Below are 144,179 nucleotides of genomic sequence, written 5' to 3' on the forward strand. Positions count from 1 at the left end.
ATAGCTCCATGCTCTTAAGGAATTGACACCCTGAGCCTGGATATTTTTGTCTGTGGAGACTGATCACACCACCTACACTCCTTGTGAAGATTGCACCCAAAGCATTCGTGTAATGCACACAGTGCTTGATAAGGAACAGACATGGTTGTTACTGTGGGTGCCCACTCTTATGTACTACCTTTGAGTTACTCCGGTATCAGCCAAGACCCCTGAGTGCTGCAGTCCAGTCTGTCGCAGAGGGTGGCCTCAGATCCTACCCTGGTGGGGACGGGTGACAGCTGAATTTTCTGAGCACCGTGGCAGAGGTCTGCTCTGAGGCTGCTGAGGGCACAAAACGGTCACCGAGACCAGCAGTTCCAGGACCACAGTCATCAAAGGCCCAGGGCCCCACAAGGCCCAGCCCATGCTGTTCAAACAAAGGATGAGTTTCCTTGAAAATCCTACTCTTTCCTCCCTAGATTTCCCTTTCGGCTGCTTCTGTGGCCACACATGTTTCCGATGAATCCACACTCAAATGAATTTCGACCGACAAATAACTCGATACAGCTCTTTGGTGGGAGAGAATTCCACCAGGATGAGGTCATGGTTTGGCTACAGTAAAATTAAAAATAGCCCAGCACCCGCCGCTGCCCAGCCTGGCATCCACCCAGGGCGGTGCATTTGGGAACCATTATCGGGTTTATCGGGGTAACGTATCGCAGAAAACCTGCTTCTGTTTATAGACCATTTTATTATTCCGTTTTGACATTTCCCTTTTTTCTTCTTCCCCTTAAGCAAATACCTATTAGACTGAGTTGAAATGCGATCCGACCAAATATACTGTTTTTCAACTTCAGGCTAAAGCAGGTCTGACTCGAAGCAGAAATACTTAAGTGAAAAGTTATGATTTACTTTCTTCCTAAAAGGAAACAGTGTCAGAAGGAGAATTTTATGAGACAAGAGCCCTCGCGGTGCACAGAGCAGAGGCCGGCAGGCAGCTGACGCACATTTTTCCTGGGAAAGTTCTGGGCTTCCAAGGCTGGGCCTGATGCCCCGCCCCTAGCGCCCCCTGTGGTTACGTGGGTGTAGCGCACCAGGGGAACCACATGGCCTTGCAGGTAGGTGGCTGGTGCAACCCGGCAGAGGATGATTATCTTTGCCCATTTATCTTATTGGGTAAATTGAGACTCACAGGCTGAAGCAGCTTGCCCAGGATACCCTAAGTGTGTCCTAGGTGTGCCAGCATACGGTGTAAGAGGGATTGAACCTTACAGTGTGGAAGATGTGAGAACCAGCTCCCCTGTGTGATGTTTGGCCAGGACTTTCTCCCTCCCACTTTTTAAAATCAGAATATGTTTGCAATATGTAATAAACATACACATTCGGAGGAAACAGAGACCCGACCTGAACCTGGAGTGTCCGACCCAGAGCCCGTGTCTCAGTGGTGACACCATACAGTTTCTGCGACCAATTAAATCAGAAGCCAGATGCAGAGGTCAAAGGTGAAATCCAAGCCTCAGCGAGAACCAGACCCGGAGTTGCTGCCTGAAGCTTCCAGGTCCTTTCCTCACCCCAGTTTCTGTCTCATTCTGTCAGGCCTGGGGCCACAAGTTAAATGATGGAATGGGAAGATGGTTTGAATTCTCTGAATGCATCAAAATATAGGCCTGAAAGGAAAACAGGGTGGCGAGGGTGAGGCGCAAGGGCCCCGCCTGGCCTGCAGGCTGATTGACACACATAACCGCATTTCACGGGCAGGGTGAGCCCCTCTGCCCCGCAGGCTGCAGCCCTCGAATTGATTTCCCGCCCTTTCCCTCCTGCCCCTTGGACTTCTGATTGTTCCCAGGCATGGCGACCTCCAGGCTGGCCTCTCTACAAAGCCCACAAGGCCTGGGCCCGACTTCTTTTTAGCTTCAGCTAAACGGTGGAATCTGTAAGGGCAAATAGGCATATCCAGAAAAGAGAGACACCCCAGAGTCCTTCCTGGTGTCTACACGGTCCTGTGAGGCGAGAGCTCACCCTGCCTCTAGAAGGCAGACCTTCCTTGGAAAGGGGAATTAATGCTTCTCTGTGGCCTAATCTCCAGACTATTTCAGGCTGCTGTAAACCTCTACTTCTGGCCACCTTGAGGCTCTACTTTTGGCTTCTTCCAGGCTCTCCTTCTGAATGCTGCCACAGAGCAAATTTGGACATGTGTCTGAGGGCAACAAAGCCATATTCAAACCACAGCGAGCACACCCATCCTCTGTTCTTAATTTACAAATGAAGTGAGCATGACTTACATGCAAAATGCAACCCCACCAGCACCCTTCAACCACCTGAAAACCTGGAATTGCACATACACTTAAATGATAGCACACATCAATAAATTCCACAACCCCCCACCCCCGTCCAAGAGGTTATGGATAAATCCGGCCAACAGCATCATGCTCAGATCCAAGTGAGACAGACGAGAAGCGACTGCTTGTCATTTATTCCTGTGCTGCTATGGGGAGCGTGACTTGGCCCAGGCTGTCGGCCCTTTCTCTTCCTCTGCTTTGCTCCACCTTGAACTGCAGTGGGCTGTGGCAGCTCGCTTCAGTGTCCACCCTGGCTATCGAGCCACCATTCGCCACCCCACATCAGTGCAGCCAGGCCATGTATGACCCCTCCCACTCCCCCACTTCGCCAATACTGTTACATTTTTGAGAACAGAGAGGACACTGGAAGTAGCTCAGATCTGGAAAAGAGGGACCTGGACCCCTTATTTGCATACCCAGCACTCATTGCAAGCCTTTTCAAAGATTCCCTGGCTTTGGCCTTGTCCTCAGTGAATCAGGTGGGCAGTGCTACCTAAGGAGCACTTCCCAGGTGCTCCTCTGGGTTCAGGGTAGAGGAGCCCCCTTGCATGTACCATCCCCTGTGCTGGAACTCAGCCCTGTGACAATCCTCACTTTTGTGTCCTGTAATCCTGCTTCTGATTAGTGTGGGTTCCAAAAGTCAGGATTGCAGCAGAGCTGCTCTGTGACTGATTCATGATTTCCATCTGAATTGAGTAAAAGAACCCACATCTTGTTGGCAAGACAAAGACCTGGCATAGCTGTCTTGTGTGATAACTCAAAACAAAGCAGTTTGTGTAGCGCTTGGCACTTGTTAGGCTGGTCAACAACAGTTAATAATTTTCACAATGCTTCATGAGGTAAGGGTTATCACTGTTTTATGTATATAAGTGGAGCTCTGAAAGGTCAATAGATTCTACCTTTTATCTCTTAGTACTCTAGTGGGTAAGGTGGTATTGAAGACATTTAATTGAATCTGCAAAATAATTTTCTTAAACAGGATACAATTTAACAGGTTAATTATACCTTCTCTAAGATATAATTAACACATTATAAGCTGCACAAATGTTCATGTTGGTGTGTCTTTGTCTTTTGTCAGTACATTTGTGAAACATAATGAGGAAACCCATCGTGATGAGTTGGTACACACTCATATACAGTCTTGATTCTTTCTACTTCCCCTCCTATTCCTCCTCATCCTCAGACCCTCTCCTTCTCTCCATACTCTACCTCCTTGTGTCCTATCATCTCTTTTATTTTTCTCTTTAAATTATTTGCACTTTGGATTTCTCACATAATAAAAGTCAAACAATAGTTCACTTATTGTGTCCAATTTATTTCATTTAGCATTATGGTCTCAGGATGTATCCATTTCCCTACAAATGACTCCAATTTATGCTTCTTTATGACTATGTAGTACTCCATTGTGTATAAATATACGTAATGTCTTCCATTTTGCTTCTGAGCCCTGGAAAATGAAAACATCAATATTAAAACCCATCAAGATGGTTTGTTCACCTTGCTCTGGACAAAGCTCCTTGAGAACAGAAGCTTGGCCTCCACTATTTACTTTGTAGACCCAATGCCTTTGGTGCCCAAAGTACAGTGAACTATTGGAAGCTGGGTGTGGTGGCACACACCTGTCATCCCAGTGTGCTGGGAGGCTGAGGCAGGAGGCTTCCCCCCACGTTCAACCCCATCCTGGACAATTTATAAGAACTGTTGTACTTCCCCAAAAGGACCCCTGAGATGAAAAATGGGGCAAAACCCTGAGATGGAAAAGATGGGGCAGAACGACCTGTCGTTTTTAGGAAGAAGCGCTTTTATTTTAGCTGGCTCAGCGACACAGTGCAGATGGAATTTGCAAAGCTGTGCAACTGAGTTAGAGTTTTGACTGATTTTTATAGTTCATTTATGATTAGCTCATTGATCATTAAGTACATAGTGATGAGACACAGAAACAAGGTGGGCCTTTGTTCCCCTTTGCTTGAGGTCAGAGGCATCTCACAGTGGGTGGTTAGCCAATTCATAGCCCTTGGTCTGCCAATTCCAGCAACATTTGTCTCTCATAAAGGGAACAATGCAACCATTTGTCTCTTACAAGCGGAACAAAAGTTGACAGCACACAGGTTACTATGGTGGGGGGGGTGACACATTACAGAACAGCATAATGACGCAGTCAGTTAAATTTATAACTATGTGGTTGATGCTTGGTTACTAGGGTAACGAGCTCAGTACAGAATGACAATATTGCTAATAACTATCCTTTTAAGTAACTATTTTTGCTAATTATCTTTTAATCAATTATTTTAATTTTTCAGCATCTTAGTATAACAAGAACTATCTCAAAAATTTTTTAAAAAATTATTTAATTGCTAGATAAATTTTATAAAACACAGCACTTATTAGTTACTTTGTATTTATTAAACAACTGCACTTAAAATTAGCTTTAAAGTTTAGACTCTGCATATCTTGTTTTTTACATCTTTAGTTTCAGATACGTGCGTTTGAGCCATAAACTACAATGACAGTTGTATTGGCTTTTTTCTCTGAGCGGATATGGGAGTGTGGGGTGTGTGTGACCTTTGACTGGATGCGGTGCTTTGGGCAGGTGTTGATGACGAGCGAGGAGCTGAGAAATTTTCTTCATGGGCACTGGGAAAGGAAGCAGGAAGTCGTAATTGGGGAAGAAGGAGGAAGTGGCCATCAGGGTCAGCATCCCTGATTTGCCTTCCACCATGTTGAAATACCGCCATAATGTCCTGTCATTTATTTTAGGGCAAAACTCTTTTGATCTGCACCACCTTAAGAATTAGGGACTGAAGTCTCAGGGAGGGAAAATGAGGTTGAGTAGAAGAAATAGCAACTAGCCAGAAAGGAGACAAGGAAATCGAGATTTTAAAAATCACACTTTGAAGAGAAACTGAAGCCTCAGAACACACGACCAGAGCCTTTCTCTCCCCTTCCTTCTTTCCTCCCAAACCAGGCAGACCTGGGCAACTCCCTTTTCTCTGCAACCGGGTTTGTGCCTTGCCTTTTTATTTGTAAATCATCCTCCCTCCCTCATGAATGGAGCACCTTTTGGGGATTTCACCGACGCAAGGAACTTAATGCCCCCACAGTGAGCTATCCTGTCTCACCCATGAGACAAGACTAAGACTACAGATCACCGAGATGCACAGACTCGCACCATCCCGACACATACAGATCCCAGTCCCCAGCGGTTCAGGCTCATTCCTCTTAGCATCTGCACCCTGCTCTTGAGGGCGTCCACTGTCTACCTCTCATAAATCCTACTCACGTCCCTTTAAAAGAATTAAAAAGGGCTGCGAATGCAGCTCAGTACAAATGCCACCGGGCTCAATCTGCAGTATTTTGAAAACGTCGCATCTGAACTGAATCGTACAGGCTCTTAAAATCCTTTAAAACCAGGTATCATAACAATTATTCACATGGCATTTAAATTGTATTAGGTATTGCACATAATCTAGAGGTCACTGAGCCTACACAGGAAGATGTGAGTAAGTTCTGTGCAAATACCAGCTCACTTTTTATGAGGAATTTGAGGATCCATGGGGTTTTGATATCTGTGAGGTATCTGTCAATCTTGGGGTATCTTTCAGTACCCCAAGGACAAGGGAGTTTCTCCTGAGCACTTGGGAAGGTTTTCAGCAGGATGCCAGCCCGTGCTGTGGGATCACAGTGCTGCCTCTCAGCCCCTGGACCAGTGTCTTTGAGATTTGGACAGCATAAAAGGACACAGACCTCGAGCAGAGCTTGGGATCGGGGCTGTCCTCAGGGAGCCCACTGCTTCCCCCACTGTGTTCTTTTCTGTTGCTTTTTCCTCTTTTCCTCTGCCCATCTATACCACAGAGCCAGTTTCTCCCTCACTCTTCACTTTTACTTTTTCAAATAAAACTTTATCACTGCTTTTTGCTCATTTGGTGCAGCTCTTTGTTCCGGAGGCAAAGAACTGGAAACCAGCTCTCTTAGAAGGAGACACTGACACGGCAGCATTTAATCGAACCGTTTTTAGAAACAGCTACCTGACAACAGGCCCAAAGATACATCGAGCTCCTGAAGTAATCAGCGAACGCTCTGCTTCTTCCAGCCTTCCTGGGGAAAGGCCGGAAGTTCAGCAGGAAACGCCCGCGTTGCACTCAAACATCTCACTGAACTCAGCTCTGCTTGAGAGCTGTGGGACTGATATCAAATGATATGAGTAACTGGAGGGAATAACTAAGGCAGTAAATACACAGGTGATGTGGGAAACAGTAAAAACTACACAAAACGTTGTTACGATGCATGCTACTGATAAGAGGGTTTCTCTCTCCTTAGCTAAGAAGCCATCGCATACTCCAGGGTGGTAATCGGCCAGATCTGTAAACTGGGTCCGTTGCCAGCTTGCGAATGCCCTAGCCTCTCAGTAGGGGGCGCTGTGGGGACACCTTGGGAAGAAGGGCTTCTCATCCCGATACCTGATGCTTTCTTTGCTTCTTGCTTCTGCCAGGAAGCAGCTCCCATCGCGTCTTGGCGGAAGGCTGCACAGGCTCACTCCTGCTGAGTTTTGGTGGCCACCTGAAGACAGTGTCTTCTGGATTTTCGGTAGCACCTTCCCCTCTGGCTGCACATCGGTGGGCTTCCGGTTTGCCAGTCACGGCTGTGGCTTTCTGCCTGCTCGCTTTGCCCACCAGCTGCTTGCCAGCTCCAACTCTGGTCTGGGCAAGACGGCTCAGGAGGACTCTTTCCCTTATCCCACTTCAGCCATAGTCTTCTGAGGAGCAGGCCGGCTCTGCCCTGGGGAGAACCAGGGAGTCTTTTGGCATCCAGCAGAGTCCAAAGCCTACCTCTCCATTGCAGCAAAGAGCTATGTATGTGGGATACCCCGTTTACTTAGGGTTTGCTTCCTTTTTGAATGCTGCCTGTCAAACTTAGAGGAGTCTTTAGGGTACTTTTGACTCCTTGATCGGTTAACCATAACTGCTGTATCTCTAAATACCTTCCATGACATTTTTTCTGTTCAAATCACTGTGTGGTTTTTGCCTCCTGATTGGGGCCTGACCTATGCAGCTCTCAGGAGACCAGTCACATTGGTGCGGTCTGAGATCGGTTTGGCTGTGTTTTTGATGCTGATTTCAATGCCATGTTGTCGTTTGCCACAAGAAGCAAGAGTCTCTCATCTGTGACAGCAAGCAGCCACTTGACTGTCCCCTGTGGCTGCATGTGATGAAATATCAACTGCAGATACACACTGGAAGCTCACGTGGCCACCCCACTTGACCACTATGGCAGTGATGGTGACTGTGGGGACTTGGGATGAATCCTTCTTTAGACACCTGAACAATTGCAAAAAGAAAATGACAAATTTTGGTCCTTTTCCTATCAGCGTGTCACAGGTTGGGGGTGAGGGAGCTTCCAAAACTGCTCCCAGGCATGTGCTTGCTTCCTATAGCCACAGGGCTGGTATTGCTAAAATCAGCGTAGAATTTATTGTGCAAGTGGCTGACTTACAGTGGCGACTGAGCATCAGATCTTTCCAAGTGTCTCACAGAACATCCACATCAGGCTCCAGGGAGAAGTGGCTGACACCCAAAAAGACAGGAACTGTGCAGATGTAGACAGGCAAAGGCCTGGCCAATGTGAGCGTCAGTAGATTCTGTGGGTGCTTACCCAGGAAAGGCATAAGGTTAGCCTGGGCCACATTCACTGGTATTACTGAGTGTTCTGGGTAATGTGTCAGCCCGTGCATCCAAAGGTGGCTTTAACAGGCAGGTTGGGCTGTCAGCTGTCACTGTGACCCAATAGTGGCTTATATTAGAGGTTGGTGACCTTCTGTCCATGGGTCAGTTTCCTGCACTTGAAATGTTTTATTGCAAACAGCATGTTTCATTATTTAAATACTGTCTGTGGCTGTTTGTTATGCAGGACACCCAGTTATCCAACATCCCACAAACATCACACGGTCTGCTGTACTGACCACTTCCATTGGTTAGATTATAAGATAAGAAGGCAACATGTACTTGGATGCCTTAGAAGGACATGTGTGAGCTAGTGGTAGAGATAAACTCCCTTAGACTCAGAAGTTTTTTTAAACTATTATGAACTATGTGACAATATCCCCTCTAAGGTAAAAGAAAACTCAGTGAAGTTGGTACTACCTAAGAGGAAAAAGCAGTGAAACACTCGGTGGATCATTTTGGGGGTACTTTATAACACATTTGAAAGTCAGCTCTAAGTCAGATTTGGGCATGAAGAAGCAAAGTAGAAGACTCATCAGCAAGTCCAGAGAAGAGTTGCTCTAATATGTGTTCCTGTGTCCAACAGACCCAAGGATGTTTGAAACATTCACAGAAAACAGAAATTATATAAACCTCTGGGAATGCCTGCATCAGAGTCACAACATAAACTTCTAGAATTTAGGAGCAAATCTTTGCTGTCATTTTGAATTATTGTCCTTTTCAAAAGTAGCCTTTGGCTTGCTACTGGCTGTGGTCGAGGCTGACCACTTGGAACAGTTAGCATGAGACACCAGCTTGCCAGTGAGCTAAACATTCTCTGATATTTCTCCCTATAATGTTGATGACACAGTGGAAACTTAACAATTGAAATCACATATGGTAGAAAAGACTTGGACAGGTGCAAATGGTACGGGTGTGTGATTAGACTGTTCCAAAGCTGACTCCTGGTATCTTGTTTTCTCCTTGCCCCCAGTCTACGGGCTTCCTGGGGTGTTTTGTGTGATCAGTTGATCAAAGAAGAGACCATCCAAGACTGGTTTGCAGATGTGTCCACCTGTTCTTCTGGAACCACACAAATGCATGTGGCTGAGGCATGGCAGCCTCATGAAGGAGGGAGAAGGTGAAGGAAACCTTCCCGGTGGGTAGACCTGAGAGCCCCCCTTGTGGCTGTCTGCAGTGGCAGCAGTGAGGATGCGTTGGTTCATGAATAGCTGGGAAGGTTTGGCTGGAAAGGCACGGGATTGAAAAATGTGTGCTGAGAAAGTTGGAGAAAGAGCTGTGGGAAGGACCCGCTTGGAGTGGTTTACTGCCCACCTGATCAGTGAGTGCCTGCACAAGGATGTCTGCGAACAGCAAAGACAGCCTTTAATCACTAGGCGCAGGAGAAGCATTTTGGTTTCCATATTTCAAAGAGCTCCTCACCTACCCCAGAGAATCAAGAGCCCCATGAACAGGACTAGGAGGGGACAGAAATGTGTCACTTTCTTCCCATGTCTGCAGGTAAAGGCTTCTGTCTTCGCTGTCCCGGTGAAGACTCTACATCCCAAGCATCTCCTCACACAGCATCTTAGTCCAGGAAGCCAGGAGAGGGGTTGCATGGCCAGGAAGCCAGGAGAGGTGGGCAGGAGAGGGGTGGCACGGCCAGGAGCTCCTGGGTCTTTCATCCCCATCTCCCGCCCACCACTGAGGACCATAGCTCTTCAGCGCAGAGAGATATGCAGGTCTCAATAAAAACACATCCTCAAGAAGGCCACTGCCTTCAATGGACATAAGCAACTGGACCTGTGGAGTCCAGGGAAGGAGCTAGTTGGGCTGGAGGAGGAAGGAGCAGGCATCTTGGGAGGGGAGGAAAGAGCTGCACTGGGCTGAAGGTGGCCCAGGCTTGAGGAGCACATGACAATGGTGAGGAGAAGGTGACCACAGAGGCAGACTTTGACACAGGTAAGAGGAAGGGCACACGCAGTTCAGGGATCCTGAAGCTTGACTCATGGTCCCCAGAGGCCCAGACAGCTCCAGGGCTGGTGTGTGAGGCGTGGCCTCAGCCTGATTAGACCATGGCACATCCTTCCGCCCCCGAGGTGTGCAGATCCTCCTCCTGGGGCTTGACTCCTTGGGCCCACACATGGATGTGCCCACAACAGTAGGATCAAAGAGAATCAAACCTCAGCTACCACAACTGCTAGTTAGGCTTCTCCACATCCATTGTATCCAGCTCTTGGCTGAGGGCCAGATGCTTTGTTTGAGGGGACTGGAAGGGGACATCTGTCCCTTCAAGGGAGATGTGCTCCTGCCTATGAGGTGTGGCCCACATGAACACAATGTCTTCATTCACTGTATTTTGACAAGATGCAACTGAGTCTCGACCACAGCTCGACCTTTGGGCTGCCCTCTCCCTGCGGCAAAGGCCCTTCCTGCCTGCTGGATTGGATGAGTGGTTGAGGGCAGGAAGTAGGTGAACATTGACTGGATGAGTGAATGAGTACAGAGGGTAGGTGAATGGATCCGCAAGGCAAAAACAAGACATATTTTGGCTGATATAAAACTGCTTAAAGATCAGTATCAGTTAATTAATCAGTGTCGCTTTAAAGAAATAGTCTTCCCACCCCTGGGGTGAACAGAATGATCTCCTTTTAGGAACACCACCACTTCTGCCCCAACACACGAGCCGAGCTGACACATGGACTGAAGCAGATGAAGCTGTGATACAAGTGGGTGGCAGCCACTTGGGGCAGTGTCACCCCACATATCAGAGCAGGGAAATACACACTCCTTTATGGAATTCATTTCTGAATTGCATGAGTTTTACAGTCCTGTTCTATCAGGTACCTTAAGTATAAATGGGTGGAAAGAAATAAACGAAGACATAGAAAGCTTGGATGATTGCCCCAAGGCTGGACTGGTTCTGCCATGGATGATAAAATAAAGATGAAATATCCCTTATTATTTGCAAGTTTTCTAAATCTATCAGAAGTATTTAACTATAGCTATAAAAGCTGTCATCAAAATGGCCTACCCTATTTTCTCTCATTTTTTTAATTAAGGGAAAACTAAATTAAAGAATAACGGACATATTATAGTAACTTTTTTGTTGTCCTATTAATCTGACTTGAACCCCAGTATTGCTCTCCCCATCTTGTTCTGTCTGATTATTATATATTCTATTTTGTTTGATAGTATCAAGTTTGAGGGTATAGGCAACCATTTTGAAGGCAATAAGATATACTATGACGCCCAATATGGATTGACTATCATCCCTTTTTTTTTTTTTTTTGAAGTCCTGTAAGGTCCTCAGCGTAGATTTTGTTGGTTTTGTTCTGTATTGTTTTGATCAATTCTATTATACCTGATGATATAGACAACTCAATTTAAAAATAGCAAGAGGCACAATGGTAACCACTTTTGATCACCTGGTATTCTATTTTTGCATCACGTGCTATGCCCACCCTTCTGTTCTAACTGATTCTGTTTTGCTTAATCACATTTGTTTTTATTCTCTTCAAAAAAGTAATAAGAACCATGAGAGTAATAAAACCCTAAAAGTCTAATTGTTACTGTAAAGAAGAGAGGAAAGTAAGGTGGACTAAGGGATATAACTGCAGGTATGTTCGAGAGTGTAGGATGGAAAACCATATAACTGAGCTTTTGTTGGATCATTGAACGGAACTGTCTCCAATTTCACTGTATGAATGTTCACTTTGTATGCTTTAATTTAGTGATATGGACAACTGTTTCTGGGAAGACAATGTGTAGCCTGTTAACTGGTGATTTCGTACTGTATATATTTTTTTTCTAGAAATACTGTATTATTTGTACCCTTTTACTGCATTGTTTTTATGTCCTTTCTTTTTCTTTCTTCTCTCTTTAAATAAAAAAAACCAAAAACAAACAAAAAAAACATGGCCTACCCTAATGTGACCGTAAAAAGCTGAAGAAATCGCATGACGTCTTCATTAGTTAAGATTTCTTGACTTAATGAAGAGATGCATTGCTGTGATAGATTGTCAATACACAATGCCCAGTAGTTTATGGATTAAGCTCCCTGAATAAAAATAACATTTGTCTCACTCATTCGCTCAGTGCTCTCACTATGGTTTAACAGATCACCTCTGTGGTCATATATCAGAGGGGAAGCATGCAGTGTCATGAGGGGACCAGTGAATGCTGAAGCATGCATCGATGGCCAGATACTCCTGTGCACAAGCATGGTACACCCAGAGGAGGACGGTTCTGGCTCAAAAGCACTTGTATTCTATGTCTGCACAGGCATCACTGTGGCAGCAGCACAGTGTGGTGCTGCCGTGGTGGTGCACTATCTGGGCGCACGATCTGGGAACTGCTGACAGCTGTGTGTTGCCAGAGCCCAAAGGGAAAGAGTGAGGAGGATTTGTTGCCTTTCTCCCTTGCTGCTGTGAGGTTGTCATTTTTCACAGATGGCAAAGGAAGTTCAGCAAGGATCTGTAGGAAGTGGCCACGCTCTGGAAGGAAGTGAGAAACACTCCCGTGACCCTGGGCAGGGCATCGTGCTCATTGGACAGTGCATCTAGACACCCTTGATAGAGGAGGCTCACTGTCCATGGTGCTACTGCCCTGCAGACTCCCAAACTATGGGACAATAAACGGCTACCAGTGGTCAGCACGTGGAACAATGAGTGATGTAACCAAGTGTGTGGTGGCTATCACAATCTTACTCAGGCTTGTGTGCGTACATTTATTTATTTATTTATGGTACTGGGGGTTGAACCTGGATTCTTCGTACTGAGCTGCTTTCCCAGGCCTTTTTAATTTTTTTTTTTTTTTTTTTTTTTTTTTTTTGTTGTTGTTGTTGTTGTTACAGGATCTCGGTAAGTTGCTAAGTTGTAGAGGCTGGGCTAGAACTTGTGATCCTCCTGCCTCAGCCTCCCAGAGTGCAAAGATGACAGATGTGCACCACCACGGCCAGCTCATGAGTGCATTCTGTGATGCTCTCACGATGATGAGATCGCCTGAAGGTGCATTTTTCAGAATGCACGTTAAGCAGCATGTGACTGCACTTGGGTGGAGTCGCGGTTGTGCACGCTGCCTGAGCAGAAGTCTCTCTTGGACCCAATCTCCGGATCCCTCCATCTCTTTCCCCTCACCACTTCACAAAGCTGTCTCTTTCCTTTCCTTTCAGTCTCTTCAACCCCAAGATCTAGTGTGACTCTCTCACCACCAGGGAAGCCAGCCAAGTCCAGTGTGGAGTGACTGGGGGATATGCTGGGGGACATGCTCAGAGCTGGAGACCTGGGGGGAGAGCATGCACTGGGAGCTGCCACCTCCTCCAGAGGCCCAGGACCTCTACTTCCAGCTCTGAGCTCTTGGAAAACTCAGGCAGTATTTTGCACTGTTAAAGAAGAATTTAGTGATGCTTTTTGAAGATAGTGAGCAGACTTTACTGAGGGACGAGGGCACAGCTGCGGTCCTGTGAGGACCACTGCCAGAGGGGTTTTGAGGAGGAAGAGAATGTGGAAGCCCAGCTCTAAAGGTGGATGGTGTCTCATTCATCTCTCACCAGTCGCAGCCCTGGCTATGGACCTGGCACTCAGCACATTGTCTCTTCTGCTGCCCAGACTTTCAATAGAGGGTTCATTTTTTTTTTTTTTAAGACAGGATCTTGCTATGTAGTTCAGGCTGGCCTTGAACTCATTATGTGCCCCAGGCTGGTTCTGAACTCACAGAGATCCTCCTGCCTCAGCCTGGCAAGTGCTGGGATTGATTACAGGCATACGCCACCACACCCGATCAGTGGTTTTCAGTCTCCTGGATTTCTACTTGGAACATTTTACGGACCATTGTTCTTTTCTATGCTGAGCATTCATGGTTTGCTTTAGCTCTTCTAGTTTTTTCTATCAGTGTCTTCTTTAAACTCACTGACCATTCATTTTATTAGGATCATTATCTCTTATAATTATATCTGCTTCTAATTCACTAAACGTCTTATTGATCTGTTTTGTTGCCTCACTGTTAGACTTTCTTTAGCTGTGTGGAGGCAGCAGGGAGGGATGGGGGAAGGAGACAAAAAAGGAATAAAAATGTGTTTTGTACACATACAAAGTCCTCCCTAATGGTTAATCTTCGTGTACTGTAAATGTACTAATAAAAATATGAGGGAAGACAAGAACATGGCACTCCAAAGAAAATTAAAGGACTAACAGAGGGAGAAGGAGTTCATTTTTCAAAGAAAAACACACTAATTCTATCTGAGGTTTAAGCAAAAGGAAGAACAGACAAGGGAGAGTTTATAGTCAGGGAAAGAACGGGGAGTGGCAGGTGGACACCGAGGGGACACATGGCAGAGGGCGGAGATGGCTGAGTGGGTCCAGCGAGATCCTGGCTGGAAGCCGGCCAGGGTTTAGGCCTCCCCAGGGCAGCAGGGAGGCAGTGCCACTGCACTGGAGATAGATGGAGATCAGACATGGGGCGAGGGGCTGTGGTTAAACAGATTCTGCAGGTTCTTGCTAAAATTGAACATCGAAGAGATAGATATGACAGTCCAAATCCCAGGCTGATCCCTGTGAATTTCAGAGCCTGGGTTTGATCAAGGTGACAATCTGAGAACTTTCTCAGATTCTTAGATTCTTAGATTTCTTAGACGGTGGGAATCACACACCCAAGCCCATGCGCCTGATTCCCGGGAAGCTTAACTCCCTACAAGTGCTAAAAAAGCCTTTGTTCCTGCATACCCTTCCTTGGCAATAATTGCTGGAGTCTTCTCATTGATCCAGGGTTCCCAAGTTACCCAGTGCAGCAGCCTTAACAGTCGTGGGAAGGGACACGTCTGAATACATCACTTTTTGTGTGGAAACATTTCTATATCCTGCCACCCTCATATCCTTCATCCTTATCTCCTTACCATCCAGCAGCTTCTCAGTGGGTTCCTTCATCTTCTCTCTGATCCCTGAATACAATAAATAAATAAAGAGATAAAACCAGGTGAGGGCCATGCCTTCCTGTACTACGCCCTGCTGCCTCTGCCTGGAACAGCCACCCCTCATCTGCCATCCCTTGGGGCAATAATCAGGGCAAATTCCTTGATTTTGTGTCAACCTTGCCCTCTCTAGGTCAGCTTTCCAACCGTCTCAGTTACTTTCTTCATTGCCAGGACCCAACCTGCATGTGACACCCACAATTTAAAATGTAGAGAGGTTTATTTTGGCTCATGTTTTATAGAGTTTCAGTCCATACTGGCTCCAAGGCAGAACAGTACTGTGGAAGGGACTGGGCAGAAGGGCACTGCTCACCTCATGGCTACCAGAAAGCAGAGAGCAGCATGGGAAGACACCAGAAGGGACAAGAACCCTTCCAGGTCACACCCATAGGGACCACCACTTCCGGCCAGACCCTGCCTCCTCATAGTGGTCAGTTCTAAGCCTCCACCATGCATTCCTCTTCCAAAAGCCCAGCCCACGTATGGATGAGGCCCTTGGGGTCATCTAGGTCTATACCATAACACTATCCTTCCAGCTGTGTGACTTGTGTGTATCTCCATCATAATATTTATAATAGAATGGTATTTTTATGTCCTCCCAAGCTACATGTGGATGCCTTGATTTTCCTAACCACATTCCTGGCCACCAGGAGTCAGTAGCTGTTCAGCTAGTCCATAAGTTAACACTGCTCTGGAGGAAACAGGAAAGACATTTACACTGGAGACTTCCTGCCTTTACCCAGAGTCAACCTTCACCCCTTCAGACCATGGGGATTCAGAGCTGTGCTTCTGACAGCCCCCTGGCCAGGGTGGGCAGAGAACTGCAGTCAAGGGCAGCTCCCAGGCTCAGAAATGCCCCCGTCATGGGTAGTTTGGGTCCACATGCCACACACGGCTGCTTCTCAACTCTGTCTGAGGCTAGAATGGGAAATTTATTAAAAACACTGGCAAAGCCTGTCAAAGTGAGACCTTTCATTTCCATAATTCCTACCATCTGTAACATCTTATGTTACATAAGATCCCCAATTACCAGTAGCTGTGTTAATCCATCATCTGTCTTAAATATTTTTAGATATTCTTTATATACTCAGCTTAGCTCCTCTTGCTGTTTCCCTAACGGTATGTTCCCTGCTTGCCATGGTTAACTGCGTGTTGGCTTTATCTAAGTGTGGGACTATCCAAAATCTCTGGGGAATGGTTTTGGAGGTGTGGAAGAGTCTAAAACCCAGAGGAAAAAACTACAAGGCTGTTAATTGAGGAGAAGCAGTCAAATTTTTCCCTCTCATGACATACTACAAATATAATTTTTACAGGGTGATCATTTCTAGGTAAGAAGTTGCTGTGTCAGGTCAGTGTTATTATTTGTAATAATGGGAAAATTATAGGTTTTGAGGAAATTACTAATGAAACTATTTCAGAATGCATCTATTGCATCTAAATTAATTCTTAGTTATCTAGTTTTGATGCTAAAGGATTATTTACTTGTCTTCAAGTACCAGATACACAGAAGGAAACTCTTAGTTGATGGGAAGAGGATCTGGGGATGGGGGGAGGCGAAGGGAGGAGAGCCAGGGGAGATGGCACACACCAGCAAACCCAGCACTCTAGAGGCTGAGTCAGGAGGATTGCCGAGTCCGGGGCCAGCCTGGATTATGTAGCAAGACTCTTATCTCTAAAAACAAAAACAAACAAAAGCCTCAGCACATTACAAAAGACATTTCTCAACCTGACATCTGCGTAACGGCATCTACACGAAACCTGCAGTGAAGCCACTTTTAGCAGCGAGAAGCTGCCACTTATGACTGGGGACAGAGGAGAACGCTGCTCTCTCAATGCCATGCTGACAGTTTCAGTGTCACAGTTTAAGGCAAATAAAAACGGATTCAGACTGAAAAAAACAGACCATTTCTGTGGAATGCTTTACACATTTAAGAGGAGCTAAACAAGTGGAGAGATTTACTATATTCATGGATCAGGAGTTAACACTGTTAACATGTGGGTTCTTTGCGAACTGATATATCTATATCTATATAGATAGATATAGGTGTATACACATCCATCCTAAGCAACTTCAATAAAAGTCTAGCACTATACGATGGTTTTGGTGGAATCGCTTAGCTAATTGTAAAATTCATATGGGAACAGAAAGGATCTAAAGTTGTCAAATCTAATTTGAGAAATAAAGAAATCAAAGAATTTGTGTTACCTGAGTTTAAGATTATTATACAGAAAACAAACACAAATTAGAAAATTCAAAATGTGTAGAGGACCATCTGGAAGACTCCCCTTGAACAAAGAGCGGTTATCTCCACTTTGGCTCCACCTGGCCCTGTCTCCGTGTAGATAGGCACAGAGCTGGCTAAGCCATTTCCTTTTCCCTCCAATTGGCTCTCAGGCATGTAAACAGGCTGGCTGAGGTGCTGACGCATAATCTTTGCAGCTAGGTGACAGTCTCTGTTTCCCTGCCTTGTGATTCCCCAAAACACATGGTTGAATCCAGCAGGATAAAGAGCCACAGCTCCAGGCTAGTCAACTGAATTTAAGCCTAAAGATAAGAGGCACCACCCCAAATCATGAGATGCTACCCCGCCTGTGTTATGCATATCCTTCTCCCTGCATGTTGCAGAGGTGGTCTCAGGCCTCCTACCTAGTCCAGCTCACGGCACTCACATACTTCCCACCACTCTCACAGTCGCTCATGTTCAAGCCACTCCCTTCTTCACAAAGTAGCAAAATCTGGGTTAGGCCCTGGGTCCAGGCCTTTGTTCTGGTGACCCACCAGCTTGGCTGGACTCAGGACCCGCTTGGTCCCCATAACTATAAAGATGGCTTATTGTCTTTATTCTCACCATGGCTTGCACTGGGAGTGGTAGATTGGGATTAATTTACTGGAATTCCAATAACTTTTCTATGGGACTATAAACATGAGCTCCCTGGACTGCAATGGGAAAGGCTCTACATAAAAATGTACCTAATACCATGTGCAGTTATTAGTTCAACTTGATTATAAATCCAAATGTAAACTCTAACATGCTAAAACTTTTAGAAAAGCTCAGAGGATACGGGTGTGACCTTGAGTTAGATAACATTTCTTACATGGAATACCAGGTGTATCCTCCAGAGCAGAAAGGGAACTGATAAGTCAGACTTGATCAAATTCTCTTTTTCTAAAGCTGCTGTAAAGAAATGACCAAGATAAACCGGGAACAGACATGTGAAAGTCACATGACTGATGTCCTGGTCTTTTCCATGTTGCTGGGTCAAATTGGCTGACACTCACAACTTAAGGAAGGAGAGGTTTATTTTAGCTCACTATGTAAATTGATTTATTCAGGTTTTTTCTTAAAGGGGAAAAAAGCACAAAAATTAGGCAAATTAGGCAGTCAAGCAAACGAACAAACAAAAACAACAAAAGCCAAATGATAACAACAACAACATAATGATACAGGATTTCAAAGTAAGATGATAGGAATTTTAAAATGTTGTTATATTACATATTGTTATCTTCAAAGTAGTTGCTCAGGTAAATACTGTACTGTAAGAAACTGAAGGTAAATAAAACCCAAAAGTTACAATAGATAGAATGAAAGGCAAAGGAACTGCTCAAGGGAAATCACACTGTTTGATCAATTTTGCATGCCTGTATCTGCTACCCTGAGCAATTATTTAGGTTCCTTGAGATGAGGTCTTGCTCTGTAATTCAGGCTGGCCTTGAAATCACTATGTAGCCCAGGCTGGGCTTGAACTCCTGGCAACCCTCCTGCCTCAGCATCTTCAGTACAGATTATAGGAGGGCAATCTCTCCCAGCTTGGCTCACATTTTCTTTTTTCTCTTTTTCTTACCAGGGGTCGAACTCACAACCTTGCACTTGCCAGGCAGGCGCTTATGCCACTGAGCTAAATCCCCAGTCCATTGGCTCACATTTTAAAAGATTCAGTCTTTGTGTGGTTGGTGGAAGAGCCTGGGCAGAGGAAATCTGCTCACCTCATGGCAGAAAGGAAGCAGAGACGCCAAGGGAAAGGAGTCGGGAGAGGATGAGCCCTTCTCGCTTGCAGCCTCAGGGGCCCACTCTTTAGACCAGGCTGCCTCCTAACAGGGAGTCAGCTACAAACCCCTGTACACCAACCGCCTTCCGGAGGGCTCGTCTGTGAATGCATGAGACCTTAAAGAAATACCCAAATGTTAACAGTGATGACTACTAGAGGACTCATAGCTACAGCACACAAATCTCCAAATTCAGTAATATCTCTGTGGCTACTTTAAAGCATTCATTCTAGTCTATTTCTTCCTGACCAGTTTCGACAATTTTCATTTTTCTAAAAATGTGCCTTTCGAACTCTCCTGCACTGCTGGTGGGAGTGTAGACTGGTACAGCCTTTGTGGAGATCTGTCTGGAGATTTCTCAAAAAGTTGGGACTGGAAATCCCATTTATTCCAGCTATTCCACTTCTAGGCATATTCCCAGAAGAACTGAAAGCATCATACCACAATGATATATGTGCACCTATGTTTATAGCAGCACAATTTGTAATCGCCAGATCTTGGAAACAACCCAAGTGCCCATCAACTGAGGAATGGATAAAAAAGTTGTGGTATTTCTATACAATGGAGTATTATTCAGCTATAAAGAAGGATCACATTGAGATATTTATCAATAAATGGGCGCAGCTTGAGACCATACTCATAAGTGAAATAAATCAATCTCGCATGTGTGAATACCGAATAGTTTCCCTAATGTAAGTAATGATTCAAATATATAAAAATATGTGGTAATCATGATTCCCCATTAGGTGGCCTTGAAGCCTTATAAAGTTTTCACTCATTAATTAGAAAGGCTTTATTCTGGGCTTCTTGATATGAAAATATTTGAAGCTAGAGTATATGAAGTTTTACCCAAATATTTCAAGGAAAAAGACACTATGGTAACTACTATTAAGTCAGGTTATAAGGTGGTGAAGTACTAGGTTATTGAAACAGTCATGCTGTGACCTCTATTGTTATATTGGTATGTCCTGTTTTATCTCAATCTCCCCCTTATTGTTTCAAAAAAAAATTATTTAGTCATTTCTTATGTTTGTCTTAATTAAAGAAAAAATTCAAAAAAATTAGGATATATAAATAGTAACTCTTTTCGATTTCCTATTAACTTGTTTTGAAGTCCTGTAGTACTCCCACGATCTTGTTTTGACTGATTAGACTCTGTTCCATTCTATATGATAGTATCAAGTTTGAAGACATAGGCAACTACTTTGAAGACAATAAGATTCACTAAGATACCCATTCTGGTTTGACTATTGTCTTCTTTGGAAGTCCTGTAATGTTTACAATGCCTAAGTTTTATTGGTCTTGTTCTCTACTGTTTTGTCCAACTTTATAATATCTAATAAGATAGACAATTCTTTTTAAGGAAACAAGGGACAACGTTGATAACCATTGTTGATAAACTTGTACTCTGTTCTACACCATGTGCTATGTCTATCCTTGGTATTGACTGACAGCTTTGTTTTGCCATATTTGACTGTATTCTCCCCCCCCCCCCAAGAAAGTAATAAGCACTAAGGAGTAATAAAATCCAAGATGTGTAAATTTTGTTGTAAAAAAGAGAGGGAAAAAAAGAAAAAGAAAAAGAGCTCTAACGGATATAACAGCAAGTGTGTTTGGGGGTGTTAAATAGCTGACTTTATCAATGTTTTTGGAACATTGAACACAGCTGTTTGCAGTCTCCCTGTTTGAATGTCCACCTTGTGTTCTTTGATACTGTGATTTGAGGAACTATTTTCAAGAAAATAGTGTGTAATCTACTAGCAGGTAATTTCTTACTGTTATGGTTTTTTGTTTTGTTTTGTTTTGTTTTGTTTTGTTTTGTAGTTCTGTATTGCGTGTACCCTTACGCCGCTTTGGTTTGTTTTGTGTTTTTCTCTTTTTCCTCTTAAATAAAAAAAAAATGTGCCTTTCATCTAATATTTTAAATTGTATTAAAATCCTTTTTCATAACACTTTCCAAGATCATTTTATCTCTGCTTCCCCTATAGTTTTGTCCTCATTTAAAAATTTAATATTGCTTAAATTGGTGTCTGTAATTTTGTTTGAAAATTTGGCCACTATTTTGCCACATTTATTTGCCTGTAATACATGGTTTGGGAACATGGAAAAAAAAAAAGAAAATATAACAAGAAGAAAAAAGCCAAAGATCTAAACAGATCTTTCCTCAAACAAGAAATATGGATGAGAAATGAAACACATGCAAATATTTTTACATAATTAGGTCCTATAGAAATGCTAAATAAAACCACAATGAGACACCTACCACTCCAATCTATTGTAATTCTTAAGTTTTAAAAATCTATTTGCACCATTTGTTGGTAAGGATTTGCAGGCATCTGGAGCAATCACACATTGTTGATATAAATTTAAAATGGTACAACCACTTTGGAAAAGTTTGATGACTTCTTAAAATGTTACCATATATAATTCACTCGCGACACTCATGGATGAAGTATAACAGAAATCCCCCCTCCCAGCCAGTATACTCTATTAGTTGTAGGTAACAGTTCCTGTTCCAGTTCCTGTTGCTCCTGTCTCTTAAAAATGGCTGCTCACTGTTATGCATAGCTGATCACTATGATGCATACTGTAAGAACCAATCCGCAGTGGACAAGCCATTCTGCCTCTGTACTTCCTGCTTGCTTATCCCATATAAGCCCTAGACCACCAGAGATCAGGGCTTGGTATTCCCAGGATGATCCCAAGCAGTGCCTGTCAATGTAAAATGAATCTGACTTCAAATCCTGGGTTAAGTTTTGGTGTTTCTGTTTGCAATAGCAAAAGAAAGTTTTATGTCTATACAAAAACTTGTGAATGGATTCTCAAGATGGTTTCATTTGTGAAAGCCAGGAAAATTGTAAATTTAAAGATCAGATTAACAGACATAAAAATTTGTCTACACATAGATTTCAAGGTATTTATGGTAAATGAACTAAGTCAGTAATAAAAAGAATATGTATGTATGATTCTATTTACAAAAATTCTAGACAACATAATTATGAATCTACAGTCACCTTTGACTGATGGCTGATGGGCAGAGGGGGGTGGGGATTATAAAGGGTCAGTGATGGATTTGGCCTGCACGCTGGCTGTGGTGATGATCACGCAGTATGTGTGTGTGGGTGTAAATGTCAAACCCAACATACTGTAAATAGGTATGGTCTACTGTAAATCAACAAACCTCAGTAGAGATGTTTAAAAACCCAACTAAGTTGGCTAGTTACATGGAAACATTAATTTTTTGCATTGTGCATGTGGGTGTGCAAATACACACTCACTCCCATACACCTTACAACCATGTGCAAACACACTCACTAGAAAGACACTCATCATATATTTTGTATTAAAAGAGGCTAAAATGTATTTATAATATGGCCCTACAGTATTTTCACAAAATAAAATAGTATTCCATGTAGACAACAAAAATAATGAAACGATGCCAAAATATGAAAGATAAAATTTAAAAAGTGCTGTAGAATGGTAAACAGCTATTTTTTTAGAGTGACATATTCCATGGGTCACTTACATCAGGACCAAGGCTAGGTTTTCCACGCAGTGGAATGGGACCTGCCCTTGAATGCCCTTGAAGATGTCTTTAGTAGTGTCTCCCACTGGCCCACTGACTAACCTCCGTTACCTTATTTTGTGCAATAGTTGTTTATCATTGTTGACCAAGGAACTCTGAAGATGTTTGGGTTTCACAAACCAACAAAGAAAACTGTTCTCCAAAGAAGGGCTCTATCCGCAGTGAAACCATAGATCCTGAGCAATAGCACGTTTGTATTTCTCCCCCTCATTAGGATATTCTCTCCTTCCTTGGGCCACCAATCTAGATGCCATGGCACTTGCCAATGTGCCCATTTCACACAACAATGATTGCACTGAACTGGCACAGTGTGACACACAATTTACACAGTGTTCCAGTTCTGAGTGTCTTAGTATGACCCAGGTAAGTTCCAGCATTTAAGGATGCTCACACTGCCTACACTTTCCCACCCCTGCACTTTCGTGGGACCAGGAAGTTTGGTGATAAACATGTGACCTGGTCTCCTTATTCTTCCTTACCCACATGCATCATTGAGTAAACACCCACGTCTGAAGCCTGCTTTCGTCCTGGGAAATTTCAAGTAGAAGTAGCACTATTAGCCACATAGAAATGTGCAAAAAACAACTTTATGTTAGAGAACTGAAAACAAGTTTTGTAACTGTTAAAATAATAAGTGATGCATAATTATGCAGACTTTATCTCATGGAAGGCCTTATATCTCAAGTTAATAAGTCTAATTTCATAGTATTACTACAAAGTGCTAATGAGAAATGCTAGTGAAAAATGATAGGTGTTCTGTGAAATATGTAAGAGTTTCATAATCTGAGAGTTGCAAACTACTGTACACCATTAGTTAACTAGTGGTGGCTAACCTTTGCTACACATGTTGCAGTGGATACACACTGTGTTCTCTGTTGGTGCTCAAGCTAAGTTACCTCACCAGGTGAGCCACGGATAACAGTTGTATTTTTTTCTAAACTAAAACCTCAGTATGGAGGTTTAACTGCAGTGTTGGCACTTTGAGACAAATAAGTGCTTTGGGGTTGCAGTTTGGGGACTCAGTCTGTAAAACATTTACCATCATTGCAGTTAGCTCACCCAAGGAGATTCACAAAGTATTAAATACGTTGGTATAAAAAGAATAAATAAATAAGCTCTTACAGTTTGTCTCATAAATATTTGAAATTGACCACTCTCATAGAAGAGCATTAACATCTTTGATAACGTTTTGTGACTCTTGCCAAAGACACAAATGGAGCCCAAAGCATGTCACAGGAAGGTATATGTGGCTGCGAGGAGATGGGCTGAAAGAGGGGCAGGAAAGGCTGGGGGTCTGGGAAAGACGAAGAAGCAAATAGGCTGGGGACAAGTGGGTATATTGAGAGCTCTTTTAGAAAGCATGCGCATTAAAATTTAATAATCAGCTGGAAACGTGGTGCTTAGGAATAAAGAGGCTTTTCCATGAATTTGGCTTGAGTCTACAAACACGATTACTTACATATGAACACTCAACATGGTTCCCGGATCTTTCTAAAGCTACTTTCTGCCTTGCTATGTGATATTCACAAAGCTCATAAAGAAGAAAAATGCTCTTCCTAGTGACTTTATTTTTAGAAGGACCATATCTGATAACTACGACAAAGTTGAACCAACTAATACAGCGTGTGGATTCCAGAATAAATGACTCCGCTCAGTTAGAGCACGCGCTGCAGGTGCTATCCAGGGTGCTGAAGCAATTTGTCTCCTTAACTGCAATGTTGCTTCTGTTGCTCTTCGGCCTTTGACTGTCAGACTCGGCATTCTGGCAGCATAGCAGCCTTGTGCTATACCTAGCAAGTCCTCCTGTGATTAAAATGCTGTCAGCTGCCCTTGTCAGGACTAGCTGACTCTGACTTTTGATGGAGAACAGTCTGATTTCTCGTCTTAACTTCTGGTGGACCAGCCACAAGCTGCAAGCTCTCTATTTCCACAGAAGTTAAAAATTCCTTGACAGGTAAGTAAACATTTTTTTCCCAGGAATACAGTCAACATCCAGGGGAGCAGGTAATTTGTTCCTGTGGGTAGATGCTGAGCTGAATAAATTACTTCCACACAACCAGGTTTCAGGAATTGAAAGTCTCACCTTTTCAAAAGGCTTCTACTGGCCCCTGGCCTAGACTGAGACCAGATCTCTGCCCCTAGGAATTCAAAATCTGGTGGCGAATGAAAACAGTATTTCCAAGTACAGTGCACTGGCCTATATTTGGTAGAAAATACACTAACTACATTACAGACCCAGAAGAGACAGTTTAACGTGGGTTGGAGGTAGTTAGGGAAATATCCATGGAGAGGGTGGGAGAATATTGATCTGAGTGAACAGGTAGATTTTCAGTACAAAGAAGATGGTGTCCATCAAGGACAGCATCGTGGGAGCAGAATGCCTGGGGCACATTTGGGAGATGGCGAATGTCTGGTTCAGCCTACAGCTCTGACCTTCTCACACATGGTGCATCTCACCTTCCCCACCCACATTCCCATACACCACCACCATCCTGGGCACTTTCTATGTGATTGCATAATTTCTCTCACCCAATTAGTGATAATTGTGCCTCCAATAAACCTCATTGGCTACTATACTGCCATTGAGTAAAACTATTTCTTTTATCCAAAAGAAAGAAGTATCTTGTCAAATACTTGGACACTCAAAGAAAATACTTTGCTAGCCTCCATCAAGCCCTCATGGCATTGTCTAGAGGCATTCTTCAAGGTGAGGGATGCTCTAAGGCTTCTGGTTCTCACACCACAGTGCTGACATCCTTGACTTTGGTCGGTTTAGAAGTGGTGAATAAAATACAGCCCCAACTCGAAGCAAAGCCTGTCATGATGTAAACAAGGAACCTTTAAAAATAAGCATAAAGCACACACAGAGCAGAGGAAGCATCCGGAAGTCTGAGGTTAGATGGGGAAACTGGATCACCTCGAGAACAGGCTTTAAGTACAGGAATGGTCCACATGTGAGACTTACTCACATTTCAGAGGGTGTTCAATGCAGGCATTTTGTAGACCATATTTTCAGAACAAGCATTTCCAGCAGCTATAGGATTTTTCAGGCTTCGTGTAAGAAAAACAGGCAAGCATATGGCTAAAGCAGAAGAAATCAAGAGTTTGTCAGACAGGGCCAACAAAGGCCTCTCTCCTGGGGGATGACACCTGTACCAAGACAAGGGCAGTAAGGTCCCCTCTGTTCACCTAGTAAGGACCACGAGGTGGGCACACTGGTGGGGTTCTAGACCAGGTCCCACCAGGACTTGGATCCGTCAATGTATCTCATTAATATGAGCCATTTAAAGAAACTCATCAAAAATACTTGTATTGTGGTGGCTAAATATAATATGAAGCATTCAAAGCAAACTCTGAGACATTTTTTCTACCCATCGTTAAGGCAAGGGCAAAATTAGGTGTGACTGGAGATTGAAAATACCTACCAGGTGGTCCCCTTAGCTCCATCTTTTCAAGAGAATCCTTAATTACAACCATCTCTCCAGCCATAAAAGGTATTTGGAATCCCATACTCCTTAGTTCCACACTTGCTGGGTCTGTCCCCACATGCTATTCATTTTGTGTGGCTCTTTAGCTTGACACCCTTTAATGAGGTACAAACATGCGCGCGCGCGCGCACACGCGCGCACACACACACACTCTCTCTCTCTCTCTCTCTTCCTCCTCACTCCCGTCAGCTTCTGTCCACTTGTCAATTTACAGGACCTTTCCCATCCCTTTGTGCCCCCAGATCATGCTGTGGACTGCGCCTGTGTCTTCCACTCAGGAGACCAGGGGAGGCTACTCTTGGGACAATTCAGCCTCAAGGGATGAGCCTCAAAAGGACACAGGTTAAAAATAATGCCCCAGGAAAGCTTCAGGGTAGAAGAGTTAAAGGAATTGTTTTTGTGCTTACATTATCTGAAAAATGGACTTTGGCAAAACGGGATTTTTAGAGATCTTGCCAAATCTACAAGGAGGCACTGCCCTCAAAAGAAAGCCAAAAAGAGCAGCTAGTAGGATTTCACAGTATTCTTGGATAATTAGGTCTTATACAGCTCTAGACATCAGCCATGTCTCTGTTCATTTTCTGGTTTTTTAGTTTAGTTTGTTTTTTTATAATGAAGGATCATTGCTGAAATTGTACGAGGCAGGTAGTAGCAGAAGAACACATTTTGGGAATTTCATGCTGCATTTGAAGAGAATAAAGTGCAGAAAAGTGAAGGGCAGCCGATGTGATTTCTTCCAGGCAGGTCTATTAAATATCTATGAGGGTGAAACACTAATGTACCAATGGTCACTTACCCTTGGACAACCTATAAAAATGGAGAGGGTTATCTTAAATATGTGCATAGACCAAATGTTAATTTTTCACTTCAAAATCAAAAAGTCTGTGTGAAAAACAAGGCAAATGAGGCAAAAAAAAATTGACAATAACTTCTGAAAAAAACATGAGAGTTTTAAAACAACTTTGGGTATGCAACAGCTTTTACCTTTACAGGGAGAAGATTGTGTTCTAAAGTTTGGGGCTTTTGGAATAAGATCCCAATGTCAACTATTAACATCTAGAAAAATCTTTAGCTGTGTAAGATGAGAGATTGATGGAGAAGTCTCTGAATCATGCTGTGCGGGTAGAGCCCAACATTTTAAGTGAGCTTCACTGTTTTTTGAGGAAGTGTGGAATTATTTGTATTCACATGTGACAGTGTACCAAGCACCTATGTTTCCCATTGCCTTGATATAAGGGACTAGGAGCAAAGGTGAAGCATGGTATTAACTAACTCCTGGGTAATACCCCAAACCTTGCTGTTAGCACTAATGGGTCAGTACAATTCAAAGCACCCATTTCCACCTGATTTTTTACTATTACTTCCCAGAAGCACATGAAAGACTTCTGAGAAGTGTCAGAATACCAAAGTAGCAATGCATCTGAGAAACACTATTTCCCCTTGCTGCTTATCCAAAAATAAATACCTGAGTCGTGGAAAACACTGTTTATTTGAAAACTATGGGACATCCAATATGAAATACAGAGAACATCGACACTGATACTGTCGCAAGCACATTCCCCTAAGCCACCACGACGCCTGGATTTTGGATCCTGCAGGCAGCACCGAAAGCTGATTGTCCAGGGACCCTGGATGCCTGGTGGACAGTGTTAAGAGATGGTGTCTCCCACAGCCAGGAAGCTGTTCCCTGCTGGTGATCACAGACACACAACCTGTCCTTCCAGGATTCATAGGCAACAGTGGAGACTTTGGGCTCATCAGAATGCATGTCTGGCTGCATCTCAGCTTGGGGACAAGGCAGATGGCGGAACAGAAGCAGACCAGCAGCCCCACACATAGGTTTAGTCCCATTTGATAGAAAGTCTAATTAAAAATTATAAATGTGCTCAACTATTTATACATTTATATATATATATATATTTATCATTTGACAGGTAATCTCTAAAGTTTTCTCATTGAACCAGCTGAGAGGCAGCTCTGGTATAGACACATGGCTTGAGTTAAAGTCCCTCGGGCTGTGTCCGAGAGCCCAGTGGTGACTGGCAAGTCCTTTCTTCCTTTTATGCTTGCATCTCCTCTTCCAAGAGAGGAGGAAATGGACCCAAAAGTGATAGACGTGGTACATTTCGTTCTCCGAGCTTGGCAGTTGTTGGCCAAGTACCTCAAGTGGCTACCAAGCAGAGCCACTCTTAAATCGGACACCCAATGAGTCCGCTCGCACCGCATTGCCGTCTTGTCCAGCTTCCCCTACAGCTGTAGAATTCTCAGGTTTGAAAAGGTCTTCTTGTCTTAGCAGCTGTACTCGTGCAGCTTTCAACCTCCAAGGAAAAATCCTTTTCCTCTCCCTGTTGACTGATACTTTACGTCTAGACCAGGCACTCTTTCCTATCATTTAACTGCATTTCTTAGCTAAAAAAATTATTCCCTTTTTCCTGAAGGACTCAAGGGAATGCTGGCTAGCAATCTTACCGCTCACTTATTGGAACACTGGAAATGTGGTCAGACCCAACTTCCAGAATTCTCTTCACAATGACCAGGGAACTGGCAGGAATTAGCAAGCAGTCATACAAGCAAGTCTTAGGATTCCCCTGTAAGGGTCCAGTCGCATCCTGTACTAGTATTCCCAGGCCACATGGTGAAGGAGAAAGCGTGTGGATTCAGGAGGGAGGCATCTTAGGTTCCGGTTCCACCTCGTAGCCATTCCATGAGACCACATCCAGGGGCCTTCTCCTTCGCCTCACAGAACAAGTTTCCAAGATTGCATTCTAGATGAACTCAGTCTGCACCCAGAAATAGTGCAGGCCCTGTATGAGCAACCATCATCTAGGCAGGTGGGCAATGCTTAGAGGAGTCTGCTTACAAAGGCAGGTGGGTAGAGTCAGCCACTTTCTTGGCTCCCAGCCTTACAGGGCTTTCACTGATTGTTTTAATGGCCCATTTTACAGATGGAGAAGATGCAGTGCAGACAGTCAAGGGGATTTCTCAGGAGCACACTGTGAATCATTAGTAGGGCAGAAACTAAACCCATATACTCAGATCACAGCTTTCATACCGTGCCCAGCAGTAGCTGGGCAGGGGCAGGGTAGATATGTGGATGTTGTCCCTCTAAGCCCACTTTTCTGGTAACTGATGCATTGCCCTTGACTTTTGTTCCCACAGGAGTAGCCCACAGAGGACAGGGTAGGCCAGCAGGAGGGGCTGGGTGCAAAGCACTTGCAGGTAGCTAGTTGTGAAGTCAGAGCTGCAATCCCCATTTCCTCCCCTCTGCAGGCAAACAGCGACACTGGAAGATGACTGTACTGACCTCCTCTCCCTCCCCTCTCTCATGCTCTCAAAGCAATCACTGCCCTCAGTCAGTCCAACAGCAAGAACCCATCCATCTATCTCTGCTGCTGTTTCACTGATTAAAACACAAGCTCTTTTCCTCTTACAAAAGTAAAAGTGGGGCTCAGAGGGATGGAACGGACCCATCCAGAAGGAAGATACTGATTAGTACAACACGCACAGACAGAAAGCCAGCATGTGTGGTTTGCAGGCAGAGGACAGAGGGGCGTGCAGAACCCAGAATACTCGCGTGCATCTCCTGTTTCTTGCCTTCCATTTCTGTTGGGGTAATAGTTGTATCTCCTGTAGCTGAGTTGACGGATGTAGGAAATCAGTGATACTTTGTGTGTCTATGAACTATGCTCCTGGAGAGATAATACATCTAGAATTAAAACACTACTACAAACTACTAGGCATTTTTGATTGTTACAGATATCATTGAAAGACTCCAGGACAAGAACAAAGTCTCCAAATCTGGCCTTGGGAGAAGGGATTCTGTTTTGGACATCGAAGATAAGGCTCTCAAGTCGATTTATACTCTGCTGGGCAGTGTCAGTCAGGGTACAAATTAAGGTCCATAGATTTCAGGGAGGAGAAGGAAATGGTTGTGTAAATACACAAGTATTAACATCAATTTGTATTAAATTATGTAAACATATACATCTTCTGAGGTCAGCACACAGGTCCTCTTCTCAGCACAGGGTTCTACTGCAGCATGGCTCGAATCTGTTTGGAAGTGGTCTCATCATTCAAGTGCTTTGTAGTGAACCTGAATGGGGAAGGAGGGAGGGAGAGAGAGAGCGAGTGGGAGACAGAGGGAGAGAAAGACGGACAGAGATTAGAGGTCCAACAGAGCTGTACGGAAGTGTCAATGTGACCAATGCCCACCTGCAAACCAAACTTTAGACAAAGAGCCTTACTCGGGGGGTTGAACACAGGGCCTTCACACTGTGCTACATTCCCAGCTCTTCTTTATTTTTAATTTTTATTTTGAGATAAGGTCTCATTAAGTCACTAAATTGCCCAGGTTGGGCTCAAATTTGCAATCCCCCTACCCCAGCCTTCCACAGCTGTTCACCACCACACTCAGCTTGGGTGCAGAATCTTAGCATTCAGGTAAGACATTGAGTCACAGATTGCAACACGTGGATTTCCCGAAGGGCAGATGCTTATGGTCCTCTGCAGGGAGGCGATACTTATCCTCATTGCCACCACTAGGGGGCACAAATGCAGGTGAAAAATCAACCATGAAGTAATCCGCAGCCTCCCATTAACCTGATGTAGACAATGTGACCACCCTGCACCTCCGTGAATAGGGCAGTTGACAAGAGGGGTCGGGATGGGGAGGTGAAAAGGATCAAGAGGTGGTACGAATGTGCACCCATTCCCTCCATGAATGCATTCATTATGTATTGCAATCAGATACTTGTAAAATAAAATAAGTCCTGGGTGAAGGGAAGTAAAGATACAATGTGTAATAAAGCGTGGGCACCCCTGGAAGCTTCCATTTCAATCATGATAACTGTGCAGTAACCGCCTCGCATTACAGGCAAGGAAACATTCAGAGAGTTCGGAGGACCACTCCGGGTCCCAAAGCTGACTGACTCAGGTGCAATCTGTGACTTATGACTTAAACCTAAGACAACTGCCTAGAAAGCTCTTTTCTTTCACTGCATGTCCCCCACTCCAGGGGACTCCTGGCCCAGCAGGGTCTGGCCCTCAAACAAGCAAGGTCTTCTTCCTGCACATGGAAATCCAATCTGACGTGAAAGCATTTCTTTTTTTTTTTTCTCAGCAGCAAAAACCTTAGATAATTTATAGAATTTATAGGGGTGTTCTCAGCTGGGTGTGGCAGTGCACTCCTGTAGTCCTAGCACTCTGGGAGGCTAAGGCAGGAAGATTCCAACTTCCAACCCAGCCTGGGCAGCTTAATAATTGAAGTTTAGTGACTTAAGCATGATCCTGTCTCAAAATTAAAAAAAAAAAAATGAAAGAAGACTGGGGATCCAGCTCCCTGCAAAGGCCTTAAGTTTAAAAAATGATGCTCTCATGGTGCCACATTTCTGCAGGATGAATTCTTGGCACCTTGGACCCCAGAACCAATGTCTAGGGGGTTTGGTTTGTAGCCCTTGAAGGCTTCCACCCAGCTTGGCATGATTTACTCAGGGGCACAAGTTGACAGCTTCCTAGAGATGCCTCACAGCTGAAAACTAAGTACCCCAGCTCAGGGAGGGTGGAGCACACATATCAGCACAGGAGAGGAAGTGTTGGGCACCGTCCCTATGTCCCCCTGAAAATAAGACCTAGCTGGACAATAGCCTTGAAAACTAGAGACCAACATGGCAGCCCCACCAGCCCATGCTCGGCTCAGCTGCCGTCACTATTCCCTGGCTCAGTGCTGTGAGGCAGGCGAGGCCAGGGCTGGTGTTTTCAGTTCTAGTTTTCCAGGATCATTATTTTCCAGCTTGGTCTGATTGCCAGGGAAAGGGGGCTGTGCTCACTGAGGGGCTGGAGGAAGCCACAGCCGGCCGCACACTGAGGTGACTGCACACGGGAACTGTCTGGGGAACTGGAGGTCAGGCCACAGACAAACACGAGCTGCACAACAACAAATGCAGACCAGACATCCAGCCCTGGCCACAGACTCAGTGCATGTGATCTGGGGCAGCGTTGAGCCCGGTGCTTCCATCCCTGTGTGTGCAGCTGGATTTGGGGACCACTGTGGGTCCCAACTGGGCCACTGCCCCCGAGATGTTTAGCAAGTTATCTGACTCTTTCAACCTCAATTCTCCCATCTGTAAACAGGGAATGAGAAGGTGGTGCCGGCCTTGGGCGGTTACTGGGCAATGGATAGATGTGTTCAAATGTACACAGGGGCAGGCTCAGTGCACTGGCTCCTGGTCCCTGTCGCATGGACCTCACCTGAGGGCGTTGAGTAGTCCCTCCACGCTGTCCGGGGCCTGTTCCTTCAGAACCTTTATGCAGCCCTTCATCTGGAGGAGGAAGCACAGTCTGAGTATCAGGGTGGCTCTGTCCCTGTAACCTCTCTCTGTCCTAGCTCTGCCCATTAGTGGTGCAGCATTTCCGCCCACAGCAACAAACCAGGTTCTCCGCCCCCACAGTGACCACCGCTGACTTCCACACCACATGACCATTGTGCATTTTCAATTTGGGGACAAACACTGGAAACTGATTTGTCACTTACTTCAAGCCAAGTGCAGGGATACATAGCCTTCTCCCCGGTGCTGTTACAAATCACCAAATGTCTTAAAACCTGGTGATTTTATGCCTCTTTCTGTCCACAATGCTTTCCTTCCTTCAGATGTTTGGGAAACTCTGGCCCTACTCTCAGGGACCTCTTCTGACCTTCCCAGGGAGACAGTAACCATCACCTCTCTGCGGTCCTAGTGCCACACTGGCATTGATCAGACTCCTTGCAGAGTCACTGCTCACACGAGGCTGTCTCCCTCGCTAGCCCAGGAGCTACTAGAGGCACAGATCCAGGCCTTCATTATCCTTCACAAGGCCAGGGAAGGGCAGCTGCCAGGAACTGGACCTCACAGAGGCTGAATGTCTGCACCTCATCTATTAGCTTTGCTAGCGTTTGTATGAACTTGGACAAGTTTCTTAGCTTTCTGCGCCCTTGGAATAAAGTTACTTATCATTTGAGCAGTACATGAAAATTAAATGCATAGAGATCACATTACCTTATGTATGTTCTGTACTGTTTTTCAGCAAAGCAAGAATATTTCTTCAAAGAAGATAACTACCCATTTTAAACTCAGATATTCATTCATGACATGTGTTGGACTTGCTTAAACTTACAGCCTCTTTCATAATGGTGATGTGTAAACTTCTACTGTGGCTGTATTTCTGGGATGTCGCAAGTTTGATCATAAAGACCGAACACAATCTATAAATGGCAGAGCCTGCCAGGACATTTGGAAGGCACAAATAGAAAGAAGGCCACCATCAGTCAACACTGTGTGCTGTGGTCTGGGACAAGGAGGCACTCTAAGCAAGCAGCTCCATGGGATGACATCAGAGAGTCTGGGAAGTGACCCCCTTCTATTAGAGCTTCCAGACCAGCGAGAGAAGAGGCAGGGACTGCGCTCCACCTCGGTGTGCTGAGTGGCTGTAAAGCATCCCAAGGGACACTTGACAGTGATGTGGGAAGAGATTGAATTTCTAGTTCTATTTCAAAGTGCTTAAAGCTGGGGGTATGAAGATAAGACACTGTCAGAGACGTAGTTGGTGCTAGACCCAGAGTGAGTTTAAAAGCACATTAGAAAATTAGGGGCTTTTTCTTGTAGAAAAAACCCTTGACATTTTATGCTGAAAACTCGAACCTCAAGTTGTGTGACCCCCAGTTACATTTTTCACTGGTAAACTTCCTTGCACCCCATGCACCCCTGGCTTCTCTGGGCCTGTAGTCAGTGCAAGCAGTGCAAGCTACCCAGGCTTAGCCCTGTCAGAGTAAGTGAGGGTCGAAAGGTTCTACTCTCTCCTTGCACAGCTGTAAATTAATGCATGATACACATTGTGAGATGGGTTCACAGGCAAATGCTGGGCTAGCAGATGAGCTTTGTCCCTTAGATCAACAGGATAGCACCTGCACCCAAATGATGGGTTTGCCAATGGTTTTCATTCACCCGTCTACCCAACCACCTTTCCATCCATCCAACATCTATCCATCCATTTGTCCATTGTCCACCCCATTCATCTATCTACCCATACTTACCCATTCATCTATTCATCCATCCATTCATCTATCTATTCATCCATTTTCCATCCATCCATTCATCTATCCATTTGTCCATCCATCCATGCATTCATCAAACTATTCATCCATCCATTCATCTATCTACGCATACTTACCCATCCATTCATCTATCCATCCATCCATCTATTCGTCTATCTACCGATACTTACGCATCCATCTGTCCATACATGCATTCATCTATCTGTCCACCTATCCATTCATCCATTCATCTATCTACTAATCCTTACCTACCCATTTATCCATGTACTCATCCATCCATCTATCCATCCATCCATTCATATATCCACCCATCAATTCTTATGCCCATCCATCCATCCCATCCACCCAACCATTCATCTATCTATCCATCCATCCATCATCCATCCATCTGCCCATACACCTATCCATTCACCCATCCATCCATCCACCCAGTAAAACTTCACAGAACATCTATTGAGTGTCAGGTGCTAATTGCCAAATGCTGTGATAGACAGGGGAGAAGACAGAAAGTATATAAATCATGTCTTTGTCACTGTCTAAAAAGTTTGACTTTGTGGGAAGGTTAGAAAATACAAATCTGTAAAGTTCTCTGAGGACCAGAAGAAATGGAAGTCTGTACCCATGCAGGGTACAGAAAATATATTCCTGGGTAAGATAACACTTGCAAAGTGGCTGAAAGAAATCTGCCCATCAGACAGGAGGAGAAAGGGCCCTTAGAGAAGGGGAAAAGGATATGAATATTTAAATATAAAGTCATGCCATTGGGCAACGCAAGGGTAGAGAGTTAACAGAAAGGAAACTGAAGATGTGACATTTGAGCATGGTGCTTGTAATCTAGTACCTCCCAACTTCTTTCTCATTAGGACACGTGAGATTGGAATCAGCAGGTGACACTGGGCCAGTGGAGGGACAGAAAGTTGCTAATGGACTGGTCATGTGCTCAGCTAAAATACACTGAGGGACACACATTCCAGCTATCAACTGCTTGCCATGTGTTTGAGGTTGTGCCTCTGTCCTGAGCTCAGGACCAAGAGGGGGCTGCATCAATGGGATACAGAGGCCAGAGGAAGAGGACAAGGTCCGCTGGACTCTTATTTGCAAGGGACATTGCACAGCTATTCTTACATCGATCTTGGACGTCTTGCAGAAGGCTCCCACCGGGTGCACATGGTCGTAGAGGATGATGACCCCTACCATCACCCGCATGCAGAACATGAGCGTCTCTTCACTCGTGAACCTGCTCCTGTACTCCCTGAAAGAGAGAAGACAGTGGCCACGGCTCCTCTTCAGCACAGCCCTGGGCTGGGGCTCTGCTCCTTAAAGGGCCGCACTTTGCATCCTCTCTAGAGAGCAATCCCAGGCTGCCACAGCCAGGTTAATGTGCTTCTGAAGAGATGACGATGGAAACTCCCCTTGAATCCAGCCAGCCAGCAACTCAGTGTGAAAATAAGGGAAATGAGAGGGCAGTAAATCCTCGCTTCTGCCCTTCAGTGGCCAGCTCATTGTGCTCATCGCCCCCGCCCATCAACCTTGAATATTTTATAGGAGTTTCTCTGGCTGTCCAAGATTATAGAGAATAAAGGCTTCATTACACAGACAGAGCAGCTATCGGGTCTGCAGCCAGAGTAACTCCCTTTGTTCAGACCCGGAGTGCAGACTTGATTGGATTGATGAAGAAATGAGGAACCAGGCACCGAGGTGAGGGCATCAGTGGCACTTGCATTTGGTTCCTCATCTCCATGGGGGTCTCTGATGATTTAGATAATTTTGGCCAATGCTAGAGATGCCCTTAGCATCTATGTCATGATGAATTGGTCCCATAATGAAGGTGGCTGCTATTTCTGAATTAAAATAAATCTTAACTTTGGTACAGATGAAGTATTTGAAATTAACGCCCTCATATATAAGCAGAACATGTTTTATAATGTGCTGTGGTTTCTTAAACGTTCTGAAAATAGGAGATGCTTGGGAAATTTTATTAGATAAGAAAATCAAGGAAGGACCAGAAAGGTCAGGAGATCTATTCATTGGAACAGGAGAGGGTACAGATGTATGCAGACGCCTGATTTTTGAGAGGAGAGTTCCTCCACAACTATGCTGCTTCGCTATCAGTAACTGAACCTGTGCTTAACCCTAACAACTAGTAAGCAGCTTAGGAACAACGAGGGAGAGGGCAAGAGAAAGAGAGAGGGAGAAAGCCATTATTCTGCAACAGTCTTACCACTTATGCTCTCCTACTCTGATTCTAAACCTTTTAGGTCTTCTCTCTCTATGATGTGTTTATAATAATAGTCATCTAACCATCTCCATTTGGTCTTTCCATATCCTTTGTATGTATATACGTAGGTGTGTGTACATATGTAGGTATGTGCATATATGTGGGTATATGTGTGTATATATGTGGGTACGTGTGTACATGTAGGCGTGTGTATGTGTGTGTATATGAGTGGGTATGTGTGTATATATATGGGTGTACACATATGTAGCTGTGTGTATATATGTAGGTATGTGTGTGCATATGTGGGTCTGTGTGTGATTATGTAGGTATGTGTATATATGTGGGTATGTGCGTGTCTATATGTGGGTATGTGTGTGTACATATGTGGGTATGTGTGTGTATACATGGGTATGTGTGTGTATATATGTGGGTTATGTGTGTATATGTGGGTATGTGTGTGTATATATACAAAGGTGTGTGTGTATATGTGTGCATTTGCAGGACTGGGATTGAACCAAGGGCCTTCATACTGAGGGACATTTCCAGCCATTTTAGTTTGTTCATTTTAGAGACAAGATCTCATTAAGTTGCCCAGGCTGAGCTTGAACTTGAGATTCTCCTGCCTCAGCCCTCTAGAGTGCTGAGACTATGGGCACGCGCCACCACGTGCATCTGTATCATCCAGTAGCATCTTTGCACAAGGGTTATGCTGTCTGACAAGCTCTGTGATCTTTGGAAGGTCAATCAGCCAATTTGAGTCTCAGCTTCTTGGACTACAGAAAGAAAGAAAATGATGCCCACTATCCAGAGCTGCTTCTGAATTTGAAGCAGACAATATACTGTAAACTTCCTGGGCTGACCCACTGGTACATGACTCCTAACAGGCCCCAGCTGGGAGCACCAGCCGTGAATGAGCCTCGGGTTCACTTACGGAGTCTCCAGCATGACTTTGCAGACGCTGGTCATCGTACTGAGGCAGTCCGTGGTGTGCTCTATCGGCAGGGTTTTGTTCTACATTGGACACACATGCATGTTAGTCCCACTGGAAGCTCTTATGCACCAATCAGAAAACAGCAGCCTGCTGGGCAGCCCTGCCTACCTCAGAGACGAAGTGCATGGTGGCATCGCTCAGGGTTTTCAGCATGGGCGTGGCTTCTGCGTAGAAGAGGGACATGCGATTGGCCATCTCGTTATTGACTTCATTCTCAATGTCTAGCTGAGGAGAAAGGAAGAGAAGACACGATTAGAAACATCAAGGGCTCCCCGTGCCCTGCTTGACCCGGGAAGCATAAAAGCCATGGAGGACCAGACCCCGGAACTCACATGCATGTTGTTGATACGATTACGACTTATGGTTCTTCGGTAGTAGCTGAAGTCATTCTGAATGGCAGGGTTCCTCATCTGAAGTTCGGGAGAGAGGAGAGAAGTGGTTTCCTGGCATCAGGTGGGGGAAGGAGCACAAGGAGCCAGGCGCTCCATTCTGTAAAGATGCCGGGGGGGGGGGGCACTCCTGTTTCCCTCAAAATAAGACCTAAGCTTAACAGGGCCCACCCCCTTCAGCCTGCCCTTGCCTTACCTGTCATCCCAGTAGCCACTGACCTAGAGAATAGCGAGGCGGGACCTGCTGCAGGACTCTGGCCATCACCATGGTAACAACCAGCTATTAATTGTAGCTGCAGTTTATTCTCTGGCTAGGTCTTATTTTTGGGGAAACACAGTCTTTAATACACAAGAATCAAAGCAACTTCTAGTTAAAACTAAAGACCTATATCCTCACTATTATAAATTCCACCTTGTACTTGCTGTGGGCTAGATTTCAGGGAAAGTCTATTTGTTCCCCATGAGGACAGGACCCTTACAAAAGTTTTTCTCTCATTTCATCTGGCAGATTTTGAATTTCCATATATATGTTTCCATAACTGCTTTAATTCCTCACTGAGCAAGGCTCTGGGGAGCAACTGCCCCACTTCCATTCCCACTCACACTCCCAGCCCCAGTGGAAGGCTCAGCTGGGGCCAAGGGGCTGAACACCTTCCCAGCATGCTGGGTCTGACCTTCAGTTCATCAAATCGAAGTGTGAAATGCAGGATTTCCGCAAACTCCTTGGCCAGGGCCTGCTCCCGCTCCAGGTGCTGGGTTGGGGTATAGGGGGGGCAGGTCAGAGACTCCAGCAGGCTCTGCAGGGCTGTCTCTGGAAGCCAAGAGTGAAAGTGTGTTTTTGGGTACCCGAGAGCATCCTGAGCCCACTGAGAGTCTCAGAGGTCACTGCAGGGGTCCCCCTGGTCCCCATGTGTGTTCTAAGCTGTGGCAGCTGTCACTGGAGAGGCTGAGGGCCTGAGTAGGCTGCTCCTAGGTGGAGATCCCAGCCTGCAGGGTTTGCTCAGTGTCTCCACACTCAGCTCGCAGGTCTGCCCGTAACCAGTCCTGGCCCTGGGAGGAGACCACGAATGCATCCAGCTGTCCTGAGAGCCACTCACGGAGCAGTTCGAAGAGGCCTGGCTTTGAACACAGATTAGGCCGCCGGCTCCAGGCATGGTGAGATCTACTCTCACTGCAGCTTCTCTCTTCCTCTGCCCTCATCCTGGGAATGCTTTTCTTCAAACCTGCCACCACATTTACCCCTGCCTGATGCTCATCCAAAGCAGGGCTTATTTGGGGGAAGTGGGGTATGAGGACTTAGACATCACTGAGCACAAATCAAAGGGACACTCACTCCCACTGTGCCCCCGGAGTCAGGGTGCCAGCATAAACACTCGCAGTGTGCCTGTGCCAGGACTTCGCATCACAAATGTGTGGGACTCAAAGAAAGGAGAAAGGAAAGGGTGTTGCCTGTGGCCAGCCTCCCCCATGGCTCCTGCTCCTTTTCAAGTGACAAAACAAAACCTCCTGTGTGAGAGACCCACCTAGCCGGATGGAGAACTCGTAGAACCGCTTCAGCCTCACTACCAGGGGACACACAGCGTTCCAGGCCTTTTCCTGAAGCTGGATGTCATTGGGGTTTTGAATCGCCTGCAAGGATACGACAGAACTGTGTGTGAGCCCCACGCTGATCTTGTGATGACCTCAGTCTAACCCTTGCCTGTCTCTAAACAATCTGCAAGTTTTATTTCCCTAGACTTATAACAGCACAGAGTACCTGGGATCCCTGCGCCCCAAGGAAGGCCTCGTACTAAGAGGTAGGCAGACAGCGAGCGAGCGCGGCGTTCTCAGGTTTTTTTTTTTTTTTTTTGCCCCCACGCTCCACACCAGCGCAAGCTGCACCTCTCAGGATCCGGGCCTCAGGTGCCTAGAGGAGCGCAGATTCTACCGCGAAATGCACATACGGGCATCTAGCCCGTGAACGTGGGAGCCATCCCGGAACCACCCTCTCAAGCAGTGTGCTCAGGGCTGGTCCCTGGGGCTGTGGTATCTGTGTGTGGGTGTGTGTCTCTGCAAGTCTGCCTCTGTGCATGGGTACATGTGTGTACATGTGTGTGTCTGTGTGTCTGTGTGCGTGTCTGTGCATATCCACTTCTGTGCATGTATGGTTCTCCCCTCTCTCCCTACTGCAGGAGCTTGGCGCTGTCTCCGTACATCTCGGATCTCCGGCCCGGCGCCCTTGTAGGCCTGTAGGTCGGTGAGGATGCTCTCTGAGTCCTGCAGCACGGCACTGATCTGGTTCCAGATCTCCCGCTCCCCTTCTGTGGGCTGCGCATCTGAGATGAGGGAATAGCACACAAAGGCAGGTGTCACAAACTGTGGAAGATGCTGGCAACCTGTCCATCTGCCTGACTGCCAGCTCGTGCCTGCAGGCTGGGTGGCTGCTCTTCACCACATGAGCTCCTGGGAAGGGGAAAGAAACGCAGCCCCCTGCCTCGGCTGAGAGCACCCCATGACCTCACCGCACACCAGAACCTAGTGTGTGGGGAGCTCTGTGCTCCTGCATTTATTAATGTCACATATATTTTCCCCATACTTGCTCTGCATACCGGACAACTACAGGAAGAAACACCCTCTTTTCCTTCTTATCTATTACTTTTTAAATTCAAAGCCTATTTTAGTTATGGTAAAACACATGTAAAATGCACGACCTTCTTAAGTGTAGAGTTCAGTGGCTTTTTACTGCCTCACAGCCATGACTGCCACTGCTCCATGGTCCTCTGGGAAACGGAAACACTGCACGGGATCCGCTCTCCACAGAAGGCTCTGACTCCCTCCGTTATGACTGTAAAAAGTTGGGGAGACCAGTCCCGTGCACATTTCCTCGTAAAAATAAGCTTCTATGCTGGACACCAACGCTTCCCAGCCTCAGGAGCCGCTTGTCATCCCGGAACAGCCTGGTGCACAGAAAGTGCTGGGGCACCAGAGGCTGACCCCACAAAGGAGGCTGTGTTATGGCTGCTGGGGTTGCTCTGGGGGTAAAGATGGCCTTGCAGGTGGGCTGTGTCCAGGGTGGCTCTCAGCTGGAGCATCCGTTCCTGTCCCTCATCTTTTGAGGGCTGACGCCACAGAGCTGTCTTTAATTTTTTATTCCTGCATATTTGCATTCCCTGTGTGGAGCTGGTACACCTACACAAAGCATCGTAATTCCTTTATCCATCCCAGCCCTTCCTTCCCTCTCTCTCCTTCCCTCCATCACTTGGTCCCTTTCTCTTTGAGAAATAACTATTTCCCTACTTCCTATGTTTTACCTTTTATTTTCCTCTTTAATTCACTTATACTTTGGGTTTTCACATAAGAGAAACTGTGTGATCTGTGTGTCTGATTTATTTCACTTAACATTATGATCTGAAGGTGCATCCATTTTCCTATAAATGACTCATTTGTCCTTCTTTGTGGCACATTAGTACTTCACTGTGTGTAAAATCCACACTTTCTTTATGCATTCATCTACTGATGGGCATATTGGCCACTTCCAAGGTTTAGCTGTTATGAGTTTTGTTGCTATAAACATGGGCAAGTATGGATATCACTGTTATGTGATATCCTCAACTCTTTTGGGATGATACCTAGAAAGGGAAGAGCTGAGTGAAATGGAATTTCTAGTTTCAGTTTTTTGAGGAATCTCTGCACTGACTTCCACACTAGTTACCATTTTCCATTCCTACCAGCACCAGAGGGGACTCCTGTCCCCGGCAGCCTCGCTAACATTTGGTATCATTTGATCTCTTAATAGCAGCTACGCTGCCCACCACCTAAGACAGTGGTTTCCCTTCCTGGGAAAGGAAGGTTGCCATGTACCCACACATGCTAATTCTCTTTTAATACAAAATTCATAGGCTTGCGTAAGGTATCCAGACAGAGCAAACTTCTAGCCAAGGGATGAGTTTAGTCAGGAGGAGTCCTTCAAGTTCACACAGGCAGGGTTCAGAGAAAGAGAATGTGTGCAGCTCAGTGTGAATCACGTTACAGAAACTTTCCTCAAAGTGCCCTGGATGTCTCAAAACCCGGAAGCCAGGAAGCTCATAACAAGAAAGCAAATTCCAGAGAAGTGATGGCAGCTTCCAAGAGGGAACAATCTTCTAAAGAGAAATTTATTTGGATAAGAGGAAAAGCAGGCTAGGCATGGTAGGGTGCACTTGTGAGTCCAGCACTAGGGAGGCTGAGGCAGGAGGATTCCCATGAGTTACAGCCCAGCCCAGGCTGCACAGTGAGTGCAAGGCCAATCTGGACTACATAGTGAGACCCTGCCTAAAAAAGAGGAAAAGCAAAATAATTCGGGACCAAGATCGTAAGAACTCAGACCATTGAATACAATCATAAAACAGTCTGTGACACAGAGTGGCACTTGGAGGCAAGGAAGGAAAGCTTTTGAGCTTGGCTATCACACAGCTCCTTCCCAGGAAGTCACCACTCAAAAGGTTTTAGGTGGAACAGAAATAAAACCAAATGGGCTGGAAGAGAAGTTTGCAAAGAACCCAAACGCATCCTATGGATGTAGGCTGAGGCAAGAAGGCTCCAAGTTCAAACTTAGCCTGGGCAACTAAGCAACTTAGTGAGACCCTGTCTCAAAAGGTAAATGACTTGAGAGGCTGAGACAAGAGGATCGCTATGAGTTCGAGACCAGCCTACGCACAAAGTGAGCGGAAGGCCAACCTGAACTGCAGAGTGAGACACTGTCTCAAAAAGGAAAAAAAGAAAAGACAAGAAAAGAAAAACGCAGCTCAGTGTGAAGGGGCCCTGGGTCCAATCCCCAGTGCTGGAAAAACAAAAACATAAAGAAATTTTCAGTAGAGTGGTATAACTTGTCTCCCCGGTGTGGTGAGCAGCCTTTCTCCATGCAGACTGACAGGGTGTGGAGTCACGCCCTCAGTGGAGGGACTTAGGGAGGGATCTCTTCTGTTCTGGGGGACATGGACTTGGAGGCAGTGGGACCTCTCCTACAGCCAGTGTCTGGGCAGCATCAGCACAGCCAGAATGCAGAAAAGCTGGAGGGAACTCAGGTCACCGAGGCCAGCAGCCTGCCAGGTGCACAGCAACCGTGGGAGAAGCTTGAGTGTCTGTCTCACTCGGACAAGCGCTGTGAAGCCCTAGATGACATCCACCCTTGGCACAGCTCCCTGCGGGGCTAAGATTCCTCCTGCTTTCATCCCAGCTAACAGATCTGGTAGTCAGAACCGACTCTAGTGAGCTGTGCAATCAGATGCAGGACACTGGCCATCTTAGCTTCATTTCACATTGCCATTCCAGAGTAGGGCACGGTGGGTACCTGATTCCAGAAAAACTTGCTAGTCTTGCTAATCATACATTGACTGTATGATTCCAATATTCTTTGTGCATTGTGCTTAGTGACTGTTTCCCTGTTTGTCTCTGAATAGTAAGGTCCATCTGTATTCAGGCCCACCTGCGGTCCCACTGGCCAGCAGGAGGATTTCTGTGATCTACAGGCCAGCCTGTGCTGCAGAGCGAGTGCCAGGCCACATTGGTGACAGGTGGCCACCCGATAGATGGATGACTTGAGGAGGGGACTCAGCCAGGGGGCAGAGTGGCAGACTCTGGGAAGCAGCAGATAAATTCAGGTCCCATCACTCCCGGCCCTCTCCCCTCTCTCCTCTTCCCAGAAGACTTTCAAGCCAATGCAGCTCTCCTGCTGCATGAGAATCCAACCACAGCCGAATTCGCGTCTCACCATCCCAGAGACTCTGTGTTTAACCGTGTGCTAGGCATCTGTGGCTGCAGGTCTCCTCCGTGAGGCTGACACTTCTCACCACTTGTGAAAAGCTGCTCTTGTTTTCACTCCTCCAGCCCTGGAACCATGATAATTTGCCTGCTGTAAAATCCCTAAAGAGGCACTGGAGCCCACAGTCTGCCGTTCTCCACCCTCGGAGTCACCTTTTTAACATGTGCTGTTCCCAATGTCAACAGTGGCTGGGTTGGAGGACCCTGAAGGGTCAGTAGTGGGAAAGCGTACTAGCAGGCTCTGAAAGCATTTGCTGAGTGAATTATGGGCTTTGCTTTTCTACTTTCAACACCAAGATAGACCCTCTACTAATATGCTAGAAACTGGTCCTTGATTCCAGCTGTGGCTGGCAGAGTCTCTAAGAACCACCACACCCCAGCCTTCCAGTGACTGTCAGTGATTTCATCAACATGGAGGAGAATGGTTTCACGCAGCTGCTGTTTCTCCCATCTCACAATGGAGCTGTTAAAACCCTTTTGATTTACACAGGCAATTTCAGAAAGCAATCCCGCCAGAAGCTCCAGAGCAAGCGTGCCGTGGCCACTCCCCAGCTGAGGATTTAAGGCCTGATAGGGACTTGCTGCTGGGAGAAGTGTGAATAAGGCCCACTGTGACCTTGCATACATACACGTGTAGCCAAGATCTCACCAAATTCCAAGTGCCCAGGGTTTTTAACCAGAAAAAAATACCTTCTTATCAATTGAGACAAACAGCATTCATGCTGTTTGTAGTGGAAACATTGGTCCTCCTTTGGGCTTCATTTACTGTCAACACTTCAGTGTCACTGCAGAAGACTCTGGCGTCTACTCCACTGTGACAGAGGAGGGAAGATGGCTGTGGGCTGCCTGTGTCCAGGTCTCTGACAAACCTACTGCTGTGAACTCAGCCGGCCTCAAGCCAAGCAGGGCTCCTCTGGGGAGCCGGTCAAGGGCTGGACAGGAAAGACACCTATGTTCTTCCACTAGCCAATTTAGGATCTTACAGAGAAGCAAATTAACCTAAGATGATCTCTGCCCTGCAGATGACAAGAGATACGGGAGAAGAGTAAAATGTGGGAAACAGTGCAAAGTTTGGTAGAAAAGTGCCACCCAAATAAGGTTGTAGCAGAGCGAGAGGTGAATCTGTTTAATGACAATGTGATGTCACATTTTTGTAATCATTTTATATGAGTATGTTGGGCTTGCAGAATGAATCATCTGAGTTTCCATGATTTCCTAGGAGGAAATCAGGTTCGATACACCCATGCTTTGGATTTCAAGTGTGTTTCCGGAATGAATTATGCTCATGAACCAAAGTTCTACTGTATAAACTTTGCAGAAATATCTACTCAGATATCAAGGGGGTTTTTGATAGATCAAATCTTTTGCTGATGGAAAAAACATTTCTTTGAAGTGAGGTGCCCTTGTGTAGATATTAAGCTACTTGAACTTCTGTCTTAAAGACTTCTACTTCAAGTCTTGGGGGTTGGAACTCGAAGGTTGCTCAGTTTATTGTCCCTGTGGACACACCACGGTGGGCCAGGGGCTCATTGAAAACTTTCCAGGTGGTCCCCAAAGTGGCTGATTGTTCTAAGAACCTCAAGAGGTGAGGAAAAGTAGATTGTTGGGCTCAGAACACAGCTAACTGTTCAAAAAGAAAGTTCACCAGATGTTTCTAATCATCCTTCCTATTCGGGAATGGCCAGGGCTGTGTCCCTGGCCAGGCTACTGCTTGCTGCTTGTGCTGGACACCTTGCGGAGGCTTTGCTCAAAAGTGCTGCCCTTCCAACCATCACAACAGAAGAAGGCAGCCATATTCATCTCTGGCTCCCCTTGTCTCCCAGCCTGCAAACAGGCAGTGGAAACACAGCCAGGAGGCAGACAGGGAAACAGAAAGAAGTAGAGGAATGAAAATTTAAAAAAAAAAAAAAAGGGAAAACGATATTAATGGCTGTGAAGAAATGCAAGCTAAAGTGTAGAGCTCACTTCGAAGGTCAACGAGAATTTCAATCCTGCTGCAACGGGGGAAAACGAAGGCCAGATGTGTCTAATTTTGTGTTATGTTTTGATCCAGCTTAATTATATCTATTTGACCTGGTTCAATTATGTTCCATCACCAACTTCAAAAAGGATATTCACCACTCAAAAGAAAGGTGCCAAATTCATTTAGCTGTTACTACACGCTAGGCAGCCTTCCCTCCTCCCTCTACCCCCTCGTCCTTAACTCTTTACCAGCTGGCCTCTGTCTGTACCCGAAGTAATAAACTGTGCACATGGAAAAGGGGTTTGCCAGGCAGAGGGCCCGGGACAAGGGCACGCGTCCTCCTGCGCTGAGCAGAGTGTGGGCTCTCTGCCCCTGGGGTTTCAGCTCTCTTCCTTGGAGAGGAATCCTCTGGTGGAGCCCAGCTCTGAGCTCGGTCATCATTCCTGGGTCTTCTAACCCAAGCCGCCCTTGCATGGCAGCTTGCAATTCTTTTCAAAAGGCCTTGGGGGCTCGGTCTCCATTGGGTTTCTTGTCCTCCTTCAAACGTGCACTTCCTTTTCCAGTTTCTATACCTTTCGTCAGACTGTTTCCACCTGTGGGAAGCCTGCCCGTCTGTGTCTGTAGCAAGGCAACTCATTTTTAAAGCCCATCCTACATGCCGCCTCTTGTAGGGAGACCTCTCCCCTGCCTTCTGCCAGGAGTTAGAAGCACGTTCTTTTTCCTTCTTTCCTCCTGAGCCACACTGCCTCTCCTCAGCCGGCCTCATGTCTCACCTGTCTCCAGCTGCCTCCCTAGCATGGCCTCCTGAGAGTCCTGACTGTCCTTGACACACCCTCGCTGGAGCCGACGTAGGCTCTGGACAGGTCTTACCTGTAGCTCACCTTTCCCACCTCTCCAGCCCATCATTCTAAAATCTTTTCCTAAAAATCCCCTTTACAAATAGGACTTTTAGGACAAAAACCTACAAGTGACTTTTCCTCATGAGATGGCCTGGTTTATTGGTGACTAATGGACAGGATGGCCACGTCCTTCTAGGAAGCCCCTTGTGATGACTGTTCACGGCAGCAAAGAGGGGGCAAAAGGAGAGGGGTAGACCCAGGTCCCCCCAGCTCCTCTACCCTTCTCTGGGTGACTGCAGCCCCAAGAGTCCTCCCACCCCCACCCAGAGTCTCAGTGGGCTGGGCAGGGAAATGAGCAGAATTGTATACATTCTTCTAACTTCACAGCTTCGCACTGTCCCTAAATCTTCTAACTCTAATCCTAGCAGTGAGCCATTAGGCACAGAAATATCGTTCGCAATTCCTTGCATTGAAGACATCATAGACTCCAAAAATGGAGCTTTGGGGCCAAGAACATCATCAAACTTTAAGACTCTACAACCTGTATTTGGTCACCATGAGCTTTCCTGAGATGCAATGTTAGAAAATATCCAGATTCTGAGACACAGCGGAGCAGAGGACTCTGGTGCTGGAAGGGAGGAAGGGAGGCCTCCTGCAGTGCCCCCTGCCTGCTCTGGGGTGGGTGGCATCCTCAGGGCTGAGTCCTTGAAACCAGGTGATGCAGAGGACCTCAGGAAACTACTGATACATCCTGCAGGTTTCCCTTTTATGGCTGCAAAAGTTTTGGGGATTAATCTCAATAAAGATGGCTTCAGAGGCCTGAGTGAGAGTATGGAAAGCCATGATCTGAGCTAAGCAGGCAAGCAGGGTCATGAGATTCTGGTGGCACGGGGGGCCTGGGCAGGAACGTGAGGGAGTGTCAGCTGCCAGAAAAAAACAAGTAGTTAACTGTGCTCTGGGGCACCCACGCCTTGGGGCTTTTGATTACCATTTGGCCTTTTACAAGCTGAATGAAGCAATATAAAAGACGTGTGATAAGAAATGGAAGAGTATAATTTAAAAATGTAAATAGTAAAAAAAAAAAAAAAAAAAAAAAACCCAAAAACCACATATATCCCAAACTAACCAAGTCCAACAATAACATGCCAAGTTCAGTTATAAATGTATCTTTCACAGAATTTAATCTAGATTACAGGAGAACCTAGGATTGTAGCTTGTTCTATGAATGTTCCTCAACACAAGCAAACATTTATAAAATAAATTTTAGCTTGATAAATGCATGGTATCTTGCAATACAAGTATTATGTGCCAGCGAATGTCATATGATCTCAGCTGAGCAAGTGGTTCTTCTGTCTGTCTCCTCTGTCTCTGTTCATGTCTCACTGTGCAATTGTGGGTGATCATTTCCCAACAGAAAGAGGTTATGGAGGAGCTCTCGTTAGGAGAGGAGGGGAATATGAAGGCAGAGGGGAATCCCTCACCTCAAATGAGACATGGGAGAAGGACAGGGGAGAAGAGTAAAATGTGGGAAACAGTACAGAGTTCTGTAGAACAGCACCACCCAAATAAGGCTGTAGCAGAACGAGAGACGAATCTGTTTAAAGAAAATTCAATGCTGTATTTCTGTGAGGTCCTCAAGAGGAGGCGAAAGCAAGCACCATTGGACCAGTTCCTTGTTAGAGCGGCACATGAAGAAAAGGATTCCACAGAGTCGGAGGATAGCAGAGATTCCATGGTGACAGCATGCTACACGGCAACACTGTGTCCCTCACAACAGCCATGAAGGTCTTCAAAGGGAGGTGCAGGTTAATTTGTTTATTTTTCTGCATATTTTGCACATACGTTATTATTCTGTATTATAAAATTGTAATCCATTTTTTATATGAGTATCTTTGGGTTGCAGAATGAATCATCTGAGTTTCCATGACTTCGTACAGGGAAACTTCCTGTGATATACTGTACAAGTGCTGTGAATTACAAGCATGTTTCTGGAACACATTATGCTCCCAAACAAGGTTTTACTGTACTTTGTGCAAAACATATGAGCATTGCGGATGTGTTTCCTTTCCGCATCACTGTCTTAAACACTCTGAATTACCAAATCAACACACCCAGGAAACTTTCATCTTTTGCATTAGTGCACCTTTGAAAGGTCTTCTAGCATTGCCTTTGCAAATCTCTGTTAGAAGACTCATCTAGACGTAAAGAAGCCCCAACCATTTTCTTTCCCACAGATAAAATAGTTGAAAAGTTAAAGCTTGAAGCTGGTTGAAGTGTGCAAGGGATGGGAATTCTGAAAAAAGGTATCTGCTTGCCCTTGTGGCATTGGAATTTAAAATGGAAGAGAATAAAAGAGTACAGTTGTAAGCCTCGCTTGGTCAGAATAAACATGAATGTGCTGATCATGTTTCCATATATAAAAATAAAACAAAAGCGGAGGAATCTCTGTGCTTATTCAATCATGATTCTTAGGCCATTTTTACCTGAGGAGAAAAAACTATAATGTTCTTGATAAAAGAGACAAATTTTTCGGATAAAAGGCATATATCTCAAAATCTTGGAATGGTACTATATAATGAAATAATAAAGAATAAATGGAAAGGATTGAAAAATAATTTGTACATCTTATTTCCATTATTTACAACTTTTTTCTTACATGTATAGTGATATATATTTTATATTAATCTGTGTAAATTAATGTGCTTACCATTTTTCTTTGGAATACAATGTAGTAACTCATACAAATTTTTAGGAAAAATGCCTGATACTTCATATTAAGCCTATAATAACTGACCACTTCAAAAATCAAAGAAAACCATGAACGCATTAAAAGATTTTCCATTAGGTTTTTGAAAAAAATAGGAAAAGAGTAAAGAAAAATGATTTTAGAAATTATTTCAGAAGTAGATTTGGCTTAAGTATCACCTAAAATCTTTATAACTTCTTTAACAACAAGCTATAAAAAGTGAAAAATTTTTATTATTATATTATGATTTAGGGGACTTACTCTCAAAATCCAGGAAAAAGTGTGGATAGTTTTCAATTTCCCTGGTCAGGACTTTGAGCAGGTTTCCCATCCCAGCAAACCTAGGAAAGGCAACACAAAAAATAAATAAATACCATTAGAAATAGAAACACAAATCTCTTCAGGAACTTCCAAGTTCTTTGCTTGCTACTATGAAGGCCAGAAAGATGGTGTCTCATAGAGGTGCGGTAACCCTGGGTACCTTCATTACTGAACTGGTGCCCATAAATATCACAGAGGTGATGGGTGTCTAAAACCTAGGGACCTCTGGTGTATACCACACCAAAGAGTGGTGCAAGCATTAGAGGCAGTTTCTGCAGAATACACTCTCATGCACTCACAATTAGAAAACTTGATCCATAAACATTGTACTAAAATAATCAGGTTTTAAATGATAGGAAATAGGGTTTTAGTACACTCTACAAAGTGAATATATATTCTACAAAGTGGCTAATCCTTGGAAATCTTACAGCTATTAGCTCAATTTTGCTTGGATTCCTGTCCATCAAAGAAGCCATTACTGAAGTATCTGTCCAGAAAAGTAACTTACTTAAAGTTCATGAGAAGCAGGGTTTGGGGAGCACAGATTTAGGGTCCCACAGTCTCTTTTGGTTGTGTGTAGGAGACAAGATTCCTCAGGATGGAATTCCCAGGCAAGCTGAAGCCTCCCATCTTTCACCATTTCAATGGAAAGGAGGCCAGAAACTTCTCGAAGTATAAAAAATGAAAAGGTAGGCCCGGGGATTTAGCTCAGCGACATAAGCACCTGCCTGGCAAGTGTGAGGTTGTGAGTTCAATCTCTGGTACCGCAAAAAAAAAAAAAAAAAAAAAAAAAAAAAGAAGGCATAATACCCAAAAAGTCATTTTCCATGAAGCAACAGGCTAAGACATTTAAAAAGCTGAGTCAAATCAACAGAGAAATACAGATTTGTTACACATCTGCAGTCCTTTCCAGAAAAAGCAAATAAGTTGTTATGGGTTAAGAACTGGTGGTCAACTTAATGCCAGCTGGATTACATCAGAATGGTGCTGAGCTTAGATGCTCCACCTCAGGAAAGTTGCCAGCATAAACAGAGCTGTGGAGAAGGAGAAGCTATTGCGTTGAGGCATTGAGGCATTGTGAGTTCTCCTATGAGTTGCTGTTTGAACCGTTGGTTCTCCTGGAGCTTTGGTCCTCACATAGAGCACTGCTTCCTGGCTCTGGAGGGGAAGACGTGTGCCGCTTGGTCTCCAGGATGAACTCATCATGCTGGCATCCTGGCATATACCTGACTGTGCTTATCGTTGGAGGAGCTCGGAGTCTCCGTGTTGCTTAGGATGGCTGTGGTGATTTTCAAGACAGCCCTGATCTTTATTATGATTGTGACTTCTTGGCTCCAGCGTAGAACCATCATCCCACCAGCACAGCTCCTTCACTCCACTGGCATGGACTCTCTGGCTTCCACCGCTGACCTTTGGGTCTTCCCAGCACAGATCCATACAAGAGATTGGCATGAGTCCTTCTTGTGGGCTCTGGACCTCCAGTTGGACTTGTGGGAGGCACTGTCATAAGCTCTGGGTTTTCATCTGGATTCACGTGGGACATTGCTGTGGGATTTAGGCCCTTGACTAAATATTCTATGTCTTTGGTGTTACGGATAGATTTCCGGCAGTTTCTTGTATTAACTCTGGGTGAGCATCATAAAACAATATTATAAACTCCATGTCCTGATTCTAATTGTTCTCTGCACAACCCCTGACTACAACAGAAATAGATTGTAGTTACTTTGAAGTAAGCAGTACAATTTCTACTGCTCCCAGAACAGACACTGCACCATCTGTGGGGGAGGCCGCACCCTGCATCCCTCATTCCCCCAACATTTCCTCTTTGAGAGGCAGCTTCTCCACCCTGCAGAGTGCAGATGCCTGTCTGTAAAGAACCGCTTTGCAAATCAGGGACCAGGACTGAGCTCAGCCCTGATTTTTCATGCCTGTAGCTTCTGACATGACGATGTTGAAATGAGGAATATTTTGAAGGCACCACTTCAAGAAGGATACAGTGAAAGAAGAATACACTGAAATAAGATTGTGTGATGTGCTTGCCACAGTCTTCCGTGGAGAATACCCCAAATCCAGGTAGAAAGAGCCAACTTTACCCAACCCCAGGTCTGCGTCATGCTGCTGCCAGGGCAGGGCAGGCTGCCGGACTCCAGGACCCTGACTCCTCATCTGTAAATAAATCTGCTGAGCACTGCGCTTAGAGCAAGGGCTGAAGAAACTGTACCCGCTCTTGCCAAGGACCACAAAAGTTACCGGGATTTAGGATGTTCCTAGAGAAGATGGATTTGATAGATCGTGTGCTGCTGGAGGGAAGTGTGGTAAGCAAGACCAGTGGGAAATATGAGGAAGATCTTTGTCCTATGTTATGAAGAAATTTCTAACCATTACAGTTGCCTGAAGTTGAGTAATTCCCCCTTGAAATGGGGAGCTTTCCCACACTGGCAAGGATTAAATAGCATCCCTTATTGATGATGTAGAAATGACTTATGTGGAAATGACCAGAAAGGTGGGCCAGAGATTTCTTAGACTTCTCCTGCCTTGGAGCACATGGGTACATGAGCATGAACATGGGGTGCGTGCAGACATACACACACCCATATGTGCACACACAGGCACACATACACTGTATTGCTCTCTCTCAAAACAATCTTCCCTCTTCTGTCTGCCACTCCTAAGTCCTCTGTACATTTCTTTTTAACATATTTCTCAGCGAATCCCTGTGTGAGGTAAGCTTTGCCAAATTTAAAGTCTGCAACTGGTGTCGTCCAGCCTCCACTAGGCAGCATTTGTAAACTGTTTTGGGAAGAATGTTCCAGTTGTATGAGCAATTCCACCTCAGACCTGGAGGTACTTCTTGCAGGAAGGTGATCTAACATTTAGAAGAAGACCTGGCTTTTATGTATGATGCCTTAATGGAAGCCAGGCAACCTTAATTTCCCACTTTTTGTGCTGTGACTGTCACAAGAGATGTGCGTGGCCTTAACTCCTTCCTAAAATTCTGTCTTATGTGTGATTTTACTGGCAGAGTATCTGGGTGGGGAATATGGAAAGCCTTTGAAATCTCTAACAGACTGGAAAAAGCATGTAGAAATGCAGGCAAATGTTAGCAGTATTCCGTCTCTTTCACAGGTATGGACTGGGCTGACTGACAGCTTGAATATCTTAGAAGATGATTCTAGCATTAACCATGGTCAGTTACTGGGAACTTCCAGAATTCTAGATGTGTCACCTCTGAAGCAGGAGTCACATCTGCCCAGTGATGGAGACATTACAGACTATGAGAGGTTATGTCTAGTTTTATGGGAGCTAGAAATGTATGTTTTAAAGCTGACGAAAGATCGCTGTTGACAATAGAAACACTTCATCTCGTCTCCTCCACAGGAAGAAGACCCGATGCTTATTCTCCTGCCAGGTCAGTAAGAGGTCACAGGATCATCTGGTTTAGTGAGGTCTGACATTAAATAGGTGCATCACAGAATGGGTCAGAGGTGGAGCCCACTCTTACTTTGGGGGGAACCAGGGTTCCATCTGGAAAGCTGCATGCCTGTGGTTCTCTATGCTGGAGATTCTTCAACCTATCCAGGTGAATGCAAAACACACTGCTTTGCATCACAGTACTAGTGAAATGGCTTAGGTAATAATAAAGATTATTTTAAAAGGTATTTTATCTTCCTACGAATGATCTGAGTTTATCTTTCTTTATGGCAGAGTAATACTCCATCGTGTATAAATGCCACACTTTCTGTGTCTGCATCTGTTGACGGACAAGACAGGCTGCATGAAAACTTAATGTTAAATAAAATAAATCAGACATGTGACCTTAAATACCACATGGTTCATCTCACAGGAGAAACCAAAATTATAAATAATGAGCAAAATAAAAGACAGATAATAGGAAGTACGGAAATGGGTGTTTTATGGCAGGGGAGGAGAACAAGAGATGGAGGGAGGCAGAGCAAAGGAAAGGTGAGGAAAAGGGATTAAGATGCGCTGCGTCCCACTCCACACACGGGCTGTAAACCTCATGTACTGCAAACATGGACAAACGAAAACTCTCGCTATGGTATTTATCTCAATAAAGAAAACCATTTTGGACAATTTATAAACTTTAGAAAATGCAAACACTGATCTAATAAAAGTGGGGAAGAAAATAATAGAGCAAAGGAGAAAAAAATGCTCCTTTTTAAGAGTTAGCATTCCCCAAATATAAAAACAACACAGTTTCCCATGGAGACGCACTGTGACAGTACCCGGATGAGGAGATGTGAGGCCCCAGCCAGCACGTGGAACAGCTGGTGAGGGGCACTGCCCCCCACCCTGTCCATGGCGTGGGTGTGTGTCCAGCAGACATGCTGGAGCTACCAGGAGCTCTGGTTCCACATCTGGCTCAGGATCTCACGGTGACCACCTTCTGCAGTTCATGGCAGGCAGAAGGGAGCAAAGCAACTGGGGGCAACTCCAGCTCTTTTTGTCCCTTACATCTTACCCAGGCTCCTCAGGGCAGGGAGCACTCACACCTTAATCCTAGTGTCCTTCAAGCCTAGCGCTGCCCCATGATCCATCCCAGCATCACACACACTAGATCAGCTACCTCTGAAGAAGCCTCACCTGTGACCATGGGAGGCTGTGGGGGACATCCAGACACAGCCACGATGGAGGACACACAGCCCCCCTCAGGGTCCAGAGGAGTCCACCTTGCAGATGGCTCAGAGTCCAGGCAGGGAGCTGCTGCCAGACGGGCAAGGTGCCGAGTTGGGGTGAAGGGAAGAGAGGACACCAAGGCCCGGTTCCCCTGAAACAGTAGCTCTGCCCTGACAGGTTCGCTTACCACCAGATTACTCAGAACTGGGTAAACATAGGGTTTTCTATGAGCAGTCTCTTGGCTCACAGCTCAACACCACTCTACTGCTGACTCTACCACTACTCTCTGGAATCAGTGAGTATCCTGAAGAAATCATTCTCTATGAACATTTTCAGTTTCAAAAAACAGAAGAGGCTGGGTATGGCGGCCCACACCTGTAATCCCAGCTCTCAGGAGGCTGAGGATCCCTGCAAGTTTGAGAGCAGCCTGGGCTACATAGTGAGTTCAAGGTTGGCCTGGTTTACATAATGAGACTGTCTCAAAAAGAGGGGGGCAAATTCATACACACACACATGCACCCCTTTTCCCTCCACTATTTGGCATTCATGCACATTTCCATTTTCATAACCACCTGGAGGTAGAAATGTTAATTTTCCCTATTTTAGCGGTAAAGGGAATAGAGGGGACTTGGAAACCTGTCAGAGCTCCTAGAAGTTATGGCAGGGTCTGACTGCTAAGTACCAGCTCTTGGCAAACTCCCTCCCATTCCTTTTCAAGACCGGATGCATGGACCTGACCCCTGGAAAGGGCCCTGCTCATTCCAACTAAAACAAGTGTGGCTCACAGAGCACTGCTTCCCGCTCACCCTCCGTGTCCCATGTGACCACAGCCATCAGAGCTTCCCCTGTGCCTGTGTGTGAGCCCTGGAGAGGCTGCTGTTGCACACCTGTCCCTCTCTCACATGTGGGGTGGCACCTGGCTCTCTGGTCCCTGAGATGGACCCAGGCATCAGCCCCACCAAAGCAGGCAGGAAGAATGAAAGCCACATCCCGAGCCTCGAAGAAGGTTCAAGCTACTAGGAATATCTGTGTTACTGGCTTATGAAATCCAGAAGTCGGGGAACTGCTCATAAACTCAGGACTCGCCTGGGCGTGGAGACAGAACTGCAGCAGGACCTGGTGTCCACTCTGTCCAGCCAGTGCAGCTGTCCCTGCCACCTGCTCACCTGAAGTCTGATCTTACCACAGCGGAGCCCCAGACAACGCTGTCCTCAAGTCTGCCAGCTTTGGAACACTGGGCACTTAGAGCTAAAGGAGAACCACAGTCCCTCTGGTCTTCTCTCCCCATCTCTCATCCCTCTTTTCCTCCTGGATCACAAAAAGGGCTTTCTCTGAATTCCCCTCTCCAGCTAAAGCCAGGACCTGGAGAATTAACCAGCAGGAAGAATTGCTAAACTGGCATCACACCCAGAGCCCAGCCAAATGCTGTCCCACACTGCTGTACTCTTCAGGCCCATTCATCTACCTCAAAGTAACTTCTTCTTCCAAAATGGCTTAGATTCCATAGCCCTCCTCCAAGAAGAGGCCCTTCCTCAAGCTTCCTGCTGTGTGGGACTCCCGTGCCTTTGCCTGGCAGGAATTTGCACATCTTTTCTGCATCCACTGTCCTTTGCTTCAGCGAGCTTGACTATTGAAAGAAACTCCAGGACTTGGAGGGAGGAAACCTCCTTTCCCTCCATGACTTCTGCAGGGATGGAGCATAGCAGGCCCACTCTGAGTGTAGGGCCGTTTCTGGGGACTGGATGTGGTTTTAGGGAAGTGACTAAGGAGGTGCTTTCCAAGCCGATCAACAAGGTTCAAAGCTGGGATAATTGTGTGTGGGACCCAGGATGGTAGCTGCTGTCCAGGCCACTGGAAGCTCAGAGACCCTGCAGCATCCGGAGCCAGGGATGTGTGTGACTTCATTCAAGTGACTCCATGACACACCCTCTAGGTAAGCGCAGATCTCCTTGTGGGACATTTATGTGCTGCAACTGTTACAAATTACAAGCAAAATCTACTTCCAGCTTCCAGTGACCATCAGCTTGCACAGAACACCAAGACAAAGCCGCCTTGCTAGAGGAAAGGTCCATTCCCTCATTTGAGACCTGTAACCACTCTTCTGAGGTGCAACAGAGTCCAGGGGCGCAGCTCGTAAATCCCAGGGGACCCAACTCTCAGAGCCAGATTGATGACCATGCTGGGGTGGGCCTGGGAGGTCCTGAGGTTTCCGTTCTGCTGTTGAACGCGTTGCCAAGAATCTAACAGATGGATGGGTCCATCCCAAGATGGAGGAGGAGAACTGACACAGGGTGAGACTATTAGGGCTCTTTCATCTGACGTTAGGAATGGGTTAATGGCCAAACTGTGCTATCAGAACGATTTAACATTGCAAGTAATGGCACTCGAATGGGAAAACGCCTCGAATGCCGTGATGGACCATTAATATGGTGATATCCGGAGAAGGTAGTGGCCTTCTCTGTGGAATATGAGCTGCTGGGGCCCAGCTGTAGAGCAATCCATTGGAATTTGCAAGACAAAACAAAAACAAAAACAACCCCCCAAACAAAACAAACAAACAAATCAAAGCTGAGACCCCATTATGGAACTGAATAATTAAGTACAAGTTTAAAATAGCCCTTTCAATATCAGAGTTAGGTTTTCTAAAAGACTATGACTTCATCGTAGCTAATTTTCCCATAAACACCAGTGTTAGAGCAGCAAAAAAAGTCAAGATGTGAGGGTTTTCTCAGGAGAGGGGATGTGAAAGTTAATGCCTCCCTCAAGTTCAAATGCGAATTCGGGGGGCCTACACGGGGCTCCTGTGGCTCTGGGTTGGCTCTATGCTGACAATCAGTAGTGGATCGTCCTCTGTCCCTTGTGATATCCAGAATTCGGCCACAGGAAGCCATGGGATGGGTCCCCTGCTTACCCAGGGGAGCTGACAGTCCTGGCCTGGGCAGTTCTGCTGCAACAGGAAGGGACTTCCACAGCACCCTGACTCCACCTTCAGGCTCTGTGCCCCTAGATCACTCCTCCTGCTCTGAGCACAGCTGCAGCCCAAATGTCCCGGTGGATCTCCTCCCTCTGGTGTGGTAGGCAACTTGGCTTTGGCCAAAATACCCACTTTCCTGCTCCCAACTCCACCTCCTCCCCAGGGAATGAGAGGCGATGCTCCCCAGCTGGCTGTAGAAGCCAGAGATCCAAGCACCATCCAGGTCCCCACTCTGGCTCCTGCTCTGGGTGATTCTCTCCGAGAAACTTTCCACCCGTGTGCCTCCCAGCTGGCTGCTTTGCCCTGGGCTCTCCTCCCTGATGTGAAGTTGTTCGGGATCTCTGGTTAGCACCGCCACCTGACTGCTCCCCCATGCCCACACCAGATATCTCACCAGCCTGTGACCCTGCTATAGGGACGGTCACGTGTGACACAAACAGTGCTGAATTAAATCTTCCCCATTGCTGTTGTCTTACGCTCTCCACCAGGAATTAAGAACCCGAGGCTTTTCCTGATGCCTACCAGCTTCCAGGGCCAGCATCGGCACACTTTATCTGTTCCTGGAACTTCTCCCCCTCCATGGGGTGAAGTATGACCCATCTGGTCCAGTCCCCCCCCCCTCCAGGGGAACAAGTTCTTGGGGAGTGGGTGAGAGGACTCCCTCTGAGCAGTGAAATCTCCATGCTGAGGAATTCAGCAGCCTCAGCCACCCCAGATGGACCTGATTTCTACATCCAGGCTTTCAGAACCTGGGTTTTCTTAAACTGTGGCTCACCGGGGTACCAAAGAGCACAGTGGAACCAACGTGCCCACACATTATGGGAATCATTCTCTAGATCAGATTTAGAGGTCTAAAAAAAATTAGCCAAAGGCCACATCATACATTAAAACCTGAAGAGCTGGAGGCCCAGGAAGGCAGCAGGCCCCATTCATTCTCCAGCACCGGTAAAATTCAAGGGGCCAAAGCCTCACTTGAAACCTTGGAGACAGGTGTGGCTCTGCCTTGGTTTCCAGCTCTAAAGGGAACTGCACTGATTTCACTATGAACAAAACTAACTTAAAGTAAAAGCTTTGGTTTGACCCCCAAGGGAGCCAGGAAGCCATAGGCCTGAGCCTGGGCGGGGAGGACCTGCAGGGGTGCTTTGAGGGGGCCCATGTGGACATGAGGCAGCTTCCAACTGGCCAGACCCACTGGCACGAAGGACCCCGTGCACACAGGGCAGAAGCTGGCCTGTTCCAGCAGCGCCGCTGCAGCAAAGGTTCGCAGGTGGCAGTTAAGGAAGCAAAGGCCAGCCCGAGGCTCCCTGTCCAGGTGCGGCCGCTGGGAAGCTCCAAATCTTAGGGAGCACAGAGACCTGCGCAGGGCTACACATTCTCTCTGCTGTTTTTGTTTGTTTTCAACCTCTGATGTTTCCTGTGCTTGAAGACCCCTCTCCCTCTCCGCCTGAGGATGTTATTTTTTTTTCAGCCAAATCAAACATTTCCTCCCATAAACACCCCTGCTCCCCAGCATGGCCAAGCACTGTTACACCAATCCTGTGGCTCACTCCTCCCGGAGATAGGCTACTCTTCCTTGACATTCCCAGAAATGCATCAGATAGTCACTGAGTAGCAAAAACCCACAAAGATGTCAACTACGAAAACATGATACAAACACAGTCATCCTTAAAAACAGGTAGAGCCAGGAATGGTGATGCATGCCTGTAATCCCAGGACTCAGGAGGCTGAGGCTCAGGAGGATCTCAGTTTGAGGCCAGTTTGAACTACATAGCAGAGACTCTATCTCAAAACAAAAACAAAAACAAAAACAGGTGGAGATATGCAGGTCCTAAGAGACAGCGCTTTGTGATCCTTTTGTTTAGGAATGGCCAAGTGCTTTGACAATGCAACACAGATCAGCCTTCTAATAAAAATGTGCAAGGGCGCAGACCAATTGGTCCAGGAGGTGCAATGAATGCGATGATGATAGTAACTGGAACCTCCCGTCTGGTTTAAAAGGATGAGTCTCAGTCTGCAGAGAGCCAACCAGAACCAGGAGCTTTTTTTCTCAGTGTGCGGACCTTGGGCTGTACTACTCCGGAAAAAGCCGGAATCATTTGGCACAAGCGCAGACCACTCTGGAGACTTTGGGAGCTACACTGCTTTCTCTCTTGGGTAACTTTAGCCGCCAGCCTTTCTTTGAAGCCTGTAGCCCTGGGGTCAGGCTAGGCCAGCGCGCCCCGCCGGGAGCTAGGGGAACTGCAGCACAGGGCAACTACCATTTTCTGTGGATGCAATGCACCCTGCCTGGAACTTGCTCCAGGAGCCAGGGCAAGAAACCGCGGCCGACTGCGGCCTCCCAGAAGTGGGGAGACGCTGCACGCTTCGTGAGGGCTTTCGCGGGGCTGCAGGCCACGCAGGAGCCGCACACGACCAACGAGGGCATTCGCTCGGCATGACAAGGCGCGGGAGTTCTCAGAACCCCGCAATCGAAATGCCCCAGCGCGGTACGCACAGGCGGGCGGACAATGAGGCCGTCTGCACAGCCCCGCGGGGGCCTCCGCAGATTTCCCGCCGATTGGACCTCTGGATCGCAAAGGAGTGGCCGCGGACCCCATCCCCAGCACTGGTGCGCGGCGCGCTCTGCCGGTCATGCCAGGGACTGCGGCCGGGGACGCAGGCAGCCTCTGCTTTGCCTAGCTTGCTAATGAACGCAGCGCCCTGGGCTTGGGCTTGGGGTTGGTGACTGAGATCCTGAATTTAAGGGGAGTCCCCACTGTCACGTGCATTAGCTCATACAGAACCTGTGGAACCAGGAAAGGAAATTGGCCACCGCCTACTGCCAAGTCGGTGCAGTCGGTGCCCGGAATGCAGTCGGTGCCCGGAATGGGTGGTCTCGCCCTCCTGACCCTGCCTCTGTGATCAGACTGACATCTATGCCGTGGCTGCGCTCACCGCTGGACACTGGGCACTTTCGCGGGCAGCACCAATTCCCCCACCATCCCCGCAGGCTCTGCTGCACCTGGAACCCAGTGCCTCATTTCCAGGCTGACAGAATTCTCCCCTCCACTGTGCTCTTCAAAACAAAGGTCGCCCCACCGCACCAGTGATCCGCGCTGTGAGCAGCCTCGGGCAGCTGGAAGGCCAGGGTCGGACCTGCCCTTTATTAGCCATACAGCCTCACTCAATGCACTGGATTGCGGCAACTTAATTTGCCTGCGTCTGAGTTTCACTCTGAAAAACACAAGAGATCATTGCCATCTCCGCAAAGGTGGTTCCCGCAAAGAAACAGACAATGCAGGCCTACACAACTACTAATATTCCAGGACTGTGAATACAACAACGTTAGGATGTATGTGCAGGTGACACCCAGGCTCGTAACCCTCGCCATGTCCCCTACCCTGAAGTCCACACTGCACTTCTAACAGGCAACCAAAACCACATGGCGACGGGAAGGAAAGGTTTACACTCTTGGCTCAGTAGCTGCCCCTCCCCCAGTCTACCCCTTCTCAGTGAGAGGCCAATCTGTGCCCCCAGGAGATCAGGCTGAAAGTGCTGGTGTTATCTTTCTACTGCTATCTATGTCCCATGTCCACACCGACAATCCCCCTGGCTCTTGAATTTAACGTCTGTCTTGGGTTTGGTCATTTCCCTCACCCTCCATCAGCAGTGCTCCAGGCCTAGCCATCGCTGGTGCCATCTCTTGCCTGTGTTGTCACCAGTGCCTTCTATGCAGGTTTCCCAGTTCTACTCAATCACTCCACCCCTTGTCCCTCAAGTAGCTACAACGATGCCGTGACAGATGCACCCAGTCACCTCCCTACGTGAATCCTGCCAGTGACCTGCCATGCCACTTGCAGCGCAAGGCCTCCGTCACGGTCAGCATGACCTTGTGAGCTGTTATCTTGAGCCAGGGCTTCTCTGCATCTCCCTGCTCCTTCAACCCACTTCAGTCACCTTGGTGTGAACCCACAAGCCCATGGGAATTGCAATGAGATGCTGCTTGCATTTAAGAAATAGGACTTCACACCAAAAAGACGGATGGCTCGGCCCCCAGAGCCCTCCAGATTGCAAGCGCTTTACAAAAGACAGTGATAGTAGAATCACAGTGCTTTCGAAGGCACCACACTACCTCAGAATTGGCCATCTAACATCAGGGGGTGCACAGAGTATATTTCTGTGAAGAGGCAGTGATTCAACAATCAACTGGGATGGGTAAACCACTAAAGAAAAATTGCCCCCAAGCCTTTTATTACATATCTAAAGCATCAAATGTCATAAAATGCACTGATACACCAACTCCAAATTATTTTCATACACTCAATAAGGCAGACCTTCATACCTGGGCATCTATTACCTAAAAGTATTTACATGCACACATATGTATACAGAGTACTCAATTCTTTTCTTGAGACAGGGTCTGGCTAGGCAGTTCCGATTACCCTTGAACTCACTATGTAGCCCAGGCTGACCTCGAACTTGCAGCAATCCTCCTGCCTCAGCCTCCTGAGTACTGACTGGGATTATAGGTGTGTGCCACCACTCTTGGCTGCCCAAAGGCGTAAATATGATGTTTATCTCAGACTGGTCCTTTCTCTTTGTAATTCTAGCAGTGATTGAAGATCTGCCCTATGCCCAGCCCTAGGGTTCAAATTAAGCCTCACTAAAATGGTAGTAACAGCAAAATTTTAATGTTAAGGAGTTAAATTGAGGATATTATGCAAATAGCAGAGCTGTGTCCACTGGCTTACAAAAAATTCCCTGAGGTGACTAACAAAAGATCCCAATGAATCCTTTGGAAGCCTAATCACACTGCCTGAGAAATGGCATCATCTTCTTAGAATAAGACACAAACATCTGGAAAATTTCCAGGAATTGTAAGTGTAAATCAGCAGTCTGTATTGGTGCTGACCTGTTATCTCTGATTCCCGTCTGCCATGCCACAAGCAGCTGTCCTGTGCAAATGCTTCTGCTGTGCACCCTCCCTGGGGGCCAGCTAACCATGGACTGAACCCTCTACAAACTGTGAGCCAGGGTAAACCTCTCCTCTAAGATACATCAGGTACTATGTCTCAGTGAGACAAAAAAAAAAAAAGAAGGGAGAAGAGAAGGAGAAGGGAAAAAGAAAGGAAGAAAGGAAAGAAGGAAGGAAAGAAGGAAGGAAACAAGCAAGCAGGGAGTAAAAAAGAGGGAAGGAAGGAAGAGAGGGGAGGGAGAAGGAAACAACCTTGCTTCTTCCCTTCCTACCTGGCTTACTAACTGCACAGCTGGCATCAGGGATTCTGTACTGTGCTTGAAATGTAAATGACAGAAACTTGAGTCATTAGCAGGTCCCAAGGTAGCTTCTCCAAGCAGACCAAGCAGGATATGATCCCTGGGAGGCCTAGCAGCTAGCAGGGCAAAGGCTGCTGCTCATGGGGAAAATGGATTCAGCTTTTGTGGGTGCAAATTTCAGAGTAAAATTCCAGCACAGTGAAGCTGGCAGGGCCCGGTGCTTTTCAGAAGTGGTGCTGAGCGCCTTCCGCTCCAGAGTGGTGGACAGCGGCCAGTCTCGTCCAAGTAAGGACTCCACTTTTCAGCCCTGTTCTTAAGACACATCAGAGCTGACAAGCAGGGCCTGGCATGGCAGTTCCAGAGACACCAACCACCCCTGTGCTCCTTACCCGGCCTCCTGCCAGGCCCCAGACTAAACTCTGTGATATCCACACCTGGGGCCAGCCCTGCATGTCGTGTTGCAGTGTCTCGCTCCAGTCTCATCTGAATCCTCAAACACAGGTAAATCATTTAGTTTGTCTGTCATCCTTGTGGAACTCGGCTACATCTGAGCTACATACTGAGTTCCTTTCTAATTTAAGACAGGATCTCGCTAAATCACTAAGTTGTCCAAATACGGCTCCAAGTTGCTATCCTCCTGCCTCAGCCTCTCTGAGTGCTGGGATTACAGGTGTGTGGCACCATGCCCAGTTTAAACAGTTTAGTTTTAAGAGTTACTAAATGGTATGGATTTCTGGAAAGCAAAGCAATTAAGTGTAAAAGCTTACTTTAGCCACTAAGGGGCGTTATCATCTCATATGAAAAATGTTGGACCTAGTCAGGTAGGTTCTTGGCAAAAGCAGAAGTCTGCCAAAAAGGATAAGCCATTTCAACAGCCGAATATCTTCTAAAGGACATTGCACCCAAGAGTAAAAATCGTGGAACTTGCAGTTGTGGTGACGAATACTCAGGAAAGACCCTCAGTTTTTGCTTCTAGGTCATTTCAAAAACATGAGTCTTGACCCATTGGTCAGAAATGGTGCCACGTTATTTGGGAAGGAAAAATGATCAGATTAAGCCATCTGGCTCAGCAATCACCCTCTCCGGCATTCCTAAGTTCTTCAGTCGAGTTTTCCAAAGAAGAAGCATCTGCCTGGAGGCTGAATCAACTTGACTCTCCTTGCAACCAATGAGGAAAGAAAGTCAAAACTCTCACTGCAGAAGTATGGAACTGAGTTTCCATAACTCACTTCGGTAAGGCCTCCACTGAGTGTCTTATTTTCGATCTGGGGCAGGACCCTCGATGCCATTTAGCAGAAGTGGAGATCCTCAGTTTGTGGTCTGAATCCCTAGCCTTGTACTTACAACAGACAGAAGGACAGAGGTTCAAGCTGCTTCCACCTAGACACCCCTGCAGGAAATGACTGATATGCACAAAAAAAAGCAGCAGAGTCCCTGGACTTCCCTGTTTACTTTAATAAACTGAGTCCACAGTCAGACCAAACAAACAGGCACACGAAGTTTATCTTCTAACCTCTGTTTGGGCCCAGCCCTACAGTGGATACCAGAGCCGTGTCCTGACCTCAACTTTCCCCACAGCCGGGGTTCTGGCCATGTTTGTGGCCAGACAGGACTTGTCCTGAAAGCTCTGTCCTGCGTGTCCTGCAGGGTGTTCGGGCGGCATGGCAGACTGGTGCTGCCAGGCTTTTCCTTTTTTCCACTTGATATAGCAAGTTGTTATCCAAACCCTGAGCCCCGAACTGCCCCAGCTCATTCCCTGGAGAGCCCTGCTCAGCCAAGCCATCCCCCAGACCACCTGGTGCACAGGGGCCCGAGGGGGAGGTGGGAACACCCGCCACCCGCCTGCCACCTGGCCTGGGCCAGGTGCCACATCCCTCTGAAAGCCACTCTTCTGGAAAGCTGAAGGGGTGCAAAGAGTTCTTTGCTTACTCTTTCTAATCCCTATGGTCCCCTACTGAGTCATTGCTGAGGTAAGGAAACTGAGGAACAATGCAATGGGGAACCCATCGAGTCACTCCCACCCCTCATCTCAGACTGCACAACACCCTCGGGGTGCACAGTGTTCTCACCCACGGAGCATTACAGCAATCCATTTCCTATTGTTTTTTTATTTCCAATCAAGAGAAAAGCTTTTTCTGTGAGTTTTCCGGGCTCCTAATATACTCCACATGGTCAGAGCCAGTAGTGCTACACAGATGCCTGTCAGAGAGGTAGCATCATAGGCCCCACTGCCCAGGACCCCAGCAGCAGCGGTGGTGGAGTTTTATGTTCACGGTGCGTGGGGGGCTGCACATCTGAGAACCATGGCACCTGGACCCAGAGCAAGGTCAGGGTCGCACACTTCATCCTGGCCCACACACTCACCACTCAGCCCTTGGGCTCTGGCGGCCACGAAGCTTCACCTGACTGACACTGCTCCCTGCACTCCCTGCCTCAGCTTACTCACTAAGATAAAGGGTCAGACAGAAGCGAGACCAGACGATCCCTAGATCCTCTGAACAGTAACATTTATAGCCCTTCTAAGGCAAAGCCCCCTATGAACAGGAAAACCAGGAGTTACCATACAATACTTGCTTCATTTTTTAAATGAGCAGAAAAGAGTCAACCCACAGTCTGCAGTCACAGATTTAGCCCAACCCTGATATTGGGTCATTCACTGACCAGGTCTCCTGGTCTCTAAACCATTGCCAGCAGTGGCTCAGCTCTGCAGCCCGCTCAGTGTGGACTGGTCCAGGGTCCTCGGCCTGTGGTGGCCAGGGGTTGGCATGGCGACGCTGGAGACAGTCTTGGCTTGAGCCATCCTTTTCCTCTGGCTCTATTGTCACTGTGTGAGATCTTGGCCCAGAAGGACAGAGAAATCCTGAGGGTGAGGTCTGATGTCAGAGGAAGAACAAGAAAGCCTTTGTTGGGCTCTTCTCAGGACTGGGCCAGCCGGGCTCAGGCCGTGTACAGAGGAGTTCTGTGCTCGCCCAGCCTGGGCGTGGCCCGTTGTGGCCAGGACCCTCCATGTGCACACCCTGTGCCCTCTTCCTCCTCTACCACCAAGGAGAGGGCCAGTGCTGGGCTTAATGCCCTACTCTCAGAGGGCTTTGGACAGAACTCCTTGCCCAGGAAGCATAACAGCCAGCAGCTCCTCCTCCTCCCCTCTCCCTCCCCTCCCCCTTTTCTTCTCTGTGCTCCTCTGCCTTGGTGGCACCCATGCCTGAGGCTCCCTCAGCCAGCTCCGAGATGCCCTTCCTGCCGCAGGCTCCAGTTGCTGTCTGTGCCTGATCCTGCTTCTGACTTAAGCTTTGAAACCTACCTGCTCCCAAGTGGCTGCTGAGGGAACGGCCGTTTAATGATGGAGCCACCACTCACCCTGGAAGTTTACTTCCTTTTTTTTTTTTTTTTGTCTTTTTCATTACCAGGGATCGAACTCACGACGGCCTGCTTGCAAGGCAGGCGCTTATGCCGCTGAGCTAAATCCCCAGCCCCTGGAAGTTTACTTCTAAAATTCAGCAGATGATTTAGGTCAACCTAAACAAGCAGCTGTCCTTGGCTGAGCCCTCACTGCGTGCCAGGCACCACGCTCAGCGCCTGCGTATGTGGACTCATCTCAGGGCCATAGCAGGGCAGCTCCTGGTTCCTTCCACGAAACAGGGAGCTGTCGGCGCCCGAAGCTGGAGAAGAGCCTGAGGCACACCAGTGCACAAGGGGAAGAGACAAGAGCACACACAGAATCTGCTCCCAGTAGTGATGGCACACGCGCTTGTGTAACAGCCACTGTGTCACCCATTTCACCGGGTCCACTGAGCCTGCGTCCCAGGGGATCCCCAGGAAGTAGACACATGTGCTAATGCAACTCGCAGGCGCCGTCCACCTAAAGAAGCTCCAGTGGTAGCAGCTCACTTCTGCCCTTCCATCCTCCTCAGTCAGCAACAGGGTCAGGGCTCCAGGCCCAGAAAGCGGGCCCTGTGCAGGCTCACAGGGCCAATTGGTCCTCGAGGAAACGCTGGCCAAGTGGCTTGTGCTGCTGACATCTTCGCATGACTCCTCTGCAGTCCCTACCCAGCCCCAGCCGGAACACGCGAGGAGGGTCATGGAGAAAGGCAAGCCCCCCCTCGGGGCCAGCCGAGCACCCAGCTGCTTCACCCCAGACACAGGGAAAGGCGGACAGTCTCTGTGGGAGACCTGGAAGAAAGGCGGTGCAGCCCCGGGTGCCCCGGGGACCGTCATTTTCACTCTTTCCTTTCCGCCTTCCTCATCCTTCCTCTCTCCCTCCATCCCATCTTTCCTGTCTTCCCTCCTTCTCCTGCTGCATGTCACAGGGATTCTAGAGAGCAAGATGCACTCCCCGGGGCAGCAGCACCTGGCCTGAGCTCCGGCCTGGGCTTCATTTGAAGGCCCGACCAGGCTGAGCAGGATGGCATGGCATGGCATGGAATGGCAGGGACAGCGAGCTGTGCTTTCTCTCTCAGGCCCTCTTCCTGCCTTTAAGCTGCACTGTCTGTGGGAGAAAACGTCGGCTCCTCCTGGCTACAGAGAGGGTCAGAGATGGTTCTGCTGGGAGGCTGCACAGAGGGAGAAGACAAAAATTCCAGGACACACATCTTTCCTTTCCAACAGGGGCATGACACGCTCCCAAGAGCAGGAGACCAGGTGGGGTAAAAGAGGAAGGCACATCTCGAGGTCACCTGGATCCCCAAGCAGGAGGTACCTGCCTCGGTCCTTCACCCTAGCAGTCTTGCTGTCCGGAGTTGAGATGGGACTGAGCTCAGAGATGACTCAGCTGCAAGAGGTGAGGGCCCAGGAGTGTCAGGTGCAAGAAGCGACTCCCCTGGGAGCATGTGGCCTCTGGTCCCCTGCAAGACCAGAGGCCACATGCAGAGGGAGGTCTGCAGGCTTGGCCTCCTGTCTCCTAGCAGAGCACGCACCACGCTGCACCTGGTTCTGCATGTGTGAGCTCAGTGAGCAGCTCATTCAATGGCAGTTCTAGTCACAAGATCTCCTTCTCCTTGTTCTACCCTAACCTCCCTAGCAGAGTGACACCCCGCCCCATCCACTCCTGCTGTGGCTCACACCCAGAAGTCCCCTAAAGCCTCACACAATCATTGGTGAGGCTTAAAACAGCTGTGGCCAGGAGGCGGGGCCTGTGGAAAGGGTTGGCCCTGGGAGCGTGGTCTGGAAGGGTTCATCTCCCTCCTGGTTCCTCCTTTCTCACTCAGCTGCCTGGGGACCATGCTGTGAATAGCTCTCCTCTGCCAGACACCCTGCTAACATCCCTGGGGCAGCTGACCATGGACTAAACCCTCTGTAAATAAGCCTCCCCTCCTTTAACCGGCTAGTGTTGGGTATTGCGTTCCAGTGACAAGAAAAGTAACTGACGCACCTCCTAATAACCATGGGCCTTGGGCAAACCACTTCCTCATCCCTTTGGCTCCAATCTCATCTTCTGTCTGTGCTCCAGTGCTCCCTCCTGGGGCCTTTATGAGGGGTAGCAGTGTGTGGTGCACAGCCTCCGCACATCCTGATGGATGGTTCTACCATTGATTCATCTTCCAGCCAGCAAGGGAGATGGAAGCCAACTGTACTGGGCTGTGGTTCCACAATAAATCTGCTATAACACACACACAGAGATATGTGCAGGTATCCATGTGTGCACATACACTTGCACGCATATATCTGTGTGTGTGTGCACATGTGTGTGCATGTGTGTCCCGAGCAAGGTAGAAGACAGATGAACACTGCATGGAGAAGCAGCAGACCCAGCTGTCTTTGAAGCTGCATTTTCTCCCAAGGAGTCACTTAGTTAAAAGCTATGCTGGAGATGAGTTCTTCCTCCTCTTTCTCCTTTTCTTGGTGCTTTTATTTTATTCTGCTCACTCACATGGTAATGGGGTCAAAGAAGATATGAACTCAAATTAGTCAACTTGCTTCATTTCAGTCACTGCTGGGAGCAAAGTGAGAGGATGAGGAGGCTGAGGCATTACCTGTGCACCACAAGCTCTCCAGCTATTTCCTCTCCATCGACATCAGAAGGAACTGAGGGTTGGCCCCTATTTATAGAGTAGGGATCTGCAGCGGGAGGATCTCTTCCAGATCCCAATTCCTACTCATCCTTCATAGTCCCATTCATATGATTCCTTTCAAAGCTCACTCTCCTGTGTGCACGCATCAGTCTCACCCACTATCTGCTTCTCCTGCAGTGGGCTGTTGTGACTCTGTCACATAATTATGGGCTCTCTGATAGTCTGACTGGGCCTGAATTGTCCTCATGTTCACAGATTCAGCCCAGGGTCTGGTGCACGGTAGCTCTCTAGAAATTACCTGTGAAATGAATGTTGGTTCCCCACGGGAAGACCTCCGTTAATATTAAATGGAGAGAGGGAACTCCTTCCAGCTGGGCAAGCAAGACTGGAAGAAGATGTTAGGGACCACAATCATCAACATCCCAGATGTTAGAAGCTCTTGCTAGTCTTCTGTCCCAACAGAAACCAGGCTCACATTCCGAGGTTCCTAGGAACCTGTTAACAGAGACAGGCAAGGTCTCTTATCACTGGTTCCTACTCCCTGGGACAATGGAGGGTGGACAGGACTGTGGATTCATCTGCAATCAACCAGCCTGTTAGGCTGCTAATACAAGGAGGCGGGGCAAAGTGAGCATTTAAATGAACCGTGAGTCAAATGAAATCCAGCCCTTTTCCTTCCCCAGTTTCAGTCTCACCAGGACGTCTATTTCTGTTTAAAAATCTGTTAACAGAGCTGAGCCTGGTGGGCACTGGGAAGCCGAGGCTGTAGGCTCACAAGTTCAAGCCCAGTCTGGGCAATTTAGTGACTCAGCGAGATCCTATCTCAAGAAGGAGAAGGAGGAAGACGAAGAGGAAAGGAGGAGAAGGAGAAGGAGAAAAAGGAGGCAGAGAAGAGGAGGAGAGGGTTGGGGATATACTTCAGTGCAAAGGCCCTGGGTTCAATCTCAAATATTGAAAAACAGACAAACCGTTAAGTGCCCTATGCTGCCCTCAGGACAGACTCAGCCCCTTGGCTTCCTCCATGGGAAACCCTTGGCCTCTCAGCTCAGACTTGCCCTCCTTTCCACAGCCACCCAGACTGACCAAGCATCTGGCTCCTGCAAGACACAGCTCCTGGTTCTGCTTCTCTCCCCAGTCTGGAAACTCCTAGAGCCCTTCCCTGGGGATTTCCAGATCTTATCTCTGGGAGGGAGAAGCGACAGCATGGACCCAGGGGCTTCCCACTCCTTGTTTCAGCCAGGCCAGGGACCCACAACACTGGAAGTGTGTCTTTCAGGTCCTTGGCTCCTCGTCAAGGGCAGTTGCTTAGCCCAGTTATCAGGTCTCCCAGGGATCTGACATGTAAGAGGCACCCAGATGCTTGCTCAGTGAAATACCCTGGAGGCAGGACTCAGAAACAGTCCACGATAGACATGACTGGCAGAAGATTCCAATGGACAACTTCTGCTCCAGCGCCTGGGTTTAGTGATGACCAAATTAGGGTGACTTTACTTCAGCCTCCAGCTTCATTTACTGGTGAACTTCTCCAAGAGCCTGCCATGGGCTCTGGGCCAGCTCCTAAAGATGGAGCTGGGACTCACTCATTGCTAGAGGTTTCTGGGGGCATAATGCTGTCTACCTGGTAAGAATATCCATCTTTATTTTTACTGGAGGATGCTTTAGGGTCAGGGCCCTTGGGATGCACCAGAGAGAAGAGAACAGGGTAACAGAATCTCTGCAAAAGCCATGTTCTCCACAAAAGGACATAAACACCGAAGTCCTTACTCAAGTGCCTGTGAGGTCCTGTGCTATATGCCTCACCTCTTTCTGCGACTCCTCCTACTCCTGGCTCTTTCTACACCAAGCCAAATGCTTCCCCACACCCCAGCCTTTGTTCCAGTGACAGCTTCCAGCCCCTTTCCTTTACCTTCTTCAGTCCTTGCACAAATACCGGTGTGCTGGAGGCCTCCCTGGTTCCCCACAACCTGCAGCAAAGCTCTGCTCCCCACTCCCAGCTCTCTGCTTGGCTCTGCGACTCTATTTTTGGCTGCTGCATTTTCCTCAAGCACTCAGCGCTGCCTGCTATAACAAATGTCCATGTCATCCAACATGCAAGAAGGTCTGTGTTTTCTCCTGTGCTATGTCCCCAGCTCCCAGCAGCACCAGCCACACTGCGTGTTTGCAGGATGAGTGGATGGTGGGTACACAGGTCAACATACAGCCAAGGTACAGGAAGCCCTACTGAGAACAAACTTGGCACGGGGCTGTCCTGTGGGACCAAATCAGCTCATTGTAAGCGAAGCAAATGATGGGAAGGTGTCAGTTTTCATCTAAGGGCAGATAGTGACATTGAGGGGCATAAGACTGGGGGCATGAAGCTGGCCATGACACAGCAAACCCTCAAGTTGGCTAGGTGGGAGGGTCCATGGCGCAAGCCCCTGTGGGGACACGGCCGAAACAGAAAACCTCAAGACCAGAGCCTGATACCTGCTTCTCCTTCAGCTGCTCAGGACTTAGAGGTGTTGCAGCCAAGGCCTGGCCCTAGGTACCTGGCACAAGGTTCAGAAGGAATTAAAAAGGGGGCCAATGCTGGTAGCTCTACAAAAGCCAGCGGGAGAGGCGCTAACGCTGCCTGTGGTCTGCTAAGCACACATGCTGATGCGAGGACCTTTCACCCTCAATGCCAGACTCCAGCACAGAATAGTTTCCCATCTGACGGGTGGGAAAACTGAGGCTTGGAGTTCAAACTGATCTAAGCAAAATTGCTGAGGTAACAAATAGCGCAGCTGCAGTGGCATTCTTATTCTAAGAAGCTGTTTGAAAAGCTCACTTCCTCCTTCTGAGACACGGCATAGCCCAGGAGCCACTCCGGAGAAACAGATCATGAAAGGAAAAAGCGAGGGTGCGTGATGGCAATCTCTCCAGCAGAGACTGAGGGTCTGGCTGAACAAACAAGCCTGGGGCTGATGACTGAGAGGGGACTGGCCTCAGGAAAGTTGTTCACAGTCGCCTGACCTTAACTTCTGTCCTGTGCTCAGTTCAGCATCATGAAACACTTGCGTTTTCATTTTCAAAAAACCCTGCAGATCATGTAACTTAAAAGTGCTTCCTGACACAGAACAGCAGCAAGACAATCCAGACAAAGAGTAAAGAGGTGCGGCCATCTCAATGCGTCCTCTCACTCCTTGATAGCTGGTCACCATGCATACCAAGGCCTGCCTAAGCGGAGCATTACTGTGCTGGGCTCCAGGGCTAAGTCCTCAGTGTTTTTTCAGGCAGCTCTGAGAGGTGTCGGCGCTATCAGGTGCCACTGCAAGGTGGATGCTCAAGCAGACATAGCCGTGTCCTCGCTTGTAAGAAGTGTTCATAACTGACTGGAAGGAGGTGAGGAGGAGGGCAGTGAAGAGAGAGCCACTATGCCAGCGGTTAGCAAGGGAGTGGTCAGCTGCTGCTTGTCCAACAAAGTGCTCTTGGATGGTAACTGCATGAGCTGAATTAGTCTCTATAAATAGGATGCAAATCAGGACTCTAACAGGACACCTAAGTTCCTTCTGAGGCTATCAAAGAACTTTCCCCTGCTTCTCAAGATTTGGTCAAAATGGGTGAAAAAACTTGACTGCACTCAAAATGAGAGGAGAAAAAGGACAAGTCAAACTAAAGCTATGGCTCTGATCCCCTACTCCCCTGCCTGTCATTCTAAGTCTCTCTGTTCCTTGCCTGAACACCCAAAGGCTCAGAATAGCACAGATGCCACTGAGAAGGCAGCCAAAGAACCCGGAGGCCTGGGACCACCTCAGAATTAGTTTCCTGAAAATGCTTGCCGATTATTACTTATGTCCCTTGTGTTTGCGTTCCTTTAGAAGTATGGGATGTTGTGAACCAAGGCTTCTAATCCTAACAGCCAGATCTGGTGAAATCATCGTCTTCCCTCCTGTGGAGTACTCTGTAAACATGCACATTACACATTCCCTGCACGGAAGTGTCAGTTATCACTGTGCCCCCTGACCACTGTCAGCTGTCATTTACCTGGAGAGAGCTCCTGTGATTCTCTGTCCTTAAAGAGCTAGGAGGGAATAATAAGCCATGGTATTATGAGCACACAATCTCCTCTCCTCTCTTCACACTGCCTTTTTCCAGGATGGATGAGACAACCATCGATTACCAAGGCTGCGAAACAGTGAGGAGATAAGCTTGTCTCAGGAGTTCATTTTCTAGTTGGGAAGACTGAGGCTCACAGAAGAAAAGAACATCATTCAAGCAGCAGTTGGTGTAGACTCCGCAGTGAAACCAGCGTCTGACTCTTTGACCTTTGGATTTTTTAAAAAACCAGCCATATGGTCAAACTGATTCGTCAAGCAAGTGGTCACTGCCTCTAGATGAGATGTCTTTTCAAACAAAACAACCCCACATTTTCTAGCTTGCTGTTTTTGTAGTTTTACCACAGGAAACAAAATTTGTAAAATAAGACTGTGGTGGTTTTCATGGTTTCTCATTATAAATCAAGAAAAAGACTGCTCTGAGACTGTGACCTGTGGACATGGTGTGTTGTGTTTTTAGTGGGTCTTTCTCTCCCTCCATGATTCAGGAAAACTAACAGATATGAACTAAGAGTATTACTTCTTAAGGGATTTTTCCAAAAGTCACACATTCCAACAGTTGCTCCTCTATGCAGAAAACCAAATCACAGGGGAAAAGAAGCTTACTATTATTAAGTAAGATTTAGCTGTCAAGCATATCACATGCGTTTTATATTTTCCTAATTTGTACTCATGAGATTTTTGTGAGGTTCCATTAACCCCATTTTTCCAAACAACTGGGACATCAAGATTGGAATGGCTAGAATTGTAAAGAGAATATAATACAGAACAAGGAAAAAAATAATAAAAGCTTTATATTTAACACCTAAATCTTTTATTCCATCTCAAGTGGACTATTTTTACTAGGCCTAACCACCAGGCGTGATCTATTCATTCCAGTGTTTTAGCACAAAATGCAGGAGAAAGCTTTATGGGAGCAGTCACTGTCCTACTAAATTCTGTTTTAGGCAAGGGGTTCTGAAGGCCTCCGCTTCCGGCCAGGCTCCCAGAGGGGCTCGGGTGCCCCGGAGGCTGGCTGGGCCCAGAGCTGAGCAGGGAGGGACAAGGCACCACAGGAAATCATGATTATCAACGCTCCAGGCTTTGTTCCAGTCCCAGACAGCAGGGACATGGCAGGAGAGATGGGTGGGGGTGGAGAAAGAGGAAGAAAAAACAGGAAGTGAGGGGGGAGTGGAGGAGGGAGGAAATGATAGAGAAAACACAGCAACTTTGAAACGTCCTTGGCCTGGTGAGAAAGTGATTTCTGAGCCAGCTTATGGAGCTGAGGTTGGGGCAGAAATGGGAAGAGGGTCCAGGAGAACTGGGGTGGCACTCGTAACTCTCTCCCTGCAGTGCACAACCTGACACAGGGCTACGGACACTGACGGTAGAGAATGTCCAGAGAAAGGTTTGAAGGCAAGGCCAGGCATGTTCCCAAGGGTCAGGGACCAGGATCAACACCTTTGATGTGATCAAGTGACGGGGGAACAACCCTCAGGCCCACCACTTTCTCTCTCAAACGTCTCCAGAATTAGAACCTGTTTTTGGAAGATTCCGAGGTTTGAGCTAGCTTGGGCAACTGAATGCCTTAGTGAGATCCTGCCTCAAAATATCTTTATCTTTTAAAGAAGGACTGGGAACTCAGTGCAAAGGCAGTGAGTTCAACTTCCAGCACTAGCCAGTGGTCACTGGGTCCGCTCCACACCGTGACCTCAGACCTGCCACTCTGCCCACCCCTTTTATTTAACTCCAAATGCAGGTCACAGAAGATGGCAGTCACTGGTACCTTGAACCACACAAACAGGTAACCCACAATGACAAGCTCAGAACACTTTATTCCTAATCCTACTTTACAGATGGCACCAGCAGTGGTAGAGGAAATGGACTCCCTGAGAGACAGGCTCTTAGACTTACAACTCCAGCCATCCCCAACCTGGCCATGCTTCATTAATGAAAAGCACAGACTCAACCTGGAAAAGGAACCAGGAAATGTGTGTGGTTCAAACCTTTCCTGGAGAACTCTGCTGTCCCCCACTGGTGACTTTTACTCATAGATGCTGTGTCCCACAGCAAGCGGTCTCCAGGGACCACCTGGATGCTATAATTCCTCCTCTAATCCCTACAAACCACAGCAACAAATCAGGGTGTCTTCGAGAGGAGTTCCAAATTCTCTGAAGTGACCACTAGTGGGTCACTCCCAGACTGTTGAGTATTCTGGCACAACAGAGTAGCAAAAAATACAAAACAAACGGGTTTATTGAGGATGTGGAAAGGTGCAAACAATCCATGGTGGCTGGGCTGTCTCCTTCAACTGGATACAGAGAGACAGAGGGTTATATGACCTCTGATTAGAAGTGGTGCATGGGACAGATACTGGTGACGTGTGAGGAACGGACTGGAATTCTTTGTGTGCAAACAAGAAAGGGAGTTGCAATTAGAGTTAAAGAAGAAGAAGGAAGTGGTAAGTGTTCCTACTTTGGTCTTCCGCCACATTAGACCACTGCCATAATTGTACAGTAACTTACAAGACCTTTCACGGACCAAATGTCCCTCAAGAAGAACAGAGATAAGGTAGGTAAAGAGATGTCAAGCCTGGGTCTTAGTCTCTACAACCGTACAACCTCATGTCCTGCCAGCATGCCATCGCTTCTGTCACCATGGATACAAGGGCAGTGTCCCTATCCCATTCCTCACCTCCCTACCTGGCCTCATATGAGCACCACAGGGGATAAGGCTGGAGTGAATGTTTGTGGCCCCTAGTAGCCAGCAAAGTGCTTTTCAACACCCAATCTTTGCTCAGCTTGAGACAGGTCCAAGGCCGAGAGCTAAGTATTCCATTTTTAAAGCAGGATATTTGTTTTAGAGGCACGAAGTGACTTATCCAGGACCACAATACAGAGCAGCACTAGAACAGGCATCTCCTATGACTTCTGGTCCAGGGAGCCTCTCATTTCCTTACGGTCCTATCCCTCCTGCAGGCGAGGGGCTGAGAGACAGCTCGGGACAGTGCCTGTCTTCTGTTTGGAGAGGCTGTCGGGGCTGGACAGGCACAGACTGGAGAGAAGGTGAGACAGACAAGAGAGGACAGCAGCAAAGGCCCCAAAAAGCCACATTCCCATGACCCAGGCTGGCAGATAAAGGGTCCCAGGCCCAGCATGGGAACCAGCTCGTCCAAAGGCCCCAGGGCCCCAGAACCAGGAGCCCCACAGAAAGGACGGTGGCTTGGGCTTTTAGTTGGTGAGGCCCAAGCGTACTATGGTACATCACTCCCACTAGGCATTATTCGTGCCACCTGTTTGCCCATGAAGAAACTGAGGCACACAATGGCTAAATCACTTGGCCAAAGTGTTTCATTTCATTTCAGTGTTTCGTTTGTTTTTGCATACTGGGCACTAAACCCAAGGCCTCTACACTGAACTATATCCCCAGACCCTTTTAATTTTTATCCTGTGATTTTCATTTTGAGACGAGGTCTTGCTAAGTTAATCAGGCAAGGGTAGAACTTGTGATTCTCCTGCCTCAACCTCCCAGAGTGCTGAGATTACAGATTTGCCCAGCGGGGATTCAGCATTGCAGTGCTACTATTATAGGCAGCTAAATTAGGTGGAAATATTATATGCAGTCAGATAGGGGCTAGACCCTTGAAGAAGCCAGTGTGGAAAACAAGAATACATCACAAATGTGGGTGGAGGTGCGTTTGTGGAAGGCCACCCCTCAAGACAAAGATGGAATGAGTTATACCTGCATACTTCCCTGCAGTATAAACAATAGTGATCAATATTCTAAATAGACATCAGTCACCAGGGAGGGGGAACAGGACCTCCTGATCCATCCCTTCTAGGAAAGGTTCTCACGCTTTCCACGCATGGCTGCTGTGACCAGCTTTCCCTCAGATCAGTAACAGCTAAGCAACTGGACTTGTAATCTTTGTCCTACCTTATATCCACCTTGCGATTTTATGTCCACCTTGTGACTGTGCTCTATAAAACTTTCTCTGAGAAGTGGGCTCCTGGGAAACCCACTTTCCAGGTCCCCTCCTGACTCTTAGACAAGTCCTTTCTTTCCCTCAGTAAGTGTTAACTCTGTTGTTCCTTTAGCATTCTTTGATTGGAACTTGGCATATCAGACATCCAGCATGTTCCCTTATATCATCCTGATATGATTCCTCTAACACTGCAGTCACAATGTGCACTTAGGCCACCTGGCTCAAACTGGTCTTAACCAGTACTCAATTTTCCCTCTCAAAGCAGTTACATTAACAAGTAAAATGGTAGAAATAAGGTGGATTAAACCAAAGGTCCAGGAACAGAGGAAGTTCAGTTCTCCAGTAGAGAAGGAGTGGGGAGCCAGGAGCTGCTCGGCAGGCAGGACAGGGAATTTGGTCCCTGGTGCCCAGTGCATCAAAGATGGCCTGTGTCAACAGCACCAGCAAATAGCAGTCAGGTTCCAGCTTTGCACAGCCTGCTCCTGGGAGGATGAAGCGAGTGGGCCTGGGAGGAGCTGACCCAGGAGGGCCGCGTTGGGTGATACCAGGGTGAAGACTTGGGAATCCAGCTCCTGTGCCTGGGATGGGGTAGCTGGGCTGGCAAAGCTAGCAGAGCACACCTCCCCGGAGTGCCAGCCTCCTGGGGAGGTTGCCCTGTGTCAGCAAGTATCCTGGAATAATGGATACCAATCGTGAGTTGTTCATCTACCACTACCTGGTGGGAATGCCCAGTGCCTGTATGACTGCGCCTAATTTACAGGCGAGACCAGCTGAGCAAATTCGTAAAGGTCAAAAGCTACAAGAAAGGCTCTTTGCCACCATGTACCTGACATTTCAGCCCCTGATCGCACCTCTCAGCCACACTGCTGTGAAACAGTGAAGCTCTGAGTAGTCAGCGCACTCAGGCAGCATTCACCAAAACCCATTCTGCACATTTCTGGGGCACTGGTCACCACTCCCATGAACACAGTCACGTAGACTTCGGGTGACTTTTGGATTTGTCACCCACACTTGCACACTTGGGAGGGAAAAGAGGCCCTACTTATTCAAAGCAGGGCTGGCACAGAGGCAGAAACTAGGATAGACCCATGCACTTGGGGCCCCCAGATGTCATCTGGGGCCCCACGGGCCTGGCTCCTCTTATGTCCAGTTACACTGCAACTCCACAGACGTTTCCTACCTTGTGCCCATACCACGCTTCCTCTGCCACTGCCTCTGAATTCCCGGAGACTCGAGACCTCACTGGCTGTGCCCTGAGCATGAGGCAGGCACGTGTGATGGGATGACAGAGTGGGGACAGTTCCAGTGAGAAATATGAGAAGGCTGGCACCCCAGAAACTAAACCAGGCTCTCTGATGATCAATTAACTCCCTAGAGTGATGGCTCTGGAGCCATCCTACTGGAGATGGCCTGAAGCCACCGTGCCAGCCCTTGGGCAGGGCTGAGGATGAGCACGCAGCTCATTGCAGGGATGCAAGGCCCCATGGCCTAGCTGTGTCCTTGGCCTGGGGGTGCGTGCCACGCCTTGAGGGGGTGCAGCTGCAGCTTCTGTGGCCTCACTAGTCCTGGAAGGAAAGAGGCAGTTCTTAAAGCCCGCTTTCATTTTACTTCTTCCATAAGACTCTGCTCCCTAAGAATGACAGGCCAAGAGAAGAAAGAACTTGCTGTTCTTCAGCAACCAGGAAATCGGTCTGCAATCTGACTTGCACACAATGCAGGCAAAGTGAAACACTGGTGAGAAAGCAGCAGGCGCCCACCCGGGCTCGAAAGGCGCTGTCTTGTGCACTTACTCGGTCGTGAAGCATCACAAGGCTCTAGCCTAGGGGTTCTCGAGGCCCAGGAAAGCCCCCACTGAGTCCCGAGCAGCCCCCACTCTGTGCCACCAAGCTCTGGGGCTTCACTGAGGCTGAGCAGTGAGCTTTTTACCTCCTGCAGAGACGCTTTTGCAAATGGCAGCCTCGGGTAAACAGGCAAGACCTCTCTGGAGATCAGCACGGACTTCCCTTCTGGAGAGCTGCCATGCAACCCCTGAAGCTCTTACTGTAACCACTGTCATCGCTTCTGTCTTTAAGATTGGTCTCTGTCTGGGATGCACAGGAGCTTCCTACTATTTCCCTTTTATTTTGCTCTTTAAATTATCTATATTTTGGGTGTCTCATATAAGAAAAGCCATGCACTGTTTAAGCTTCTCTATCTGCTTTATTTCACTTAGCATTATGGTCTTAATGCACCTGCTTTGCTGTAAGTGACTCGAGTGCATGTTTCTTTATGGCAGAGTAGTTCTCCCTGGGGTGTACACACCACACTTTCTCCATCCAGTCATCTGCTGACATGCACCCAGGCCGATCCCAGCATTTAGCTATCATGAGTTGTGCTATCAACACAGGCGTGCATCATTGGTGTTACTGAGGTAATACCTGAGAATAAGACAAGCAGAAGGACTTGGGCAGTGCCACCTAGCAAATGAGTGGGAGAGCAGGGACAAGCAGGTTTTGCAGCCACTTGTGCTGGGAGCTTGTGGTGGGAGCCGGCCCAGGAGTACCCTGAAGACCTGTGAGTGACCCTGGCTCGGTACGGCGACAGCGACTGTGGTTATGCTGCTATTCTGAAGAAGGCTGAGCACTGAGCTTGGGGCCAATGGAGGAGTTGAGCAGCAAGTGGCCACCGCGCTCCACCCTGAGCTTGACCATCCTGGCAGAAGCAGTGCCCCCATTGCCCACGTCTCACAGACAGGGGCCAGGGGTGACTCGGAGAGACAGACAGACTGACAACCTGGTTAAAGATGTAGCTGGTGCTTTCCAGGAGCCTGGGTCACCCTGACCTTGGCTTGACTGGGCTGTGAGACCCTTCTCAAGTGCTGTTCGCTGCCCTTTGAAAGAAATTTCAGCCAGATGCAGGACATGTGGAGACACGCACCAGCTGTTCCCTCTGCGCTTTCTCTTCCCAGTACCATAACTATGTGTGTTCCTCTTTGATGTCTATCAAGGCATGAAAACGTTTTTAGCAGGGGAAGCCACACCTCACTCACAGAGAATGCTGCCTAGGCCGCACGGATGAGAGGTGCTGAGTGTTTAATTTGTAAAATTTGGCTTCTTTGAGGGCAGTGATCAGCTCAGTGTGACTGGGGGAAAAGGAGAGGGGTGCTGAAGACACAGTGGGTAGAAAAAGGCTGGTGTCGGGCTGCACAGGGCCTTGGAGCAGTGGGCAGGGGGCTGGTGTGTTGAATGCTTTGTAAGCTCAGGGGGAAGACAGGCTGCAGGAAGAGCCTGAGCTTGTGGACTTCACAAGACCTCCAAGGGAAGGTAAGTGGTGGCCTTCTCAGTACATTATGAAGAAGGGTCACTACACTACCCAGCACCTACGAAGTATGATCACAAAATGTGGTGACTACTTCATTTTTAAATCATCTGTTACAGGAGGAGACACACTGCTTCCAACACACTCATCCCTTTGTTCTTGCCACTGCCTGCAGCAGCTCTGGAGCTGAGTATCAGCACCTCTTTCTTGAGGGTCTTTGTAAGGTGTGCTCAGAAATACAGTGACTGCTGCCACAGTAAAAACTTGACACTGTGTCCTCATCTACTTTAGTCATGAGATCTGACTCCTGGCCCGTCCCCAAAGTCAAAATTACCAGGAAAAGGGAACATTTTGAATCCATTCAGGACATGGAGGCAGCCAGCACAGCACAGCAAAAGACGCTCAGGAAAGTGGACTCCAGAACTGCTGAGGAATTGGCAAGGATGAGGGGATGAGGGTGTGTGAAGAGAGGCAGAGGTTTTAGGGGTGATTCATGGCAACTGTCTCTTGGTACAATAAAGTGTTTTATTTTTTGAGACAGAGTCTCATTATGTAGCCCAGGCTGGCCTTGAACTCTTAGCAACCCTCCTGCCTCAGCCTCCCAAGTGCTGGGATTACAGGTGTGCACCATCATACCTGGTTTTGAGCTCCTCAGTCTCCGATTTCTCCTGTGAGCTTCAGTCACTCACAAATCAGGGATAGGGGAAACGGAACCTGCTTACTACTTTAAGTGAATAGGCCAGAGTCAAAGACAACAGCTTACCTGCGACAGTTGGGTGCTGGCTTATCCCTGGTGCTGAGCGAGATCACGCTGGCCTCCTGTGACAGACACAGCTCAGAGCTCCAGATGTACACAGCTGCACTCCTTGGCTCCCAGCTGCAAGTCAAGTTGGAGTCACAAGGTTAGCACTCAGGGCTCACAGCCCCAGCATCTGCCTGCCAGTGGCACAGAGCTGTGGCAGGGTCCCAGGCACCCTGCAGCTTGTCACAGGATAAAGGGAATGGGAACAGTGGTCAAAAGAACTGGCATGGATCCAATGGCCGAGATGGACAACAAGAAGTTGCACTCTACGTGAAACCCATGGCCTTCCAGCAGAACCCGAATTTCTGAGCCAGGCACCCCAATCCCTCCCTAACAAGTCCGTACTAAGATCCGTCTTCCATGTGAACCCTCAGCTTGTATCTTTCTTGTCCTGTGACCCCTCCTGTAGCCAGCCTCAACCTCCACCCTCTCTACCGTCCTTCCAGGCTAGCGGTCACTTCCTCCATGAAGCCTTCTCTGATACTGTGGACATCACAGTACATACACACTGATCTCTACCCTTCTGAGCTCACACAGCACTTGCTGTCTGCCCCACTGGGCATTTGAGCCTTGGAGCTGGCCGGGGCTGTCAAGCAACCTCTGAACTCTTTTTGCTCCTCCTAGCCCATGCACTTTCACATACCTGACGGTGTCTCCTTCCTGAGCAAGCCTCTTCCAGACTGCCCACCCCCAGGATACATCGACACACACGCCACCTTCCCAGCTGTTTCCTGGGCTCCTCACATTGCAGTCATACCCAGCTGCTCTCCAAGGATGCACAAGGAAGCCACGCCAAGACTGCTACGCAGAATGGCTGCAGGGTCTTCCTCTGGGTCAGCCCCAGGCCCTCCCAGGAGTCTCACAGAGGAGGTGACTAGGATCCTGGGCACTGTGGTGACAAAGCCAAGAACAGCTAAGTCCTGGGGTTATGAGCTCTCTATCACAAGAGCAGCCAGCCTGTGCAGCCACAGCAGCGAAGGAGGCATCTGAGGCCCAGGAAGAAGACACTTCCTATGCACTTTTCCTTACACTGAAGCTGGGTTGCTACCTCTTTCCACAGAGGCAGAAAGCAAGGTTCACAGCGGTCATGGCTCCTATCTGGACTTGCACTCTGGCTCTGACCCTTCTGCTGTGGCCCAGAGCAGCAGATCCAGCAGCCCGCTGTCCACCCCTGGGGCTCACACTTGCTGCTTCAGACCCTGACCAAGGCATCCGGTCCCTGCCCCAGAGCTCAACCTGCCTTCAAGGGCCTGCAGCCCAGCGGGCATCTCAAGTCTTCTGCTCCTAGACCAGACCCGTCACACCACTTCCACAACCCCACAGTGGAAAGACTGAAAAGAAATTGTCACTTAACAAACGTGACAGACAGCGGCACACTCACTGCTCTACATGATGTTAAGAGGGGATCAGGGGCTGGGGATACAGCTCAGTGGCACAGCAACTGCCTGGCAAGCGCAAAGTCCTGAGTTCAATTTCTGTTACCTCTCGCCCCAAAAAGAGGGGACCAAAAACCCTCAGCAGACTGCTGTCTCTCCAACAGTGCATTCTGGTAGACAAGTGTTTCGCTTTGGGTTTGGGGTGGAGACCAAGTTCCAGAAGACAGTGAGCTCAAGGGGTCAACAAACCACACAAGGTCCCTAGGATCACAAAGCACAAGCTCAGTGGGACCAGATGCCTGAATCTTGTGAGGTCTCTTGAGCAGGCTGTCATCAGTCATAACCACAGAAATGGGTACACGCCCTGGCCAGTGCCATCCTGTGTAGGTTCATCCCAGAGAACCCATTATTAACCATGTACCAGCATAGCCTGGGATGGATCTGTGAGAACACAAAGACCTACAGAATGGCTTCAGCATTGTCCCCAATGTGCAGTGCCAACCGGGCAAGTTGCTTTCTGACCCCAGGTCTCCTCCAGAAAGGACACAAGGGCATTTTGGTAACTGCATAGCCATGAGGAGACTTGGACCACTGTCTGCAGACTTCCTGGGTCATCGCCGCCCAGGTGCTGTTGAATGTCCTACCATGTACACAGGGTCCCATGCAAATGTCACTGTGTCCCAAATGACAGTGGCACCAAGGGTGAGATGCCCTGGTACAAAGATAGCCTAGCACAGTGGCTCAGTCGAGGTGCTTGAACACACCGTCATCCAGGAGGAAAAGAATGATGAACTGGGAGCCACAGGCAGTGGTATACACCTGTAGTCCCAGCATATCCCACAAAGGAGGCTGAGGCAGGAGAACTACCACAGGTTCAAGGCCAGCCAGGCTATGTAGTGAGTTGAAGGATACCCTGTAGCAAGACCCTGTCTAAAACAGCACCCCCCTAAAGGAACTGGGGTCTGCTGGCACAATGCTGGGGGACAATTGGGCCATTGTAACACATACTACGATGGTGTGAGTGTTTGAGCTCTTGCCCTAGCACATGGCCCTGGCCACACTGTAGGTGTCCAGCAGTGGGTGGGGAGAACAGGTGTAGGTGACACGGCAAGGCACATGGCAGCATGTTCTCACCCACACTAAGCAGCGAATCTACCAAGTGCAACTTTGCCTCCTCTGGAAGCAGCGCCAGGAAGGAATGGTGTGAAATTCCAGGCCTGCAGACTCAGGTTAAACAGCCAGCAGTCGGAAAACCCCAGGCAGTGGTCAGAAGGGCAATGTTAGATGGTATTCAGCTTTCTAGCAGGAGCTGAAACACCTTGAAAGGCGAGGCTCCCTACACTCCCCTCTCAGGACCCAACTGTTAAAGACACACAGCCGTCAGCCTGGCTTTTAACACTCAATTCCACTTTTGAAAGGCAATCCTTATATTCCTGTGCCACTGGGAACCACAAACACAACTAGTACAAAACACCCAAAGTGGAGAGAGGGTTGGATGGGAAACAGCAAGCTTAGGGAGACGGCAAAAATCAAGGAGGCCACATGAGAAGATAGTGACAGGTACCCCCGCTGTACTAAGCTGGGCTCCTGAAGTCCCCAGGGAGAGCCTGCCCTCACCCTAGGAGGCAGCTGATTTCTAAGGCCTGGAGGACAGAAGGGGACCTGCCTTTGTGTCTCCCCAAAGATCTCACAGGAAACCACGAATTCGCTGACTCACAAAGCCATTTAATTAAAAGCCCCAGGTCGGTCTCAAAGCTAATTCTAGAACCAGCAGAACTCAGTGGCTTCGCAGACACCGGTACTGAGAGCAGAGGCATGAGGATAATTTTGCCTTTCCTTCCTGTGCTATGAATGACAATGCACTCAACTACAAATCAGCCGCCCTGAACACCAGGGTAGGAAGCCACCTGAGCAAGTGCCTTGGTTTTGTGAAGAGGCCCCATGGCCCAGGGCAGTTGTGTCACCCCACGCCTGGCCATCTCACCAACGCGCACCTGGATGCAAAGTTTTTGGTGTCCAGCACTGAGTCTTACACCTCATTTCAGAAAATGTTTCTATGTCCTCTCTAGTGCTTATGTGGAACTCAGAAAAAGCTGGTCATGATCTACCTAAGATCTGGGGCCACAGGAAGGAATCAGGACAAGACAGCTTCAGATAAAAAAAATTCCAAAAGCAACTGTGTGTTAAAATCCAGCTCGTGGGGGCTAGGGATTTAGTTCAGCAGCATAAGCAACTGCCTGGCAAGCGCGAGCATGCGAGGTTAAGAGTTTGATCCCCAGTACTCCCCCCAAAAAAGAAAGAAAAAGGAAAAAAAACCCAGCTCATGCTCACTTTGGCAGCACACATACAAAAATCCAGCTCAGTCCAACATGCTAGTGCACACCCATAATTCCAGCATTTGGGAAGCTGAGGCAGGCAGGTCGCCATGAGTTTGAAGCCAGTCTGGGCTACACAATGAGTTCAAGCTCAGCCTGAACTACATAGCAAGACTTTGTCTCTAAAGCCAAATCAACACAATACAACACGGCACAGCACTGCTCTATCGCAGCTGGGCACAGCAGCTTCTATCCTCTGTCTCACAGCACATCCTAGCAAACTGCAAATGGATTTGATTCTAATGCTCATGCCTTAAACAAACTTCTCCCATTTTTCTTCAAAACTGCAATATAAAAAGCAGTAATATGGTGACACTTAGGGACATCTGTACCCCTCAGACCCTACATGAAGCTTTCACTGCAGCATTATGGCATTTGGAGGTGAACCCTTCCTGAGGGTGTGGGCCAGGAGGACAGAGCTCCGAGGTTGAGGTCAGTGACCTCCTTTGAGGACAGGAGAGGCAATTGCCTTCCAAACCATGAGACTTACTTGGCCACCTGGATGTGGCCCTCAGCAGGCACGAGACCTCCCAGTGCAGACCTAGGACTTCCTAGCCCCCACTATCTAAGCCATGGGTCTGTCTACTGTGATAGCACCAAAGCTGATGACATGAGTGACAGCAAAGCCATTCACCATGCTACCAATAATCCTTCAGTCTACTGGCTCGTGAGCTGGAATTTGTCCACACTAATGATGGCCAATATTCACGCATGTCCTTGACATGCACAGAGCACTGTAGTAGGAAAAGAACTTTCCTCAGCCAAATAGCTTCACAGCATCTACCGCACCTTTTCCTGATACACATGCCAAGGCCTGGAATAACGGTAAAGTTATGGAGGCTGCACAGCTAGGCAATGGCCAATGATGATGTTTTCATTCCCCTACAATGACTGCTTTATCGCCAGGTGCTGCACTGACACAGAGGAGAACAGGCCCAGGTGCACAGGCCCAGAAGTCACCTCCATCTGCAACACGGCAGCTGAGCACACTGCCGAGTGCCACCCGGGATCCCCGGGAAGGAAGACAAGGGCAGCGGCTGTGGCCTGATTCTGGGTCTGGATATAATCGCAGACTGATCTCATATGGGACAGTCACCACCCCCACAGTGGGCTGTGTCCTGGTACGGGACATTCCGGTGGAAGGACGGTGGCCAGGAGGAAAAACCTCTGAGGCCCACAGTGCCAGCCTTTACAAGCTTCCTGTGTCTCCTCCACCTCTGGCCACAAAGATGCTGAGAACCATGCATCATCTTGAGTTGTGTGTTCACAGCTCTGAGCGGTGGGAAGATGAAGATGGGGCAGCGGAGACTGCAGTGGGGGTCCAGGGCACTTAAGGCCTGGGCCCTGGGGATGGGGCGCAGGCAAGGGCGAGGATGAAAGAGAAAGCTCAGACTGACAAGAGTGGCAAGGCCCCAAACCAAGGAACTGTGTTCCTCTGCATGTGACAGGAATGTAAGAAAACAGGGGTGGGGCGGGCCTGGACTGTGACACAGGTGCCAGCTGAACAAATCTTCCTAAAGAACTCTGCACTCCAACGACACGGTTTTACCTTTCCTTATGTGGCAGGGGCCGGGGTATTGCCAGACTTGCTTTTATATTGTATATCTATGTCATAAATATCTATATTTCTATATCTGTATTCTTGCTTTTTTAATTTTTGTTTTTTGAGACAAGTCTTTGCTATGTGGGCCGGGCTGGCCTCATATTTCTTCTACCTCAGCCTCCCAAGGGAGGGGATCATAGATAGCCATGAACCAACATGCCTGGCTTCCCTGCTGTTCCAGCAGTGACCACGTCAAGTCATTTCTACATTCTGACTTCCAATTATTTAATCTCAAAAATGAGGAAAATGCCTTCCCATCCAAAACCTGTGGTAGCAGTAATCAGAGGTAAGTGATGAACAATCATTAAAGATTAAAAAAAAGAAGCCTCCCTAAAGAGTGATTCCTGGCTCAAGGCTATGGATGGAGAACTCAGGCCTTCAACCCGTCTGCCCAGAGAAGGAAACAGAAGGACAGCGCGGTGCCCGGAGCAGAAAAGGCCACTTCCGGTGGTGCATGCTGCCATGGTTCAAACACTCTGCCGGGCTCCACATCCCAAGAGCTGCTTCTCTTACCTCCCAGGTCGTGAGCTCACCTTTCAGTGGGTGCTTAGCAGTGCAGAGGCAAAACACCAGGACCCCAAACCCGCCTTCTCTGCTCCCTCAGTGAATGTTCTCAGTTTCAGACAAAGGGAGGATTTTCACACAAAGTCCTTCCTGAAGTGGGTAGTAACAACTGGCCTTCCAAACACACTGCAGAGTCTGCCACAAAGGATGGCACAGGACAGGCAGCAGATTTTGGCTTCCTTCGTTCAACTAGTGCTCGCCCACCTCTGGAACAAGACAGGCTGGCCCCCCAAAGCTGCAGTCCTGAGTGCCCAGAGAAGTGCAGCTATGTGGGGTCCTGCCCTCTTCCAGAAAGGGGCCCAAGCAGGGCAGGGCCAGCTCCATTGCACAGAGTCTCACTGTGGGTCTGGTAAAGCACTTCTTGTCTGTCTCAGGCACAGCAATAGCAGCAGCAGCAGCAGCAGAGACAGAAATTGCAGGCCTGACAGGGACAGGGAGGTGGGACAGTGCGTGAAGCATTTAGACCACAGGGCATCTGCTCAAGCCTCCTGCATAATGACATCCCTTGATGTATAATTCATAATAGCCGTAAACCCTGGCCTACTTCTGACACAGAGATCATAGATTTTGAAGAAGTCACAAAAGGAGGGAGGAAAAGCACTTTGCAATGGTTTAGCTGCTCTTCGCCTCTTGAGTAAAGCCTGACAAGATTTTTGGACCTCTCTTCTCTACCATAAGGGCTTCCCTTGAAGAGCCTTGTTAATTTATTTTTTTCCTGCCTCTTGAATCGAGCAGGCAGCATGTCACCCAGTTTCAGTTTTATCTTCTGTAACACCGGATAAAAGATGAGGCTGAATCCATCTGTTAGCACATATAGGCTGCAAGCTGTGTGAAAGTAGGCAGGCACACACACACACACACACACACACACACACACACACACACACACCCCTGCAAAGAAAGAGAAAAATCCACACCTCCAAAAGATGTATTATCAGCTATCCTACTCAGCCCGACCAGACAGCAGCACTTTTGTCCTTTTATGGGCATGTTCAGGAGGAAGCCAGCCCCAGTCTCCCCCTGCTTCCTCTGAACCAAGGGGGATGCCGGCTGGCTGTGAGCCAGGCCCTCCTCCCAGAGCTCTGGGGTCCCCACCTTCAGGCATCACCAATGGCTCCCCAGGGACACTGCCTGCCCTACCTGGCACTGAGCAGCAGGCACTAAGAGGGTTCCCATCCTCTGGCACAAGGCTGTCCTCCTGAGGTTGGTCTTGCGGGGAAAATAAGTGAACAGCTGCCTGGGTACCACTTTCTGGAGGAGGAGTGGAGGCCCCATCTGGTACCATGGTGGCACCAGATGCCCCGTGATACTGTGGATGGCCCTCTCCAGGCCTCTAAAGCTGCTTTTGCTCAACATTTCCTGGTGACACTGTGAAGACATGATGACTGCAGACAAGACGAGAGCACGGTGGTGGTGACAGGTGACTGCACAGGCCAGCCCCTGGCTGCACAGTTGCCTCAATTATGCAGGCAAGGTGCAGGTGGAGAGGTCTGGAATATGAAGGACCCTTCCATTTCTTTAATGTAGAAACTATACTAATCACGAGGTCCCCAAAATCAGCAGGTTCTGTGTCATGGGGTGAAGTGTGAGCACTCACAGCTCAGAGAGTGGGGAGGGGATAGCTCGTGGGAAGGCAGAGGCCAAGGCCTCGCATTCAGAAGGGCCCTGTGGTTTCAGGGAGGACCTACGGTTTCAGCTCCGAAGCCCTAGCACTTCCCATCCCCCTGCTTGCCTCTACTGCCACCAAGGCGATTTCGGTCCTGGTGGTCTTCCTGCTGGATGGCTTCATGAACATAGCTGTACGAGACTTCCAAAGCAGCCCAGCTACTGCAGGGCCCAAAATTTCAAGGAGTCCCCCTTTGACTAACAAATAAAGCAGCAGTCCCACCCTTTGGGGCAGTTTCAAGCAAACAATGTTTCTACCAACCTTGTGTGTGGGAGCGGTTCTGAGGTAATTTAAGCACATCACATTTATTGTGCACTTTATTCTGTTACTATTACATTAGCTTCCCATACAGCACCTGACCTCCACCTCTCACACACACAGTTCCCCGCAGGGTTCGAGCTTCTATGAGAATCTAACACTGCTGCGGATCTGACCGGATGTGGGTTGGAGAGCAGGTCAGAACACAAATAAAGGCCCCCACCCTAGCCTTCTGCTATGCCGCCCTGCTTCCAGCAGGCCAAGTTCTGGTACTGATGCTCTCATGTCTAGGTTCTCTTCATTTGGGCCCTGCCCAAAATCTTGGCTTCAACCTGCACACCTCTTTCTCCTCCCCAGACTGTACCCCCCAGCTCACTTTCTCCTTTCAGGCCTTCCTACCTGCATACCTTGCTCATGTATTCCCTCCGTCTACACAGTCTCCTTTTCCCTCTATCTCCTTATTCCAAAGCCTATTCAGCCTTCAAGACCAAACTCAAGGGTCACATTGGCCAAATTCAGATCTGGAGCTCAGAGAAAATTTCTCTGTTCTCTAAGCTCTCATAATTTTACTACATCTTAATCAACTTCTTATCCTAAAAACGTATGCCACTGACCTTGTTTCCTTCCGTAGAATAGAAGACATCCCAGACCAGAAGCATGGCCAGTTTATCTTTGAAAGCTCATTCTATTTGGCATAGTTTCTGAGGCAAGGTACAATTGAAACATACAGTGAGTGTTTAAATTTTTTAAAAAATTTATAAAAGATGCATTGCCAAAAAAGGCCCTTCAGAATACCCACTCTCCCTCTGAACATACACATCCCGTCATCGTTGCAGCTTTCTGCAGCAGCTCTAGAGTCCTCTCTCCTGAGGGTCTTTAGCTGAGCTGCCTTGGCTGCCTCGATGTCCTAAATGGATTCCAAACGGCTCCCTTTCCTCATCATTTTGACTTTGGGGAGGAGCCAGAAATCACACAATGCGGGATCCACTGACTAAGGTGGATGAGGACACAGTGTTAGGGTTTTAGGACCTGCCTTTCCCTTGGATGGTGCTCGGAAGTAGCACTGACTGATTTTTTTCAACTTCAGATAGAAACTCAGGAAAGAGGGCTCCAGATTTCTTTAAGAAACAAAAAGAACAATGAGATAAGTGTGTTGTAAGCAAGGGGGAGCATTTTCAGGAGGATTTTATTGAAATCAGCTTTTTAACTTAAATGCACACTGTATTTTTGATCATCCCTTGAACACAGAGGTGCTCATCAATGATACAGAAGCCCATGAGTGACTCCTTCTGCAGCCATCCCAAATGATCAGCTATAGGAAAAGATGACATCAGCAGGACAGGCAGAGCAGGCAGACTGGATAGAAGAGGTCATGACTGCTTCTGCTACAAAAGCTAAAACGATGCTGTAACTACTAACTTGAGATGCAGTGAGCACTACCCATCAGGATGTGGTAGCTACTGACACACGGTGTGGTCGGGATGCCCTGGTCCCAACTCCACTCGGCTCGCTTTCACTCGCAAAGGTCCCAGTCTTTCCCACCCACCATCTTCCTGCTGTCGCCTACTGCTCCTTTCCTTTGGCTCTCTGGGTTCCACCACAGGTCTCATCATCTGGGACACATTTCCCCCAGACAGGAAAGCATGCCTGCACCCTCGCTTTCAGTAGTGTGGAATACTCAGATTCACCTCTTCGGGAATGAATATCCAGCCCTTACATGGCATCCCCTACTCCTCCTCATTCTGTTCTGTTTCTTTCCCATTGGTCCTTTGACCTTTTAATATACAAGAAGGCAATAAATTTTTACTTACACAGTGGTACCTCTGTAATCTTCTGGTAATCTTTCCACAATTCTGGTCAAAAATCAAATTGGACAAGAATTGAATCAAAAGTCCCCATAGTATCCACACTGAACCTAATCACTGAATTTGATTCAGTTCTCATGCAATTTGGTTTGGACGCAGAATTGTAGAAGGAATTAAGTTCATGAATTGAGGCACCACTGTACATAATAAATATAAATTATTTCTAAATAATATGAGCTTATATATTACATGATTAGATCTATCTGAATTATTATTATAGTCTTAATGGTATTTGTCATGGTTTGTGTCTAGATGTTCTCCCAAAGTCTCACATAGTTATAGGTGGGGCTTCTCAGATATGGCTGGATCTAGGCTGTGTGATGCTGGGATTCGGAGTGTGTGACCACTAAATCGGCTCGATTGATCTCATGTACATAGCTCTGGGTGTGGGTGATGGGAAAGCCCTCCCGCGTGTGGGTGCCACTAACCAAAAGGCAGGTGGCCTGAAAGTTAAAAGGGGGAGGCTTCTGCCTCCCTGTGGCTGCTTCTCCCTACTTTGCTGCTGTGTTCATTTTTCCTGCCATGGACTGTTTCTCCTCTGCCGCCCTGCGTTGGAGCCAGCAGGCTATGAACTGAAACTGCGTGAACTAAAACAAGCCTTTCCTCCATTATTTTGGGTGTCGCATATTTAGTCCCAGCAGCCAGAAAAGTATCTAAGACAATACTACTTTTTATATTATTGCTTATTATCTACTTTTGTAAATGATGGATCACATTTCCAATGCCTCGATTTATGCCTGGCCTGCAGTAGGCATTCAATAAACATCTGTGAGGAGTATGCAAGGTCATGCATGATCATTAAGTTTATGATCAGAGTTCAGCATCTGTAGCTTAACGTGTGGCATTCAGCCATGGTGAAACACACTGAAAGACATCTGAAGTCAGAAAGATCTTGGGAATCAAGGGCTTGGGGACGTCATCTTCTTCATCATCTGAAGACCAGACAGCTTTTAGAAGCCCATCTGAGTGACATGACTCCTCTAAGGAAGCCCACTGTGCAGTTTCACATGTTTCCAGACCAGCCACACAAGGCTTCAAAGGACTTCCACGTACAGCTATGCTTTTAAAACATGCAATAAAAATTTATGTGGAACATACCGAGGCTGATAAATACTTGTATATAAACGTTCTCTCTACAATTCTGTTTGCATTACAGTCTTTTTCACACATTTCTCTACAACACTGCCTGGATAACATTCTTGGTTCTGTCTCACATCTCCCACCTTCACAGCCCTATCAGCATACTCTCAAGGCCTGGCCAGCATCAGTATTGTTCACTGCCATGAGCTCTGTGCCCATCTAAACACAGAGTTCTTAGGAGCATCTGTTTGAAGGACAAAGAAATGAGTGAATGCCTTCTAAGCAGCTCCTTTCCGGACTGTGCATTTCAATATATATTCTCAGAAACAGGTCTGCGGCAGACTGGTCCTTAAGGCAGAAGGGATGTTGGCCACAGCTTCCCCCATGTCTGGCTGCTGAATGCATTCAAACCAGCAGCTGGTGACTGAAGTCAAGCCCAGCCTCTTGCATGCAGTGTGTGGTCAGGGGCTCTTCTTCCCTCGTGGTGCTGACACCTGAGGAGTTACTGCTTTACTGCTGTGGTCTGACTTGGGTTCAAGTCCTGATCTGGGGCAATTCGAGCACCCCACTTATTGTATGTCACACACACAGAGCCTACAGTTGAAATCAAAAAGACCCCACTGTAGGGGCTGGGGATTTAGCTCAGCGGCATAAGCACCTGCCTTGCAAGCAGGCAGTCGTGAGTTCAATTCCCGGTACCAGAAAAAAAAAAAAAAAAAAAAAAAAAGACCCCACTGTAAAGTCTAAACTTCTATTGATAAGCTGGGCCACAGAAGATGTAATGCTGTCACAGACAGAAGGAGAATCATCAGGACAGCTTGTACCTGGCTACAGGAGACCAAGAAGCCCAACCTCACCAAGCCTGGCCTTGGGTAACAACCGCTCCTGTGGATGCTCCCTGCATATCCTCCTGTGAGATGGGGGTCTATCACATTGTCCCCAAAGCATCTGTCAAAAGACTTCTGGACTTAACGACTATTATCGATAAAAACTTTTCTTAACCAAGTTTTCTTCCAGGATATTTGTGAAAACACAAGCCATTATCAAGTTCAGGAGCGTGATTAGGGTCTTTTGCACTCTGACTAGTCAGGAATTAACTGGGCTCTAGCAGTAACCTCCTTGGAAGCCACCTATAAATAATCACATGGAAGATGATTCCGGCATCATTATGCACACTTTGTTCTACCCTTTGGGGAGTCTTTAATATGGAAGTGGGTCAATTATCACTTTGAGAACTAAGAAGGAAATAGAGCAGAGAAATAAAGCAGCAGAGACACAGGCCCTGTGACCCACCCATACAAACACACCAAGGACACATGTGCACATATACACACACAGCCACAACTACTCAGCTTCCTGGAGAGCCACAGCTGATTGGATACACCTCCTAAGCGCAAGATTTTTCAGGGAAACTGACTGACATCAAAATGAAAAGGCATCAATTCCCGTTTCCCAGTGTGGAGATCAGGGAGTGCAACTTGGACACTGATAGCATCCTTTCATCTGAAAGTCACATTTCAGGGGAATGTGTCCACACCCCGGTTCTGTGGGATAAAGACAGGTGGGTATGTCATCCTCAAGAACCAGCTTTCTTCACAGTTTTTCCCATCATTTCAGAACCACAAACCATAATTACAAATGACTTAGGTTCGGCACGGGGCAGCCTCTAAGTGAACGAGCGCACCTATGCTTGGCTTGTGTAGCTATCCCACAAACATTTCCCACACACATTCACGGGAAAGTCTCCCGGGCCTGCGAAGCGGGCTGCATTTGGAATCAGAGGCTTTGGCTTCAGTTTGAGTGTCGCCCTGGAAGTGGATAGAGCTCAAACAGGCTGGAAGAAGAACATTAGCAGTCCAGAAGAGCTGGTCACTTAGATTTACAAGGCTAGGGGCAAGCAGACTTCAGCTCCTTTTGGACCAAAGCAGCAGAGGGACAACTTAGCACATTCTCCTGGTAGCTTTGTGCTTTCTCTACCACAGTTTTACTGATTCAACTGCTGTCTGTGATAGTTCGTGTTATGTGCCAACTTGACCAGACCATGGGGCGTCCAGATCCTGGTTAGACACCTTCCTGTGTGTCAGCATGTGTCCATCTGCTATAAAGCTGAGCACCCTCCCCACAGGGGGTGGGTCCCACCTCACCTGTTGAAGGCCTGAACAGAATGGAATGTGGAGTTGGGGAGAGTTTTCTCTCTGCTGAACCACCTTTAAGCTAGGACAAGGGGCCTCTGCATTCGCCAGGGACAAGGACCAGGACTGATGCCGTTGGCCGCTCTGGCTCTCCACCCTCCAAATATCAGCTGTAACTGTAAATTAATTCCTTAAGTAAGTTACACCTGCATCTTCTTTTGATTTTAATTCCCTGAAGAAGCCAGATTAATATACTCTAGATAAAACGGAGTGTGTTAATTTGTTCATGCAATGAAACTACATCTAGTTCAGTTTTCCTTCCAAATGTTTCATAGCCATTAAAGAGTCGGGTTAACTTCATCTCCCTGGATCATTTCAATTGATACAAAGCAGACAAATGAATGAGTATATTTAAGACTCAGTAATGAACGAATGTGTAGTCGGCAGCAGGTATGGGGTACACTCTGAAATCTGAAGACCATGCACTGGTGAGCAATCCCATCCCAGGAAGGACTTGACCAGCCCAGTCTGGCAAAACTCTGGGGCCATCAGCCAAGGCAGACTCAGCACCCGGCAGGCATGGTGGGTGACGGGCTCGCCAGGGTGCCCCTCTGGCACTCGGATCAGCCAAGAGCCCCATCCTGCTTGGCCTTGCCTCTCCTGCTCCTGGCCTCCTTTCCCTGTGGCTCGACTTCCCGACCCACCCTCCCCCACCTCCCCTGGACATCAGCCTCTGAGCAAACCCCTCCCCTCCTGCTGCTGCCCAGCTTCCTGTGTCCCCCTCACAGTCATTGCTGCCTTCACAACATGTACGTGACACATGCATGCATGCATGTACAAGGACGCAGCTTGGCTAGGTAAGCTTGTATACACACATGCTCGTGTACAATGAGAAATAATGTTTTGTTCAGTGCCAGGATCACAGCAAGTGCACAATTGCTCAATAAGTGTTTTTTGACTGCATGAGAGAAGGTAGAAATAAATAAATTGATCCCAGTCACTGCAGCCCAATTCTACCACCAGTGCCCCACCTGTCAAGTTTGGGCTTAGTTGAAGACAGGTAGAAAGAGCTTCCCAAGGGGTCCAGGCTGGAGACCCCCAGCTGACCCTGCTGTCCACACCACTGTGCAGTTGCTAGGAAAGCAGGGTCTGTATGAGCAGCCTCTCCTGACCACAAGCGGCACGTGTCCTCCTGAGCCACGCCACACAGTTTCATGGAAAAATGAATCTTCCCTGACTCTGGCCTGGCACTGAAGACCCAACCTGCTCTCAGGAAGCACTGCACCTCTGACTGCTGCCACCCGGGAGCATGAGCTGTGGGCGACTCGGCTGGGCCCTCGGAGTCAAATCCCGAATCCCCCAAGCACATGCTCTTCCCTGACAACTGCCTGTGCACCCTCTTCCACAGAACTGGTCTAACAGCAAGCTGTTCCTCCCAGGGCTGTTGCAAAGACAGCGGGACCTGCAGGCAGACAGGGGATGGAGAATCGTTCTCCCCACCAACAGAATGACATGTTCTCCCCAGCAGGGCACCGAGTCCCAAACCTGTGCCAGCCAGAGGGAAAGCAGCCGGCCTATAATCAAGGCCTGTATTCCCCCTAACTACTAAACATGCTATTTTATCTTTTAAGCACTGAAACACCTCATTTGAAATGAGTGTTTTATTTAATCTTGCTGAAATCAGTTAAATCCCAGTGACGAAAGGGTCAGATATTGAAATGGACTCTGAAAGGTGCCTGGAAGCCCAAGGTGAAGCGACTGCAGTCACAGGGGTTGGAATCAGTGGAGTCACAGAGGCAGGGGGATGGTCACTGTTCTCAAGTTCAGCTGCAGTTCCTAGTGTCCTCTCAGGACTGGCCTGAGAAGGTCTTGGAGGGTAACACAGCGATGACACCCAGCCCTGGGGAATAGACCAGGGTGACCTGCAGGCCCGCTGCACAGATCCCAGGAGCCTGTGGGCCTAAGACATGCTCCTGAGTGTGACCCAGGGTGTCTCAGTAACACAACCGGAGGCCAGGGACCAAGATTATGTACCCAGGGATGACTCTCATGTGTCCAGTGAGCGTTTACCCCTGGAAGCTCCTGGCTAAACCGAAACTGCAGACTGAGGCCCACGGCCAGAACTGACTAAAGAAACCCTGCCCAAAAAGCCAGACTCCTGACTGCCCAGACTCTAGCCCTTATACGTGTCACTATGTTAGATCCTCACAGAACCCCAAGAGCATATGCTGTTAATACTGTCACATTTCACAGATGTGAATACTGACGCACACTCAACCCATCAGGCTGGCCAAGGCCATACATGCAGAGAAGGAGGGGTGTGACCCAGGCCCCATGTTCCCAGAGAAAGGTCAGCAAGAGATAGCTCTGTCACAGCTCTGCATGGACTTTGTCCTCACTCCTGTGTGTGTCTTTGGTGTCTTGGTTTTTTTCTTGTCTCCAAACTAAAGAGGTCGCCATTGCTCCTTAGGAAGATAAGGTAGGATCCACCAAAGAAAAGAGAAAAATGCAGAATAACAAGTGCTTTATGGAGCCCCCCCCCCCCAAAAGGCATCAGAGGTGGTCAAATGCACCGAGTCCTGCTGCACTGCTGTTCTGGGTGCTGGGGACCTTGAGATCTCTGCCACGATGACATGAGTTCCAGAAAGAGGAGAGGAAAGGCTTCTGAGAGGTGATTACACTGGGCTTAAGAAACAAATTCAGAAAAAAAAAAAAAAAGAAACAAATTCAGAAACCTGTTTCTTTCGAGCACAGTTGAAGCAAGGCTTTGCTTGATTCTCTTGTCTGAGGTAGACCGTGAGGACTTTAATTAGTCATCCTTTGTTACCCAACAGGAGGTTTGGGGACCCCTCACCCACCATGCCGAAACCCTTAGGCCCTCAAATCCCTCCCCCCAAGTTGCATGTAACCCGCCTGCCTCTCCCTATTAAGTCGCCCCCAGAGCACTGATAATACCTACTCTGGCATAAATGCCATGCAGATGGGTGCTGAAATATACCACTTAGGAAAAACAACGAAAGAAATATGCTGACACAGATGCCACCACCATGGGCCTGCTGGCAGTGCTGACAAGGCACACACAGGCAGCAGCGTAACTTCTCATTTTCCTCTGTAGTAGACAGGACCTGCGGGCATAGAACTCACGGATACGGGGGCTGACCATATTTAACTTTCTGGGATTCCCAGAGTACTAGAGCAGTTGTGATCTCATGCAGTTCTACAGAACTAGAGGGTACTGAATACCCACTGTTTGCCCTCCGGAGTGCTAGGTTTTACCCCAAAGATCTAAGTAGAAATGACACAAAATTTCTTCCATCAATGGGGCTCCTTTATTCTAGAGGGATATTTCCCACTAAATGATTAAGAGCAGCTATGAGCCCAATTACTAGTGTCACTAAATATTTCTTTACTAAGAATGAAGGACTCACATCTTGTTTAGCAGGTATGCAGTGTGTGAGTTAAACAGCATTCCTCTCCCATTCCTCTCCTCTCAGGGCCTTGCAAGGAGCTGTGAGGCTCGCCTGTCCTACTCCTCTTCCATGCAGTTTATATGATAGAGGACTTGGACATCTGCCCTGTTTAGCAAATGGAATCTCAGGAGAAGAAAGAATGCTGCAAGCAGCCAAGGTTCCAAGAGAAGTCTCAAGTTTCCTTCACCCCGCTCACTACTTCACTGTCATGTGCAAGACACATTCCAAGAAGCAGCTGCCCCTTCCATGCAGGTCCCGAAATAAGAAGAAATGTGGGGCAGGACCAGAGGTCCATCTGCAACTCCAGACATGTGAAATAAGCAAGACACTTCTCACTGTCAACCATGAATGTGGGGGTGGGGGTGGGGTATTTTTGCCACAGCAAAGCTGACCAATACCCCAGTCTCTCAGATTAAATGGCTTTATATTTACAGGTATGATGCTGAGGTATTGTGTATGAGAAGGAATTATACTGCCCAATTTATGGATTTTTCCTTAAGACCTAAGAGTGAATAAGCATTGCCCCAGAATCAAACCACAAAGAATCAAAAGCAATAGGAATAAAACTATATTTTCAAGAACATGGCAGATAACAGCAGCTACGGAGGCTCTCTGAGAAAGCCAGCTTAGAATCCAGGAATGGTGCAGTGTGAGGAGTCCTAAGCAAGGGGAGATACACCCTGCTGACCCAGGAACAAACTAAGCTGAGAGAAACCAACTGGAAATGTAATCCCGGTGCTATAACAGGAACAGATAAAATCTCAGTGCTGAAGCTGGAACCCGTGCCTCTGGAAGCCGCAATGTGAATTTCTGCTGCCACAGCTGAGTCCAAATCGGCACAGCAGGGACAGAGAGGCGAAACCTCTGAGTACGGGAATTGGCAAACAGAGTTGAGAGCGGGACTGGTGGGGAACCCTGTATCGACCCGGGGTGAGTGAGAGGAACAGGGACCCTTACATAGACGACTGGAGGCTTCAACAGAGGACATTCTGGGACCGGGCAAACTAGCTGGAACAGGACACTGCAGTGACTTTAGTCACATATTTCCATCTCAAGCGGGATTGGTAGGGAGCCCTGACCTGGGTGACGCGGCAGACTAAGACCCACCAGGCGCAGGTCCCATCACCTGGTGGCATACCCAGCAGTGAAGCCTTCAGTAGGTTGACCTGGAGGGGCAGGCCCAGCAGAGGCTGCCCAGGTCTGTGTCTCCCTAGTACACTGCAGTGGGCAGGAACACCTAGCCGGCACAATTCAAACAAACTGTAACCGACAAAGAAAGAAACTGGGCCACCTATATACGCTTGTATGGAAGGAACGAAAAATATGGGAAGAGGGAGCAACAAGAAAGGGTCCTCGGCCCCCAATCCTGAGAACACTGATCCAGGAAAGGTGAATGCAAAGGAGAATGAGGACAGAAAACATGCAATATCAGATACGGCACCAATAGACATAAAGCGATATCTCCGGAGCCTCATAGACGAGTTCAAAAGTGAATTATTTAATGACCTAAAGCAAGATACAAGTAGAATAGTTAGAGAAATGCTAAGTACCGCCCAAGAAAAAACAGATGGTGGAATGGAAAAACAGAAAAAAAAGGGGGAGAATTGTTTGATGGAGAAAATAGAGAAAACATAGAATACGTGAAGCAGGTTCAAAGAGATTACTAGGAAACTAAATACTCTATTGAAAGCTGGCATAACAGTTTGAAAGAAACTAAGGATAGATTATCTGAACTGGAGGACAGATTTGTAATGTGGGAGCATGAAATGAAAAACTTCTTAAAAATAACAAGGAGGGGCTGGGGATTTAGCTCAGCGGCATAAGCACCTGCCTTGCAAGCAGGCAGTCATGAGTTGGGTACCAGTAAAAAGAAAAAAAATAACAAGGAAACAAACAGCAATAATACAAAGGCTTGAAGATGATAAGAGGATCTATAACTTAAGAATTAAGAACGTAAAAGAAGAGTAGGGACACAAACAAATGAACTACAAAGGCTATTCACAGAAATAATCCAGGAGAATTTCCCTCATTTAGCAAAAGGTAAAAATACTCAGATGTATGAGGCATACAGGACTCCAGCCACCTACAACCCAAACAGAACAACACCTAGGCATATAATAATCAAAATTCCAGAAATCCACTATAAGAACAGAATATTAAAAGCTGTCAGAGACAAGAAACAGATCATTTACAAGGGAACACCCATCAGAATTACAGCAGACTTCTCCGTACAAACCATCAAATCACAAAGAGTGTGGGGGGAAATAATTCAAGCTTTGAAAGATAATAACCTCCAGCCAAGATTGATATACCTTGCACAACTATCCCTAGAAATTGATGGAAAAACAAGGTGCTTCCAAGATAAAGAGGAACAAGGGGAATTTGAAACCACTAATTCAACTCTACAGAGAATACTGCAGGACATTCTAGAAAAAGAAAAATACCAAGATTCCAGAAACATTCGCAGAGAGGCCATAATGAATAGAGCAGAAAGCGAAATGAAGCAGACAAACTGACAACTAATGACAGAAAAAGAGCTCAACAGAAATGAGGCAGAGAAGGTTGGATGGTAGGAACAGCTATTTTGGAGAAAACAAGACAACATAATAGCTAGTGCTGTATTATCTTGTTTTGAAGTCCCATCAAGCTTTTGTTCTTCTGTCTCCATCGGTCTTAACATGTTGTATCTTATTGGATTTTATTATATTTGATAATATAAACAAAGACTTCTATACACAAGGAGATTATACATAAACCATTGTTCATTTTCTGTTAGTTGGTTCTAAATACCCTGTAATACTGTCATTCTCTTGAATGGTTTTACATTGTGTTGATATGCTTGATGCTACAGTATATGAAGTTATACTCAAAGATTTCAAGTAAAGAGACACTATGGTAACTACTTTTATGTTGGGATTTCTTGTGGTAAAACACTATTTTGCTTAAGTGGTTATGTTTTGACCTGTGCTGTTTTGTTGTTATGTTCTCTTTTATCTCAATCTCCTTTTTTTATTATTTACTTTTTTATTTTTATCTTTGTAATTAAGGGAAAAAATTTAAAAGCAGGACATATTATAGTAACCCACTTTGATTTCCTATTAACTTGATTTGAAAGCCTGTATTGCTCTCACCATCTTGTTTTGACTATTTTACTCTATTCTGCTTAGCTTGATAGTACCAAGAGAGTATAGGCAATAACTGTGAAGACAATAAGATTCATTATGACACCCATTCTGGTTGACTATTATCTTCTTTTGAAGTCCTGTAATGTCTCCAATGTTTTGGTTTTATTCTTTACTGTTTTGTTCAATTTTATTATAACTGATGATATAGGCAATTCTTTTTAAGATAGCAAGAGGCATTATGGTAACCATTGTTGATCACCTTGTATTTTGTTTTTACATTATGTATTAGGTCCATCCTTTTGATTTGACTGGCTCTGTTTTGTTATGTCACATTTGGTTTTATTCTCTTTAAAAAAGTAATAAGAACTGTGGGAGTAATAAAACCCAAAATGTATAATTGTCATTGTACAAAAGAGAGGAAAAGAAAGTGCTCTAAAGGATATAACTGCATGTATATTTAAGTGTATAAGATAGATAACCATATTACTGAGTTTGGTTGGATCATTGAACAGAACTGTTTGCAGTTTTACTGTTTGAATGTCCACTTTGTATGCTTTGATTTTGTAACTTGAACAGCTATTTCTAAAATGACAATATGTAATCTGTTAGCTAGTGATTTCCTACTGTTTGTTTTTTCTGAGATTCTGTATAACTTGCACACTTTTTCTGGGTTTTTTTCCTCCTTAAATAAAATTTTAAAAAAATTATATTTTCACAGACAAGTGCAATATAAAGCAAGAGTGACTCACTTTTCATGTAAAAAAATCCCTTGTGCAAACTGCAGATTAGTCAAAACTCTAGCAAAACATCAAGGTTTGATTGTTTTTGGGCCACATCTGGGTATCAGGAAAGGAGCCACGCAGCCACAGAAACACAGAACCAGAGGTCGGGGCTTTCACCCTCCTCAGGCCACATGTGGCACCCATGTGGTGTCAGTGAAAATAAATGTCACAGGGAGGCCCCTGAGTTCAACAGAGAAGCTCTCCACCACAGTGACAAACATTCCTGGAATGCCTGTCACGTGCCTGGAACCAGCAGGAAGAATGGCAATGATCAGAGTGTGTGATTTCACCAGGAAACACTCATAAAGAGCCCCTGGCCTTCACGCCTGGTCAAGGCAGTAGTCATTCAGGACTGGTCAGGAGCTCCCAAAGTCAGTGACCAACACACTTTCTCGTTCCTGTTGTTTTCAATTCAACACCCATTGTTCTATTTCTTCCCTCTGTTCTCCTTTCCCATTTACTTTCGATTTTTAAATAAAACCCTTCAGGGGGGCTGAGTGAGTCACCTTGATCCTGCATTCAGACACATTTCAGACCTGCTTCTCACCCCTGTCCCAGCCTCTGGGCAGCTAGCAAGACACTTTGTAGCAGCTAAGCCTCTGGCCAGGAAGAGCAATGCTCAGCAGCTATTTCTGGGGGGCTTGGAGACTTGGCACCCAGCATGTGGCTTCCCGTGACAATTCACACCACTAGTTTCCCAGCTGACCCAAGCCAGGCAGCTGCTGACACCTCCCTCCCCCTCTGCTCACATAGCCTGCACCAGGCCTCAAGCTTGAGCCACAGCCCTGGCTTTGCCCTTCATCACTGTAACTGCAGCTAAATAAAATGATCACAGCCTCTGAATGTGGTAAACGCACACATGCCTGCTGTGAAAGGACTGCATGGAGTTACAGGAACAAAAAACTAACATAAATCAGGATATGTGATTCTGAAAGCCAGAAGAAAGCCCAGATGGGCAATGGGGACAAACCAGGAGCTGCACAGTCCACAAAAAATACACTGTGAACAAAGGCAAGACTCATCCCAAAACTCACAGTGGGAGGCAGGCTGTTTACACCCTGCAATTTGGACAGAGCTTTGAACTTGTTGCAAAGCTTGTTATTTCCAAATATCCCAAGAGGGACGAGGGGGCAGAGAGAAGACTGAATCCACTGCAGGATGAGGAGAGGAAGGCCTGGGGCCCAGGCAAGCCAGTCAGGGAACTAACTCAGCCTTAGTCTAGTATCAGAAGCCTGGGGTTTGTTTCGTGGTTTTGCCCCGTGGATTGCACCACGGCCCTCCACACTGAACCGTGTCCCCAGCCCTTTTCATTTTCTATTTTGCGACAAGGTCTCTGTAAATCATAGGTTGCTCAGGCTGGGCTTGAACTCAAAATCTTCCTGTCTCGGCTCCCTGGAGTACTGGGATTACAAATGTGTATGGCCAGGAAGGTCTTTTGGGGAGGGGGGTTGTTTTGCTTTTGTTTTTGCCTTTGTTACATACCCCGAGTTTTAAAAACTTGCAACATGTGATTGAATCCAAAAATTCCAGCGATCTTATCACAAGTGCTTCAGGCCCATTAAGATGTAGATTCCACAAGGTCAGCGGCCCTGCCCTCCAGTATCTAATCTGGCCAGTGCCCAGCCTGTTCTCAGAAATATTGCAAAAGTGTTTTTCCAAAAAATGCAAATCTTTGCTTTCTCCCTTTATATTATGTTTAAGCAAAGCTACCACCTCGGCCACCTGGTAAAAAAGAATCTATCCTTGTAAATAAACATTTCCTGGTTTCATAACTGTGGTATCCACACACACACCCACTCCTAAACTCATCACCTCCCCAGCCTCAGGGCATCCCTAAACTTCAGTTTTCCCTAATTACTTCCCTCCCCTCCTACTGCTCCCAGTTGGTTCTGGAAGCCTCCCTTTGCCCTAAGGGGGGCAGACAGCAGGAGAGTTCCTGACCCTGGGGTCTCCAGAGGCCAAGCGCTCTCCTCTCTCCCCTTCTTTAACCCATCTGGGTCCCCAGGATTGTTTCCCCTGAGCAGAGATTCAAGCCTGTGAGAGAGCACTGCTCTCCAGAGGGAAGAGCCCTGAGGGAAGTGCTGGTCAGCAAGGCCAAAGAAGCTCTCTGAGTTAGCCTTGCAGGTCCTGGGCTCTGAGTGCGCTAAAATCCTGATGTGCGGGGCCTCCTTGTTCCAGCCTGCGGTCACCCTGTATAAACACCAGTCCCCAGCAGCTGTGAATCCCACGGCTTCTGGATCCGCCCTCTTCCTCCTCCATCGCCGCTGTGCACTCCCCTGCCTTGACCACTTGGCTTTCTTTTCCAGTGCAGTGCCTGCTCAGAGCAGTTCCCCATCTCTGGTGCTGTCCAGCAAGGAGCAGGATGAGGGGCATCTGGGGCAGCTTTAAATCTCCATACTCCAGAGATATTTAACTAGGGTGAAAGGCTTCTGGCCCAGGCCGGACACTGTAGCTGGTAAAGCCAAAGAGCTCCTATCTCCCCCACCCTTAGGAATCTACCTCTGGCGCCAAACAAAGACCAATGGGCTACCTGTGCATCCCTAACCCCCCTTAGGTTCCACCCCAAGCCGAAGCTGCTACTTATGTGCCTCACTCCACGTGTTCCAAGGGGAGATTGCTGACCCCGGAGTGGAGATGCCAGGCCCTTAGGGGGTCGGGGGTATCTCTCCCCGCATTCTCAAAATAAAGGTCATTTATATTTCATACTTCTTTTCAGCCTCCACAGGTCCCCCACAGTTCTATCACAGGGCTCCTCACAAGAGGAGGAGAGGACAAGAGTGTGAAAAAGCAGAGCTGCCAAAAAAAAAAAAAAAAGAAAGAAAGAAAGAAAAAAAAAGAAAAGCAGAGCTGCCTTCCTCCCCAGCCCTATGTGAAGAGGAAGGAGGACCCCGGGGCCTAGCCCTGTCGTCTGCGCCCCGCTGGTCACTGATCCTCTCAGCTCCAGCCCTGGCCTCCTGGCTGTTACTTCAGCAATCCAGGACTCCTCCACCCTGGCTTGGCACCTGCTGCAGCTCGGCCGGACTGTCCTCCTCCTTTATCCTCTCATTTCCCTCCATCTCCCTCAGTCCCGAGTCGTGGTGAGGCGATCCCTGAACATCCTGCTTGGAACAGCAACTCTTTCCTTGCCCACCACTCTTTGCTTTCTATGCCCACCTCTGCTGCCCTGCTCTTCACGGAACTGACCCCCTTCCAGCACTACACCCATTATCCCTGGGTACGTATACTGGTACGTCATGTCCTGATACCTGAAAATAACACCTCGCTGAAAAGAAGCCTTAGCATGAGTTTTCAGGATGCTCAAAATACTGCATAAACCCTACACGAAAAACAAACCCCAAGTTAAGCTCGGGTCAGCCAGATGGAGGCATTTAGTACAACTACTGCAACAGGCAACTAGGACAGATGTATTGAATTGCAAAACTATTAATATACAAATATAAATAAATGATTGAGATTAATGCTAAAATAAATGAGAATATAAATTCTAATTAGGTATTTGCAATCACAGCCAAGCCAGCATCACTGGATAAGATGTAAACCCCTATGTAAGCAGATGAACTTGAGACTTACTGCCAAAAGACCAATTGTAGTACAGACACAATGTGTGAACTACACCCATATTCAGTAACAAATACACATGGCTGCGAGTAACATGAATCTTCATAATCCAAAACCATGTGTGTTGTAGATAAGAAAACAGGGCATCCCCTGAAAGTAAGCCCTAGGATGTCTTTTGGAGCAAAAATCGATATATAAGATCAGGTCTTATTTTCAGGGAGACACAGTAGTACACAGTAGTACGCAGGGGTCCTCTCTGTTTGGTTTACTGTCCACTTCTCAGAAACTAACCCCGAGAAGAGCCTGACTCTGCGAGTACTCAGAAAAGATCTGTTGCTTAAGTCAATAGTTGGACAGATGGATGGATGGCTGGATGGACAGACAGATCTGATGAGAACCTGGGGAAAAGTTCCAGGAGACTGAACCATCAGAAAAGAATATTAAAGGATCTTTCCAGGTAAAGCCATAGCATTTTGGAAAGAGGATACAGCACATATGGGATTTGGGGTCAATCACATTCCTGCTTCTCATCCTAATATGAAGCCAATGTATAATATATTTTTGTACGTCCAAGGATAAGCCATGAAACTAAGAAAGGAACTTGAGCCAGGAAAAAGGAGCCAGCGAGGGTGTAGGAAAACAAGGCAGCTCTCCACAGCCATAGGCTCCAACTACAACCAGCATGCAGGTGCTAGAGGAGACGGCAGTCAGCAGGACTTAAGCCTCCCGGCTTAGGAAGGTGCCTTTCGGCTCCTGGCCAGGACAAAGCCCAAGCACCCCTTAAGCTATGCTCATTGAAAGTTTCCATCACAAGGCAAAGCACAGGGGTTCACATGCTACCTGCTTTCCATTAAGTAACTGCTTTGCTTTGGGTCTTATCTTACTTTCTGTGTAAATAAGACAGCCACACATTCTCCCTTAAATGACACGCAAGTTTCCAGAACAATATCTGGCATTCTGGATCACATGGCACAAGTGTTTTTTTTTTTTTCTTTCTTTCTATCTTTTTGTCTTTTTGAGGTAGGGTTTCACTATATGCCCTTCAGCAGGCTGGCCTTGAACTCACTTTGTAGCCCAGACTGACCTTGAACTCAGTGATCCTCCTGCTTCAGCCTCCTGCAAACTAGGATTACAGGCGTGTGCCACCATGCCCAGCCTGGCAGAAGTCTGTTTGACAGAAACATAAGATTCTGTTTGCATGAACTTTTCCTGAAGGTAGGAGCAGCCATGTAACTAACTGTACTCTGGGAAAAGGTACAGACATTAAGCTGTGACTCTATTTTCTCATGCTTGAAGAGAATCCAGTCACGGCAAGAAAAGATTTTATTTTCCTAAAAACAAACAAACAAACAAACAAATAAATAAAACTGTGGCCTGGAAGCAGCGTGAGCTATGTTGTATGGGAACGTGGAGGCTTCCAGAGCCAGGCAAGACTTCATTCAGGTCCTGGTGCCCCACCTTCAAGGCTATGTCCTAAGACAAATTTAAACACACATCTTAGCTTTAGAGCCTTTATCTCCAGAAAAGGAATTAAAAAATACCTACCCTGCCAGACCGTGCCTGGGGTTAGAAATGTATACAAAAAGGACTGGCAGAATAAATGGGTGCTGAAGATCATAATTCATTTATATCAATATAATTGAAAATGTGGGAAGTCTTTGCGAAATTAAGAGTCACATCAGTACTTGTAAATCATTGGTTAGAAAAAATAACTCACCGCAAAAGCAAGCATATGGCAGCTATTTTAGTTTATATGACTGACTATTTAAACCGGTTCCTGAATCTGAGGCTTGGTAGAGCCATGCACAGGAGCCACTGCCTTAAGAGGGGGTTACTGAGGTTCAGCGTGGGAGGGAGCAGGAGCCGTGGGGCCTGGCACACAGGTGTCTGAAGGGAGGAAACCAGTGAGCTGTGCTGGTGCCCACTCGGCACATGCTTCCCCAGCTGTGTGGCGGCAGCCCCAGTTTGCAGCCATGGGGAAAGGGTTCTGGGCCACACAGTCCCTGGGGCTGCCGCCTGGGAGAGGGCGGAACTGCGACTCAGAGAGGGAAGTGGGCTTCCAGAAAGGTTGACGGGTGCCCCGGGGCTCCTCAGACAGAGCTGTCCCCCACCCACGGGGTCTTCCCCATCCATGCTAACTCAAAGAGCAAAGCTGTGCTGGTGTGGGAATCTGTGCTTTTCTGCCCCACCCTGAGGGAACACACACTGTGACCCGAGCATGTCACAATTTCCCAGGCCAGGGCCACTGCGCTGCTTCTCCTTCAGGTTTCCCTCCCTCTCCTCTTCTTGCTTTTCCTAAGCTTCCTCAGTGGGCTGTATTAAACAGACCAGATGAACCTGCATCTGATCTTTAATTATTTCTATGTTTAACACGGCATACTCAAATGGTTTGAATTTGTCGATCTGTTTCAAGATTTGACAGGGTTCTTTGCTTCTGAAGCAGGAGCTTTAGAAACGTCTCCCCAGGGGGCATGGCTTAGTCACTGCCTGCTCGGGTCACCATCCCTGAAAGAGGAAGGGCGTTCAACCTCCTCAGCAACAGCGCGTAGGAGCTAGAAGGACCCCACACACACCTGAGTGCACACATATACACACACTCACATTCAACTCACAGGTATCCACAAGACACACCCATACACACATCAAAGACACTTACACCCATCCACAGAGTACACCCATATTCTCACACACACTAAGCACACACATGTACACACAACATATACCTACAGGGCACATCTGTACCAAGCATACTGACACACACACACACACATACCCATGGGCACATCTATGCACACACAACCAACCATGCAACCCACACATCCACAGGGCATGTCCACACACTCATATACACCAAATACACTCACATACAACTACAGGGGACATCCATACACACACCAAGCACATGCATATACATGGCTCATACATAAGGCACAGTCACACAGACATACAAATGCATGTGCAGGGCACATCTGCACACTCACATTTACACAATTTCACACACCCACAGACCATGGACACTTATGCATGTCCAAACCCACAACCACAGCACCTCTGTGCAACTCACACCTACTCACAAACCACACATCACACGTATACCACACCAACTCACACAGACACACAGACACGGGCGTCCAGGCAACGCTAACTGAACAGCAGGCCCCTTCATGGCCATGTCTCCCTGTGCTCTGATGAGAGCCACAGTCACAGTGCCCCAGTGGCTCACAGACCTCAAAGGTCAAGGACTTCACTGTCACTTCCCACTGTGGAAAGCCCCCTGCCGTGTCAGTCCCTGGCCTCCCAGGCGAACTGTGAGGGAAATCACCAGACAGCAGAGAGGGGTGGAGCCACAAGTTTGTCCAACCTTGTCACATTCTAGAATAAGCTTAAAGTTGCAACAGGGAAAAACTGAATTATGATACAGTAAATCAGAGGAGCAAGGAAAGAACAAGAGAAAGAGAAGGAGGGAGAGAAGGGGCTACAGTCATTTGTGCCCCAGTCCCTTCCCCGAGTGCCCTACATTTCTGTACCCAGTCCACACTGCCACAAACTGGACCAGGGCAGTCCTTGCCCTGGTCCTGTGCTCTGCATTGGTGGGGGGGGGGGGGACTGCCACTGTGACCCCTGGACCCTCAGCAATGCTCAGCCAGGCCTTAACCACAGCCCCAGGTAGCAGAGCAACCAGGGACCCAGGCCACTATCATCAGGGCTACGGCCACTGCCTGCTCAAGTCAGCCTGACAGCCAAGGGCAGCCAAGGAGCCCTCGCGGGCAGGCAACTCTGTATGAATGCAGTGAAGGCCCAGAGGCCCAAATTCATCAGATACATAGCAGCCAAGGGCACTGGAATACAGGACCCATGGGGACCCCTGGCAGAACACAGGAACCTCCTCCTGTTTCTATAGGAGGTGCAGGAGCTCATGAGACCACAACCACAGTGCAGCCCCCCTCACTCCCATCCTCTCCTTTGGGGCCTTGGCCCCCACTCCTAGACTCAAAGAAGGAAGAAGTCATTTACTTAGAAACTCAGGCCCTGGGGGACTGGGAAGGGAGGTGACACGCCCAAGATCACTCAGCAAGTCAAGTGCAGACTCCAGCTAAGACCTTCTCACGTTCCTCTCAGGACCTCTCACTTCCCACAGGCTTGCTCATCAAGCCCTGGTTCCTTTTCACAGGGCTAAAACGATGAATCAGCCTGAAAAACTCCCCTCCATCTTCCCCATAGGCCAGTGGCAAAAACCTGATTATAAGCCACACTTGATCTAAATTGCAGTGTATTTTTACATCTGAGGATAGTGTTTTTGGTAACTTGCTTTGTCCCAATAAGACTTGAGAACCCAGGTGTCAACAAAATTTTGTTAATGTTCTGTTTTTATACCAAGTACGGTCATTTAATTCTTTTTGTGTTTTTTCAGTGGACAAAATATAAAATCTTTGTCAATGCTTTCCATCAGCACAGAAGGCACTGTGTCACCATTCTCATCTTAGAAAATGGGAACACTCACCCATGCTTTCCCAACCCTGGGGACACTGTAGCCACTGTTAGGCATTTTGCATTTGAAGTCTATAAACCCTTCTTGAAACCCCACATTCAGATGAGCTTCTAAACTCCGAATTCTCTCTACTAACATAAACCAGTGCATAAACCATACATCATGTACACCCCTAAAAGGATATGGGGCATTCATCACCCCATATCATCAAACATCAAAACACTCTCATCCTGAGAGAGATCATCCTGAGAGCTATAAATAGACTCCTGTAACATTGGGCCAGCTTTTGCTTCCAAATGAGTGTTTAAACAATTTCCATTTTGAGTGCCTTTTGAATTTTGGCTATAACAAGAAGGGAATATATATGTGTCATAAAATAACCTGTGACCCCATTTATTACTTCTGAAGGTATTCAAGGGTTCAGGTCTGAAACCTCAACACTGCAGAGAAAAAAAAAATGTTTAACAAATTTAAAAAAAGGGAGATGATAGACAACATGGAACCCGCAGTGCTTGGGTTTGCTTATGCTTGTTACAATCCAATAAACAGCATAGCTAGATTGATTTGGGTTACAAAATGAAAGCCCAGAGTTAGAGATATGAGTGCAGAAGAAGGACTGTCAAGGGCTTTGTGCAGGGTGATGGGGATCGGTTGTCAGAAGGAGGAGGAGAAAGGGCATGTCATTCCCATCCAGGACAAGCAAAGATGAACCTAAAGGACACAGTCAAATCTTTACACACAACTCTCATTCGCAGTTCAGGCAAAATAGGGTAAATGTCCACGTTATTTCTCCCTTGTAATATCCATGAGACACAAACATTACTAGCTTCAGCTCACAATTTTGAAAACTTAGAAAATCCAAGGTATTTGCCCAAGGAAGAGGCAAGATTCCACCGCTGGTCTGTCTGCTTCAAAATACACACTTAGTGGCTTCTAGACACAAGTGTCGCTCTCAGGGTTTTGCAGATGGTGACTGAGTTCTTGTCTCACAAAAAGAGCCTTCACAAGAAGAGCCTTCCCTCCCTTCCACTTCATCCACCCATCAATCCATTTGCCCATTAATCTCCCTCAACTCCTGCAGTGTAGGACTTAGCCAGAGGTGCGCGCCCACAGGTAACCCTGTGCTTCTGCTGAGACGTAGCTCTTGTGCTTTCTTCAGATCACAGCTTGTCCCAGGTAAGGGACTGAACACTAAGTTCTACAGCAGCTGGCTCCAAGAGGAGGCAGCTACACTCAGCATGGCCATGTGCTGTATGCACCGCAGGCTTGGCTGAGGACTCCTGGGAGCGTCCTCTACAGACGGACTGAGCAAAGGACATGCTGAAAGATGTCCACCAATCAAATGAAGCGCTTGAGATGCCCGCTGTATTGTTTCAGGTTTAAGGTATGGGGCATCTCTGGTTGGCATGAACTTACGTGTCTTTCAGGTGATGTTTTACCAAGACACGTGCTATTTATTCTCAGCTCCTCATGCACGTGCAGCTCTTCTTCCCAGTGTGGGTGGCACAGGGGCACCGGGCTGTGTGTGCATACATCACATACATGCTTTATGGTCCCGGCTAGGCTGCTTTCCTAACAAGAAGGCATGCAAGTCCCTTTCCACACCTGGACTTGTTTCCCCCTCCACAGAGTGAGAACATCAAAAGATTGTGCCACCTTATCTTTGACAAAAGTGCCAAACACATTCACTGAAAGAAAGATCCCTCTTGAATAAACAGTACTGGAAAAACTGGCTCTGCACATGCTGAAGATTAAAACTGGACCCATCTCTTTCACCATGTACTGGGCTAAATTCAAAATGGATTAAAGATCTTGATATTAAAACAGAAACATTAAATCTGCTGGGAGATAGAGTAGGTAAAACTCTTGAAGACATTAGTGTAGCCAAAGACTATGAACAAAACCCTGACTGCACAGAAACTATCACAAAGAATCAACAACTAGGATCTCACTCTACTGAAAATCTTCTGCACAGCCAGAGAAACCAAGAGTGAAGAGACAACTTACAATATGGGAAGAAATGTTATGTTTGTCAGCTGTTCCTCTGACAAATGATTACTATTGAGAACATATCAAGAGCTCAAAAAAATCAGTCCTCCCAGATTTAAAGACCTAATCCAAAAATGGGCATTGGAGATGAACACACATTTCTCAGATGGAAATATGAACTGCAAATAAGTATGTAGAAAAAATGTTCGGGGCTGGAGATTTAGTTCAGCGGCATAAGCGCCTGCCTTGCAAGCAGGCAGTCGTGAGTTCGATCCCTGGTACCGATAAAAAGGAAAAAGACAAAAAAAAAAAAAAGAAAAAATGTTCAACATCATGGTCATTTGAGAGATGCAAATTAAAACAACACTGAGATTCCACCTCACCATAGAAAGAATGGCTATTATCAAGAAATCAACCAATAACAAATGCTGGAGGGGCTGCAGGAGAAAAGGAACCCTTCTCCACTGTTGGTAGGAATGCAGACTGGTCCAACCACTGTGGAAATCAGTATGGAGATTCCTCAAAAACTAAGACTAGAGTTCCCATTCAACCCAGCTATTCCCCTTCTTACCACAATGATACATGTGCACCCATGTTTATAGCAGCACAATTTGTAATGGTTAAATCTGGGAAACAACCTAAATGCTCACCGACTGAGGAATGGACAAAAAAGATGTGGTATTTTAATACAAAGGAATACTAGTCAGCCATAAAGAAGGATAAACTGGAGATTTTTATAGGTAAATGGATGCAGCCTGAAACCAAATTCGTAAGTGAAATAAATCAGACACATGTGTAAACATCACATTGTCTCACTAGTGGGAGCAGGTCAAAGAAACAATATATGTATATACAATATTTATACTAAAAAAGATAGTTAAGGTAGTTATACTCCTGATTTCTCTGAGTTCACTGAAGAAAATGATTTGTGCTGATATTGTTTGGACAAATGAATGCAGATGTCTTGTGCTCTGGGTGAATGCTTTAGAGATGACAATGTGCAATGTATGTATCATTGTTGTCCCTTGACTGATGTGTTCTTGAAATTTTTTTTCTTTGAAATAAAATGGACTTGAAAAAAAAGACTGTGAAAATGAGTAATAAAGGGTTACCATGATCTGCTAAGAAGGCCCATGGTGCCCCATAGCTGCTGCTGCCCACATTTACCAAAGAGAATGCAAGACTCAAACGGGACAGTCGGAGGGTTGGCGTGGCAGAAGATCCAGGTTCTTTCTGACTCCATTTGTGCCCGGTCAATAGCGTGCCATCTGTCTACACTGCATGCCTGGGCTCCAGCCTCCTGGCTGCACCTGAAGAGTGGCAGCTGGTAACCAGGGTAGAATGGGAGAACCCAAAGTGTCGGGACGGGTGTGGTGGCCATTGCTCCTCATGACCAGAAAATTTCTATGCAGGTCAGTTTATCCAAAAACTTGAGAATCACCAAACTTTCCTAAAGGACATTAACGTGGAAGTAAAGACCATACTGCAGGTAGTAAAGTGCCTTGCAAGGTCCGTATCTTCCTTTTCCACATCAGTGGAGGTGCTGGGCCAGGGATCCGCTCTGCCCCATGTACCTTCCTGACTCTTTCGTGGTCATTAGCCTTGACTTTCCAGCACATTCTGGAACATTCATGTGGAAAGTGGTTTCCTTTCTGGGAGCAAGAGAAAGATTTCTCTGTCCTTTGAAGGGTTCTGTGAAAATATGCTCGGCTTTTGCCATCCTTGCCTTTCCCTGTCGCTCAGGGAAACGAGTTCAGGGTGTTGGAATCACCAGGCTGGATGCAGAAAAGCCCTTCTAGCTATAGCCATCAACCTGCCCGTTTGACCTGCAGAAACGCAGAAGGCCGTGCCTCCTCATCTGGAATGTGCAGGGGGCAGGGAGCCTGACAAGCACGTTCCTGTCTCAGGCCTCCTGTGTGGGCACCATGTCAGCTGGGGCCCTGATGCTCTACACCAGGCCATGTGGGAGGAAATGGCTCTGCTGCAACAGCTGACACGATGACATGTCCCTCTTGTGATAGCATTCTGCTCTCACGCTACATGAACATGCAGGTGGCCATGCCCCACGTGGACATGTCCTTCCTCCTTCTGCTTGAAGGGGTGGCTGTCCCAGGGCAGGGGCCACAGGACCCAGCTGGACCCCTGTGTGATCACACTCCAGTGCAGCAGCCCATCCTGTCCATGTCTGTTGTGTGGACGAATGAGCCCATTTTTATGCTTGATCTACCCTAAAACTGCAGTTAAGTCTTTGGGACACTCTTCCCCCTGCCCCGTTTCATTTAAAAGATCTCATTATCTGTGCCATACAGAATTTTTATTAGAAAGTGTCATTAAAGAAGCAGACAGGAGACTCAGGTCCTCAGCTGACTGCAAACAGGAGACTATCAGCCTGCAGAGCTGGGACATGGCACCTGTACTCAGCACTTGGGTTGGTTGGGGCAAAGAGCTCTTAAATCAAGGAAACAGGACTTTAAGTACCTGACAAAGCCAGGAATGGATCCAATAATTGTAAATGGATCCAATACAGTACAACCTTGGATTGCAAGCAACTTGTTCTGCTAGTGTGCTGCAAGACAAACATTTCTAATGTTTTCACTTGTTAAGCAAACTATGTCTTGCAATATGGATGGTATGTGACACTGAATATCACACAATCACATGGAGTCAATAGTTCCTCCCTCTTTCTTGCTCTCTCTGTCTTATTCTGTCTCTTTCTATATCTATCTCTATCTTTCTGAGTTTCTCTGCCTCTCTCTCCAAAATTGTAGATGATCATCTCCCAACAGCAAGACACTAGGAGGATATCTCTGCTCCAGAGGAGGAGGAGAAAAGGCAGAGGAATCCTTCACTTCAAATGCAATTAGGGGATGTATAAAGTGTGGGAAACAGTGCAAAATTTTGTAGAAAACTGTCCCCAAATAAGGGTGTAGCGGTGCAAGTGACGAATCTGTTTAACAATAATGCAGTGTCATATTTGCACAAAATCCTCAACAAGAGACAAAAGCAAGGGTCTGTTTCCTTGTTAAAGTTGCAGGAGCAGAAAAAGATCCCACTAAACCAATAGATAACAGTGATTCCATAATAGTGAATTCATCCTACACAATAATCCTCCTCTATCTCCCCCACACCAGCCATGAAGGTTTTCAAAGGTAAGTACAAGTTGATTTCTCATTTTTCTTTATATTTTTAATGTTCCTTATTACTTTGTATGATATTACAGTATTGTAAACATTTTGTATGAATTTTTTGAATTATACAATGAATCATCTGAGCTTCCATTATCTCTTATGTGGAAATTCACTTTGAGATACAAATTCTTGGGATTACAAGCATGTTTCTGGAACAAGTTATGCTCCCAAACCAGGCTGACTTTGCCTTCATCTTCTCAGACCTGAGCTGTCCTAGGAGACTCACTCCACATCACCCTCACATTTGAGGAACACCCACCCACCACGTGTGGTAATCACTGCAGCTCCCATCGCCGGTTCCCAGAGAAGCACCGGATAAGGGTGACTTTACTCTTTTCCATTAACAAGATCAACTATAAAATCTCAGCCTGTCCAAAGGCTCAGGTCACCTCCATGATAAACTCGCCATCCACTCTCATGCTCAGGAAACTAACTTCTAGCATCACCAAATATTTTCTCTGAACTCTTACTTGTCAGGCTCTTCTTCTACTCATGACCAACAAAACCAAATCCTCATCCTGATACTGAAAGCCTCGTTAATGCTGTGCTGAGAGCAAAGCCCTAATAAAGCGTCTAAATATTTACTGTGAGTCTGAATTATAGACTGACCAGTTCCGCCCCTATTAAACTCTGCTTGCATTTTCCAAACAGGATTATTTTAGGTCACTGCCTGCCGGCCAAGGAAATGACAAGATCCGTGTACCATGGCACAAAGAGCAAGCAGGATCTACTTTTAAATTCTGGCCTTGCTTCTCATGAGCTGCCAGACACTCTGCAAGTGACTTTACTCTTTTCCAGCTTCATTAACTGTAAAATGAGGGCAATTGCACAATGTCATAGAGCTTCAGTGATGATGAGCGGTTTGTATGAAGCTGCCATTTCAAATTTATCCTCCTTGGTGTAAACAAAGGTGTTGGAGTCTCACACCGTGCTAGGGCAGCTCAGAGCACAGCCAGTTGGTGAGAGATACCTCAAAGATACTAGCACTAATTGTTAGCAAACACTAGAAGCATGAGTATGAGCAACTTTCAACCTCACTAGATAATGAATAGATCTCTGAAGGCCAGAATTCATTGAAGAGCGCTCTACCACATTCCTAAGAGGGCCCAGAGGCCCAGTAACTATGAAGCCTTTCCTAATCAATATAACTAAACAGCAGCAAGTCTACTGCAGGGTGGGCACTATGCCATACTCTGTAACGTATAAACTGATTTAATTCTTAGCAGACAAGCACAATTGCAGGTTTACACATACAGAATTGAACCTCAAAGAGGTCAACTGGGCCATTAGGATGCAGCCATGGTCAAGTCTGAACTCATTCATTTCTGTTTCCACAGCCCTCTTTCTTCCCAATCACCATGTCATCTTGTCAGGCAATGGACTCAGCTCCAAAGAAAGGATAGGGACCAATGAGCGAAGTAGGAACCAGAAGCTATGGCGAGGGACAAGTCAAAACTCAGCAAAGCGGGCTAGGAGCGATGGGAGGGAAGGGAAGTAAAAAGGATTAAGACAGAGCTGGGCGTGGTGACTCACGCCTGTAATCCCAGCACTAGGGAGACTGAGGCAGGAGGGAGTTTTTCGAGTTTGAGACCAGCCTTGGTTACAAAGTGAGCTCAAGGCCAGCCTGAACTGCATCGCGAGACCCTGTCTCAAAAAGACAAAAAAAAAAAAAGGATCAAGACAGCACATGTATGTGTGTCAACACCCAATGATGCGTGTGTTTATTATGTATCACAAACACATAATGAATAAGGAATTTATCTTTGAAACTCAGCAAAGCAGGTGGGACTGGACCTTTAGGGCTAGCGGTACTTCAGCCACCAAGCAGCGGCCTTCTAACTCAACACTAAGGGATAACCACGTCGAGTGGCCATCTCCAGCCCCAAGTCCACCTCCTCCACTCCACCACCTCTCTCACTGTGTCACAAAGATCTCTTTCCAGGTTTTTATCTTTTATACCAAATTGTGGTTTTTGAAACCAGGACTAGCATTCATTTTCTATCACCAGTTTCCCAAGTTGCACTTGGCACATGCAGAGTAGAAGCCCTGCAAATGAAATGTACATAAATGAAAGCCAAGACTCACACCAGGGCTGGACCAGACAGCTTTAGACAATGCCTCTATATCCTGAGACTCCACAGAAACTATTCCACATCAGTTCTCAGTCTCTGCATAGGGGCATCTGCAACATGGAGCTCTTCCAATGGCCCTGGGATCGACGGACTGCCCTTCACCCTTCATCTCTGTGAAATGCTCCCTTTGGGCTGTCCCACTGGGTCCTAATGGAACCAGCAAGCGCAATCTACAGATCAGACGCTACCAACTCCACTGTGAAAACACAAAAGCTGGTTAAGTGAGTGAACCAACTGACTCCCTCACGGTGGGCATGCGCACCAAAGCTGCTGGTTCCCTAATCTTTTCAGGCTGCTGTTGAATGCTTTGAGCTCTTGTTTAACAAGTCTGAAACAAAGCAGTGTGGTGGGGAGAAGAAAAGGAGATGGGGAAGTCCACAGTTCCACAGAGAGAGAAATGACAGTGAGGCAGCTCCACTGGTTAGTGGCACCAGCAAGGGACATGGAGTGATCCTGTGGTCCTACAGAGTGCAGAACTCTTTGCCCTAGGCTGGTTGCATCCCTGCCTCAGCTGGCTCCACCCTAGGCCTTGAGGAGAACAGGCAAGCTGAATTCTCAGTTCGTGAGTAAAACAGGAAGTCACACATGGCTTCACTCTGTTCTTAACTTGGGTTCCCAAAGTTGGTGTCAAGGGAACGAGAAGGACATGACAGGCAGCTAGCTAACTCTCTGGCAGCTTGTCTCTAGCAGCACACTAGAGGGGTAGGGAAACTGAGGACACTTCCAATGAGCCTCATAAAGCATGCATGGAAGGGGCTGAGGTCCTTCGGTGACCTACATCACACAGCCAATAGGGTGGGAGCCAGAAGAGCCATACCCCAGCTGTGTCAGTTTCCCTTCCCTCATGGAAGCTCAGGCCAGTATGTGCTAACACCAGTGTGACCTCAGAGGAAAAGGGCCCATACTGGCAGCTAAGTTTCCTCATCTGTAAAGTGGGGACAGTCCCGCCCCCGTGGAACTGTAGTGAAGAAAAGAAGGCACATCAGTGAGCTCCTGCTGGCATTTGGTATCTATTATTAGCACCATAGTGCTACCCACTATGTCCCTAACAGGGATGCTGCTGCCCCTGTCCCAGAGCTGAGAGCAAGGGGCAGTTCAGACAGATCTGACCTTCTGTTCTCTCCCCTCACAGGGGCGCAACACAGCAGGAAGTAAACTCCTGCCAGCCCCCATCCTGGACCCAGCCACCACATTTATGACTTTATTTCAGAACAAGTAGAAAGGAGAAATTAGAGTCATAAAAGACAGGACAACAGACCAATAAAAACCAGCTCCCAGAAGAGGCAGAGGAAGAGAGGAAAAACTGTCACCATAGCAACACAGGACAGAAACATGCAGGAAAAACAGCCCTGCTCTGCTCTCTCTACTGCAAAGAAGCCTTGGAACCCCTCTTGGATCTCCTAACAGGATCCACCCTACAATCCTGGTGCCCCAATCCCAAACCTGCTGGTGGCATCCTTCTCTTGCTGTCCTGCAGGACCCCCATACCAGCTTTCTGTGCTCTGGGGACTCCTCAAGATGCAGGTAGCTCAGGCCCATCCAAGGGAGACAGTGACTGATGAAAGCAGTTGAAGTTTCTAATAGGGAAAGGAGGGAGGCCACAGAGCTGTGGGGTCTCCCAAAACCCTAAACCCAACCAATCATCCTCCCCTGAGTTTCCTGGGCAGCAGGCAGGGAAACAAGAACAGAGGTGAGGAGGCCAGGCCTAGACACTAGAAAAGCAGGCACTTAGTATTGGACTGAATCCCCAATGGAGCCTGGGGAAAATTCTGGGGAGCTGGGTGGGCAAATGGCTTTGGAGGCTTTAAATGCCAAAACGCCTGGCCCTGGTCTCTGGGGACACCAGCCAGCAAGTCTGAGCAGTCTGGAAGAAGCCAGGGACCTGCTGGCCCATTCTGACAGAGATGTCCTCAGTCTTTCTAGTGGCAGCAAGCCAGGTGTCTCCACCAGAGATCACAGCTGGCTTGGGACCAGCCTCCTAGGAAGTGGGTCAAACTGTCCCCTCAAACCAGGATTACTGGATGGTCAAAGTCTGGAGCCGAGCTTGGGCTGTCCTCGGGCTGAGAGCAGGGAGGTGGCGGGAGTTGGGATCCTGGGCAGGTGGCAGCAAAGGGCCCCAGTGCAGGCAGGGAGGGCGCCGTGCTGCCTCTGGGCTGCAGGGAGCTGGGCAGGGAGCGGCCTGGCGGGGGCGGGGAGGGACACGGAATAGGGTCTTGGGAAAGCAAGGCTGCGAAGGGTGAAGAGGGAGTGGATAAGGGTGGTCTGGAGCAGAAAGCCCTCATGGAGCCGGGGACTCCGGCAGAGCGCATCCCAGCAGGACCGGAGGATCGCGCTAGGGGTCGGATCCTCGGCGCTCGCCCGCAGCCTCCCAGCCTCAAGGTAGCAGGTCGCCGCAAGCGGTGGGGATGACAGGGTCAGGGTCTCAGAATGCCCCATACGCTCCCGAGGCCCGGAGCCTCCGCCGCTCCGCCCAACTCAGCCCGCACCCCAGCCGCGTCCCAGCCGCCCGCGCCGCTCACCAGTCACTGCCGCCGCCGCGCTTCGCCAAGCTCCGCCGCCTGGAGGCCGCCTCTCCCGGCGCTGCAGCTCCGAGACAGCGGAGCCCCGCCCAAGGCGCCTCAGCCCCGCCCTGAGCCCCGCCTCCAGCCCGCCCGACACGCCCCGGATCCCGACCCCGCCCCCGACTCCGCCCAGCCGCTTAGACCACGCCCGTAGAGCCCGCCCCCGCCCAGTCACACAGGCCACGCCCCAGAGGCCCGGCCCGGCTCGCCCCGCCCCGCCCCGCCCGACCCCGCCCAGGCCAGTTTTGGAGTCCCTCGCTCCGCCCAGGCCAGTTTTGGAGTCCCTCGCTCCGCCCCGCCCGCTCCGGCCCGTCGTCCCCGCCCCCGCTGACTCCCCCCTAACTCTGAGGGTTGCGCTCCCTCTGGGCGCCCAAGACCCGCGGCCTTGGCCGCTTGGCCTGCCCAGTACAGGGGACCCTGCGCAGCCCTCTCAGGATCTTCGGCCCGCTTGAGTCGATCCCTCCACGCTCACCGGACACTCCCGGGCCCGCGGGGCTCGCAGCACAGCCACCCAGAGCCAGTGCACTGAACTCAGCCACTCTCGCCCCAGCCCGCGGTTCCAGGCCCGGACTCCGTGCTCGGCCCTGCTGCAGGCTTTCGCGAAGGGATTCCTTGTTCTCGGGGCCGCGGTTACTGTGGGATCCCTGAAAGGTCTTCGGAGCTCTCAGTCTAGAAAGTGTAGTTACCGGAAGACTGAGTCTGCGGAAATGCTTACAGTCTCTGATGCAAGAGAAAGTTGCAGTTAATAGCAAGGCTGTCCCACCACTGTTTTCAAATATCTGTCGAGAGGCACTTGCTTTTAGAGAAAGAAGAGTTGCCCAGGCCGTGTCAAATGGGTTGTGAGTCAGAACTCCGTGCGTGTGTATGTCTGTGTGAGTGTGCGTGCATGCGTGTGCGTATACATGTGTGTGCATGCATACTTGTGTGTGTGCATGTATGCATGCACATGTGCGTTCATACTTGAGTGTGCATACATGATTGCGTGCATGTATGTGTGTGCAGACGTGTGTGCGTGTGTGCATGCGTGTGTGTATGTGTGTACACACACAGATCCCAGAGTGTGGCGGCTGCCTATACCTCAGGGCAGCAAGGCAACTTAGATGAGATATTCCCAGTGTGCTCAGCTGTGTGTGTAGCAGCCGCGGGTGGTCAAGGGTTGTGTGGACCAGGTGCTTAGGGAGCAGAGTGCAAGTCCCAAAGCTCAGGGAGGAGAACCGGATCAGCTGCGTCCCCTTCCTGAGCACCTGTGTGTGTCCCCTGGAGAACTTGGCCTGCCCAAGCCTCCTTGGGGCTGTTGCTATCTGTGGGTCTGAAGCCTCACACGAACTCGAAGCATCAAGCTTCTGGCTGGATTTGACAGTAACTCACAACTGGGCAGGACTGCATAGTCAGGACAGTAGACACGGCCTCTCTGTTGGAAGGAGGCCTGTGAAAACTTTCCCCTGCTTCATTCGAGGTCTTCAGGGGCAGCTGGCTCAGGACCAGCCTCCATTCTCAAGTTCTGCGAGATACTGTAATCCTACCCCACAGCAGAACTTTTTACTTACGCATCTCACTTGAACTTGGCCACCCTTTGGGAAGGACAAACATGAGCCAGCCAGAGGTGACACTTATCCTCATAAACCTCTGTGATTTCTGAGCAACACGGGACATTTTACTGTACACTGTCTGTCTCTAATAATGTAGCTTATATTGGGAAGAGGGACTATTTGATGTATGAGATTTCACCACTGACACTTAAAGACAGCTTTTGTTTCAGTAATGGAGGGATACTTGCCTGGTATGTGCTAGCCCATAAAATAATAGGGTTTTCTAATTATCAGTGTGGAATTTAATAATGAAGTGTTTCCTAAGACACAACAAGCAAATGAAACAGTCTTCCAACTTCATCAGCAATGCTAATAACTAGTTTAGAAGTTATTAAAGATTACACTGAAATTAAACCTCCATTTAGGGGGCAGGTAAGTTGAGATTAAATTTCAGATGGTTTTCATTCACAATGTAAGTTTGCTAAAGTAGGCCTTACTATCTGAATTAAACTTAAACCAAACTGTTCTGGTTTCAAGGACATCCTCTTTGCATATTTATTTTTAAAGAGAGACTAAACATCACCAAATGGCAGGCACTTTGCTGAAGGATGGAATAAGGACCCTTGTCCAAGACCTTGAGACACAGATGGGCAGCCGACCTATAGCTGGCTATGACAAGGCAAAGTAAGAAACGGGCTATGTGGAGATATCTGCTGTGTGGGCTTGGAAATGGCAGAAACCGAGAGCAGGTTCTGAAGAGGACAATGTTTAAACTAACTCCTGAGGGCTGAGTCAGACTTCAGCAAGCAGGAAATGAAACATGGGTACCTTAGGTAGAAGGACAAAATAGAGGCCACCGCAGCGGATGGACCGTGGGACCCAGGTCAGTCTGAGGAGGCTATGGTTGATCCTAGGAGGCCGTAGGAAATTTGCAATAGGCTAAGGGTTTTCTTTCAGGACAGGAAGAGGAAGAGGAGGAGAAGAAGGAGAAGGCAAAAATGCAAGAGTAATCAGAGAACTCCCTTCTTCCCAGGGCCTCTGGCCAGCACTCCATGGACCAAGTCTACCTCCCATGTTTTTTAAAATTTAATTTTATTTATCCCCACTCCCATCCCTGATCTTTGAAACACATCAGCTGAAGCATTCTCAGGGCTGATATCAGTGCTCACACAGACTGTGTGCAAACCTTGCATCCTGGAAATTTCCCTCCAAAATCCTCAACATACTGGCTTTACCTTGCCAGCATGGGCTGTTGCCGGCAGGAGGGATCTTTCCTGCTCCTGGACTTCCTTCTGGATGTGCACCTGGAACGGCTTCTTCCCTCTTCTCCAGATATCAAGAATTGTTTTATGCCCATGATTTTGGGAACAGTGTGGCACTGTGAACTCAGACTTCTGTCCTTTGAATACTGCCATAAAACTGAGAGTCTGAGCCACTGTCTCCTCTTATTCGTGATGTCTCACAGTCTTTGCTGACATCAGGGACATTCCACAGATGCAAGTTTCCTGAGGTCAGAGACATCTTCAGTGATGTCGCCTAGATTTAGGATCAAAGCTGAATATAAACCCTGCTTCTGCCAGTTGTGACCTACATGAACTTCGAAAAATCACTTAATTATTGTAAGTTTGGTTTTTCTCTTCCTTAAAATGGAAGTAATGAAACCTACTTCAGAAGGCTGATGTGAGGGCTGATCTACACCTAAATTGCTTGGCAGCTTGAAAGAGAAGCCATGTAAAATGTTACGTGTCCTTTAGTGTGTATCATTTGCATTGCTTTTAATTGTGCTGGATATACACTAAGTGCTCATTTAAAACTTGCTGGTTAGCAGGTTCCTTCATAGATATGGTTGTGGTAGGGAGTCCTTGGGGTCCCAAATCCTGAAGCATCAGAGTGTTTTGTTTTCTGCTTGCTATGTCACAAGTAAAAAAAATCTTAATCTTTGACCTTCGGGTCCCTGATCTTCAGCAAGAATTACTGTCTTCCTCACTTTCTCGTCACAGGGACACTATACCCAACAGGGATACTATACTCATCCCTTGGGTATACCCACAGAGTGTAAAGGAGGAGAGGTTTATTTTAGTCCAGTTTGTACAGGTTTCAGTCCATAGTCAGGAGGCGCCAAGGTAAGAGAGCATAGCAGAGGGTCACAGAGGAGAAGTGCTCATAGCTGGATGACAGGCAAGCAGAGGATGTCAAGGGATGAGCCGGAAGTGAAATGTAAACTTCCGGGTCAGGCCTCTAGGGACCCGCCTCCTCTGGTTATGTCCCTTTTCCCTACAGCAATTCAGCTATAAGCCTCATAATATCATCATGTTCCTCCACAAGCCCCAGACGAGGCTTTGAGGGGACGTTACCTGTTAAGTATAACAATTATATGGTATTTTCCCACTGGTGTTTCCCACAGTGGCCTCCAGAGGTGACGGGTTTCCTTGCCAGCTGCTGGCCAGGGTCCTTTATGCAAGTAAGGGATTCTGCTGAAATACAGGCCAGGCTTCAGAAGGCAGAATAATGGCTTTGATTATAAATACCAAGCCAGTTTTCTCAGCTGACAAGCTGCACACTTGCTTGTTGCAAAAACCATGCCCAAACCGTGTAGTGAAACTGTAGGGGCTGAAAATCCTTACCTGGAGCTGAGGTACAGGTGTGATTTAATGGGTCTGGCTTGATTGCTCATTTAATTCCTTGGCTCAGGGTGGAGGCGTCTTTCAGAGCACCCCTCTTTTGCGCACAGTTCCCCTTTGTGTTGACTGACCCTTCATTCTGCTGCATTCCTGGAGTTTCTACCCCTGATTTTAGAACCTTGCTCCCAGCAGCCCCTCCAGGGGACTGCTTCAACTGTCCACGCAGTGTCAATTGTCCTTTCCTGTGTTTTCCATCGTGTTGCTTTTCCTATAGCATTTCCAGACTCTTGGTTGGATCAGCTGGATACAGCTGATTTCTTCTTATCCACAGCTTCTTATTCAGTATTCCATGAAGTCACCATGAATACTGAATTAGCGAATACTGAGCTATCGTTTCGAGAGAATACAGAGTTAGTTTTCCATAAGTGTCGGGTCACATTTGCATCAACTAATCAATGCAGAACTTTGTTGGATGTAAGATTCTGTTGAAAGACATCTTATCTGACATGTTGTTGATCATTAACAGTGAACTCTCAGTCAGCAACACCTCCAATTTGGTCTGAATGAAGCTTTTCTGTTGAAAGAGCAACACCCTCTTGTGTTTGGGAACCATAGATGACATTTCAGTACTATGCTCCAACGTCTCACCATCAAAAAGAACAGGAATGAGCTGGGAGTGGGTAATGGCACTGTGGGAAGCTGAGGCACAAGAGTCATGAGTTTGAGCCCAGCCTGGCCACTTAGAATGATCTTGTTTAAAACTCAATATGAAAAAAAAAAAAAAAGGAAAGGGCTAGGATGTAGTTCATCACAAAAGCTCTAGTTTCCATCCCCAGTTGAAAAAATTTTTAAAAACCACAGAAATGAGAAAACTCATAGCACTAACAAGATTGGAAAAAGCACATAGTGTGAGAGCTTAAAGAGAAAGGCAGGATATCAGCTCCTTCAACCTCAGCTGGTAATGTGCATTGTGGTGACTTGAGACTTAAGATTTTCATGATCAGCACACAACAGTAGAAGATCACAGGAGCTCTTAGCATATTAACTTGGGGATTACAGACAAATTTGAACAAGTAGGGGAATCCACAAATATGGAACCCTTAAATAATGAACATCAACTGCAGTGGATGTTCAACTGGATGCATAAGACCTTTACATTCAGTGGGCGCCAGTTGAATGAGGGAGCCACTCAGTCCAGAGCTGCTTTCTTTAGATATTTACCAAGAGCTTAAAAGTTACATTAATAAAGCAGGAAGCATGTTATTGGTTCTCCAATAGGAGCATCAAAGTTCTAATTTTGTTCTATCAGGTATTTGACAAGTGCCTCCAACTCCAGGTGAAAGGATCCTTCACATGACACATCTGGATAGTACAGCTGTTGGCTTCCAAACCAGGGGAGAGGTTACAAACAGCCCCCCCCCACCTCTCCAAAGAGGGAAGAGGAAACAATACATTCCCAGGAAAAAGAGAGTCAAATGATGGCCAAAGATGAAGAAAAATGACAAAGCGAAGAATCACTAAGGATGCTGGTGACAGAGTGTAGTTAGATGGAATGCAGAGGCAGGGATGTGAAGGTGATCCTGCAGGAGCTTTCCAGTGACCACGACTGAGTTCCCTGGAGCCTGGAGATTGGGATATGGCAAACTGCTAGGGAGTGGAGTGACCTGTCAGTCTTGGAGTTCATGTGCAGAGCAGTGCTGAAAGCCCTGCACCTGGAAACAATCAGAGAGTGCTGTCTTCAGTTCTGCTGGAGAAGACTGGAGCAGGATTTCGATAGACCAGTCTAGACCTGACATCATCCTGAGGACTGGGAGATGCAGAAGATGGATGCCCCGTTAACTCTTTCACCACCACATTTTCTAGAAGCATGTATTTCTTTTACCTTTAGTTGGCCCAAAATTGTTCTGCAGAGTACATTTCTTTTATTTTCATACCTTTAGTAAGTATAAAGAACCACTGTGTTTTGCACTTGTCTCGACGAGTTCTTTGTTCAGGACAGAAGGAACTTAGAAAGCATCTCTGCAAGGAATTCCCAGAACCCTAGAGCCCAGTAATACCCTCCCTTTCAGCAGCAGGACTTTGAGATATTTTCTCCATCTCTTGTGGCTTGTTCCTTACCTTTAGAAAATGGTGATTGCCATAAGGATTACTTATGCCCCTGGCATTTACTGAGTGCCCACTGTGTGCCAGACAGAAGCATGACTTACATGTAACTAATGGGTATAAAGTACAGTTCCTTGTTGTAATCCAACTCTCAAATTTAAAGTTGTTGTAACTTTTTTCACTCACATGTCTATTTGCAAGGTTTTAATGTAAGACCTTTTAAAGTTAAGATACTGTCATACTTTTTTATAAGACAGTAGCTCACTATGTATCTCTAAAAGTTACTGATTCTATCATGTTAAGTGCCTTTGACACCTGATTCATCCCCTCCGGAGACTCAGTCTCACCACCCTCTAGCTGTTTCCAACATCTCCACTACCGACCAAGTAATGACATTGATGGGAGTCTCTGAGCAAAAATTTAGCACTTCTTACAGCCATATATTAGTTATCTAAGCAGTGTCACAAGCAGATAACAAGGGGCCACTTATGGCCATACCCATTTTATGGACAGGGAAATTAAGGTCTGATATAACTGAGTCATAGCCACAGACAAGAGAATAAAACAAAATTGTCACAACTGAGGAGGCTTTGAGTCCCTTGGATTCACATTTTCTTCTTTTTGTTTGTAAATGGACTTTGGTTTGTTTTGTTATCAAGAAATATATTACTAAGCAAATAGGCAGATATGATTCAGATGTAGGCTAGGATTTCTCTCTTCTATCAGAGATTTTGTCAAATTTATGCTTATAAAAAGAACAATTTCTGTATCAAGGCAATGTTAATGTTTTCATGAAAGCAGATGGTTGGCACTACGGGTGGGTCAAGCTACTCAGATACATGTTTAATGCTTACATACCTGTAACTATATGTGACAGCCACATAAATGAATATTTGAAAAGTTTTCAATCCATTGTGTTTGCCTTTTATCTTAGGTACTTTTCCTGTTATTGGGAAAAATACTTGACATTCAAACTTTAAAGGAGAAAAGGTTTATTTCAGCTCACAGTTTGTAGAGGTTTCAGTCCATGGTCAGCTGTTTTCAAGGCAGGACAACATAGCAGAAGGGAAACAAGTCATGGAATGGCAGGCAAGAAGCGCTCAGGAGGGAGCCTTCCTTTCTCTTTTTAGCTACAAGGCTGTTTGTTGTTACCACCTACACCCAGGGTGAGCCTTTCACACCCAGAATTGTGCTAAACCAGTTTATAGTTTTTACACACTCTTAATCCTCCTATCATATGCCCATGATCTGGCCACCTCTGAAAAGCCATGCTTATTGAGCCTATGAGACTTTGGGGGGGATTTGTAGATATAAGCCATAGGAACCTCTAACACCATTTAGCCACTTGGGAGAGGCCTTAGCATAGTGATGTTTATGGGGAACTTGATAAAATTAAAAATTCACACTGATCATATATACCTATATCTATCAATATCTGTGTCTATGTCTATATGTTTAGATATAAACATATCTAGATCTATATCTCTGTATCTCTGCAGAGTTCATATGGTCATTTATAATCTTCCCTAGCTCATTGTTTCTGCTGCATCTCTGTCTAGTCTTAAATTCAAGCAATTATATCACTTTTGTCTGCCTTTTTACCTTGTAGTTCTTCTTGAAATGTCTTCCTTTACTTTACCAATTGGATAAATCCAAGCTATCTTTAAGCAGTAAAAATACCATCTGGGAATAAAGTAGTTCTTGAACCCTAATCCCTAGTTCACCTCACAGGTATTTTAATTCTGCCCATCACTTGCTGAGCATCTGGAAAACACACACACCCACACATACAACCACATCCACACACATGTAAGGTCTGTGTTCCCAATGCTTATCATCAAGAGTGCACTTAAAACATATTCAGAATTCAAAAAAGAAAACATATTCAGACTTTATCTGAGTAGCACTCCAAGAGCAAGAAATTAGAAAATTTTCTCTTTCAATTTTTTTCTGGAAAAGAAAAGTATAAGCAAGCCTGGATGCAGAAGGGGCATATTAGGATGCATTTTTTTGTGAATAAAATAGTCTACCCACAATGTGTGTGACCTTGTAATAAAATGCACACTAGTGATAATTGCACCCAACAAAGAATTGCGTTTCTGATCTTAAAGCACATTTTTTTCCCACATGTTAACACCTCTAAGTTTTCTTTGTTTTAATTATACTATGCATCCTTTTGTTCTTCTTGGGACACTTGCCTGGGAGGCTTGAGCAGGCTGTAAATCATAATTATCATCATTAAAAGAAATATCATTTACACAACCTATTTTTAGAGTGCATGACTAACCTGTAAACACACCCAATGTGACGCTGGCATCATGGCAGTGGTTCTCGAGGAGTCTCGGGCACTCGAATATTTCATCTGTCTCATTAGTGTCACTCCTGGGGGTGACTGTTAAGACGGCAGCTGCTTCTCCCATCATCACACTCAAACTGCATCCATCTGTTAATGGGAGCAGAGACCGGTGATTGTAGAAAATCTGGAGATTTTCATGTTTTTATACATAAATTCAGTTTTCTGATTTACATTTCATCTATAGCCAGGCTTCAGTGAATCTATTTAGTGCGCGTGTGTGTATTCTAGAAAGAAAAGGAACATTACCTTTTATTGCACAGATTTAAGCATTTCAAGGCCTTAAAAGAATCTCAGAGCTGAAGGAGGATTTGAAGTGTTCTAGTTCAATTTAATTCAATTTATTCATTTGAAAGATTGAAAAACTGGGGCCCAGGGGAATTGCAATTTTCCCAAATTCTAAGGCAAGTAAATAGCAGATCTGGGATATAAAACATGGAATTCTGGTTTCTGACTACTATTTCTTGCTCTTCCTGATGTTGAGCAAGTATTCGCCCTACCTCTGATTTGAGGGTTCCCAGCTTTTTGTAAATCCAGCATGCTACTTTTCTGTGCAAAAGTTCTCAGATTTCTTCCCTGGTTTCCTGTGTATCCCGAAATGATACAAGGACCTGCACTGAGTCTTGTCTCCAAGGGGGAAAGAGTGTGCAGTGAGAGAAGCAGGGCACTTCTGGAGATAGGACCCAAACCTGCTGTTCTACACAGTTCAGAGAGACCTGTGCCATCTTCCTACAGTGGCTCCTCACAGTGGCTGTGCTTTGAGCTTTCACATGATTTTCTGGCAGTCAACAAACTTGCCTGACTCAGAGTCCTCAGTTGTCCACGGATTGTATCCACCTGCTCCATCTACCTTACAGGAAGGCCGAGAGAATCAACTGAAGTGACAGTCATGCAATGACTGAAAAGCTCCAAAAAAATTATTACATTGGGTAACAACAGAAACACAGCGAAAAGCTTTCATTTTGTTTACTGTTAATGTGCCATGCATAATAATTTATGTTAATTTTCTGTAGGTGATGAGGCATACGTTAGCCTCTATTTTTTCTTATCAAAATATCACTAAAGTTTGAAACAAAGGATTGATTTGAGGATAAAAGGGAGAAAGATACTATTATGTGCTAAGATGATGATTTGCTGAGGACACTGATAGTTCAATTTGATTGAAATGATGGGCGATGAGACTGAGTTTAAACAGTGATCATTACAGAGAAATTTTGTTTCTTTTTTTGTCCTTTTCTTTTAGACAGGCACGTCCCAAACTTGCAGTGGTCCTCCTGTCTTAGCCTCCTAATGCCGGGATTACAGGCATGTGCCACTAGGCCAGGCCCACAGCAAAGTTTTCTGCTGTATTCTGAGGAGGTATCCTAGTTGTTGAAAGTAATGGAAGGTCTTTCACTAACTAAAGTTTAATTTCACCTGCCGCTCTTTCACTTTTCTATTTTTGGTTATGACATGACAGATTGACAGTCTCATTTATACTAAAGAGTAGTGACTGAGAGGCACTGACCACATCCTAAAAAACACAAGGACAAAGACGGATAGAAAAAACATCTTTGTCACTGACATGCAGAATATTGCCATTTGTAACTTTTCGCGGGGAGGGTACTGGGGATCGAACTCAAGACTACGCACTTGCAAGGCCTGCACTTAGGCCGCTGAGCCAAATCCCTATCCCTATTTTGTAACTTCTGCTTTACTTTTTTTATTAAATAATAGGATACTTAATAGTCAATTGAACATTCTAAAGTTTCAGCCTACTTTTAGAAACTTCTAATACTGAAGTTCATCTTGTTTCCTTCTTCCACGTGCTGGGAGAACTACATTTCCCTGTCGCCTTTGCTAGATCATGTGACTGATTCTGACCAATGCTCTTGTGAGTTGCAAAATTTAGTCTCCAATAGCTCCTGCCCTTCCTAGTGCAGTGTGGAGTTGTTATCCCAGCACAACCTCATATAGCTCAGTTGACACAACTGCTAGCCTAGTTCCAGTTCTCTCCACTACAATCATTAAGTTGTTGGCCTTCTTTCAAAGCCATTGTGTGCAAAACGCATGTAAACTCCCTAACCATTTCTTATGTATGTACGCTTAACGTATGGTATTATATTGTGTGGGTTTAACGTTTATATTGATGCTGTCACATAGTATTCTCCTTCTGTTTCTTTATTCAGTAATGTAGAATTTTAGAAGGCTCCATTATGATAACTACATAAATTTATAGACTGTATTTATTGCGGATATGGACAAAAGCCCTCTTCAAAATGGCACTCTTGTTTTAGTTGCCTAGGGTTACAGTGTATCAGCATGCTGACATTTGCAAATATTTTCTAACATTTCTGTTGTCAAACTCTCTGGTATTTTTTTACTTATGGAATGGTAATTTTATTATTTTTTGTTGACAGTTTCTTAATTATTGATGAGCGTGTGTTGAACCATTTTGTGCTGCTATAATAATAGTCCGAGACCACATAACTGACAAACAAATGAAGTTTATTTGGCATGGTTTCTTGAAGCTGGGAAATCCAAGAGCATAGTTCTGGCATCTGGCAAAGGCTTTTAATGTACCACATTGCCTTGTGATGAACAGAGAAAGGGCAAACTCGCGTTTGTAATAATCCGTTCCTGTGATAGTGAATCCTGAAATAAGGACATTAACCCATTCAGGGGGGCAGAGCTCTTTGACCTAATAATCCATTAATTTTGTTGGTATCTCCTGTCTTGTGTTTGTGCATTGTTTCCAACATGTGAAGTTGGTGGACATGTTCCAATCATGGTATAGTTTCACCAACTTTTCATGTTTATTTGCTTTTTAGCTTTCTCATCTGTGAAACATCTACTTATCCCTTACAGTCATATCTATTTTTGATACACAGTTCATAATTCAGTAGCTTATTATAATTTGTAAAAAGAAAATTACATTCTGAATATTAATCCATTAGTCTATATGTATTGCTAATTTAGTCTTTAATCTGTGCCTTTTTTCATTTTTCAATAATGTGTGTGTCTTTTAACTTGTTTCAAGAGTCTTTTATTGTATATATAAGGCAATTCTGATGAGGTTAACTTATATTCTTTTATAATTTTTACTTTTTAAATTTCTTCTTTGAGAAAGAATTTTACCCCAAAATTTGAAAAAAACTTTTCAATCTTCTGATGTGTTCATTTTTACTTTGATTTCAATACATGTAAGATATACTGAGGGAAATAGTGGGAGAAGAGCACCTAATTATCTCCATGTAGGAAAAGCCACTATTCCCAGCACCATTCTTCCTGCTTCTTTGTCTTCTCTTAAAGCACACAGATCAGGTTTGCTCTCTCCTTGTTGTTCCTGCTTTTGGGGAGCTGTGATTATCTGCATCTGCCCCCATCTCTGGTTTCCCTGTCCTGTGACCTTCGTTTTCTGGTGGATCTACAAAGCATTGGTGATTTCCACTTTAAGCTTTTTCTTATGTTAAAGATGATCTTACATGTTTAACTAGAAATAAAAGTTCGTACATGTCTAACCAGAATTCTTGGGCTTTAAAAATTGTTTAAATATTTTTAATTTCAGTATTCTTTGCATTTTTCTCAAAGAATACATTCTCCTTTGTTTCCTAACACAGAAGTGGTTCTTATGTACTTGAGTAGTTGCCACATTTGGAGTGTTCTGAGGTTCTTTTTTTTAAGCTTGCATTTGCAGAATTTATTTTCTTTGTGTATAAGGCTGCTCACTTTGGGATTTCTGTTTACCCCTCTCTTTCTGCAAACATTTTGAAATCCTTATTTTATAGCCTTAAAAACTCATGCTATCACCCTCAGGATTATCTGCTGCTTGTCTTGATTGTGCTTCCTGGCTGTTCATTTCTGTATGAGGTTTATAATCTTGGCCACGTGCTATTTGTCATTGGAGACATTTTCCATTTGAGACCCATGTGACTTGCTTTGTGTGACAGTTTCTCATCTGGGCCTGTTGAGACTCTGTGAGTTTAAGTGTACTGGGAAAATATTTGTGCTAATTTATTTCTCTGGAGTCATGAAGTATTCAGATGGCTTAAATTTGTGTCCCTTCCTGCTTTCTGATTTCTCGCAGGTGTCTGTCTTCACTCACTGGCCTGGAAGGAATGGGAGGCTCCTTTGCAGCTTTCTTGGGATACGATGGCAGTGATTTTTGTACACGTGGCCATGCTGGTGAATGCAGAATCAATTCAGGCCTCTGGGCTGCAGCTGCTCACCTCCTGGGGGCCGCTGGGTAGATTTCTCTCTCTGTGTGGCCTCAATGCCTAGTCCCAGTCAGTAACCTCTGTAAAAGGTTCCAACTCCCTTGAACACTTTTCAGCTCTCAGTCTCACTTCCTAATTTTGTGATTCCCCCACAAAACGGAATTTTTCTTTCTTAATCTGAAGTTTGCTATGAACTTACTGTTGTTACTTGATTTTCTATTTTCCTGTATCTCTGTGGTAAGGAGAGTTTCCCCAAAAAGAACTCAGTTTGTCTTGTTTGCTAGAAGGTACAAGGGGGGACACCTATTTTGAAAGTAACAGGCATGGAGATTCTCCTTCCTCACATGAAGTACCCTGTGGGTACTCGGGAAAGCACCATGCTGAAACTGGCTTGATTTTGATTTGCAGATCATCTTGCACTAGCAAATGGTCAGCCCTGCCCATGACACAGTAACCCTCCCGAGATATTTTCCTTTTACCTGCTGACATCACTGGAGGATGTGCCCACCTCTGCATGTAGTTCGTGTCTGGTCTGCACAGCCTGTGGTATATGCTCAGCCCCTTGGGGCGGGGGTCCTCTGTTCACCCCTGCAGGAGAACACCATGCTCCAGTTGGGGTTGTGGGTGCAGTTATCATCCTGAATCTTCATGCCTCTAGAATTAATGTCCTTTTTCTCTAGTCTGAGTCAGCTTCTGGGCTTAATGAGTAGCTAGAATCTGTAATGGAAGTGAATGATAGCTAAAGATATAAGACTTTTTCTATTTCAAAATTTTGAAACCTGAAAATAGTTACTGCTATGGTATGATGACCTCAGGTTTCTAAGGATGTGTGTTGCATGATTCACGTTTTAAAAATTGGTTTAAAAGAAATTCTTGTCACTACTGTCCCTAAGTAATGAAGATAACACTAGACATGTTCATTAGTTTCTAATATGATTTCTCTTCTAAATTTATTTGCCAATAAGAGGAGCTTTTTCAAATGATGTATTTTAGAGGCTGAAGAGAAGGAATTGTGACTGGCTTCTTTGTGGCTATTATCATCCATAAGAGAAAATTTAGCTGGTTTGCAATTTTCATAGACATGGAGTAATTACTCTGTTAATGCCTATTCAATTCATTTCCTATTTGGGGCACTGAAAATTCAAGAGTGGTCGCATAGCAATAACTAGAAAAAGCTTAAATTGCAATACAGCAGGACTGCTCCATCTGCAGAATTTCTTGGAAGTTGCTAGCAGTGAAGTGGAATGTAGGAACTATAGCCTTTTTCCCTAGAGCTGCACACTTATCCTAAATGAGGCTTGAGGAAAAAAAAATCATTGCTATCTTGAAAAATATATTAAGAGATCATGGGTCAGAGATTTAGCTCAGGACACAAGTGCCTGCCTGCCTGGCAAGTGTGAGGTTGTGAGTTCCATCCTCTGTACCAAAAAAAAACAAAACATAAACAACAACAAAACAAAACAAACAAAAAAAGACTACGAAGAGATCATCTATGTATAGACTTTTAAAAGGGAAAAAATTAGGCTTAATTAGAGATGACATACACATTTGTTGATGTCATTAAAGGAGACACTGGGTAATTACACTAATCAGAAAATACAGACACCTAAGCTACTAAATATTTGACAGAAAGAACTAGTACATTCAAGTTCCATAAAGGGCAAAGGATGTCTTGGTTAAAAGCACCTGGAGTGGAAATCCAAGGACCTAGGTTTCTTCCTGGCGGTGATAGTACTCAGATGAGAGAGCTTGGAAATCACCCAGTCTCTCTGGGCTTCACAGTTCTCATGTGAAGTTAGATACAACTGAAAGTTAGAAGCAGAAGTTGGTAAAGATGGGTTATCAGATATGGCTTCCAGGAGGAGGCACCAGAAGATGCATTGGAAAGAAAGTCTGTATATGAACCAACAGAAAGAGTATCCAGGTTGGAGGAAGGCATCCAGGAAATCTGTAAGAGACTGTGGTCAAGTTATGGACAGGGCACAGTGCCAGAGGAAGGAAAGAAAGATTCTGGAAACCCATGAGAACAGCTATGCAAAGTGCCTGGGGACCACAGAAGATGGCAGTAGGACCGGAGGTGGGCATCGCAGGGATCTCACCTAGACCTCACAGAGCCTGTGTTTTATGGTGCACTCATTTCCTGGAGGAAGCTGGGTTTAAACTTGCCCTGTCTCATTGTGCACTCGACAAGGGTCATTGTAGTTTTCTGGCCTCTTATTATCTATCCATTGTAACATCTTTCTATTCTAGGAACTTTATGAGGCTTCCGTTTAGTTATCTTTGATGTTGAAGAACTTCCCAGAGTTGCAAACACTAGAGAGGAATATTTGGTGCGACAGGAAGCCTGGACACATTGAAGCCTTACGAGGCTGCTGGAGGGGGATTTCTACCCTGGGTCAGCTCCTTCTCTGCTGAAGTCCTCTGGCTTGAAGGGTGATAGGAAGGGCATAAAACAGGGCAAGACTGAGGAGAGCTGGCATAGAGAGGAACTGAGTCATGGGAATGCAGTCTGGAAATAAAAAGTTGGTACCTACATGAACATCAAAAGTGTCAAAGGTATGTGAGGAGAGGCTGCTGCTGTTTGGGCTGGTTCCAAATGAGGGGCAGAGAAGGTTCTGAAAGGCTGCAATGGGAGAGCAGAGATGGGGTGAGTGACCATGTGCAAGTAGAGGGAAGGAAAGATGAGAGGGCAGTGCCAAGGATGAGCAGAGAGCTCAGAGTGGGAGAACTCAGCCCAGAGAAGGTGCTCTGAGACTGGGCTCTGTCTCTGCCCAGTTCACTGGGGGACAGGATTGAGCTTCCAGTTTATGATGCCTTTCCTAATGTCTCTGGAGAGGCTTCAAAAACTGCTCAAAAAAGTATGGTAAGAGCACAGACACAGCCCACTTGGTTCTGGCAATAGGAGCCATGGTTCACACACTGAGTCAGAACTCAGGGCCGTCAGGATCTAGGTGAGCGGTGGCCAATCTCTTGGCTGGTGTGGGCTACACTGGTGGAGAGGATCTGTCTCGGGGCACCTACAAAATACACACTATAGTTTATATATATAAACATCAAAGCTGCTTTTTCCCATTTTAACTTATTGAAACATTTTATGAAATAAGTCCCAGTTTAATGATTAAATAAGGAAATGCACGTGTCTGCCCAATGACCATAAATGCTATCTCCATGACACATAACTGTGCATGGAGGTTGAGGTACTATTGTTGGTAACAACTGTGTTTTACTCGTTGAAGCTGGCGAGGATGTGCACCCATCTGATACACATGGTTTCCATTCAATTGATTGTGTGTGGTGGGCACAGAAAGGGGTTGAGCACTGTGCCGCCCTGTACAATGTTCCAGTATTACCTGAGCACTCTGTGCTCACACTGCACAATTGAGTCATGTAAAATATCACTAAGAGCCATACAATAATGTTAAAATTCACTATTTTCTGGGGCCACATTATGAGCTGTCCAGGCCCACATGCAACCCTTGGCCATGGGTTGGACACAACTGGTCCAGACCCACACTGAAGGCTGAAGTAGTATCTTTTGATGTTGTCATTTTTATATGTCCTTTAGGGCTACATGGATAAAAATCTGTGCCTTGATTCTGACACCAAACTTCAAATTTTTCCTACAAGCTTGAGACAGGGTAGTCATTTGGGAGAGATTAATTTGAAGGATAGATAGGAAATGTTTGTCCTGCCACTACTTAGGAAGAAAAACAATTTAAATTTCAATGCTTTTCAAAATAGTGGTTTAGGCAACCACGTCAATATTATCAAAAATCTCAAGAATTATCTTATAATCCCTGTACAGGAATGAGCCTTTTTACAGGACACAGAGCAGGATGGGACTGAAGGGTGGAAGGATTTGAACAATTGCATACACAATGTGGTCATTAATTATGATGTGTCAACTTGACTTGAGTAAATACTGCCTAGCAAATTAGAAAACTCTAAGCATGACTCTGGATGATTGACATGTAGGCCAACAAACTGAAAAAGAAGACCTTATGTAGGTAGCACCAACCAACAGGCTTCCAGCCTGGACAGAATAAAAAGGGAAAGAAGCAGTGCATGTTTTCCTCTTCTTGATAGAGTTCCAGTCTTCTCCACTCTGTGGTGAGCTTCTCAGACTTTGACCTCCCTGATCTACCAGCTCTCCAGTGTGCAGACCACCATTTTGGATTCTTCACCTCTGCTCTCACAGGCAGTCATTTTGTCTCTTCTACTTCTGATTCTGTAAGCCTACCTAATAAATCCCTTCGTATAATTATATGTGAATTTTATATTGATTCTGATCCTCCAAGAATCCTAGCTAATACACATAGCATTAGCCTGTGCTTATTTATTTTGATATTGATTCCATAGACGCTTCATGGAAACTCATAATGAGGTAGGCATTTGTGACACCCACAATGGCGCCCTTGTTATTGCCAGTGATTTCCAGTCTGTGCACATAATTGCTTCCCTCTGACCCACTGCTCATGTGCACACTGGCACAGGGGCCTTTGATGCAGTTGCCTTCTGCTGGACTCCTATTATAAGGACAGGCACACAGCAGACAGCAAACAATGGCAGTTTCTTGTGCTGTTAGTAATACTTGCTTGCTGGCCGGAGCTCTTTTCTCCTGCACAGACCCTTGTTGCTGAAACCCTACTCCATGCCAGCCTGAAGCTTGATGCCTGGGATGAGAAGGCTGAAAGGGAAATAAAGCTCTGATCGCATGTTCTGGAATTCCCGAGAATGGCCCCAGCGAGGCTACTTCCTCGACTCTCAGCACTGATGATTCTGCACAAAGGCCAGTTTTGTGTCCCTTGAAGAGAGTTCCTTCTTTTGTTTCTGCTCTCTGTTTTTATCTGATCCCACATCCCTGCCAGACTAGTGATCCAGTTTCTCTTGGTCTCCCCTTTCAGTGCTCATTCTTTGTGCCCAGTGAGGCTCAGCCCTGGATGCTCAGAGCCCGTAAACTCAGGAAGAAAGGTAGGCTGCGGAAAGATGTTAAGAGAGATAGGAGGTGTGGTCGCCCTTGCTTCAAGAAAAGGAACAATTTTCTACTATGAAACTATAGCACATTTTCAGAGAGAGAGAGACTAAATTTAGAGAAAATTATCCCTAGGAAGAGACTGGGTACATTAAAGGAATAAGTGAGAAATAATATTTGAAGGGAGGTAGGGACAGATCATGAAGTCAGTCAAATGTCAGGTGAAGTCATTTCTTGGAATAGTATCCCAGCTTCCTTTCTTCCTACTCATCTTTCTTCTTGCTACAACTTATTGAAAGGCTGCTGTGGAAGGAGGCCCCAGAGGTAAACTCATCCGACTTGTGTTTACAGAGAAAATAGTAATTATTTTTAAAGATTTGTGTGTAATTCAGTGGACCTATTCCCAAATCTGTATGTTTTGGTCGTTAGAATACAACAGAACACATGTAACACACACACACACACAGACACACACTTTCATACAAGCCTTTACATACCTAACGTATAAAACAAATGCACCAAAATCTACATTTCAACCTGGTTTAAAGCTGACTCTGATCTTAAAACTTAACGGTGTGATGCATCATTCGGGCTTTCAGTGGACAAACACCGCCAGGGAAAACCAGCCTGGCTTCTTGGTCTTGGGGAGCCAAGGCCCCTGGCATTGTTCCGGTCCTCAGTGTTCCACTAGGCTGTGTCCTTTGACATCAGAACTGTCTGTTGTCTCTATGGCTGTCAGCAACTCTTGTGGCCTCCATGTGGCAGCTGCCACTGAAGGGCTTTGCATACTTCAGCTTCCGCAGTGCTCAGCCCCCTTCGTAGATGCAGCCTTGACTCCAACCACGTTCACAAAACTGTCTTCCTCTCGCAAGGCCCTGCCCAGCAGCCCTCCAACTCCTCCCAAAATGTCATTTTTCCTCCCTAGTGGATTCTGCTCATGGAGCCATCCCTGCCCCAGAAATGGGGAGCAGCCCGAGGCCCTTTGACTGGGTGGGGTCTTCTCCCCCTCCCTCTGTGTCATAGGCTTTGGGAGTTTTTTCTGACTTCAGGAAATCTTAGGCATGGAAAAGAATGCTTCTTCTGCACTATGGGGAAAATCTATGAATATATTCATGCAAATGTGGTTCTAGTATGCCAACTCGAAAGAGCACATTCACGAAATTTCTCTGAAGACAACAGTCTATTTTGGGGGCTATTGTCTAGCTTTATACTTGTGTTCTCTTTGCGTTTATTCTATCACAAACCTTTATCATCTTTCCAGTCCCCTTCTCTGTCTCTGTTTCTCTCTCTCTGTCTTTCACACACACACACACACACACACACACACACACACACTCACATTCACACATACCGCACACAACACAATCCTTGGAACACATTAAAGCCAAAGGACAAGCACATTAGCAAGGTTTAGAACATCACCTTTCCTGTTTGCTGCATCTGGAGCCTCATTAACCTGGACTCCAGTCTCACTGGCTCTATCTAGGATGCAGGTCACCATGTGGACTAAAGAGGCTCAAGTGCCACTGGCAGGTCGTCTAGCCCATGTGGAGTACGTAAGAAGACAAGCATGGAGACCTGCAGTAACAGTCGAGGCCCTTCTGGCAGATACATGCTCCTGTCCAGGATTGGGACAGGAGAGATGGTGTTAGTGGGCTGAAGGGTAGGAGGGGAATTTTACAGAGGCACAACCACAGCGCTTAAAAAATTGCTAGCTTCAAGATGACAAACCAAGAAGGAGAGGAAAGGAGACAATGACAATACGACTTTGAGTCTCAGTGACAAAGGACTGTGGAAGGGAGCAAATTGCAGGGAAAGAGATGAGGTCAGTTTCTGAGTAGATTCCATTTAAGATTCAGAAAAAAAAAACAACACCTAAACTTTATGGTGACAATATACAGACAAGTAGACTTGTTAAATTTTTATTTTTATGAGTGCACCGTGGTGACATAAAGTGATCACATTCATCATGGGGAATTGGTCCTTGTACATAGTGCATCTTGATTCTGTTTTTTTCTCCCCTGCTTCATCACATGGGCCCCTTCCTAGATGAGTAGACTTTAACAGCAATGCAGTAAGGAGGCACAGTCAGCCATCCTAAAGGACGCATTGGGCAAGCACTATTTACAGATCAGATTCTGGAAGAAAGGGAGTAGGATCAATAATGACAGCTTTTTGTATTTCTAAAACATCAGCTTAATTCTCTTTGGAATTTTTCCTCCCATGGTCTTGGAAAAATTTATCTATTAAAATTCAGATTCCACATTTGTGTCTTCTGGAGGTCCTCCCTGGTTTTCTCCTCCAGCTTCCAGCTGACCCTAGGCTGAAGGAAGGACATCCCCTCTGTGTCCTTAGCCAGCCTGGCTGGCCACCGTCATTCTGGTCAGTCTGGTTCCACTGGCACAGAGATCAGGAATCCCTGATCTGGTGCACCAGAAATTCCACGTGTAAATGGATCATGAGACTACTCATGTGTGAATTTCCAAATTCCCAGCCCCCCATTTCATTTTATGCTCACATCTCATGTCTAAAAAGTTGACTTTTAATATCTCAGGAGCAAGAGCGCTGCCTGTAGATGAGGGGTAGATGATCCAATGTGTGGCCTCCAGGGTTCCGTCTAGAATGATTCATTTGTGTTAAAGAGACAGTCCATTTTCTTTTTCTTTCTTCTTCCTTTTTTTTTTTTTAAAGGCAGACTCAGTATTCTCAAAATAACTCTTCTGTCATTTCAAATGTCACATTGCAATTTTTTAATAATTAATATCCGAGTGAAGTCATCTACATAAAAAGAGAATGAAGGTCAGGATTGGATGGGTTATGGCTTAGAGAAAACGTCCAGATGTGAAAGGGCTGCCTCTGTGAGATGGAAAGCACAGTGGCTGAGAGGCAGCAATATTGGATCTCGGGGCCATTGGGAGACCTGGATGATCCCCACAGACATCTGTATCGGGCTAAGTAGGCATCAGGAGTCAGTCCCGGGTGGGGGAACCCAGCACAGACTTGTGTGAGGAGCTGGCAGAACCTAGTTGCTGGTCTGGGCACCCATGGTGCAGGAAAGAGCCGACCCTGCCGGTTAACTGTTCCCAGGCTTCAGTATTAGGTGTGAACCTATGGCCAAGAGTTCCAGGGAAGAGACAGGCCTGGTTTTCAATTCTGGCTCCACTGTAACTGTTGTGTAGCTGTGGGAGAATCACTTCGTCTTTAGAAGCCATGGCTTCCTAACTTTAAATAAGGGGAATAATATCTACCTAAGAGGATTATTGGCAGTTTTTTGCTGTGGTTCTTTCTTGGTATCTCGCTACATCCAGTTTGGGGCATCTTGGGGGACATAAATCTTCATTTTCAGATTTGCAAAATAGTAAGTTCATTTTGCTTTGTGGACTATCATACAGTATGAGGGTAAGTAAGTGTGTGTGTGTGTGTGACATAGCTAATTTGGGATCACTTGGCCCATTGGGAAGAGGAGATGTTCACAAATGTTAGACTCTTAATATGTATTTTTCCTCTTCTTTCTTTCTTTCTTTCTTTCTTTTTTATTTTTGAGACCAAGTCTCCCTATAGCATCCAGGCTGGCCTGGAACTCATTAGGCTATCCTTCAACTCAAAGTGATCCTCTTGCCTCAGCCTCCTGAGTGCTGGGATCACAGGTGCATGCCATGTGCCAGGGTTCTGAGTGTCTATTTTTATGAGAATGTAGGATGTAATTTTTGCAGAGTTTTAAAGGAAAGAATGACTACTTGCTGCTCTTTCATGAGCAAAGAGCTGTGTTCAAAGAAGACAGAGGCCATGAGTACCAAAGCCAGGGTCAGGCCCCACATGCCAGGGCATGTGCATTCAGAGACAGAAAGCCCAGCCCTTCCCCAGCCATGCATGAAAGCTGTCACTTGGACTCAGTTTGCATTAATGTGAGGGAAATAATAACTCTCTCCAAACTTGATGATACAAAAATTTTTTTTTGTAAAAACTTTGTGAGTTTGAGGCCATCCTGGGCTTCAAAGTGAGGCCTCTCCTACAAATTTAGTTTGGTAATTAAGCTTCAAAGCAAATAAATTTAAGGAGAAAATATGAATTCTTTAATGTCCTTGAAAACAGTCAAGACAAAACCATGACAAACAAAACCACCCACACAAACCCCAACAACTTGATGGCCAACATGATGATGTTTGCATTCGTAAAGATATTTCAGCACCAATCTAGATTTTAATAGGGAAGGAGGCTAGTGTTAGAGAAGGCGAGAAAATAAACCTACAAAGGACTCTTCTCTTATTTAAATAAAGGATATAGATACTGGCTGATTCTATAAATTGATTGATCTGTATTGTGAACTAGTGGGTGCAACTGAAATGAATGAACTATAAAGGACAAAATTTAAATGGGCTTTTATATACAACAGGCACATCACTAAGGCTAAAAAGCCAAAACAGCCAAATTGGGGCTGGGGATTTAGCTCAGCGGCATAAGCGCCTGCCTTGCAAGCAGGCAGTTGTGAGTTTGATCCCCAGTACCGATAAAAAAAAAAGAAAAAAGAAAAGAAAAAGACAAAAAAAAAAAAAAAATTCCCAAAACAGCCAAATTACCTTTAGGTAACAGAGATATGAAGTGATTATTTCTCTTCAAGGCAAAAGAAGGGTACAATATTATAATTTTAAGAATAATGAAATCCATGTGAATCATGGATTGTTAAATCTTTTGTAATACTGCTTCAGAAAAAGCTGACAAATTGTAAGAGAAATTAGAAAAATCCACATATTTTCTGAAGTCAGCAGATTAGGTGAACAATTAAAAAGGACTGAGATCCCACACTCCCCGCACTGGTACACTGCAGATGTGTCACAGGAGTGCTGAGACCTTGGTCCAGGTGGACGTGGTGGGGCTGTAGGACTTGGGACTGCCACGGCCAGGGCACTTGCCTCAGACTCCCAGCAGTGACATCCATGACCTACAGTGCCACTTGCTGAATTCCTGTGTGAGCTGTGTTCTAACATAAAAATTTTTGGATTCAGGGTACTAAATTGATTTCACACAAAACATGACACAATACATCATATCATGTATATCAGATATATATGTGTATCATATATATTTATACACATTTCCATGGAAATTTGTGTCAATGAAAAGGTAGAACACAATTTTAGAAACAAATATTCAAAAGCCAATCTTAAGAGAATCTTAAGATGAATTAAAGAAAGAAACATCATGTAGATTGAATTTTTGGCTGTAATGAAATCAGGAAATACGTCAAAAGATTTTAAGTGGGTTTTGCATTAAGGAGAAAGTTAAAATGTGTTTAGCAATAGATTACAGTGAGTATCTACCTTTTAAAGTCTAGAAAGCTCACTTAGTATTTACAGGTAGTTTCATCTAAGAGCAAAAAAGGTTGTGACAAAAAGAACTAGCACAGAATTTTAAAAGGTAAAGGGGAACAATTAACATACATAAATATAATAGTTTGACAATCATAAGAGTAAAAATATGGACATTTTAAAAAGTAACCAAAATGCTTAAATAATGAAATGATGAGTTTCTTTGTGGAAAAAAATCAATAAAATGGTAGGCTATGACAAATCATTTCCCAAATAAAAAAGTAGAAAAATGAAAAAGAACCAATGCAGAGATTAGAAAACAATAATTAAAAATTGTAGGGAATAATAGAGGAATGTCACATTCTTTCTTGGTGAAAGCTGAAAATCTAGAATACATAGGTGATTCTTCTAGGAGCATGTAATTTAGCAAAATCAAAGAAGTAAAAGGTAACACAACTACTGATGTGGGAGAACGGGGGAAAAAAAGCTAAGATTCTTCTGTGCAAGACTCCTACCTAGGTTGCTTTTTAAAACAAGGTAATGCCTGGGTTATATTAACTATTCTGGAACCCAGCAAAGAACATTTCATGACAATTTAATGGTATCTTGATTCTAAAACTTGACAGGGCTCAACCATGCACACATATGCCAGACTTGGCTAACTTCTCAAACATAAAATATGCATATTTATCTTTCTCCCTTTCTATGTTTCCCATGAAATAACAGTTCCCTGTCAGGAAATCAATTAATGAAATTCACTAGTATCTAGAAGGACAAGGGTCTGAGAGCGTGATGTCACATTTTTCCTGACCCCTCCATGTGTATACACACACACACACACACACACACACACACACACACATTTTCCTTCAGTAAGCTAATGTAAGGAAATATTCTCACTCTGTAAAGTGAAATTATGTAGTTAAACAATCCATCCAGTATAAATCATTAACTCAAAGAGTAAGAAATGCAGACTACCAAAGAAAAAGAATATCTCCAGACCATTTAATTATAATTATTAATTACCAAATTGACATATAAGAATAAAAATTTTTGTTACTTGGCTTGATTCAAAACTAGTAAAAAGCCTTAACAAATTCCAAATAAGGCAACTATTGCTCAGAAATTTTAAGGAAAGTCCTCATTGTTGCTACAAAAGTAAAGTTAAAATACCTAGGACAATCATAACAGGAGAGGTAAAGCCCAAGAAAAGTGAGTCAAAAAGCTGTTGAAGGATAAAAGTAAAAATTCTTGAATAGGAAAGGCCTGATATTCTATAACTTACCTTCATCACCGATCAATTCATAAATTAAAGGCAGTTCTATTTGGAATTCCAAAGTGTTACTTTTACTTTCATTTACCATTGTTTTGCTTTTCTTCATTGGTAGCTTACTTATTTTAGATTTTTCTGTTTTCTATTTAATTCATTTGTTTCATATTTTCTTTTCTTTCTTTTTTTTATTTTTTTATTTTTCAGACAGAGTTTCATTATGCAGTTCTGGCTGGTCTTGAACTCACTTTGTAGCCCAGGCTGGCCTCAAACTCATAGCATTCTCCTGCCTCAGCCTCCACAATACTGGGATCATATTACCCAAGTACTGCTTTAACTGCATCTCACAATTTTATTTTTCAAGCGACTCATTTGTAAATATTAAGCAGCTGCAATTTTTTAATTTTCCCAGTGGTCCATGAATTATTTAAAAATGAGCTGATAATGTCCAATTTCATACATGTTTTATATTTATTTTGTGTTACTATTTACAATCAAGATTTAGACTTCTTAAACTAGTTCACTGACTTTTTTCAGACTCGCCCACAGAATAAAATAATCATTCACATTTATTGGCTCCCACCGGGTGCCTGGCTCCAGACATTTCCCATGTGTTAGTTCACGGAACTTTCTCAATGTATGAGACGGCTTCTTAGTGTCACCATGTTAGACCAGAGGGGGACAGGAAAGTGACAGAGGTCCTGCTGCAGTAAGGGGCAGGACATTGACTTGAACCTGATACAAATGGATCCTTTTTCTAGGATGTCCTTGCCTTCCTTCTTCTAAGCCTAACTCATTGTCCTCCTAACATGCCTGACTCCTTGGAGTTCAAAGAAAACTCCTTTGATGTGACAGTTAAGGGTGGCTTTGGTCCTGGATGTTTAGAGTCAATGCCCTGAGCGCCCTGTGCAGGCGGAGCACAGGGAGCTTCCCTTCGCTCCTCAGCTCCTCCGCTCCTCCCTCCAAGGGGCAGCGCGCACCTGCGCAGTTAGCGTGTCCTGTGTGCACATCGTGGACCACTCCGGCCCTACTAGTACTGAAAAGTCTGTCTGTGTCATGTGCCACGGGATGATTCACAGCGCCGGAGCCCTATTAGGGCCAAGAGAGGAGGGGCTAAGAGCCTGGGCTCTGGGCTGGTTGAAAATGCAAGGTGATTACCAGGCAGGTCTTCTG

At 46.5% G+C, this 144,179-nt stretch overlaps 1 protein-coding gene and 1 long non-coding RNA gene across 4 annotated transcripts in view; one reads left to right on the forward strand and one right to left on the reverse strand.

Moving 5' to 3' along the window:
- LOC134477232 (uncharacterized) overlaps positions 1 to 3,616 on the forward strand; it is a 5,177-nt gene extending 1,561 nt beyond the window's left edge. The window contains exon 2 of the long non-coding RNA XR_010049129.1: positions 1 to 3,616. This exon is cut by the window's left edge and continues 193 nt beyond it. This is a non-coding gene — a long non-coding RNA (uncharacterized LOC134477232).
- Positions 3,617 to 27,570: 23,954 nt separating this feature from the next.
- On the reverse strand, positions 27,571 to 119,303 carry Cyria (CYFIP related Rac1 interactor A). Of its 3 annotated transcripts, none has more exons than XM_063254358.1 (12): positions 119,129 to 119,303; positions 80,405 to 80,518; positions 49,372 to 49,451; positions 39,978 to 40,099; positions 39,308 to 39,413; positions 38,459 to 38,595; positions 37,728 to 37,805; positions 37,504 to 37,620; positions 37,336 to 37,415; positions 35,312 to 35,438; positions 32,347 to 32,417; positions 27,571 to 30,193 (listed from the first exon to the last, which is right to left on the reverse strand). In XM_063254358.1, exons 3-12 carry the CDS (start codon positions 49,439 to 49,441, stop codon positions 30,130 to 30,132), a joined length of 972 nt encoding a protein of 323 aa, XP_063110428.1. In that variant the 5' UTR covers positions 49,442 to 49,451; positions 80,405 to 80,518; positions 119,129 to 119,303; the 3' UTR covers positions 27,571 to 30,129. The 3 variants fall into 3 exon arrangements, with proteins under 3 accessions (XP_063110428.1, XP_005001585.2, XP_063110427.1); XM_005001528.4 differs by lacking the exon at positions 119,129 to 119,303 and adding an exon at positions 118,615 to 118,728; XM_063254357.1 differs by lacking the exon at positions 119,129 to 119,303 and adding an exon at positions 105,382 to 105,401.
- Between the last annotated feature and the right edge of the window lie 24,876 nt (positions 119,304 to 144,179).

Source organism: Cavia porcellus, unplaced genomic scaffold (genome assembly GCF_034190915.1).
Source record: "Cavia porcellus strain 051 isolate PalLab524CR breed Dunkin Hartley unplaced genomic scaffold, mCavPor4.1 scaffold_8, whole genome shotgun sequence".
NCBI lineage: Eukaryota > Metazoa > Chordata > Mammalia > Rodentia > Caviidae > Cavia > Cavia porcellus.

Coding starts and splice junctions, on each gene's coding strand:
- Cyria (XM_063254358.1), bottom strand. CDS start 49,441: ATGGGAAACCTGCTCAAAGTCCTGACCAGGGAAATTGAAAACTATCCA. Junction 37,806..38,458: donor TTCGATTTGATGAACTGAAG/GTCAGACCCAGC, acceptor CCCGAACTTCAG/ATGAGGAACCCTGCCATTCA. Junction 35,439..37,335: donor AAAGTCATGCTGGAGACTCC/GTAAGTGAACCC, acceptor TCTCTCTTTCAG/GGAGTACAGGAGCAGGTTCA.